Source organism: Heloderma suspectum, chromosome 15 (genome assembly GCF_057233095.1).
Source record: "Heloderma suspectum isolate Gila_16-S chromosome 15, 16-S_ref, whole genome shotgun sequence".
Lineage (NCBI taxonomy): Eukaryota > Metazoa > Chordata > Lepidosauria > Squamata > Helodermatidae > Heloderma > Heloderma suspectum.
Genome location: NC_139472.1, coordinates 1,720,666 through 1,861,541, shown reverse-complemented (window position 1 = coordinate 1,861,541; position 140,876 = coordinate 1,720,666). Strand labels below are relative to the sequence as shown.

The 140,876-nt window shown below is 49.8% G+C and overlaps 5 protein-coding genes across 9 annotated transcripts; 2 read left to right on the top strand and 3 right to left on the bottom strand.

The window, feature by feature from the left end:
• Positions 1–6,109: 6,109 nt before the first annotated feature.
• Positions 6,110–36,293, bottom strand: LOC146335173 (protein-arginine deiminase type-1-like). The gene is made up of 16 exons (XM_084822322.1): positions 36,163–36,293; positions 29,616–29,796; positions 29,183–29,255; positions 27,460–27,521; positions 26,461–26,578; positions 24,761–24,886; positions 23,270–23,448; positions 22,401–22,504; positions 17,728–17,851; positions 15,311–15,418; positions 13,931–14,082; positions 12,438–12,582; positions 11,947–12,040; positions 11,776–11,855; positions 8,046–8,171; positions 6,110–6,588 (listed from the first exon to the last, which is right to left on the bottom strand). Exons 1-16 carry the CDS (start codon positions 36,255–36,257, stop codon positions 6,355–6,357), a joined length of 2,001 nt encoding a protein of 666 aa, XP_084678448.1. The 5' UTR covers positions 36,258–36,293; the 3' UTR covers positions 6,110–6,354.
• A 19,528-nt stretch (positions 36,294–55,821) lies between these two features.
• On the top strand, positions 55,822–101,361 carry LOC146335172 (protein-arginine deiminase type-2-like). The gene is made up of 16 exons (XM_084822029.1): positions 55,822–56,086; positions 61,720–61,903; positions 62,749–62,821; positions 66,120–66,181; positions 67,316–67,433; positions 68,774–68,899; positions 73,900–74,078; positions 76,829–76,932; positions 78,104–78,215; positions 79,518–79,625; positions 92,376–92,527; positions 95,143–95,287; positions 95,880–95,973; positions 97,739–97,824; positions 98,593–98,721; positions 100,525–101,361. Exons 1-16 carry the CDS (start codon positions 55,995–55,997, stop codon positions 100,756–100,758), a joined length of 1,998 nt encoding a protein of 665 aa, XP_084678155.1. The 5' UTR covers positions 55,822–55,994; the 3' UTR covers positions 100,759–101,361.
• A 3,401-nt stretch (positions 101,362–104,762) lies between these two features.
• On the bottom strand, positions 104,763–113,355 carry TRIM62 (tripartite motif containing 62). Its single transcript, XM_084822028.1, has 5 exons — positions 112,883–113,355; positions 110,514–110,609; positions 108,567–108,823; positions 106,668–106,783; positions 104,763–105,963 (listed from the first exon to the last, which is right to left on the bottom strand). The coding sequence occupies exons 1-5, from the start codon at positions 113,324–113,326 to the stop codon at positions 105,413–105,415; spliced, it is 1,464 nt and encodes a 487-aa protein (XP_084678154.1). The 5' UTR covers positions 113,327–113,355; the 3' UTR covers positions 104,763–105,412.
• An 844-nt stretch (positions 113,356–114,199) lies between these two features.
• Positions 114,200–118,240, top strand: SVBP (small vasohibin binding protein). 5 transcript variants are annotated; one of them, XR_014786029.1, is made up of 3 exons: positions 114,200–114,385; positions 115,772–116,066; positions 117,811–118,195. XR_014786029.1 is itself a non-coding variant. In XM_084822032.1 (2 exons), exons 1-2 carry the CDS (start codon positions 114,215–114,217, stop codon positions 117,895–117,897), a joined length of 258 nt encoding a protein of 85 aa, XP_084678158.1. In that variant the 5' UTR covers positions 114,200–114,214; the 3' UTR covers positions 117,898–118,240. The 5 variants fall into 5 exon arrangements, 2 of the variants coding, with proteins under 2 accessions (XP_084678158.1, XP_084678157.1); XR_014786027.1 differs by lacking the exon at positions 115,772–116,066 and having other exon boundaries at positions 114,200–115,716; positions 117,811–118,225; XR_014786028.1 differs by lacking the exon at positions 115,772–116,066 and having other exon boundaries at positions 114,200–115,721; positions 117,811–118,193.
• Positions 118,241–118,748: 508 nt separating this feature from the next.
• TMEM269 (transmembrane protein 269) lies at positions 118,749–140,515 on the bottom strand. The gene is made up of 7 exons (XM_084822030.1): positions 140,353–140,515; positions 136,667–136,732; positions 129,469–129,616; positions 127,718–127,815; positions 126,477–126,620; positions 125,111–125,311; positions 118,749–121,421 (listed from the first exon to the last, which is right to left on the bottom strand). The coding sequence occupies exons 2-7, from the start codon at positions 136,689–136,691 to the stop codon at positions 121,312–121,314; spliced, it is 726 nt and encodes a 241-aa protein (XP_084678156.1). The 5' UTR covers positions 136,692–136,732; positions 140,353–140,515; the 3' UTR covers positions 118,749–121,311.
• Between the last annotated feature and the right edge of the window lie 361 nt (positions 140,516–140,876).

Below are 140,876 nucleotides of genomic sequence, written 5' to 3'. Positions count from 1 at the left end.
TGCCTCTTTAACGGATTTTTTGTGGAAAGGAAAAAGACAGAAGAAGCAGTGTGAATACAAACAGATGACATCGTCATCTGGACTGCCTGTAAAAATTTTGTTAATGTGGTTGGGCAATTGCACAGTAAAAACATCATCTGGAAGCACAAAATTTATGACAACATTTATAATCCCTTAAACAGCAGATAAGAGCTGCAAGGCCTTTTTTTTTGTACATGGGGGAAAAAAGTGCTGATCAGACACTGATCAGAAATGCAGATTTCTGGCCAAGGCTGACCTGACACGCCCCATCTCGACTCCTGAAGATTTTCCCTATGTTAGGTAGCATCAGTGACAAGGTACCTGCCCAGCGGCTGACGCCTGTGCTCCTGGATTGCGTAATTTTCCATTATAAAAGATGGAGATCTATGTAGATGAACATGTCCGCCGTGAGCACAACAGACAACGCACCCTGCCCTGTGGGGTTTACCTTACAATTAAGACCGGAGTCACAAGACCAGAGAGTGCAAGCAAAGAGAAAATAATAATAGCAATACAATCTGCATTAGAAATACTGCCTTCAAAAAATGATCAATCTATCTGGCTGGCTGGCCTGAATCCAAAGCAAGGAATTTCTCCTTCTTTTGGTGCTCAGTACTGCAACAAAGTAGGTAGCAGCTACTTAGTGGCTGAATGACAGCCCCGGATTAAGGAGTATCTTATGACCTCAGGTGCTTCCAAAGGAAGAGCTCCTAGTGCTAACATTCAAAAGGCCTTGTGCAGCTATTCTGTCTTTTCTTCCTTACCAGATTTTTTTTCTCGTAAGAAAAAAGACAAAGTGGTGGGAAAACACAGGAGCACTTCAAACGGAAGACGATGACATCTGGCCCCACCGTAAAATTCTGTGGCCCCTAGAAGTGAGATCCTACATCCGACAGAGTCTGTTTCAACAAAAGCAAGAAAGTCTGGCAGCACCTTAAAAGTTAACAAATTTATAACGGCATAAGTTTTCGTGGGCTAGAGTCCACTTCATCGGGTGCACAAAATGTTACCCTCTACTGGCAGGCATAGACTCACTTGGGTGCAGAGAAAAGGATGTAAACAGTGAGATCAGCGGGCAGTGAAAAATACCCAAAAGAAATACAAACTATGACAATCACATTAAAGCTTAAATGAGCATAGTGACCCTTCACAACACCAGCACTGGTGATAACACAATTATGTGTGAATTTCTAAGTTAATTAACACTTGCAGTGGGATTTTTAAAAACCCATTATCGTTATTTAAGCCAAAGATGATATAAACAAACTTCCTGAAAGTATTCACTCAGCAGTTTCTCACTTGAGTCTCCCTTTGAAGCTCTTTTGTTCAAGAATGGCCATTTGGAGGTGAACAACAGTGGGTTCTGGGACACTGTCATGTTCTCCCACTTGGTGAATATCGCCCATTCTGATGTCCAGCTTGTGTTTATTCTGAAACTGCCTAATGGTTTTGCCTTTGCTTTTCTCTTGAACTCCCTATGTTTGGACTTTGAACTTTGTACTGGTCTTGCCTTTGCTTTTCTCCAGAACTCCCTGGGTTTGGACTTTGGATTGCATACTGACCTTGCCTTTGGAACTGACCCTGGCTAAACCCCTGGATCTCTGTCCCTGTGCTGCTGTAAGTAGGACACTCTAGGCCAGGGTAAGCAATCAGCACTGCTCCACGCTAGCTTGGCACCGTGCGTGCTGTGAATCAGGATTTGGGCTGATCACCAGGTCACGGTTGCCATGAGGAAATCCCCCTGCCTCTTTATCTCTTCCTGGTTGCTGCTGTCTCTTGTGAGACAGGGAAATGTGTTGTCATTTCCATGTCACACGAGGGTGTGACTATGTCAGCTAACCCCCATGAATTTGTTGGAGGGACAAGGGCCATGAGTCGCTTAGCGGGAACTTGAAGGGTTAATATGTACCCGAGTAAAGGTGAGAGGGGATTTCTGAGAGGTCATTCTGCCTTGTCCTTGTCTCCCCCCTCTCCTTTCCTATTCTTCTTCCTTCCTTCTTCCTCCTACAAGTGATACTGACCATGGGGCTGAAATCAGCTGGCTTGAGATGTAAGTTTGTTGTATCTCCAGTAAAGTCTGTTCCTAACCCACCACTCAAGTGTGTTTTGTCTACATCCGTGGCTGATGGGGGGCTGACTCAGACTTCAGAACTGAGCGACTCCACCCAGATAAACCGAGGCGTGGTAAGGGTGACGTTTTAGGATCACCCTTAGTCATACATTGAGGGTCACCCTGTCAAGTCTTGCTGTCCTGCGTGAGCCAATGGTGCCATACTTTTTGACCCAACATCCATTCACCCCTGACTCTGGATGTAAGGAGGTTTCCCTAATAAGTGAGGAACAGGCACCACTCTGCACATGCTCAATAGCCCACTCTTTTCAGATGAACCCCATTTAATTTTTCCTTGGATGACATATTGGATAGATTTTGCTTGCACAAAGGGTCAGCATGATCGTTTTTAGGGCCAGGAAGGGTCTCCCCCCCCCCCAGTGTCCAGACTTGCTAGTACTGTTAGGGTGGTGAGTCTGCTAGTCTTGAGACCCTGGCATATGCTCCACCCTGCCACCCTCTGGAGCTGGTCCTGGTTCCATGATCATGCAGCTGGAGTCACTTGCTAGAGCCACTGGCACTCCACAAATGCCACTTCTGCAGCACACTTTTCTCTGCTAGAGGCATATTTTGTTGTCTGGATTCCATGGCCTGATCAGTGGAGGCTGGGGGCTCTGATTTCGGTGAGGCTGTCAATCCATTCGGAGTTTCAGTCAGAACCAGCCAGAACTCTAAAGGAGCTGTCCAAGGTGCTGAACCGTATCCCCAAAATGGATTCAGCACCTTGGATAGCTCCTTTAGAGTTTCTGGCTGGTTCTGACTGAAACCCAGAGTCGATTCAAAGCCTCACTGAAATTGGAGCTACTGGGCCTGATCTGAGGGGGTGGATATACATGCAGAGGCTATACCACCTCCAACTTGAGTGAATTCTGTGGTTCACATCATCTCACCTGCGCCAGCAGCTGGCTTTGAAAGCAGGTTCTAACCTTGCTTCGGGCACAATGCGTATTCACAGAGCCATAGAATAGTAGGGTTGGAAGGGGCCTACAAGGCCTTCGAGTCCAACGCCCTGCTCAATGCAGGAATCCAAGTCAGAGCATCCCTGGCAGATGGCTGTCCAGCCTCGTCTTGAATGCCTCCAGTGTGGGAGAGCCCACCGCCTCCCTACGGAAAGGGTTCCATTGTCGTATTGCTCTAACAGTCCTGATGTTTTCCTGGTGTTCAGCTGGAATCTGGCTTCCTGTCTCTTGAGCCCATGATTCTGTGTCCTGCACTCTGGGAGGATCGAGAAGAGATCCTGGCCTTCCTCTCTGTGACAACCTTTCAAGTCCTTGAAGAGCGCTATCCTATCTCCCCTCAGTCTTCTCTTCTCAAGGTTAACCAGGCCCAGGGGTTTCTATAAGCAGATCTAAACATTTTTATGCCAAGATGGTTCAGGGGTTAAAGAGTTGGCATGGATCTGGGAGACCTCTGGGAAAGTATCACCTCTGCTATAGGGTCTTTGTGTACCTGGGCAGGCCCGAGACTCTCAGCCTCAGTTACCCATCTGTAAAATGGGTATGTGGGTTCAGAGGGAGAGCACAATAAATGGTGGTAAAATATTATATATCAGTATATTAGGCCGAAACTATGACTTTTGTGGGGAGGGCTTCCTAACTTCCAAAAGCTTTAGGTCATTCTGGGTGGGGGAGAAAATTGGCAGGGATTTGGTGGCTTCTTTTGCCCACGAGAGCCTCGTGTGGCGCAGAGTGGTAGGCGGCAGTATTGCAACCGAAACTCTCCCCACGACCTGAGTTTGATCCCAGCGGAAGCCGGGTCCCAGGTAGCCAGCTCAGGAGGAACCTTTCCTTTCCTTCCTTTGCTCCTAACTTATACAGCATCAGATGCAGTGTTCGCCAATCTGGTGCCCACCTTCCAGATGTTTTGGAACTGCAACTCACATCAGCCTGGTAGTCCAAAATATCTGGAGACCACCAGTCTGGGGAAAAGGCTAACCTAGTGCAACACTGGGCATTCCAATAATAATAATAATAATAATAATAATAATAATATGCTGTCTCATAGGTGGAACTTTGTACTTAGCTGTTGATGTGACTCAGTGCAGTAGAAGATAAATCAAGATAATGGTGCTATTCACTACCACCCTCCTCCCAATTAATTTGATTTGCCTCAGTCAAAGAGGGCCTCTACAGTTGAACAAAATGGCGGCCAACCACTCCAGTGTTCCCTGCCTGGCATTTCTAGTCAACTGGGAACAAGGAGTGTGCGGTCCATAATCCTGAATAAAATGTCCAGATTTCTAAAGTGTTCCATTGAACAGGTGGTCAGCTTATTTGAGTAGCTAAAAAACTGAAGTATTTGCCCTTGCATTATACACAGAGATGCCCCCATAAAATGCCTCAGTCAAAATTATTTTCAGCAATTGAACAAAAATGGCTGCCATCCTCCTCAGAGCTCATTATTTGTTCCAGGACAAGAACTGCATTAACCTGGGGCAAAAGCAGACATTATTTTAAATCTTTTCTCTAGCAGTTTTTTATCTTGTCCATTTTTTTACTCTCGAGTAGATGCAGGGGGCTCAGTCCAGATCTTAAAAGCCCCCTTTGCCTTCTCTAGAGTAAAAGAAATGGAGGGAGGGGGGAGATGTAGCTGGTAGACACAGATTTAAAGTAATGTCTGGTGAAATTTTATATGTGTGTTGCGTATATTTTGCCAGGCCATTTCTGAGTAGCAAAACTCGCCTTTCTGGGATAACAGAGTGCCTATTTCTAAATAAGATTCTGTTAGGGTGCAATCCTATGTTTGTTCAGACAAAAGAAAAGGCATATAAGTCCCAGCATGGTGGGATCTGTCTTTTTCCTGTCTAAACATGCATAGGATTGCACCCTTAGGTGTTGCTTACTTCTTTTCTTGAGTGGTTTTATTTTATTTTTTTATGTTAGGTTTTAATTAATATTTTGTTTTTATTCCCTATCTTATTAATAATAATTGTGAGCATCATTTTGGGGTAGAAAATAAATAAACAAACAAACAAACATATTGAACGAGAACTTCCTTTTTCTGAATTACTGTCAAGTTTGACACATCCTCCTTTCCATGCAACTCAAGTTTCCTCCTTCGAGGAACTGTGCTGACACCAGCCCAGATGAATCATGACAACAACATCACAGTTTGCAACTTGGGTGAGCCACTGTTTTAACACAAAAATGTCAGTCAGTGAAAAGAATGTTGTACCCCTTTTGTTTTATTATGTACTTACTTGCAAACCTAGTTTGGATAATTGCTACATCTCTTTCTGAGCAATTAGGGAAGGTCAGAACCGAGGAAGTGTGTCTTATGTCTGGAAAATCCCCGTATCTCCCAGCTCTCCTGATCTGAGAGGGACACCCCTGGCTCACATTTAATTTTTGAAGGCCCTCATTTGCCTTGCTTTGTAACTAGCATTCCTCTTAGCCTAAATCTATTTATGACTAATGACTGTCAGAGACCACTGTGGTGTCCACTGTAGACCTCTCAAAGTATTCAGGCTTGATTTGAATCTGCTCTGAGACCCAGTACCTATTTTAAGTACCTGAACTCAACCTTGGAACATCAAAATCATAAGAATGAGCAGAGTGCCTCTGAGCATGCATAGAGTGCATCACTACTGTGTATCCAGCACCGTATCAGGGGTGCAGGAGCTTCCAGGAGACAGGATATGGTTTCTGAACAAATGTGACCTCTTTAGAAATTAATTGGGCTATACTTTCAAGAATGCTTTGGAAATGTATTTATTTTAGGACAGTCCTTTTACACAGAACAGACATCCCTTGCTCCATAAAGCTTCATGGACAAGAGAGGCACAGCAGCCTGGTCTTATGCATGCTCACGCAGAAGTAAGCCCTGCTGAATCCAAGAGGACTTACTCCCAAGAAAGAGTACATCTTTCTTGACATCTTGAAACATCTGAAGCCTCTTTGTTCTTCCAAAGATACACAGACACACTAATCTTGCTCTGAAACACACACATCTCCACAAAACAGAATTCTATGGTTTTATGAAGTTTGGTGCCTCACATTTTATTGAGGTTCCTCAATAAATTTACTGTTTATGAGGAATTTATTGTTCGTCATTTTTTAAAGTCCAAGGATTGAACAGTATGGGCGAGTTGAGGTGGGCAGTATTTAGCGAGTGTTTTCTCCCTCTTGACAAAATTTTCTGCCATCTTCTTATCTCCCATGTTTGAGACAAATGTACTGAGAAAATAAGCCTGTGTAGGGGTGGTGATCAAACATCCCCCCAAATCAGGGGACAATGTTCCACCAGTGGAAGGAGAAGGGTTCCCGGCAGACGTTGGTGCCACAGTGGACCTCTCCGGACAAGACATGGTAGGAGAAAAAGTCATCAATAAAAGTGCACACCAGGCCCAATGGCTCCAGCAGGAAGCGGACTTCTGCTTCAAGGCAGCACTGGCCGTGGATGATGGGGCCAAATGGCTTTGGGATTCCCAGGTGTTTCCCCAAGACAAGCATGTTCACCTGTGGGGAGCAAAAAAGTGGTGGTCTGGGTTGATTTTTTCAGCCAAGTACATCCTTCCTAAGATTCCATCTTACAGCTGAGCATCACCTGCTGACAACCCCACCAGCAAAAAATAAAATATTGGAAAGTCTCTGGGGACACATCTGCACTACAGACTTTGCACCAAACTGCAGGTACAATCATCATCGTCATCATCAAAAAGGTCTGTTCCATGATGGTTCAGAAGAGGGCCTTTAATATTGTACCACACAAGCTATTTCTTTTTAATGACTGCATTTTATTGGAATGGGATCTTGTCATTTTATGTTTTCTCTTTCATTTGTCAGCCACCTAAAGGTGGCATAAAATATTTTAAATAAATAGCTGAGAGTCACCAGAGGATGCCAGGAGGAAGCCACCACCATGACCTTGTGCAAAGTCATGTCCAGAGTGGACTCTGCTACACAAAAGGTTTTGGCACACACAAAAAATCATCTTTAAAGTGCTACATGACTTTATTTTTGCTGTGACAGATGAACACAGCTTCCGCTCTTGAAGTTGATCCCCAGAAAAAAAACTTAAGAACATAAGAAGAACTATGCTGGACGAGACCAAGAGTCCACCTAGTCCAGCATTCTGTTGGCACAGAGGCCAACCAGCTGCCTATGGGAAACCCACAAGCAGGACATGAGCACAACGGCACCCTCCCACCCATGTTCCCCAGCAACTGGTGTACATAGGCAGGCTGCCTCTGACACTGGAGGTGGCACAGAGCCATCAGGACTAGTAGCCTTTGAGACCCTTCTCCTCCAGGAATTTGTCCAACCCCCTCTTAAAGCCTTCCAAATTAGTGGCCATCACTATATCTTGTGGAAGGGAATTCCATAGTTTAACTATGTGTGAACAGGTCCTTCTTTTATCTGTCCTGAATCTCCCACCATTCAGCTTCATGGGAAGACCCCACAGGATTCCAGTATTATGACTGGAGAGCGATAAAAATGTCTCCCTATACACTGTCTCCACCCCATGCACCATTTTGTATCCCTCTATCATGTCTCCCCTCACTCGCCTTTTCTCAAGCTAAACAGTCCAAGGGCCTGTCTTCACAGGAGATTTGCTGTGAATTAGGAGCATTTCAAGGTCACTTGCAGCACACGATGTCATAGTCAGTCCTCAGCCACCTCGGAGATTGCAGGCAGAAAAGCCGGATTTTACTCCATTTTATTTCTTTAATTCAGCTCCCCTGCATTTCAGGTACTGTACTCTTTCCTCATCGGGGACTTACTCCAGCCCCTTGTTCCCTCTAGTTGCCCTTTTCTGCACTTTTTCCTAAACTCTAAAATATCTGTTTTGAGGTGCAATGACCAGCTGCACCATAGATCATGACATTTGGTCAAGCTTGAATTGTGCTTGATGTTCCTGCAAAAAAAAAAAAAAAACCCTTTAAAATGACAGAAGGCAAAGGAAGCCACCTCACCATGTCTGGAAATAATGCCGTCGCTGTGGGACCTTCTAGAGTGAACAGCTGCGGGATGTCAATGATGTCTCGTTCGCTCAGCCCCAACTCCCGCTTTAAAATATTTCGGTTCCAGTCAATGCAACTCTAGAGGGGAAAAAGATGACCAATGCAAATTCTTTTCTTCACTTTGTAAGTGCCTCATTGTTTGGATGCTTTTACCTGAAGACACCAAACTTCAGGTTTTAGTTCAGGATAGTTTAGTGCTGGTATATGGCTGTACCATATACTTGTACGCCACCTTGAGAGGGTTTTACCCTTAAAGGTGGCCTAAAAAAACATTTTAAATAAATAAACAGTTATTAAAACACTCTTTAAAATAAAACAAAATTGAAATCCTCGAGGTAAAAACACACACTATGTGTTACCTCATAGTTTTTACCTCACAATAGAAAGCAAGAGTTTTTATCTCAGTTTGGGTTTTAATCTCAAGGTAGTATTAGTATATTCTAAAACAAAGTGTGGCAAACAACCTTAAATAGTGTTAAAACAACCATATTGTTCATTTATTTTTGAAAGACAATACTTTGCTTTGACCAGTCTTTGTTTTACCTCACAGTAATTGTTTAGCTTGGGAGAGCAGGTTATGCTGAATGTTAACATCCATCCTGCCCATATTTGAACTCAGTGTCATATTTGGTTTTTTGACAATATAATGCTTTACATTATACCTCCAGATTACTTCAGTTTAGCAAATAACAGTTACTGAATCACAACTGTGAAATTCAGTCACCCATGAAGTTAAAAAACAAAATGACAATGAATGTGTCACTTGCACCACATTTTACCTGAAATTTCACCTCAGAATAGCAAGCCACAACTTGTGTTAATAGCCCTCCCTTTGTCAGTTATGCAATTAATTTATGTGTTCCTTATTCCTCATGATGGCTCTCACACGGAAGAGGTGTGGGGCTTTTCTTTAAAAGGACAGATAAGTTTAAAACTATGTTTGCTTATTGTTTAAAAGGAGTGTCTGTAATAAGTGCCAAACTACTGGCTTGCTAAAGCCCAGATGGAGACAAGGTCACCACAGACCTGTTAGGGCATATTGTTCAGTGCCATGATTCTCAGTAACATTGGCCTAAGGTAAAAGAACATTAGCTCTTCTAGCAACAATTTTGGTTAAATCGCTATTTTAAGTTGGTCTAGGAGAGGGATGGGCAACTTGTAGGCCTCCAGGTGTTTCAGCCTACAACTCCAATGACCCTTTACCATTAGCTATGCTGGCTAGGGCTGCTGGGAGTTGTAGGCCAAAACATCTGGAGGGCCGCAAGTTGCCCACCCGTTTTCAAATCGGATGATGTCAAATAATCAGTAATCAGACCACAAGGGGTAACAGGGTCTCCCCCTAAATATTTCCTACTACCCTGTTTGCTCCCATAGTTCCTATTTTCTATTTTTCTTTTCCAGCTGATACTCAGTGTTCCATCGCTACTACACATATCTTTTTGCTCCCTTAGGTTTCAGGGTATATATATATATATATATATATATATATATATATACACACACACACACACACACACATACACACATACACACACACACACACAACTTTGGCAAACCCTGGGTTTCCCTCAACCATGCTAAGACCTCCCTCTTGTCACATTTGGTTCCAATGCTGTCAGCATTCACCACCTGGGTTGGCTATTAGAGGGAGTGGTAAAATGCTAGTATATCTTGCTGGTGGATTCCAAGGTTAGCCTCATACTTTGCAACAGATACAGATTTATGGTAACCAAATACAAAAATATGTGTGGGTAGAAATTAAGGTTGCAGGGTCTGGAAGCACCCAGTACAGCCATCTTGCTAGCTCTATCTTACATGACAGTATGTAAAATAAAACAACTTCTAATTTCCACTGGAAAATGATGGAACAACTGTCTTCAGATGTACCCCAAAAAGGTTGATACTAAGTTCAAAAAAACTGGAAAGGAAATTAGACCAAAAAAAAAAACCTTTCTCATTTTTAGTGGAGGTATTGGGCAATGCAAAGGACCTGCCTAAGGAAGGTGTGGTGTAGTACAAATAGTCTTACTAGGTGATGTAATTATGAATGAACGTATTCCACTTCCAAGAAAGTGTATTTCAGATCTATTCTTATGCACAGTGCGGGTTGTTTCAGATATGTATTAGAGTTCAATCCCGAAGAGAAGCTTGTCCTTCAGATCCAGATACACGCACTCCCAGGCAAAGTATTTCTGGGTGAGATAACACAGTATCACCCACCATCCCCCCAAAACAGGTAAACTGTGCAAACTTCAAACTTTTGTGCATTGCATAAATAGCAAATTGTTGTTTGGTGGGTGCAGAGGGCCAAAGGGCATACCAATCATTTTAAGTCAATGCAAAACTGCAAAAGCCTAAATACAATACTGCTTTAAAGTTCTTTCATTTTGATGAAATAGGCTTTAATTTTGATAACATGTTATGTACTAATAGCAATCTCAGTTTGCTGAGTGCTTTTCCTAATGTAGCCAAAATGGCACTATCTGTGCACAAGAGGTTCAGGAGAACCCAAAGGTTTGCAGAAGTACAAAAAAAGTCAAGGGGAAAAACCCCAAGGGGGAGCCCCCCCCCCCAAAAAAAACACAGTTTAATGAGGGCTGTGTGTGTTTAGTGGCCACAGAATGCTGTTTGTTGAGGGCAAGGGTGGGAGAGGGATGGAATATCGTGAAGAGCATGTTGCACTGCAACATTTTATCACAGGTCACACTTGTTTAAAAGTAATTGCCAAGTATCCCAAACACTTCGTCATGTCACTGCTTTGGCCAGGAAACTGGAATGCGGGAGCTGATCAATTTGTCTTTGAGCAATTGGGTAGATGTCTGACTTCCCACCTTTTTTTTCTTAGAACCCAAAATAAAAGGGCTAGAGGCGAAAACTGAAACGTCAAGGAAGGGGCCTACACCCACAAGTCCAGCCCTCTCCCAGTTAAACCAATATAGCAATTAAAATGCACTTCAGCTGATTGTTCAGAAAGGCCTTGACTTCCCAGGTTGACATGAGCCCCCAACTGCTTTTGCTGGTAGAACAGCCAGGGAATCTCAACAGTCAACATAGGTGCAGAACCTCTGGCCACACCCCTTTTCCCCTGGACCCACCCCCTTTCTCCCAACCACCAATCATTTGGTGGTTTCCTGGCTTTTGTTCAGTGTTTCCTCCCATTTGAAAAGGTTGAAATGCCTCTCCGCAGGCTGAGTTACTGGCAGGAATTGCTGTAAGCTACAATAGGCTGGTATTTTGGCCCCACCCCTTTTGCTCTGCCCATCACTGCACTGTGGCCCCAAGAGTTTCTCTGAAATGGAATGAGGGCCTTGGGCTGAAAGAGATTCAACACCCTTAATATAGTGGAAAGCAGATCCCAAGCTATGGAGGCTAGGTTTATTCCCTCTCTGCTGTCCTTCCACCAGCAGGCAAAGACTGCTTTTTTTTAGGAAGGTCTTTAGCCTGTAAGTGGGTCTGGTGGGTTGGGTGCTGTTATGAATAATATTTTTTCTGGAATTGTTATGTTTTTATTGTATTTTAATGCATTGTTTTAATCCATTTTAATTTGTTCTCTAACTTGCCTTGAGTGCCATTTTTGGTAGAAAGGCTGGGTACCAATACAATAAATACATACATACATCTGAAGTCACTATCAGAGTGATAAAATCCAGAACATCACTGCAGTTGGATGACTTTTTTTTACCTGCACATATTTGCTGTCTCTGCGCAAGATTTCATCAGCTAGGAGCTCGTTGAGAGTAATTCTCCCCACTCTCCCTAGACCTGCATGGGGAAATAGGTTTCACAATAAACCTTGCTGACCAGAGTGGATAAGTCAACCAGGAGGGAAGTGAAAATAAAATTCTGGGCTCACCTTCAAACAGGGCAGCATCTCCATAACCTTCTCTTTGCATCTCTTTGAACAGCTGCAAACAGGCCAAGGGACTGGCTAAAAGCAATCGGAAACCCTGCGTAGAGATACATGATGCAGGTAAGCTCCTGGGCAGAATTTGGTTAATCTGTGTGATGGTATATTTCAGGTATAGTCTGCTTTCTGCATCCCCACCCCCATCAGGCATTGGCTAACTTGCTGTGATGTCACCAAATGTTCATCAACGTTCCAACTGCTTACACAAAAGTGGCAGCTATAGAATGTTGATAACCGGTGCCGTTTTTGTTCATGGAAGTGAGAGGCTGTGGGGGAAAACCTCACATAGGGAACTGGGAACTGGGTTGATGGGGACAAGGGAATTCCAAGGAGGTGGCAAAGCAGATGGGTAAAAAGCCTTCCAATCTAGAGTTAATGAAACCCGAAGAATCATTAGGAAGGAAAAATGGTTGCATCATTTCCCCATGGAACAGTACCTTCCTGTTGGGAGCTGGAACAAAGGTCAGGAATTCATCCACGTGGCCCACGGTGAGCCAATCAGAATACAGCTCCACAGGGGACTGAACTTTCTGGGCATAGAGGAAGTCCCGGACAATTTTGGCCATTCTCCGGTTTCCCGACCTAAGAATTGAGGCAGGTTGAATACAGAGGGAGATGGAGAGAAGGAGCAAGGTGGAATTAGAACAGGCCATGCACAAGCTTGAAACAGAAGGAGCCCTGTAACATAATTCCAATTTCATACATGCAGAGGCATGTTCATGTATGGGAAGGGATGTAGCTCTGTGGTTTGCACACAGAAGGTCCCAGGTTAGATCCCCGGTATCTCCAGGTAGAAACTAGAAGCAGATGTATCTAGAAACAGAGGTATTCAGGTATAGATATATTCCTGCCTTCTATGGTATCAGTGCTATAAATGGAAGCAAGATGTTAAAGTGTGGATGTTTCCCGCTATGTTAAGTGGGAAGCTGAGATGTTCTTTAAAACTGCATTTGCTTTCACCACATCTCTAGCTGGTCTTATTCTTGAGAATATTTTCATTGTATATCAAGGCTTAATTAGCAACTGAGCACACACCACAACAGGAGACCTCTTGTCTGAGCTGTAACACTCCCCTCCCAGCACATGTTACCTGAACAATTGCAAGGCCGGGCCTCCTGATTTTGTGAAAAAAGAGCTAATGCTTTCTTATGAAATGCAATAACTTTCTGAGTCGACCCTTGTGAGATACTTTCAATCCTCTCAAATATTTCAGTGATGCTCTCTTTGGAGTGCTTGACTTAATCACCTGTTAGGACCCAGGGTCATCCTATGAAGGTGAAAGGTGGGAGATGCAGGACAGATAAGATGAAGTCCTATTCACACCGCACATAGTTAAACTATGGAATTCGCTACCATAGGATGTAGTGATGGCCACCCATTTGGATGGCTTTACAAGGGGATTGGACAAATTCATGGAGGAAAAGGCTATCAATGGCGGCTAGTCCTGATGGCTCTGGGCTCCCTCCAGTATCAGAGGTAGTATACCCGTATACACCAGTTGCTGGGAAACATGGTCAAGAAGACCTGTTGCACTCCTGTCCTGCTTGTGGGTTTCCTGTGGGCAGCTGGTTGGCCACTGTGGGAACAGAATGCTGGACTAAATGGACCCTTGGTCTGAGCCAGCAGGGCTCTTCTTATGTTCTTATCATCTTAGCTTGAAAGAAAAAATTGCTGATGTAGGCTTATTCTAATAATTAGGAGCAGAGATAACATCCTGGCAATCCTCAAGTGAAATCCACCCCACAGAGCAGTTTTTATGTGGCACCACTGTAAGCCTTAACAAATTTTAATTAAAATTTGGTAAAAAGTTTGCCCACCATTTCACACATTCAGAAAAGACAAGTGTTTTCAAGTTGTAAGAATTGCTTCAGCCCCTTTATCGTTATGGTTGCCCTTTCCTGCACCTCGCTAGCCCAGGGACATCCCTCACCCAGGAAAACTACTGCCAATGAGGATTCTTCCCAGAGGATATTCCTTCCCTTTGACCGTCACAGGAGGGCTGATGTCCAAGTTCCCAAATGAATCAAGGCCAGAGACGTACCCATTCTTGGGTTCTCGGGTCACATACCCAAAATCGGGCCCCTGGAAAGGAAGAACACAGGGGAAAATTAGAGCATACGTAAAGTGCTGAGAAGGAACGATATTTCACAGAAAGGAGGGTGTTTCATCTCTTGCCTGTGTGTTGAAGATGTTCCTTATTTCCAGAGGGGAAGAACGCAATGACTTCATCCACAGAGGTGTGTTTTAGTGATTATGTTTTGAGCGCTAGTACGGGCTAGTGCTGGGATCTCCTACATGGCGTCCCTGGGTGACTATGCCTGTGGACACCGCTCTTGACAACTGCCAAGCTCCCTGCCCCTCCTGATTTTTATTGCATTAAGTTTAAAAACATTTTTTAATTGGGAGGTTGGATTGCTGGAAAGTTCTACCCTCCAACACCATCTTTATTTGGGGGCTTCTTCACACAGAGGTTTTATCCTGCTATTGAGATTGCTCACTCATGGAAGTTTACAGGTCCTTTTCATGACATCATCAACCTCCAGGGCATATCCAGAGGTATTTCCTGTTTATTCCATGTTAAATAGATCCGGAAATAATGAAGTATTAAAGTACATTGGATTGTTGCGCAATTAAAGCAGCCACTAGATGATGCTGTTTCATTGAGTGCTATGGAACCTTGAAAATTAAAAACTTCCCCTCTCAGCAAACATGTGGTCACTGTCTGGGAGCTCCACAACAGTAGGACTGTGGATTTTTTCTATAAGGCAACCGGGGTTCCAAAGAGTGGTTTTGTGTTTTGGAGCTCAGACCCCCACCTCTGCTTTGTACTTAGTTTCTTGTGTAAGTTGCTTTTCTTTTTGTCTCACTGGATTGCCTTCTGGGAAATGAGTGTTTTGTGACCAGCCATGCCCACCATGATGACCATTTTACGAATGGGCAGGTCCCCCCATGGCAGCCATTTTGTGAGAGCACCCATGACATTCTCTCAAAATTCCAAATGTGCCCAGTGACCCAAAAAGGTTGAAGACCCTTGAGTTAATGGAGGGAGACTTGGGATATGGACTGAGGAGAACTGTGTTCAATTCCCCTCTCAGCCACAAAGCTCACTGAGTGACTTTAAGGTGCTCACTTGCCCTCTAAGCCTAACCTACCTCACTGGGTTTTTGTGAAGGTAAAATCAGAGTGGGGAAGGAGAGACTCTGAAGGCAGATGTGATGTCAGTACCTCTTCTCTAATTATATGGAGGGAAGAATCTGCTCTCTGTAATGGAACCGGTATGCTTGGCTTACCATGGAAACTCTTGGCTTACCAAAATCCTCTTGAAAGGAAACTCCTTGAGGCCTCTGTTCCTGGGGGAGTCGAAGACCACGGGGAAGGACTTGTGTGGGGCCTCTATGTAACCAAATTCAATCTCATCCTGTTGGTGGAAAAAAATGGGCCAGGGTTCCCACTTTAATGCCATTGTTAGACTTAGGGTGGTTTTGAAGCAGCCGTCCCCAACTTACTGTTCTTCAGAAGTCTTGGACTACAAGTCCTAGCATCCTCCAGCCAACCACACTGGCTCTTATAGTCCAAAAATATCTGGAGGACACCAGGTTGAGGACAACTGTTAGGAACCTATTTTAAATCTATTCACACTGCATATCAAAACTATTCAGATATTTTCTCTCTTCTCCACTGCCTTCAGCTTGCTTCCAGGGGAGACTTTTATTGGGCAATCAGCACCCTTCTTCAAACACCAGATTTTACTGGAGGGGGTGTGTGTCCAGATGTTGTCATCTCCCATTTATAGCACCACCCCATTTCCCCACCATTTCCATCTTTTTTTTTGTTTACTAAAAACTAAATGGTTGAGGAGGGGGAGATAGAATCACTGCACAATGTCTTTTGACTGGAAGTGTTAGGATTTGTCCATCTAGAAGCACCCTCAGCAGTAAGATGTTGTAGGGGTGGCTTCTCTACAGTTTCCTTTTGGGGGTGGGGGTGACACACACACAGAGAGAGAGAGAGAGAGATGGAAACTTGGAGCTTTTGTACACGAGGGTGTCAATCAGCTGTTAATCCGCTGTATCTACTTTCGGTTTCGTCGCAGATTTGAGATCTGAGCACTACATGAGGAGCATTTCCTTTCCCGCTTTTCCATTACATAACCTCTAGGTGACACTGTGGTATAGCGGGGAGTGGGGGAATACACAAGGGGAAATCACGCTTTCTTTTGCTTTCACAATTAAATGCTGCATTTTCCGCGCTCTAAAAAAACTCGTAGAAAGTGCTCTTAAAAACAAAAGTGAAACTGGAGGGTCACTTCGTTGTGTAAGCAACCTGTAACCAGCTGCGAATTTGTTTGACAAGCACATGCTACATGCTCTTGTGTAGAAAATTCCAGAGAGAGAGAGGGAGAGAGAGCTTGCACGCAAGAGGGTGTTTTCAGGTGGGGGCTCCTGCCACTACCAATCAAAAGGCATCGTGCACCTGTTCTCTCCTGTCCTGAACAGATTTTTTATGGCGAGCAAAAGGATGAAAAAAGTAGTGGGAAAATGCATGATTGTTACAAACAATGTCTGATCCCACCATAAAATTCTGTGAACAAGGTAAGGCAATTGCACAATTAAAGCCTCATCTGGAAGCACCCTCCCAGTGTCTTCATAATTATCCATATATTTACAAAACATAAAAGGGGGGGTTCCAGATGAGGCTATAATTGTTCACTCGCCCTGCATCATTTTTGACATCTTACGGCAGGGAGCAGACAATATTGCTGGCTTCCACAAGACAGACTCATCTGGATCTCTAGTTGCACCCTCAGCCATAAAGTACAGCTGCCTCTCTTTGTGCTCTCTTCATACATACATTTATTGTATTTATTATTATTGCATTTTATTATTACATTTATATCCTGCCTTTCCCCCTCTTATTTATTTATTTATTTATTTAGTCATTTCTATACCACCCAATAGCTGAAACTCTCTGGGCGGGTCACAAAAACTAAGGTTCCTCTTGCAACGAACCCAACGCGGTTTACATGGTGGTCCTCCTCTCCATTTTATCCTCACCACAGCTCTGTGAGGTAGGTTAGGTTGAGAATCGGTGACTGGCCAAAGTCACTCAGTGAGCTTCATGGCCAAGTGGGGACTAGAACCCAGATCTCCTGAGTCCCGGTCCAACACTCTAACTTCTACACCACACTGGCTCTCTGTGAACCGTGGAGATGAATGGGAGATGCCACCAGGGCATAACCACCTGACCACAGTATAACTGCAGCAAAACACAAAGAAAGAGGTATCTAAGAACCCTCGAGGTCACTTAACAACATGGACCATTTCCCCTTTAACTTCATTTTTAAAATGGCCATAATCAAAATCAGGATTAGAAAAGAGAGAGAGAGAGGAGGGATACATTTCCACCATGCCTTTGGGTTGGGGGTTGAGGATGAATACAGACAAGCATTTACCAAGTGATAACTATCACAGTGAGCATCTAACCAGGTGGTGAGCTGGTTGTCTGGACTTCGGAAGTCAGGATTTGTGAGAAGTTCAACTGGAGAGAGACCTCTGCGACAGCAGGAGTATTTCATGCTGCCTCCACCAGCCCATGCACTCATACAACATCAGGGAGGATACTTGATGTTAAATTGCTTTTAGGTTTGTATGCCGCCTAGAGTATTTTGTTTATAGGCAGGTTATAAATTGAATAAATAATAATAATAATTAATAATAACAACAATACCTGGATCCAGCGATCACCCCGGTTTTCTACCTCCGGGCAAATAGTCAGCTTACAGTTGGTTTTCTTTGCCAGGACTTTGATAGCCTCCAAGAACTTCTGATTGGGGTGGCGGCCTTCATTAATGCTGGGGAAGGAGACAAAGAAGCAAAGAAAATGACATGGAAATGGGGGGATGTTTTGTTAATTTGAAAGGCATCAATCATCCCTCAACTGCAGAAATGAATTCTGAACTGGTTTAGCAGTCACGCTGCTGCACACTTCCCAGGACTTGTTCCCCATAGACTTGTGATCCTTACAGGTGGAGTTCAAACATTTGTTGTTCAGTCGTTCAGTCATGTCCGACTCTTCGTGACCCCATGGACCATAGCATGCCACGCCTTCCTGTCCTGTGCTCTCTCCCGGAGCGTGCTCAAGTCCATATTCATTGCATCTGTGATGCTATCTAGCCATCTCATCCTCTGCCGTCCCCTTCTCCTTTTGCCTTCAGTCTTTCCCAGCATCATGGTCTTTTCCAGGGAGTTTTCTATTCGCATTAGGTGGCCAAAATATTTGAGCTTCACCTTCAGTATCTGTCCTTCCAATGAGCACTCAGGGTTGATTTCCTTTAGGATGGACTGATTTGACCTCCTTACTCGTAAGAGTCTTCTCCAGCACCACAGTTCGAAAGCATCAATTCTTCGGCGCTCAGCCTTCCTTATAGTCCAGCTTTCACAGCCATACATTACTACTGGGAAAACCATAGCTTTGATTAGACGGACCTTTGTCGGCAAGGTGATGTCTCTGCTTCTTACTATGCTGTCTAGGTTTGCCATAGCTTTCCTCCCAAGGAGCAAGCGTCTTTTAATTTCATGGCTACAGTCACCGTCTGCGGTGATCTTGGAGCCCAAGAAAATAAAATCTGTCACTGCTTCCATTTCTTCCCCTTCCATATGCCAGGAAGTGATGGGGCCAGATGCCATGATTTTAGTTTTTTTAATGTTGAGTTTCAAACCAGCTTTTGCACTCTCCACTTTCACCCTCAACAAGAGGCTCTTTAGATCCTCTTCGCTTTCTGCCATTAGGGTGGTATCGTCTGCGTATCTGAGGTTGTTGATAATTCTCCCGGCAATCTTAATTCCGAACTGTGATTTATCCAACCCGGCATTTCTCATGATGTACTCTGCATATAAATTAAATAAGCAGGGCGACAATATACAGCCTTGTCGTACTCCTTTCCCAGTCTTGAACCAATGGGTTGTTCCATGTCTGGTTCTTACTGTTGCTTCTTGACCCTCGTACAGGTTTCTCAGGAGACAGGTAAGGTGGTCTGGTACTCCCACCTCTTTCAGAATTTGCCACAGTTTGTTGTGATCCACACAATCAAAGGCTTTAGCGTAGTCAATGAAGCAGAAATAGACATTTTTCTGGAATTCTCGTGCTTTCTCCATGATCCAGCGAAAGTTGGCAATTTGATCTCTAGTTCCTCTGCCTCTTCAAAACCCAGCTTGTACTTCCAGTAGTTTTTGGTTTGCATAGTGCTGAAGCTTAGCTTGTAGGATATTGAGCATAACCTTGCTGGCATGTGAAATGAGTGCAATTGTACGGTAGTTTGAACACTCTTTGGCATTGCCCTTCTTTGCAACTGGAATGTAAATTGACCTTTTCCAGTCTTGTGGCCGCTGTTGAGTGTTCCAAATTTGTTGGCATATTGAGTGTAGCACTTTAACAGCATCATCTTTTAGGATTTTAAATAGCTCAGCTGGAATACTGTCATCTCCACTAGCTTTGTTGTTACTAATGCTTCCTACGGCCCACTTGACTTCATTCTCGAGGATTTTTTTTATCTTTGCTGTTGTAAATCTGTATTTTAAACTCTTGCACTGCTGCTAGGTTTTATTGTGGTTGTATTGTTATATTGTGGTTTTAATGTTCTGTATATTTTAAATTGTTTTATTGTGTGTTGTTTGGATTTAATTTTTGTGAACCGCCCAGAGAGCTTCGGCTATTGGGCGGTATAGAAATGAAATAAATAAATAAATAAATAAATGTCTGGCGCAAGTTCAGTATCATGGCTATCAGGGGCATTAAGATCTTTCCTGTATAGTTCTTCTGTGTATTCCCTCCACCTCATAATCTTATCTGCTTCCGTTAGGTCCCTGCCTTCTTTGTCCTTTATCATGCCCATCTTTGCATAAAATGTTCCCTTGATATCTCCGATTTTCTTGAAGAGATCTCTAGTCTTTCCCATTCTGTTGTTTTCTTCCATTTCTTTGCATTGTTCATTTAAGAAGAATCTCTCCTTGCTATTCTCTGGAACTCTGCATTCAGTTGGATATATCTTCCCCTTTCTCCCTTGCTTTTCACTTCCCTTCTTTCCTCAGGTACTTGTAAAGACTCATCAGACAGCCACTTGGCTTTCTTGCATTTCTTTTGCTTTGGGATGGATTTAGTTGCTGCCTCCTGAACAACGTTACGGCCCTCCGTCCATAGTTCCTCAGGCACTCTGTCTATCAGGTCTAATCCCTTAAATCTATTCCTCACCTCCACTGTATATTCATAAGGGATATGATTTAGGTCATACCTGAATGGTTTAGTGGTTTTCCCTACGTTCTTCAATTTAAGCCGAAATTTTGCGATAAGAAGCTCATGATCTGAGCCACAGTCAGCTCCTGGTCTTGTTTTTCCTGACTGTATAGAGCTTCTCCATCTTTGGCTGCAAAGGACATAATCAATCTGGTTTCGCTATTGACCATCTGGTGATGTCCATGTGTAGAGTCGTCTCTTGTGCTGTTGGAAAAGAGTGTTTGCTATGATCAGCGTGTTCTCTTGGCAAAACTCTATTAGCTTTTGTCCTGCTTCATTTTGTACACCAAGGCCATGCCTACCTGTTATCCCGGTGATTTCTTGACTTCCTACTTTAGCATTCCAGTCCCCTATAATGAAGAGGACTTTTTAGTGTTGTAGGTCTTCACAGAACCGATCAACCTCAGCTTCTTCGGCATCAGTGGTTGGGGCATAGACTTGAATTACTCTGATGTTGAATGGTTTGCCTTGGATTCGTACTGAGATCATTCTATCGTTTTTGAGATTGTACCCCAGTACTGCTTTTCCCACCCTTTTGTTGACTATGAGTGCTGCTCCATTTCTTCTAAGGGATTCTTGCCCACAGTAGTAGATATGATAGTCACCTGAATTAAATTCACCCGTGCTTGTCCATTTGAGTTCGCTGATTCCCAAGATGTCGATGTTCAATCTTGCCATCTCATGTTGGACCACCTCCAGCTTACCTTGATTCACTGATCTTACATTCCAGGTTCCTAAACAATATTGTTCTTTACAGCATCGGATTTTCTTTTCACCACCAGACACATCCGCAGCTGAGTGTCCTTTCAGCTTTGGCCCAGCCGCTTCACTCTTCTGGCACTACTTGGAAATGCCCTCTGCTCTTCCCCAGTAGTATATTGGACCCCTTCCGACCTGAGGGGCTCATCTTCCGGCATCATCTCTTTTAGCCTTGTGATATGTTCCATGGGGTTTTCTTGGCAAGAATACTGGAGTGGGTTGCCATTTCCTTCTCCAGTGGACCACATTTTGTCAGAAGCCTCGGCCATGACCTGTCCGTCTTGGGTGGCCCTGCACGGCATAGCTTATGGCTTCACTGAGTTATGTAAGCCCCTTCGCCACAACAAGGCAGTGATCCATGAAGGAGTTCAGACATTAACCGTTCCCAAAGTTCCACAGGAAGAAGCTGCCAGTTTAGGGTCAGAATCCATACAAGTGATACTTGGGACCATTCAAACATTAACCAGTTGTACTGGTTTCCAGTTGTTTTCCAGGCCAAATTCAAGGTGTCGGATTTGACCTTTAAAACCCTATATGGTTCCAGCCCAACCTATCTTAAGGAGCGCCTCCAGCAACACCAGACAGGCCGCTTAACAAGATCAGCCTCAGATGGCCTTCTCTCTATCCCATCAGCCAGGACAGCTAGGCTGATGAGGGAGACGGCCTTCTCTGTGGTGGCCCCCACTCTGTGGAACCCCCTCCCTAGGGAACTCCGCCATGCCCCCTCTCTAATGAGCTTCTGCCACACATTAAAAACGTGGTTGTTCTGGCAGGCATTTGGGGTGGGTTAGGGTATTTTTAGAAATATGTTTTAAAGTAGAATTTTATTGTTTTAAAATTGTATTGCTGTACATCACCCAGAGTGGCCAGGTGACCGGCCAGATGGGCAATTAAGAAATTCAATAAATAAATAAATAACCATCTTAACTGAAAGACTTGGCTTCAGCACCCCATACGTTTTTCTACCCGAGGCTGTTAATCCACTGTATCTATTTTTGATTTCATTGCAGAATTGAGATCAAAGCACTACAAAAAGTGTTTCCTTTGCTGCTTTTCCACTACAGAACCTCTAGGTGGCAATGTGGTATAGCAAAATAGCACAAATATACAAGTAAAAAAAGTGTGTTCTTTTGCTTTTACAGTTAAATACCACATTTTCCCTGCTCTAAAAAAACTCGGTAGAAGTGCTTTTCAGACACAGAGGCAAAACTGGGAGGGCTACGACATCATCTAAAGAACCGATAAACAACTGTGAATTGTTTGATGACGAGCACACGATAAATGCCTCATGTAGAAAAGCCCTAAATGACTCCAGAACCACCCAAAATGAAGCCGCAGGGTGCGTTTTTTACCTGCATACAAAGATCTCTAAGGGCTTCATTGTGTTTGGGGTCATTAGCCAGGGAGCCACCCGGAAAACCACGGTGTCTGTGAAAACTGGGGTGGCTGGTGAATTCTGTGGAGAGTAAATGTGGGAGGGAGAGAGAGGGGGGAATAAGGCATGAAATTGTGATTTTCTGTCTATGTCCTCAACTTGAAAAATAAATTATGAAGAGGACCATACAGCAGAATGTTGAGCACACTGCATTCTTTTGTCCATTTAGCCCAGAACTGCCTATGCTAGCTGACAGCAAGATGTTTCCCAGCCTTTCTACCAGAGATCAGTGGTGTCGTGGCACCAGGGTTCGCAGGGACAAAGCGCTGGGACTTTTTGATTAGCAGGGATGCTGATGTCACCTGCCACCTTGCTCAGACTTCCCTGCTCCCTCTGAGCTTAGCCACACCCCTCACACTAGCTGAGGGGAAATGAATTTTCCCAGCAACTATATATTACAGTGCAAAGTATTTTGATGTAGCTTGGTCTTGAATAGGCAATTAAAACCCATTTGCTTGACAAAAGACCTGCCTCTGGTAGAGAGGAAACTGATAAAATAGGTTTCTTGAGATGGATCAACCTGCATTGTTGGCCCTCCTCGGGGGCGTGGCCATGGAGACTCATGATAAGTGCCTGCCCTTCAACATTTCCCACTCCACGAAAGCCAGAGAGAATTGGAAACACCAGGGATTGAGACAAGGACTTTGTGTACACAAAGCCTGTGCTCTTATCGCTGAATTACAAGTTTGCCACGGACCGTGACTAAATAATCCCTCCTGCCACACTGCGAGAACCCGCAGAACAGCTAGAACAGCTCTCCTCCCCCCGGCCCCATCACAATGGTACCTGGCTAGACTGCTCCAGGAGGGTGGCGTTCAAGGACACCAGGCCTTTGAAGTCTGCATCTGGGAAGGCGAGCCCCTCCACATAGAACGTGTGCTGCCCTTTTCCATTCGTGCGTCTCACTGTGTAGGAGAGCTTGTTGGACCCCAAGACGTGCTCATAGTTGGAAAGTGAGGCATTCCCTGCAGCAAAAATGATGCGGACAGCCTAGCGTCAAAAGGGTTTACGGGCAGACAGAAAAGGTCATGTGGAAGGAAAAGTCATAAAAACACAGGATCTCAGGATATTTCTCCTTGGAGCATCATTCACCCCATCTATAATGTCCCTTGAAAATTTGGAGGATGGCTTTTGAATTCATTGGAATGTATGGTGTGGACCAGTTTTCCCTAACCTGGTGCTCTCCATATGTGTTAGACTACAACTCCCATCATCCCCATGGGTGTCCCCATCATCAGTACCTGATGGAGTGCCTCTCCCAGCATGAGCCTACTTGTATGCTACAAATCTAAGGCCTTCCTCCAGGTGCCTCCTCCGAGGGAAGCTTGGAAGGCAGCAACAAAGGAGAGGGCCTTGTCAGTGGCGGCCCCCCAATAGTGGAATGACCTCCTCAGTGAGATCTGTCTGGTACCAGCATTGTTATCTTTTTGGCACCAGGTTAAAACTTCCTCTTCTCTCAGGCATTTGGCAGCACATGATAAGGTTTTAATCAGGCCCTGGATTTTTCTTATTGTTTATTGTTTAAAATTGTGATTGATAGATAGACAGATAGATAGACATACATACATACACACACACACACATGCGCACACACACACACACACACACACATATATATATATATATATAGTCTTTGTGTGTGCTGTCTTTTTATATGTGAATGTTTTTATAATGTATTTTTAAGGCTATTTTTAGGGCAGAGAGCTTCGGCTATTGGGTAGTATAGAAATGTAATAAATGAAATGAAATGAAATGAATCATCCCCATGGGAGCTGGCTACCGTTATGTTCAACTACAGTTCCCATCTTCCCCACGGGAGCTGGTTGGCCATGATGGGAGCTGTAGGGTGTTTCCAGACAGAGGGCTTTTAGCGCTACCAGTCCGAAGGCACTGTGCAGCTGTTTTGTCTTTTTCTTCCTTCATGTATTTTCTGTGGTTAAAAAAAAGATGGGAGAAGTGATGGGAAAACAGGGGATTGTTAGGAGTGGCAGATGACGTCTGGATCCTCTGCAAAATTCTGTGAGTGAGTCAAGGTGATGACACAATAAAAGCTTCATCTGGAAGGCCGGTAGTCCAACACATCTGGAGCGCACCACATTGGGGAAAGCCGGTATAGACCCACCTTGTCGATTCTCGAAATTGAAAACATACATACAGCACAGAACAGATGCTTCATGCTTTATTCAGGATTTAAATAACCCACCACTCCTGGATTCTGGGTCTGTAATAAAACGCACAAGCAGCATTCCATATTAATGGAAACCACAGGTGACTCACCATTAGCGTGGAAAACTCTCACTTTGGCTGCATCAAACATGGAGACGTGGAGAACCAGCTTGTGGCTGTCAAAGACACCAGCAGGGCCATGGGTGTTCAGGAGCACGAGCGACAAATCTTGCAGGTCTTGGAAAGAGAAAAAGCAAAGGTCTGGTTTCAGTGCGGCTGTTCGTCAGATCTTCTACTCCAAGATGCGCAGTTCTGATGTGCCGCTTATGTACCCACCCACTCAAAAGGCTCTTGCAAGCTAAGCACGATTCCTGGGGCCTATTTGGGAATTTTGCACGTTGCAAAATGACCTGAGAGGTCTCTGCCTCCACCGTCAAGGTGGCAATCTGAGGTTTCAGTTGATGCTGTGAAGTTTTGAGGTATGCGATGTCCACTGTACTGCAGTCAGGGTTTCTCTGTTAACACAACAGAGGGGGGAATTAAATGTGCACATCAGGTTCACAGGGCTGGTTTGTATTCCTTTTACGTTATTTTTAATTGGGCCATGGAACTTGTGAATTAACACCAAACAGGCAAGAACTGCTGAACGTTGCATTTTCCTTCTCACTCAGTCAGCACGGTCATGCCCATAGAAGAAGCTTTCTGGGGCTGATATCCAGGCAGCTGTCAGCTACTTGGGAGCTAGAACCAAGGTATGTAATTGTTAGAGGAGAGACTTTATTCAGAACTAAAATGACAACAGGGAGGCACTCCAAACCAAAAAGAAAACCAAGCGACTGAGTCACAAGAGTGCCTGTTTGCCGTGTGCTCGCCCAGCATTTTCAGAGCTCACTGGGTGACTTTGGGCCAGTCACTGACTCTCAGCCTAGCCTACCTCACAGGGTTGTTGTGAGGATAAAGAAATAGAGAGGAGGAGGACCATGTAAGCTGCCTTGGGTTCTTTTCCAGAGGAAAAAAGGCTGGATTAAATGTAATAATGAATAAAAGAACAAGCTTCTTCGCTTGCAGAATTGGGGGGGATTGCGGAATTACAAAAAATAGAAATCTAAAAACACATTTGCATGAAAGCCAAATGGCATGTGGCTCAAAACCATGGACAAAATACAAACAAACACATCCACATCTGCAAACTCAGAAGAGAAGAATAACATTCGGTTATCAAAAACATAACACTGCTCTCCAGTGTTGCATGTTTTTGATAACAGAATGTTATTCTCCCCATTTGAGTTTGCAGATGTGAATGTGTTTGTTTGTATTTTGTCCATGGCGTTGTGCTGTATGCCATTTGGCTTTCATGCAAGAGTGTTTTAAAAATTTCTATACTTTGTTATGTTGCTGGCAGCTCCTGGAGGAGGAGACAGACTTGTTCTGTGCAACGTGGGGCACGCACACAATAAACAGACACTTTTGGGCTCAAGTCACTTGTTTTTCCTATCCAGAACTAAACTCAGCCTGCCTTTCTCTGCCATTTTGCAGGGCACCCACAACCTCCGGGACTTCATTGGCTCCCAGCTTGCCTTTCTGCCTGTCTGGGAGCTAAATATGCCCCCCTTTTGGAAAGTGGAACGCCATCAGCAAAAAAACAGTCATGCAGTCTGGGAGATGAGGGAGACGGCTAATCCCACCCTGAAGGATCCCTGCTCAAAGGTGGCCGGAGGATGCACAACAAGACAGCTATGCGATGGCTCGTGTTTGCGGTTGCACATCGTGCTCACTCGCGTGATGTATCTTCCTGGACACCCAGGGCATACCTGTGTGGGATCGCACATGTGGGTAAGCGTTGTCCATGTTCCCAGAGCTCAGGCCGTCCCGATCACAGTTCACCAGCAAAACGGCTCCTTTTCCATTTGGACCCCACGTCCATTTTGTCTGTAGAGGGAGGAGGAGGAGGGGGAGGAAAGGCAATGAATTTCATCTCTCCCCTCTAACGCTGGCTTGGTGCTGGCATGCCTTGGGTGGCCTACAGCCTTGGGTGGCCTTTCTTGACACTCTCATCCACAGCTTTGGGGAGGTGGACCTCTTTCCTTGGCGGATTCATACAACCAGGCTTCCCCCCCCCGTTTAGAAGTCAACATGACTTTAATCGACAAGTGAATACACATGCATTCAGTTGGTCTTATAGCTGTGCCAAGATTGTTATTCAACACAACCCCCTTTTAATGTTTTAATTGTTATTATTATATTTATACCCTACCGTTTTTCCTCTTGCAAGGGGTCTTACATGGTCCTCCTCCATTTTTATCCTCACAACAGCCCTGTGAGGTAGGTGAGGCTGAGAGTCAGGGACTGACTGGCCCAAAGTCCCCCAGGGAGGTTCATGGCTGACGGGGGACAAGAACCTGGATCTCCAGAGTCCCAGTCCAATGCTCTAAACACTACACTGCACTGCCTCTCCAAAAGACCTTTTAGGCCCTATTCAACTGTATTGCAGGCAGGTGCTAGAATATTTACCAGAACATTTGAACATGTGAAACATTTCAGTCTCTTTCACTGGATCTAAAAATCTGTTCAATAAAGTGATGCAAGATTAATCTTACAGAAGATTATCCAGCTGATGGTATCATCCTCCTTACGCCTGTTTTTTGGATGGATTTTTTCACTTGTAACGTTCATTCAGTTTTCTGGCGACATCTACCGTGGAAGCAACCAAGGAGGAAGAGACCCCTTATCCCTGATATATCCACTCCTACCTTGCCTCAGCCCCCTAATGTTTCCCCAAATATTATTGAATAAGAGGATTTGACCTTTACCTTGTTGGTTGCATTGTCCTCTACTACTCCGGTTCGGCTGGTGTCGGCATCCAGGGAGATAGCTAAGATATAGCCAAAATTTAAATATTAGCATCTCTTGGCTACATCCTTGACACTGTGCATAAATATCTCTTGCATGGACAACCAGCCAGACTTCTCATAAGGACATAAGAAGAGCCCTGCTGGATGAGACCAAGGGTCCATCTAGTCCAGCATTCTGTTCCCCCAGTGGCCAACCAGATGCCCCAATGGGAAGCCTGCAAGTAGGACATGCATACAACAACACCCTCCCACTCATGATACCCAGCACACAGCGTACACAGGCATCCTGCCTTTGATACTGGAGGCAGCATAGAGCCATCAGGACTAGTAGCCATTGACAGCCTTCTCCATGAATCTGTCTAAGCCCCTTTTAAGGCCATCCAAACTGGTGGCCATCACTACATCTTGTGGAAATGAATTCCATAGTTTAACTATGTGCTGTGTGAAAAAGTACTTAATTTTTTTCCATCTTGAATCTCCCACCATTCAGCTTCATTGGATGACCCTATGTTCTAGTAAGATGAGAGAGGGAGAAAAATGTTGCCATATCCAGTTTCTCCACCCCATGCATAATTTTGTACACCTCTATCATGTCTCTGCTTACCCTCCTTTTTTTCCAAGCTAAACAATCCCAGCTGTTGTAACCTTCCTTCACAAGGGAGATGCTCCAGCCCCTTGATCATTTTAGTTGTCATTTTTGGCACTTTTTCCAACTCTACAATATCCTTTTTTAGATGTGGTGACCAGAACTGTACACAGTATTTCAAGTGTAGTTGCACAATAGATTTGTATAAGGTCTTAAATCCTGGACCTTAAAACCATGTCCTCTCACTAGTCTAAAACTTGAAATAAAAAGCAGGATGTTAAACCTTCTTGGAAATACTGAAATGACTTGATTCTTCAATAGCACAATAGATTCATATCTATGACCAGAGTTTTCTCTGGAAGAAGTATGAGGTTGTTGTTAGAATATCAGGTCCACAGAAGTAAGGATGTTCTGGAAGAAGGCCATTTCCTGACCATTGTACTATTCCTAGAAAGGCGATATTATCTTGATGTTTCTGAAGTTATTTAACTGTCTGTTTACTGCAGTGCTCTTCATCTATTATATTATTTATATCCCACCTTTCCAAAAAATGGTGCTCAAAACAAAATCTTAAATCAATGGTGCTCAAAACAAAATCTTAAAACATGACATAAAAATCAATAAATTAAAAACACAACGATAAAGGAAATAGTATCCAACCAATTAAAAATCTCTTCAGCAACAGACTAATTTATATGCCAAAGACCTGCCTGAATAAAAACATATTTGCCTGACAGTGGAAGGACAGCGGAAGGCCCTTTCTCACATCCTGACCAAACATGTCTCTGATGGTGGTGGGACCGAGAGAAGAGCCTCTCCCAAAGATATTAAAACTCAGACGGGATCTTTATCCAGTCACTGGAGAGACTTGCAAGCACATTCAGCTCCCAAGTGAATCCAGATGAAGACATCTCAAGGGTAATGAAGAACCACTTAAAATATAAAATTCAACACCCAGGATACATCATGGAGATACGTTGAGAGATGCAGTGCCAACTCTTCACTCCTTGAAGCTGATGGGGCAGGTCTAGCACTGGAAGGAACAGGGAACTGAATGCCAACTTGTAGAAGACTTGGTGGCAGGTCATAACTTACCCATAGAAGTGATGTACAACCAGGCATTAGCAATGAGTGTCTCCCCTGTGGGTCCATAATATGAAACTCGAACCTACAGGAAAACAGAATAACCCAGTCATTTACAGCTGCCGTTAACACCTTGGATAGCTCCTTTAGAGTTCTGAACGGTTCTGACTGAAACCCGGCGTGGATTCATCGCCCTGTTGACATTGGAGCCACCAGCCTCCACTGTCTCTGTCCTACATTCATGCCTCTCTTTTTTAAAAATAAACTCAGATAGGAGAATTTACTCTCTGGAAGCTCTTATTCCGGCAGAAACTAAAAAAGCCTGAAATGTCACAGAGCGTTGCAAGAAGTCTGGTAGCTGCAACACATTATGCCTTTAAGCCCAAAACAGCCAACCACTTGCTTCCAGGAATGGTCGCATAACTCTTCAAGGCATCCCACTCACCTTGTTATCGTTGATGGTGCTGCTGGGACCATTCAGAGCTACTATAACCTCCACGTCCGAGTCAAGCGGCCACTTAGCTGTACCTTCAGACACTGTGACGAGCTTTGGGTTGTAGATTACGTAGACCCTGAGACCAGCAGTTCCACGGACATCGAATGAAGTGGCACCCTTTGGGGTGGATCTACAGTCAAATCAGATCATTGTGGGAAGTGTTTAGTTTGATCAGGCATCATTAGAGATCTAGAGACAGGATCTCTTAAAATCTGGTAGCAGAAGCTTTCTTGGTCAAGCTAGACGGTTTGCCCAACTTTTCCAAAACATCTGAAGGGGCCACAAGTTGTGTAGAATGGCAGCATGGGGGTGTGAGGGGAGAAGAGAAATGTTAGTTGTGTGCTTCACATTGGAAGTAATACACATGGCACCTCTGTAAGATTAAGTCCAGAGTCTAAAATTACCATGTTGCACCTTGCCTGCGTGTGTTGAGGTTGATATGCCTCAGCTATATACACAGCATCCCATCAACAACTGGAGGTATGAGGTGGGGGCCTGACGCTACAGTTCAGTTCCATCTTCCACACGTTGTTCCCACCTGGATTTAGAATGTCTGCAGAAGGCTACTGAGGAATAAACATGCCCGTGTGAATCAGGAATAAACATGCCCGTGTGAATAAACATGCCCGTGTGAATCGGGAATGATTAATGATGCTACACTGAGAATGGTGTGTCGTAGTGACAACTCTCCCTAGCTTGACATAAGCCTAACCAGGTTCGGTCCAGGTTTTGGAGAGCCCTTGAGCAAGACCCCTCCCTGGGCCTCCTCCTTCCGTTGACCTTCTCACCGCCATGGTCCCCAGCCGCTCTTGCTCCTCTCCTCTTCCTCATCATGGCCGCCACTTGCTTGCTTGGCAGGCAGGCAAGGAGCCAGGGAGCAAGGAGGCCACAGCATCTCCGGCTCCTCCTTCCTCCTCACCACCATTGCTGCAAGAGGTAGGGGAACAAGCCGGTTGCAATGGGGAAGAAGAGGAGCAAGTCCAGGGGGCTGTTGTCAGTGGGCCCCTGCAGGGGGGGGTGCGCTTGGCCAGTGCCCAACCATGCCGCCCTTGATGCACTGAAGAGACCAAAATATTACTTTTCTCCTCTGAAATTCCCTTTTCCTGCAGACACCCCAGTAGCATGGCGACTTCACTTTGAAATTCATACATCTCAAACATGGCAGACTTGTGCTGCAATTCGTTTTTGTTGTATCGGTGGAATTCCATTTCGTATGCTGAAAGGACTGTCTTAAGAGCCCAACTAGTCATGAGGTCAACTGTGTGAATGCAATTTAACATGTAAGGGTTTTTTAAATGTAAATAACAGCCACCGAAGCAGGGTGGGACCACAGGGGTGGGGAGGGGGAGTTTAATTCCCCCCCCCAAGACCTGCCAGAAATCTCCACACCATCTGGAGCAAATCCTCCACACCGTCCCTGAGGTCTTGATGCTGCTCAACTGCCAGTCCCCAACACGGCTGCTATTTATATATTTTTAATGGGCATACTCGTTGCATGGCCACAGTTACCATCATGTCTAATCTGGCCCTAAGGTCATCCGAACTGAAGTTGTTACTTAAGTGTAAAAATATAATTGGGTTGCAGAGATCATAACATTCTGACTTTTGCTATGTATAACGTTTCATGCCTTCAGTTTTGGTTTCTTTGTTTTTTAATTCCTCTCAAGGAGGTAAGGAGTTTGCATGTCTATGTGATGATGTTGATATCACACTTTCATAAAGAATGGTGCAGAAGCAAGGAAGGGGGGGGGAGAGAGAGAGAGAACGAACCAACCAACTAAGGTATATCTGTAAAAAGATATATATCAGGTTTATGCAATTATATATTATTCCCTTTTCTTTCTTTTCCCCCATCTTTCCCTCTCTCTTTGTGCTTTCACTGCCTAGCTTTTTCAAAGCCTTGCAGTGGCTTGTAAAGAGATATATTAATCTGTCAGCATGAGGAATTTAAAAGGGGAAAGAGAGAGACAATAAATCTAGCCATAAACCCGTGTAATAGCTTCTTTTCTTGCAGTCTGGTTCTGCAGGATTTATGATCTGTAATAGCACAGCCATTAGCCATGATTCCTAGAGCTAGTCATGTTTGGCAGAGATGTGAAAAAAGAAAAGAGACCCTCACTCATTTACAGGCCCAAATAGTTGTATTTATTTTTTATATTAATGCTGTTTTCCATGGACGTGGAGCAGCCAGCTTTGATTTCTAACTCTCCTCGACTGGCCATCCTGAGGGTTTGGAGCGGGTGACTAAGTAGTACTTAAACACTCAAATGGATAGAATAAAATGCTCACTAAACATAAATTATTGCATCACATTAAAATTATCCTGCATCCGCTTTTAACCCAGCTCCCCCCACCCCAAAAGCCAGCCTGAACAGGCACAAAGCACAGACTAATAGCACTGTATAAATGGTTAGCCTGTTGTAATACAAATCACGTTGTGATGTCCCTCAAAGGCAGGAGTCTGCTTGATTACATGAATGAAGGCCACTCATAGGATGCTGGTTATGGGTCCAGCCATCGGGGGTGTGGGGGAGAGGGATCTGTTTTGCAATGTATGCTTGCCTCCTTGATATATCTGCCTGGTTGCTTTGCTGCTGTCTTAAACTCAGTGGCTGCGTTCACCTCTAACGCTAAGCCAGGGGTGGGGAGACACTTGGACCCAGTGGCCAAATCTGGCCTGCCTGGCAGCCAAATGTGGCCCACCAAGGTTCCCCAAATGGCCACACCCCCTTTTCTTGGCCCCACCCTTTCCCCCCGACCACCAATCATTTGGTGGTTTCCTGGATTTTGTGCATTCCCTCCCCCCCATTCTTAAAGGTTGAAGTGCATATCCTAAGGCTGAGTTACTGGCAGGAAGAACTTTAAGCTAAAATATGCAGCTATTTTTGTTTTTTGGCCCCACCCCTTTTGTCTTCGGCCCTGCCCACCACTGGAATGCAGCCCCCGAGAGCTTCTCTGAAACGGAATTCGGCCCTCGGGCTGAAAGAGGTTCAACACCCCTGCTATGTGTGTAAAATAAGGAGAGGGAAATGATAGGGAGAAATATACTTCATTGATAAAATGAATCTGTCCACAAAAATAACAGGAAATTTGAAGTGCAGTTGTAGATCTGCCTTCCTAAATAGCCATCTGTTGATTAGGACATCCGATCAAAGGCCAATTTTAGAACTGTGTTCCTGCCTTTCACACATGCACACTAAGAGCTGGCTCAAAACCATTTGTTCAAGAGGCAGTGTAACCCACTGCTATATTTTTCTTTAAGAATTCTGAGTGGGAATATTCCTGCGCATGCTCAGTAAAGGAGATAGGGAGTGGCCACCATTTTAGGCAGTTACCAAAATGCAGTGTGGAAGAAGCTTGCTTTCTCCTCTCTGTAAGACCCCTGAGACAGGGCTGTTTACAAAGTTGTTCCTGTGTTGCTGGATCCCGATCCATTTTTGAGAAGATTGCTGCGGAGCTGGAGTGAACTGAACAGAGACTGTTTCCTCCTTCAGACAGCAGAAAAATCAAGCTTCAGAGAGACATTTTATTTACGTTTTTGTTGTGGACGCAAGCTCAAAGACAGAGCTTTGGGAGGGCTGTGCTGTCTTTTATTGTTTTGGTGATAAGTGAACTGTTATGCATGTAAAATTATTACATGCGCATTGTTATTGTTTTTAATTAAGAAATTAAAATGATATGTTAATTGTCCCTGTACGAGGCCTTTGCTGTGAGTCCCTTTGTGGAACTACTCTGTGAAGCTGCGTTCAGGTCACAGGAGGATGTATCTTTTTCTCTTGCACTGTTCAGTTCTCAACACATTACTCATGTCAAAGACCGCATGCTGGTGTCACAGTGGACAGAAATAGCAACTCACTCCCAGGGGCGTGTGCGCCTTTTGCATCCACGCTTCAAGTCTTCGCATGTCAAACACTACCCACTCCCCCCACCACCCTCTCTGAGGGGGGCAAGGTAGAGCTTGATTTGTACTTCTTGCACAGAAGTGAGCTCTTAGGTTCTTAAGGTTTCTTACCAGGGCTGGGCCAAAAGAGTTGGGTTTGGAGCAGGAATCCTGCAGCCATCATTTAAACTGCTCCCTGAGATTCAGGGGTTGTCAGTAACCAAGAGCAGAGTCAATTGTCAGTAGCAGAGAGCTGGGCGTTAACACCAGGGCTGGTGTTCAGGGAAGCCATGGTTGAGCACCTGCTGGGGGCCCCCTGACATGCTCCTCCTCTTCACCATTGCAACCTACTTTCCCATCTGTTAATTTGCCTACTATGGTATTAATAATAAAAGGTAAAGGTGTCCCCAGCCAGTCGTGTCCGACTCTAGGGTGTGGTGCTCATCTCCATTTCTAAGCCGAAGAGCCAGCGCTGTCCGAAGACGCTTCCGTGGTCATGTGGCCGGCATGACTGAACACCGAGGTGCACGGAACGCTGTCACCTTTCCCGCCGAAGCGGCACCTATTTATCTACTTGCAATGTCTTGCTTTCGAACTGCTAGGTTGGCAGGAGCTGGGACTGAAGACGGGAGCGCACTCCGTCACGCGGCACTCGGGTCTCGAACTGCTGTCCTGCCGACCTTCCGGTCTGCAGTTCAGCGTCTCAACCACTAAGCCACCGCGGCCCCACATGGTATTAATAATACCATTATATATAATACCCAGGCGACCGTTAAGATCAGCAGAGGAGGCCTCACTGGTCATTCCAAAGCAAACAGAATGTTGCCATGAGTGAAATACCCAGATGGCAGGCCTTCTTGGTAGTGGCACCCACCCTCTGGAAAATCATCCCTCGTGCAGTTCAGGAGGCAGAAAACGTGACATCTTTCAAATGTCTCTTGAAAACACACTTGTTCATCTGAGCTTTCCCTCGGCTGTAAGTAAATCAATTATGCTGCTCTGTTTTACTGCTCTTTGATTTTTTACTGTAGTTGGAAGTGTTTTTAATGTTGTGTTTTAATGTTGTGTTTTTAATATTGTATTTTAATATTGTGAACCGCTGATATATTTTAATGTATTATATTATGTTATATTATATTATATTATATTATATTATATTATATTGAGAGAGGGGGAGGGGGGAGAGAGAAAGAGAGAGAGAGGACAAAAGAATGGGATAAAGGGAAAAAGAAAGGGGGAATTTAAAAAGAAAGGAAAGAAAGATGATAAAAAATAAACAGGAGAAAGATGTTGGTAGTGCAGACAGGTGAGAGGGAGGAAGAGCCTGTGGAGAGGCATTTCAGCCTTTTAGAATGGGGAACAAACTGTGCAAAAGACAGGAGACCACCAAATGATCAGAGGTTAGGGGAAAGGGGGCAGAGCCAGGGAAGGGGCATGGCCTTCTGGGGAACCACACAGGGCCGGATTGAGACTCCAAACCTGAGGTTCAGTACCTTTGATTTAAATAAGTGTTTGTTATAGTCCAGCAGAGCAGTTATTGCATTCTTCTCTTTATACAGTCAAGGGGAAATGGTCCAAATCAAGAACTTTCCAAAGATAAGAACAGAAAAAAAATAAATACCATATGAATCTGCCTGAAAGTTAAGATCTCCAGCAGAGGCTTGCTCCGGATGCCTCAACTTCTTTATTTATTTACCTCCACCCCCCAGCTGAACATCAGAGAGAAGCTGCCTGTGCCAAGGGACATTGAAGCAGATCTGGGGGATCCTGCGCCCTGAGCAGACGGCCATCGACTCTTCCCCACAAGATGTACTTATCCCCCTCTCGGACTAGGGGGCAGATGTGGAGCCGCCGTCTAGCACCAGGCAGGGCAGGTGCCTGAATGTTCAGGCTTGACCAGCTGCAGAAGTGCCTGCCTGAGGAATAAGGACTCCTCCTGAGTAAAGGCATACTCATGAGCAAGGTTCTGCTGTTGAGGAGACCATTGCTGAGGTGGTACTAATGGCCTGCAGCCGTGCTCTAGGTGGCGTCTGAAGGCTCAGGCTTAAATGCCTTCCGTTCTACACGCAGAGTGCTGGAACAATGTTTGCACCAGGGCCCAGAGTCTTGCTGGGCTCCTACTAACCTTGCTATTCTCTAGACATCCCTGGCTTTGGACTTTGAATTTCCTTCTGTTGTTGCCTTTGCTTTTCTCTGGAACTCCCTGGGTTTGGACATTGGCCTGCAGCAGTGCTGTGGGTGGGGCTGTGAAGGCTCATTCTTAAAAGCCTTCTGTTCCAGGCATGGAGTGCTGGAACAACATCTGTGGCCTAGCTCCCAGACTTCTGCTTTGTTTTTCCCCTGCTAAGCTTGCTCTTCTCTGGACGTCCCTCAGCTCGTTGACCCTGACTAATTTCCAGCTCTGTCCTTGCACCACTGTAAGCAGGGCAGTATGGTGGGCCAAGAAATAGTGATGTAGGTCTTAGGCCAAACTGAGCTGGGATCTCTCTCTCTCTCTCTCTCTCTCTCTCTCACACACACACACACACACACACACACCTGGCTGTCCCTGAAACAGCTCATGCTCTTAACCACCATGCAACTCCTCTGTTTTTCTTATAAAACACCATCACTTACCCTTTGATGTCTATAGAGATTTCGGTTCCCAGAACACAGACCACGTGGTTAGGCTGCTCAGTGGACAGCCGGATGACTCTTTGCTTGGCCATCATTGTCTCCACGCAGAGAAAAGGAGGAACAAAATTCACAGTTCTGCGGAGTGCCTGGGTTGCCCTGTTTTATGGCCAAACCAGCATGACCGGCTTAGATGTTAAAGGACACGGAGTTCTGCCTCACCTTGTTCTCTCCTTCCACTGTTGGAAGCACGGTCTACTTGTGTTTAAGTTCAGCTTTGCTTTTTATATATTGGTGGGGGTGGGAGGGGGAGGAGGAGGTTCAAACTCTCCCCAAAAACTCAACCTGGGTCTCCACTTAAGCTAATAACTGGGCGCGGTGTGAAGGTGTTGGATCATCAGGGAGGTCACACTTCAACCAAATGGGCAGGTCCTTTGCTTGTAGAAATGCTGTAATTTAGCTATTCATGTGTTCGTTCTGGCTGATTACTCAGAATGCTATCAAGCACTCTGTTTAGTTTGCAAGGTGAAACAGGGCAGCAATATGAAACGAACCCGGCTTTGAGTCGCTTCGCTTTGCAGAGTCACCTCTTGCTTCACACAGCTAGTGTGAAGAAGCCCCATTTTCCTTCCGAGAGGGGTATGGACAGGGTGCTAAAACACCAGCGCCGCGCTTTCAACCTGTAAGATTTCATTCATTTTGCAAAACTGTGTGAGTTTCCTTTTTGTGGTTCCCAAGGGAGCGCAGAGCAGTTATCAAAAGAAAACTATGAAAACTTGTTAAGAAACACACACACATGGCCAAAATGCATGTTAAAATTGGGCGTGCTGGCTAAAATGTTGTCTCTGTATCTGCCAGAGAGTGCTATTTATTTATTACATTTCTATACCGCCCAATAGCCAAAGCTCTCTGAGCAGTTCACAACAATTAAAACCATACAACACAATATAAAACTTTGAAACTACAGTATAAAATAAAAACCTAGCAAAATAAAAGCTGGTACAAATTGTTCTGATGGAACAGATAACTTTCTTTCTGCCCCTGACATTTTAGTAAAGAGTTCTCTGGGACAGCACATTGCTCAGTTTTGGGGGGAACATATTAATCAGTAGCAAACAGACCTGGCTTTGCACAGGTTGGAATGGCCCCTAGTTTGATACAGTGACGCCTTCAAGCAAATCTATGCCACTGTCAGAGTTAGACGGAGTTGTGTCTGCCCTGTCTGAGTGAAGCCACGCCCGCTGGCACCCCTAGGCATGGCTTCTGCTGTGGTGTACCCCTGTGGTGTGCCTGAGAGAGGAGTCTGTCCTCTCCATTCCCCTGAGGGGGGGCTGCCCCACAGCAGAGGGGAAGGAGAAGGCATATAACTCTGTCCCTCGGCCTACTGATCTCCCCTGGCTTCAAACTGTATGGACAGCAAAGCTATGTAGTGGTTAGGGAAGTCTGTCACCTAGAGTCTGATGATGGCACTGCAAACATCAACCGCATGTTACATTTAAATTAAGTAAAAATAATTAATGTGCTTTTCAGACAAAATAACTCTGAGGTGCACTCCTCTAGGGACCCCTTAGTATGTATGCCAAGTTTCAGGTGTCTTCGTTTCACAGCCTTGATAGAATGGCATGGATGGACAGATGGACGTCCTCTTTTATTATTATAGCAATAAGATGCTGGCTGGAGATAATGGGACTTGTGGTCTAACACATCTGGAAGGTACCAAGCTGGGAAGGCTGCAATAACCCCTTCAACATCACAGAGTTGCAAATCCTCCTGGACCCTTTTCCAAACATTTTTTTTTCCTAATATGCCTTGGTTGTATGACTGTGTAAAACACCCCAAGGTGCCATTCGGCAAAGGGCGTTACATCAATTAATGTATTGATTGAATATAGATCTAAAAATGATGAGCATCCTCACAAATTCCAGATAGGCAGCCCTATTAGTCTGTTGCAGTGAAAACAAGAAGAGTCCTGTCCCTCTCTTAAAACTGTCCCAGAGCCCACCCTGACAAAGTGGATTCTCTCTGGCCCATGACAAATCTTCCTCAGTAAATGTGTTCCTCTTTAAGGAGGCTCAAGGGCTCTTTTGTTGTCTTTAAAAAGCAACTTCTGTAGCTTTCCATTTGGGTAACCTCATCTCCGCACTGCAACCCCAGAGGAACAATTATCTTGGTAAAACAGAGACAACTGCAGCCAGTCGTTGCTCAGAGCTGCCTCTCCCCTTTGTAATGACTTCAGGGTAAGCTGCAGAGAGAGAGCAGGCTCTATTTTGAGATCAAATGTAGGATTTTGATATCTGACGGGGCCAAAGTCATCGCTTTGTCATCGCTAGGGTAGCAGGTGTTATAATTTGGGTGGACCTGAGCATGGCAGGGTGCGGAGAGGCCACCTTAATGCGTAACAGAGTTGAGAGGAAGGGCAGGCAGAACAAAGTGAGTGGGATGGTAAGTCCGTAACCCAGGTCACTGCTATCCCTAACCCTTTAATAACATAGGGAGAGCCATACGGAATCAGACCAAAGACCTGTCTCCTCCAGCGTTCTGCTCAGTGGCTGACCAGCTTCATTTTCAAAGAGTCCATGTGTGCCTTAAAGAAGAAGCTTGTGGCATCATAAAGCCCTCCATAACTCAGGACCAGGATACCTGGGTGACTGCCTTCCCTCTGTGCACTCAGTCGACCCCTGAGATCTTCTGAGGAGGCCTGATTGGTCATTCCACGACCAATAGAACGTTGCCAGGTCATAGCATGTAAGTGGACCTTCTCAGTGGTAGCACCCACCCTCTGAAACACTCTCCCACATGTGGTACAAGAGGCAGAAACTGTGGCAAGCTTCAGTCACCTTTTGAAAACGTATGTGTTTACACAGGCTTTCCCTGACCTGTAATGGAACATAGAATAAAATTATTAATATTAATAATAATAATGGAAAGAAACCATTAATTAACCCCTCCTCCTGAGCAGGAACAGAAACTGACACTGGGGAATTAAGAGAGAACACTGAAGGGACAACCCTTACTAAAGAGTGAGGGAGACAGGAGCAGGCGAAGGGAATATCAGGGCCTGCTCCAGCTGGACTGCCTTCCTGCCCAGAGATCAGAGGTGAAACAGGGCCATTCCGTCAGCACTGCTGAAAATCTACTTAACTTTTTTCCCCCTTTTCTTCTCCATCTCCCTTTCTTTGAGTGTTGTGTCTTTTTAGATTGTAAGCCTGTGGACAGAAATTTCTTATTTTACTGATTGATTGCAAGCCACTCCGGGAGGCTTTTTTTGGCTGAGGAGCAGCATAAAAATGGTTTAAATAAATAAACAGCCCCTCAGGTGGCATCAACAGGCAGCAATAAAAGAGCTTAAACTGCAAATTGGAAGTATTTAATTAAAGACACAGGAGCCCTGAAAAGTATCAATAGTGATTTGCCTGTCAACGTTAGCCGCCTCGAGTGCCATTTTTCTTGGCAGAAAGGTGTGGTACAAATCAAATCAATAAATACGTGCTAGACAGACTTGTGCCACAAAAATAAATCAATCAATTCTGAGCCACAAATCAAATCTAGGAGGGAAAAACTTGTTAAACTGTATTGTATATATGTACCTCTACTGTCTACAAAAACAGCAAGGATTTTGAGACTCATAAAAAACTAACAAATTTATTATGGCATCACCTTTCATGGACTACAGCCTTTGAAGTTTAAACATTAGAAAGAACTTCCATTAAACAGCGCAATATGAGACATGGCTACTTGGAAGGAAATCTCACAGTGTCCAGTGTGGCTTCCTACCGCTAAATAAGCATGTATGGGGTTGCAGACAAAGTGAGGCTGCCGGAACTCCTTTGGTATTTTCCAGGAAAAATAAATGATTGGAGAGGTATTTGGTGAAGATGCTTGAGGCAGGAGGATTGAGAAGCTGCCAAAAGAGTGTGGGAGTACTAGAAGTCCCCAAACTTTTTGGATCGGTGAGCACATTTGGGATTTTGAGACAGTGCCATGAGTGCTCTCACAAAATGGCTGCCATGAGGCGAGGCTGGCCCATTCACAAACTGTCTACCATGGTGGTCACAAAACTCTAGTTTCTCAGAAGGCAAATGGGGAGCTCCAGGAAAGGTGACATGCCCAGGAGCCGGAGTCCAAAGCAGAGGTGGAGGCTGAGCCCCAAAATACAAAAGCATCTTTTTGAACCCAGTTAAAGATGGAGGACACCACTTTGCTTTACAACATGTCAGCCTCCCAGTTTAAAAAGTATTTTTTTATTTTAAAAAATCATAGGAAATGCAATAAAAATCAGGAGGAGCTGGAAGCCTGGCAGGTGCTAAGAGAGGTGTCCGAGGGCACACTGGTGTCCATGGACGCCATGTTGGAGGCCTCGGAGATCACCATTTGGCCATTCCAGCTTTAGAAGCTCTTGTTAAGGGTGGGATTGTAGGGTGATCCCTCTCGAGCAAGGCCTGACGTTTCTCCAGCTTGTTGGTGGCCACCTTGGCAGGACCCCCACTGCTGTCTCCACCCGGGAACACACTTCCGAGCCCCCATTTTGATCAGGCCCACAAGCAGTGATGTTGCACAGAAAGTTTAATCATCTCCTTACGCTGCTAATTACTTACATTAATTATTATGACACATGCCTAATTGCAGCCGGTGGTTTTTCAAAGCCTCGCCGGCTAATTACAGGCCATGAAGGGAGGTGGCGGCGGCAGAAGACCAGTTATCGTGCTCCTGCTCTTCTTGGTGGGAGGATTTATTTAATTAGCCGAATCGCTTTGGCCATATGGGGGATGTTTTGCTTGTGCGCAAGAGTGCGGAGCCCAGGAAAAGCACCGGGTGGCAGTGAAAATAGGGAAGTGCTGAGAGAGAGCGGGCACGTCAACTAGTCTGACCCCGACCAGCTTGCAATCTAAACAGGGAGTGCAATCATGTTTCAGACTGGAAGCGTTTGTAATGGAGAAATGTAGCTAGACGTCTGTTGCCCTTATGATGGGTCGCTGGTCTAAAACAAATCCGTCTATGGATTTCAGCATCATATTTGCCTTGCCAGAGACCTGGAGCTTCCTTCTTGCCCCTTCCCCTTTCTGTTCGTAGGCCCTGTGTGAGGTTTTCCCCAGTGTGTGGGGTTCTGTGCTTGCTTACTAAGGAGTAAATCCCATTGAACTCATTGGGAATCATCTCTAAGTAAACATGCATGAGATTGCTCTGTGAATTTACTAGTTCGGTCAACTGAATTGTTGCAGCCCTAACAGATCATGTTTACTGGTCACAGTATTATTTAGCTCATTTAGTGTTTTTCCAGCTTTTGCATGTTTTTTTCCCCATTCTAAAAGGCTGAAATGCCTCTCTTTGGCTTTAAGCCAAAATAGGCTGGTGTTTGGGGCATTTTGGCCCCTTTTGCCCTCAACCCCACCCACCAGGGGAATGTGGCCCCTGAGAGCTTCTCCAAAACAAAATTCAGCCCTCTGGTTGACAGAGGTTCAATGCCGTTGACTTTCCTCCATGGTGAGATTAGATTTCGCCGATACCTGCCTGCTCCAACCTGATGCACTCCAGATATGTTGGACTGCCACTCCCATCACCTCCAAGCTGGCTGGGGATGATGGGAGTGGCAGTCCAACACATCAGGAGAGAACCAGGTTGGGGAAGGCTGACTAAGGGTATGTGGAGCTTCCATATTTGGAAACAGTATGCCACTGAGCATGGTTGCCGGTGAACACCAGTGGGGGAGAGCAGTTGGCTTCAGGCCCTGCTTCATGTCCTGGAGGCATCTGGTTTGGAAACTAGCGTTTGGAAACAAGATGCACTGGGCTGTAGCTCAGTGGCAGAGCCCGTGCTTTGCAGGCAGAAGGTCCCAGGTTCAATCTCTGGCATCTCCAGGTAGGTCAGGGAAAGGATCCTGCCTGAACCCCTGGAGATCCACTGCTGCCAGTCAGTATTAACAATACTGGGCTAGATGGACCAAGGGTCTGACTCAGTATAAGGCAGTTTCCTATGTTCCTATTTAAGTCAGCCCTTTATTCAGAACCACGAGGACTAGAAACTTAGTGTGTTTCTACAAAAGGCTTTTATTGTGCGCTTGTGATTGCTCACTCACAGTAGTTTGCAGGCCCTTTACACGATGTCATCATCCTCCAGGGCCTCTCCCGTGCTTTGCAACCATTATTGCGTGTTTTTTCCTAATGAGGAAAGTGTAGCATTTTTTCTGAATGGTGTTATAAAGCCCGGTGTAATTGCGCAATTCTGCTATACCACAGCTCCACCTAATGGATGTATAATGGCACATATAAAAAGGCAGAGAAAGAAAAACCCTGAGGGAGGGGGGAAGTATAAAGGAGCTTATCTTAATCCGGCAAAGAATCCAGAAGCAGAAGCCTCAGTAGAAGTGCAGGTTAAAAGCCTCATGTAGAAAAGCCCTTAGAGAAGGGCTGTAGCTCAGTGGTAAAGCCCCTGCTTTGCATGCAGAAAGTCCCAGGTTCAATCGCTGCTTCTCCATGTCGGGCTAGGAAAGAATCCTGCCTGAAACCCTGGAGAGCCACTGCTGCCAGTCTGTGTCGACAATACTGGGCTAGATGGACCAAGGATCTGACCTCAGGGGAAGGCAGATTCCTGTGTTCCTAAGGCTGCTCCCCTCACCCTCAATTTATCTAGAATTGTCTATTATCTATTTTCCGTAATGTGTATACTTAACTGAGTTTTTTTTTTTAAATCCTAGTGCAAGATTTACAACCAGTGCCAACCCAACCTGGGCCACACCTGCATATTAAATTATGATTAAGGCCATTTGTCAGAGCCGTGTGGCTCATTTCAGAACAAACTCTGGATCTACACCGTGAACTCTCGCTGCCATGTTACTCAGAGCTGCTTCTGATGGCAATCAGGAAGTTTTCCTTGCAAACATTTCAAGGTGTTAAAGTCCTGGAAAAACAAATTGCCTTCAGGCATTCACAGAAACAAAGAACACTGCTGGGCAGAACTGGGGAAATGTCACGATTTCAGTTCTGAGGTGTCAGGTGCAGTCTGACATGGATTGTGAAGGATTTCCCCCTGCCCATATCCTTTTTTTGGCATTAAATTTAATCTTCCCATACAAGCCTGCCCAGGTTCAAGGTCTTTGCGGAGGTTCCCCTCTTGGTCCTATCAGCGACAGTGACACGAGAGAGGGCCTTCTCAGTGGCTGCTCCCAGGGTCTGGAACTCCCTGCTGAAAGAGGTAAGATTGGACCCCCTCTGTTGCCCTTCTGCCAGCTGGCAAAGAATTTTTTATTTAGGCAGTCCTTTGGCATGTGAGCCAATTGCTAAAGGGGTTTTTAACCAGTTGGATGCTGTCAATTTCTTTTATTGTGTTTTTAAATGTGTTTGAACTGGTTGATAAAATAGGCTGATGTTTATGGCCATGTTGCCTTTTGCCTTTGGCCCCACCCACCACTGGAATGCAGCCCCCCAGAGCTTCTCAGGCTGTAAGAGGTTCAACATCCCTGGGCTAAAGAGTGTCCGTCTAGGACTGAGGAGACCTGGATTCAAATCCCACTCAGCCGTGAATCTCATTGGGTGACCTTGGCCCATTCATTCACTCTCTCTCAGCCCAGTGACCAAATATCACCATGAAGGTGGCTGGATTGGAACAAGCAAGAATATAGGTTCCTGCCGCAAGGAGTTTACAATCTAAAATTGGTACAGAGGAAGCAACGTGGAGGAAGCGATCGGAAAGGGAAGAACATTTGTTCAGCACTTGAATCTTTCAGTCTTCACTCAGATGTGAAGGGCTGGGCAAAGAAAAGAAAACATGGGGTTGGGGGGAACTAAAAATGTTGTTGTTATTTCAAGGGATTGGGGGGGAAATTGCAGGGAGGGGGGCTTTTTTCTGAATTTCTCCAGTTGTTTCCCCAGGCCTTCACATGTCTAGCCTTCACCAGGCCATCTGTTTCTGGGGTAGAGATGACAAATCTCTCAATTTTGGTTTCGCATCTTTCCAACCTTGTTATGTTTGTCCTGAACTTTGAGAACTTTTCCAATTTTAAATTGGGTTCATCCTGAACTTTTATCATGTTTTTTAAAGTTTGCATGAAAGTCTATGTGCATTTTTGTGTGAATTTCTCCTAATACTTGTATTTTTGTACACAGTTTTGCCTAATACACACTTTTTTTGCAAGCAGTTTTTATTCATTTATTCATTAAAACACCTCTACATAACTTAATGTATTAAAATCCCTAAGAGGTTTTCCTAATATCATGCATTTTAATGTTATTTTCTAATAGACACATTTTTGTGTGGAGCTTTCCTTAATGTATGCAAAGGAGTGGGTTATGCAGTTCTAGAGGCTTTTCTACATGAAGCATTTATCATGCACTCGTCTTGGGTTCTTTAGATGACATGGGTTCTTTAGATGACATTGCAACTCTCCAGTTTCACTTCTGTGTTTAACCAACACTTTCAGAGACTTTTTTTTTTTAGAACAGGGGAAATGTGGCATTTCATTGTAAAAGGGAAAGAAAGCGCAATTTCCTCTTGTGTATTCCACTATACCACAGTGCCACCTAGAGGTTATGTAGCAGAAAAGCAGGAAACACTCCTCATGTAGTGCTCTGAGCTCAATTCTGCATCAAAACCAAAAGTAGATTTGGCAGATTAACAGTTGATTAACAGCCTCCTGTAGAAAAGCTCTAGACTGAAGAACTCTGTTGTGAAAACTGGGCAAGTGTGAATTTTTGAAGAATAACTGAATTTCAGTTTGCAGTTTGGTTGGAAAATGCAGAATTGGGTAAGTCCACATTAAAATGGGAACCGGATGTTTTTCTACCCCCATCCCTAGTCTGGAGTTCTGCTTCGGCCATTGCTCAGTGGCGAGCCCCTGCTTTGCACATAGAAGGTCCCAGGTTCGATCCCTGGCTTCTCCAGGTAGGGCTGGAAAAAATCCTGCCTGAAACCCTGGAGAGCTGTTGCTGCCAGCCAGTGTCAATGATATTGGGCTAGATGGACCCAGGGTTTGACTCTGTATTTTTTAAATTTATTTTTAATTTAGTTATTTATTGCATTTATATCCCCCCTTATGAGGCAGCTTGCAATGTTCCACTCATCACATACTAAGATGTACTTCTGAACTTCCTCCTGCTTTTGATATACAGAGCTGCTTGTGGAGGCACAGCCTCCATGTGGCACTAAGTGTGCCTGGCAACCAAGCTATGTTTTCCACACGCGTGTGTTGGCCTCGTCAGGTGCATCGTCCCAGCTTTGTAAAGCAATCCTCCAATTTGTCTCGCAGGAGCGCCAATTTGCCTCCCAGGGCGGTGCATGGAAATGTCTCACTTTGCAACCGGTCTGGTTAGTCAGTCGGTCGGTCGTTCATTTGTTTGTCTCTCTGGCTGTCTCTATAAAAGAACTCATTAATTTGGGGGTTTGGTAGATGGGAGGTGTGAGATTAAGGTTACAGAGCGGGCACCCGAGACGGAACACTGGTTCAAATCCTGCCTAGTACGTAGAGGTAAATAATTCAGACTATAAATGACTGCTCACCTTCTATAACATACTCCCCCAGCCTGGGGTTCTCCAGAGATGTTGGACTACAACTCCCAGCATCCCCCAGCTGTAGTCCAACACCTCTGCAGGTTGGGGAAGTCTGCTCTAGCCCAAGCAGTGCCAACTCCAGGTTTTTGCAGGTCTTGGGTCTACTTCCTCACCACCACGGTCACCAGCTGCTCTGGCTCCTTCTCTTCCTCTTTCCCCTCCTTGCTGCCGCTTGCTGGCTTGGCAGGCCCAGAGCCAGGGAGCGAAGAGGCCGCAGCTCCTCCTTCTCCGAAGCAAGAGGCGGGTGGACAAGCCGGCCGCAATGGACAGGAGGAGGAGCAAGTCCAGGGGCCCATGCTGGGCTATGGGCACTCAGCAAGTGCCCGGCCATGCCAGCCCTTGATGCCGGTCCTGAACCCAAGCAAGAAATGCCTCCAGCTGGACTGATAGCAAAACATTTTCAAACTGGAAGACGCTTGCTTCAGTTTTTGTTCAAGCCCGCTGACTTGCCACATATGTGCAACTAATTTAGATACGTTAGGACATGGGAGTAACTTTTGCACTAATTCCACCCCTCCCCCGTCACACAAAAAAAGCAATGCAATGCCGAGGTTTAATCCTGGCTCTTAGTTATATGCCCTGTGGAATGGAAATCTTGCCTCTTAAGCCTAGGCAGGGCTCTGTGTGCAGTGGGGATGGGCGGGGTGGGCTCTTGTTAATCACAGTTGAGAGAAAGGCACCTTGCACAGCCTCTGGGGCGCACCTTTATTCTTCACTCGTTTCAGGAGTGATGACGTAGATTGGTACAGCCAGCATCCGTGAGTCCTGGCTCATGGGTTACACTGCTCCAGCCAGCAGGGGCGTGGCTAGGCGCTTAAAAGATTTGGGGGCCCAGGACCATAGGACCCACATCTGCATAAAAGCTGCACATGCTCATTTATACCTATATATGCAAATGTAGAAATAATGGCTAGGATTTATTTACATTTCCCAGAAGGCAAAACAGCCAGCCAGTCATCTGCTCATCCAGATTGTCTCCAATAAAATAAATTCTCAGTTCACTTACACCCAGACCCAGATCATCCCAACCCAATGGGAAAAGTTTTTTTTTCTCACCTTAATTGCCACGGGGGGAAGATTTGGGGGTGGGGTAGGTTGCAGCATGTGGGAAGGGGAGAATCAGCCCTTCCAACCCTAGCTGCAGTCCCTCTTGAAAACTGACCCTTGCCCTAAACTTTGTGCTCTGTGGAATAGATTGGGGTCCCTGCGAAACAAGTTCCAGGTTGGAGCTCCATGGATCTAGGCCTAGCAATACCTCTGCTGGCCAGTCAATATCTCCTGCTCTGTCAGGCCCTGAAAGAAATGCCCCCTCGCATGGACCAGCCCTTCGGTTTCTTTCCTGCGGTCAGACGTGGTGATCTGGCTACATCTAGTGGAGCCAGTGCTGAAGTGCAGGTGGACTTTGCAAACGCTGGAAGGACCTCTTCCGATGCTTCTGGACAGAGGGCTCCTAGCGCTGCCATCCAAAGGCCCTGCACAGCTGCTCCGTCTTTTTCTCCTTAACGGGTTTTCCTGGCGAGGAAAAAAGCCAGGAGGAAACATGGGAGGGTTACGGGTGGAATCATCTGGACCCCCCATCAACTTCCATGAATGAGACAAGGTGATGGCAGGATAAAAGCTTTGTCTGGAAGCACCCACATTCCCTCACCAGCAGGCAATCAGGGCTTGAGGGAAAGAAAAGAGGGGACCTACTACTAATGCACTCCCAAGGAATAGATAATTGTTATTATTATTTATTGCATTTATATCCCGCATTTTTTCCTCTTGCAAGGAACCCAAGGCAGCTTACATTATCCTCCTCCTCTCCGTTTTATCCTCACAACAACAACCCTGTGAGGTGGGTTGGGCTGAGAGTCTGTGACTGGCCCAAAGTCACCCAGTGAGCTTCCATGGCCAAGTGGGGACTAGGGCCCGATCTCCCAGCTCCCAGTCCGTCATGCTCACCACTACACTACACTGGCTCTCCAGTGTACCTTTTACCTCCAGATAACCAGGGTAAAAAGGATTCTGGGAGATCGAATGCCTAGTTTCCTTTCTAGAAAGAGACAGTGCTGTCTTGAATCCACCCTCTCAGGTAAGCAAACCCTCCTCCTTAAGCCAGGCTATGTGTGTCATGGAGTTGGAAGGGACCATCATCTTGTACAACTAGGGATGTAAGAGAAATCTACAACAGATTCAAATGAGTTCGGATTTCTATGAATCCAACCTGCAGGTTGCTCACCACACTGGGTTTTCCCCAAGTCGGGCAGATTCCGTGGACTTGCAGAGCGATTTGGGCAGGAGGATTTGCATACATTTACACTTCCGCCATTGCACATTAGCGCAAGTAGAACAAAATTCTCGTACATCCCTTTAAAAAATCCAATTCCATCAATGAGCGGATGACAGCATGAAACACGCCTGACATTCCGCAAAACACAGACAGAACGGATCTAACAAAACCTGTACATCCCCTAAGTCCAACCCCTGTTCACTGCAGATTCTGCAGTGCAGCCACAGCATCCGTGACAGATGTATCTGTCTGTGTGTGATGGTGGTTACAAATACTCTGAGAAGGGAAGAGCACCTCACAGATGTTCAGGGACAATGCATCCCTTTTCTTCTGGTTCCAAAACAATCCCTGCCTCAGAGCACCACACCCCAAAAAGGATGTTGTAGAGTTGGAAAAGGTCCAGAAACAGGACAACCAAAGTGATCAAGGGGCTGGAGCAACTCCCCAGTGAGGAAAGGTGGCAACGTCTGGGACCGTTTAGCTGAGGAAAAAAGGCGAGGGGAGACAGGATCATGCATGGTGTGGAGAAAGCAGAGGGGGATACTAGGACCCGGGGTCATCATCCCATGAAGCTGAATGGTGGGAGTCCTTCTTCACACAGTGCAGAATTAAACTGTGGAATTCACTGCCACAAGATGCAGTGGTGGTGGCCAATGGAGAGGAGATGAGACAAATTCATGGAGGATGATGGTTTCAGTGGCGACTAGTCCTGATGGCTCTGGGCTACCTCCAGTGTCAGAGGCAGTGTGCCTATGTGCACCAGTTGCTGGGGAACATGGGCGGGAGGGTGCTGTTGCACTCCTGTCCTGCTTCTGGGCTTCCTGCAGGCAGCTGGTTGGCCACTGTGGGAACAGAATGCTGGACTAGATGACTCTACTGATGTTCTTAGAGTTAACCCCTGCAGGGCCAGCCCCAAGATATACAGTCCCCTGGGCAAGGAGTGCCTTTCGTGCCAGTAGTCAGTTTTGCAGGGCCACCCCGAGGATTATGGGGCCTGATGCAGGTGTGACGTCTATCGAGAGCAACATGGCTCAACACCTTGATCTCAGCCACTGGGCTGCAGTTTGCATACGCCAAAGTTTGAAAAGCCACATTCTGAGCAGTGGCAGTGCGCTACACAACACAGCAGGACTATCACAGTTTTTACTTATAATATTTTTTGTTTTGTCGCAGTTCCTATCTTTTGTAAGCATTTTTTATCTTTGAAAACAATAAAGAAAAGTTATAAATAAGAAGGGTATTCAGCTTACCTCTTCCAGATGATTTACACGGTGCTTATAGCACTCACAGTATTGAAGTGCTAAGCGCTCAGTGATGTTGCCTCAAAGCAAAGCTGTGTTCCACTGATTGTTGCCTAGTGCCATGGACATCAAAGTAGAAGTTGAAAAAGAAACATACTTTACAGCAAATTGAAGGAAGATCATTTTTGTAGTTAGTATCCAAACAACCTGGATTGGATTGAAAGAAAAGTTACAGACACTTGCATTTTGCGACCCTAGCTCACTGCAGACAGTACTTTCATAGAACACAGCCACTGAGCTCAGCTCGGCGCCCCCCTCAGCTCGGCGCCCTGGATGACCACCCAGCTCGCCCACCCCTAAGGCCAACCCTGAACCCTGCACCTATTAAGCTAAACAAGAGGCAACTCACAGGTTTGATTTTTTCAGCCCTAACGAGTTCCTATCGGGTAAATCAAACAGGTGAGCTGCCTCTTTTTTAGCAGGGGTTTACTCTGAGGCAAGGATTGTTCTGGAAACATGGAAGAAAGGACTTCCCGCAGAACAAACAGGTCTTCTTAGCAGGGCAGAGGGCAAATGACACATGCCGGTTCCCCTTTACCATAAAGCCCCAAAGAAGGCAGCATCAGTTTTATGGAATATGGCAAATGACCTCCCTCAGGACAAAAGATTTGCGTGCCCTGGCAGACGTGATGACAGGCAGTAAGGCACCGAGGTGCCAGTTCTATTTTAAGGTTCTCCACAGAGCATTAAACCTATTCCAACTATTTTTTAAAGACCTGGATCTATTTCCAAGAGCTTGTAGGCCTCCGAAATCCCCTCCCCTGCTGGCGCCTCAGGAACTTTTCCTTGGATTTGCAATGCTCTGATTTTTAGTAACACACATCTTGCCATTTTAAAGACTAAAATCACAAAAGTTGTGGATGGTGGGAACTGTGAGGATTCCAGCCGCTGACTGTAAAAGGGAGATGTGTTACTAGTCCTCATGGGTGCAAAAAGCAGAACTAGTTTACTTTGTAACATGAGGTATAGGTAAAACAATGTTTTAGTTTGAAGTAAGTACTGATCATCAAATCGCCAACTTTCGCTGGATCATGGAGAAAGCAAGAGAATTCCAGAAAAACGTCTATTTCTGCTTCATTGACTACGCTAAAGCCTTTGGTTGTGTGGATCCTGAGAAACCTGTACGAGGGTCAAGAAGCAACAGTAAGAACCAGACATGGAACAACCCATTGGTTCAAAATTGGGAAAGGAGTACGACAAGGCTGCATATTGTCACCCTGCTTATTTAACTTGTATGCAGAGTACATCATGAGAAACGCCGGGTTGGATGAATCACAGGTCGGAATTGATTGCCGGGAGAATTATCAACAACCTCAGATACGCAGACGATACCACCCTAATGGCAGAAAGCGAAGAGGATCTCAAGAGACTCTTGTTGAGGGTGAAAGAGGAGAGTGCAAAAGCTGGTTTGAAACTCAACATTAAAAAAACTAAGATCATGGCATCTGGTCCCATCACTTCCTGGCATATGGAAGGGGAAGAAATGGAAGCAGTGGCAGATTTTATTTTCTTGGGCTCCAAGATCACCACAGACGGTGACTGTAGCCATGAAATTAAAAGACGCTTGCTCCTTGGGAGGAAAGCTATGGCAAACCTAGACAGCATAGTAAGAAGCAGAGACATCACCGTGCCGACAAAGGTCCATATAATCAAAGCTATGGTTTTCCCAGAAGCAACATATGGCTGTGAGAGCTGGACTGTAAGGAAGGCTGAGCACCGAAGAATTGATGCTTTCGAACTGTGGTGCTGGAGAAGACTCTTACGAGTCCCCTGGACTGCAAGGAGGTCAAATCAGTCCATCCTAAAGGAAATCAACCCTGACTGCTCATTGGAAGGACAGATCCTGAAGCTGAAGCTCAAATATTTTGGCCACCTAATGCTAAGAGAAAACTCTCTGGAAAAGACCCTGATGCTGGGAAAGACTGAAGGCAAAAGGAGAAGGGGACGGCAGAGGATGAGATGGCTAGATAGCATCACCGATGCAATGAACATGAACTTGAGCACGCTCCGGGAGACAGCGCAGGACAGGAAGGCCTGGCGCGCTATGGTCCATGGGGTCACGAAGAGTCGGACACGACTGAACGACTGAACAACAAAAGTACTGATCATAACACACCACAAGGGGGCACTTGCCAAGAAAACAATAGGAGTCCACGTGCAATGTCTTTCTTAAACTTTTTGTACAGGGAATTAAAGACTAAGGGCACAATCCTATCCATGTTTAGACAGAAAAAAGTCCTACAGCTCCCAGCTAGCATGATATAGGATTGCACCCTAATTTCTTTTTCCTGCATGGAGAAAGTTCTCTGTAAGGCACAACTCAAAACTTGGTTTTAGTGCCAAAGCACAAAGCCCTGCGACATAAAGGTATCAGAAACCAGTCCCTCTGCTCCATATCACAGATATTTAGAGGCTCTTCATAGCTGTACATTGCTGAGGGGAATGCACTCTGCATATGCCCAGAGGCAATCCACTTTTTCATAAATCCAAACCCTGGTTGGACCATGGCATTCTAAACCAGTTCCAGGGTAACCCTACCTCCAAAACAAGACCTAACCAAAGCTCCATCAAAGCCACAGAGGGACACTGAATTCTTAAAAGCTCAAACGTGTCCCCTCACTAATGTCCCCAGGAGTCCCTGTCCCCACAAGCTCTTTGGGAGTTCATGAGAGGGGCAGCTAATGGCCCTATAAATCCTGGAGTGTGACCCTCACAATCCTATTGTGGGGTAACCTGAGTCCTTTTGGCTTCAGCAAAACCCCACAGTGGAATGCTGAGAAGACGGATGGCCCATGTGCTTCATCCGTGAGTGCCTTCCCTTCACATAAATGCCTTCTTGAGCACAGCTCTGAACATCCTGCATCCTTGCAAAGAAACAAGCTCTCTTGTCACTTACGATCAGTGGCGCAGTGGTAAATTTGGAAGTGCAGGAGCCTGTTGTGACAGTCCCCGTGCCCACTGTCCCAAGGGGAGTCCCAACAAATTCAGGCCACGGTGTTGATCCACATCAACAAACTGGTTCTAGCAGTTTTCATCTCCCCTAGGAACAGAAAGCTGGACTAGGTAGATCTATGGTCTGATGCAGCAGGGCTCTCCTTATGGACATACGCACATCTATCACTGGCTAAGATGGCAAAACAGAAACTCTAGGCTCAGAGGTGGCCTTTAGCGTTGAATGGCCACCCTTGGAGGCACACAGCCAGGGAGGATGGTTGAGCTCACCTCCTGCTTGTGAGCTACGCAGAGGCACCTGGCTGGCTCACACACAGATGACATTTCATCAGAGCAAGAGAGAGAGAGAGAGAAATCTATCTGTGTCGAATGAAATGAGATGTGTGCAGGACAAGAACAGGCTGTTATGACCAGTACTGGATTGCTGGAGACAGGTGAAGTGCTGTTCAGCTGAAGAGAAAAAGTGGTCTGCAGGGCCGGCGTCAAGGGTCGGCATGGCCAGGCACCTGCCGAGGGCCCACGCCCCAGTGGCGCCCACTGACCAGAGCCCCCTGGAGCTGCTGCTCCTCTTCCCCACTGCAACCTGTTGGCTCGCCTGCCTCTCGCTCCAAGGCGACAGTGGTGAGGAGGAGGAGGAGCGGGGGATGCTGTGGCCTGCTTGCTCCCGGCTCTCTGCCTGCCAAGAGAGCAAGCGGGAGCGAGGACGAGGAAGAGCAGCTGGTGACCATGGTGGTGAGAAGGTCGGCTCCCTGAGGGAGGGGCCCACGGAGGGTGCCTTTCCCAAGGGCCCCAAGAAACCTGGAGCCACCACCAGGTCTGAGTGTCTTTAGGAACACAGGAAGCTGCCTTACACTGAGTCAGGCCATTGGCCCATCTAGCCCAGTATTGTCGACACTGGCTGGCAGCAGCTTCCGGCTGAACACCAGGAAAAACATCCTGACCGTTAGAGCAACATGACAATGGAACCAGTTACCTGGGGAGGCGGTGGGCTCTCCCGCACTGGAGGCCTTCAAGACGAGGCTGGACAGCCATCTGTCGGGGCTGCTCTGACTTGGATTCCTGCCTTGAGCAGGGGGTTGCACTCGATGGCCTTGTAGGCCCCTCCCAACCCCACTATTCTATGATTCTATGATTCTCCAGGGTTTCAGGCAGGATTCTTTCCTCACCCTACCTGGAGAAGCCAGGGATCAAACCTGGAACCTTCTGCATGCCAAACGTGCTCTATCACACTGAGCTATGGCCCCTCCTTCTGTCTGTCTGTCTCAGGAACCATGGTCCCAATTGTGGACAGAAATGCTTTAATGAAGACAGGAGGCCCACTGAGCGGTGGGTAGAGCCTCTACAGGACTACAGGTTGCTGGATCCGTCACAGAAAGCAGGGAGAGAAATCCAGGGCAGGTGCCAGAGCGGCTGGTCTGGAAAATAATAGTGCATACCACTGCCCAGCTGTGCATTGATCCACCTTGTCAACATTCTGGTACAGCGGCAAGCCAGAAATGTCATCATTAACTGCGCTTGACTGATCGCTGCTCTGGGTACACAGGGTTCCCCCTTTTTAAACTTTTCAGGGGCTGCTAATGGGGGATTTAAGGGTGCCAAAGCAAACCTAAACTGCTCTCTCCTCCCTGCTCCCACCCCACCAACTCCCATTTTGAAATGGTTTCATTTCTACGGAGCTGCCAAGGTGGACGGCATTTTACAGGAGGCCTCTCCAACCTGCTGAACTCCAGAGGTGTTAGACTACAACTCCCATCATTCCCAGCCAACAGGGAAGGCTGATTTTAAAAGAGCTCCACGTGATGCACCCAAGCCAAGCTCTTTGCCACACACCTCAAGTCCTCAGCGGAACAATTACACGGCAAAAGAGCCGAGGCGTCTCACAAAGCAATTTGCTTTGATCCAACAAACTTCCATCCACCTTGTAGAACCAGACTTGCTTAATCAGACTCTAATTTATTTAAAGCATATTTATCTTGCTCCTGAGCAAAAAAGGCTGCTGGAGTGGTGTATGTATAATCAGTAAAACAAGACAGACCTTGCTTGCAGGTTTATAATCTAAGGAGACGCAGCACACAAGGAAAACAGGATGGGGAGGGCAGAGGGGGAAAATTAAGTCTTCCATCAGGGCTGGTGCAATGGCCCCGCCTCCCCCTCTCTTCTTCCTCTGCTGGAATGGCTGGTGGTGATGGCACCTTTTGCAAGACCTTAGCCACTCTGCAAATTAGTTCAGGAAAAGCTTTGTTAATTCTGAACTACTTTCTCCGCAACGTTCATGATGTTATAAACTTCTGTGATTCTCCCCCCCCCCAACACTCCTTTTTCTAAGCTAAAAGATCCCAAATGCTTTAGGGCAGCCTTCCCCAACCTGGCGCCCACCAGATGTGTTGGACTACAAATCCCATCATCCCCAGCCAGGTGGGTGGTGATGATGGGATTGTGGCCGACACATCTGGTGAGTGCCAGGTCAGGGGAGGCTACTTTAGCCTTCTCCCTGAAGGAAAGGCCCTGCCACCCCTTGATCATTTTGGTTGTGGGGTGGGATCTCCCTCTCTCACTTCAAGTGCTCCATCCCGGGGCCCCTCTGTCGCTGCTTCACATTTTCCCTGCAGCACAGAGAGTTCCGGATTGATTGATTGATTGATTGATTGGGTGGCAGTGCTTAATTCCCAGGAAAAAAGAGTCACAGAGATCAAGTCTGTCTGGAAAGAACCCCTGCTGGTCACAACACCCCTCCCCATTTCCCCCTAAGTTTAGGGACCCTCTATTATTATTAAGAAGATAAGAACGTCTGCAGAGCCCTGCTGGATCAGAGCCAGGGTCCCTCTAGTCCAGCATTCTGTTCGCACAGTGGCCGGCCAGCTGTCGACCAGGAACCCGCAAGCAGGCACGAGCGCCACAGCACCCTCCCGCCCACGTTCCCCAGCAACTGGTGTAGGTAGGCTCACTGCCTCTGGTCCTGGAGGGAGCGCAAGACCAGTGGCCGCTGACAGCCTTTTCCCCCAGGAATTTGCCCAAGCCCCTCTTAACGCCATCCAAACCGGGCAGTAATAATTATTACGAGTATCATCGCCCTCGCCCATGTAACGCCCCGCACGCAGAGCCATCGCCACCGCGCACGCTGCCCTCGCAGAGCGGGGCTCTCTAGCATCCCCGCCGCCCGTGCCCGCCAGAGGAAGGGCGGGCAGAAGGCAGGTCTCCAGACGTCCCGGGCTTCGGCTCCCCGCGTCCCTGACCTCCGGCCACGCTGGCAGCGCCTTCTGGGCGCTGAAGCCCCATCAGCTGGGGACCACCTTCCGCCCACCGCTGCGCCAGCCTGGCCAGTGCCGCGGGTGACCCCCTCTGCACCTGCGAGGGCTCCGCCGCGGCTTTGACGGGAGCCCGGCGGCGCTCTGCAGCTGCTCAGGGGCCCCGCCGCCGAGGCGAGGCGAGGCGAGGCGACAGCCGGGGGCGCCGTCCCGCGGGACCGTGCCTCGGCGCGCCGCCAGGCGTTTCCCCCGGCCAGAAATACCGCCCGGGGCTGCTTGGCCCCGCCCGGCGCTGGGACGGGGCGGGCGGGCGCGGCGAGGGGGGCTCGTTCGGCGGCCTCGGCTGACGCCCCGGGGCGGGGCGCCCGAGGCTGGCTCTCGCCGGGCGGCCGGGGCGGCGCAGTGGCCACCCGCCCGCCTGTGGGACCAGGGCAGAGCCGGGCGCCCGCGGGGCGACGACGGGGAGCCGCGCGCCGCGCAGCAGCAGGGCGCTTTGCCCAGGGCCGCTACCCCGCGGCGGGCGGGATGCTGCGGGACCGGACGCTCCGCCTGCAGTTCGGGAACAGGATCGAGGCCGTCTGCGTGGTGGGCACCCAGCTCTCCACCGACGTCTATGGGTGAGGCGGCCTGCCCCCCGCCCCAGGGAGCTAGCCGCTGGAAAACGAGCGCCCCCTCCCCAGCGTGACATGTTCGCTCTCCCCCGCCCCAGTTTGGGAAGACGACCCCCCCCCCCCGCATATCGCAGGCAGCCCAAAGACCTCTGCACCTGTGCATAGATTTCTCTTTGCAGCGCCCTCCCGCCAGTGTCGCTAGATTCCTTAGATCTGGCATACCCCCCCCCCGCCCCACCTGAGGGGCAGGCAATCCCTATCGCACCCTTAAAATTAGCCCCAATTGTTCCCCAGTATAGAATACTTTCAAAGCGACTCTCTCCTGCCTGACAGCCCAATATTCTAATTCCTTTGCCCCCCCCCCCCATAATGTGAATCCAGGTCCCCCTTTGCATCCCCCACTATATGTGCATCCCCCACAGGCAGCATCCTGCATCGTCTACAATATTGCTTGGATTCTTGCATGTTGAAATTTCCATCTGGGTGGTGAAGGGTCCTTACAACTTCATTCCCCCCCCCCCCCGCCCATGTTGTACCTTATGCAGTTTCTGGCACCCTTTCCCCCAAGAGAAACCTCCTGCCACAGATCATGTGCCCACGCAACCCCCTCTCGGTGTAGCGGCCTGGCTTTAAAAGGGAGGGGTCCTTCCTTTCCATTCATTGGCTTGAAATATACTTTCTTGGTATCTCTGAAACATTTGGAAAACATTTGATGAGGAGTTTGGAACAGAGGGATTAGGGGAGGACTTCTGTTGGCGAAGGAGTGTGCCACTTTTGAGTCAGACAGAGCTCTTTGTGGCACGATTGAATTCTTAAATTCTTGCATGACCCAGGGGCATCTTGGCTTTGTGTGTTGGGTAACAGAGATGGAGTGGTGACTTGTCAGCCCCTGGTGCTGATGAGGAGATTTGCCAGAGGTCCTGTTTCTGCGTCCTCCGTTTCAGGTTTCAAGGATCCAAAAGATTTTAAACTTACTCCCCCCCCCCCAATCTTTCTTAAGACTCTAGTTGCATGTCTGCATTACTTGGCTGCACTAGATTTCTAAAATGCGTGGAAATCACACGCAGCCCGCACACCTGGCAGCCTTGATCCAATATCTTCAAGAGCTGGTTGCAGTTACTCAGTGATGAGGGGGAAGCATTCTGCATATACTCAGAGGCACACCTTCACCCATTCCAGGAGCAGAGCAGAGCCGTGGTAGTGACTTGGCGGTGGATTTTGTTGCTAAATTCTGGGGAGCCATGCAATGCAATCCTATGTGTGTTTACTCCAAAGTAAGTTCAACTGGGCTTGCGCTCAGGGAAGTGTGCACTGTATGGCAGACTTATTTCTTTATTTTATTGATTTTTTAACAAAATTAGGCTGCCTTTTCAGGTGGGATCCACTTTCACAAGCAGTGCCAGAAGCCCTGTTCAGTCAGGGACACATTTGCCCACTGAAGTGTGAGACCACACATGTATCCTTGTGATCAATGCACTTTTATCATTTGTCAGAGTTCGTGGAGGGAAAAAAGGAAAAGAAAAGGCATAAGGCCTCCGGGCAGAACTTAATTTCTGCTGAGAAAAGGTGCTGGGCTCGGGGAGCAAGTTATTTGTAGACTCGGGGCTTCAGGTAGCTATTGCTCAGTGGAGCAAGAAAGGCACTTTGCACACGCTCAGATTCCGTATTCCAGGGGCTGAGGAGTCCGAATAGTAAAACAGGGTTTAAATTCAGCTCTTCCTGTCTGTCCTCCATGAAATGAGGATGGGCTCTTTCAGCAACCATGAAAAGCTTCATATTTTTCTAATAGAGGCTGTACATCTCAAAGCAGCAGAATCCCTAGTGCTGGGTACCTTCCGGGGATAGAGAAACCGGGACTCAAATTTGCCATCGAGTCGCTGCTGTTTGACTTGGTAATCTCTCATCCTAGGGATGTTGCAGGGAGCTGGGAACGGTTCCCTGTTGGTGAGGGACAGCCGGCAGTCTGCCAGCGCTCAGAGGCCTATCGGTTGGCTGATGCAAGGCCCAGCCCTTGCTTTGGAAATGGTGCTCAGTCCGGGGCTAAGAGGCTGTGAGCGCTGCCGTTTCGGGTGCCCTTTGCCCATCCTCATCGGCTGTTTACATTGCTAAACCCTCTTCCATAACAAGAGAGCTCAGTCATCCTGTGTAAGCCTCTCCTGTCACTGCAAATGCTTCTTTGCAGCTGATTGTCCTTTGTTCATTTGCTCATTGAGCCGTTTATGCCAGGCTCTCTGCCAGGGCATTTGCAGATGCCAGGCTCCTGCACCAATCATTGTCGTGTGTGTTCTTAAAGCAGTGTTGGCAAATACCAGTTCGGTTTAAGGAAATGTTTAATAGACTTTGCAGCCTAAAGGACTTTAAGGAATGTCTGTGCAGGCTACATTTTCTTCCTCCCTACCGCTAAAACAAGGGTGTGGAACCTCTTTCAGCCTGAGGACTGAAATCCATTTTGGGAAACTCTCAGGGGCCGCTCTCCAGTGGTGGGCAGGGCCAGAGGCAAAAGGGGAGGAGCCGAAATAGCAGCATATTTAGCTTAAAGCTCTTACAGCCTTCGGAGAGGCATTTCAACCTTTTAGAATGGAGGAAAAGTGCACAAAAGCCAGGAAGCTGATTGGTGGTTGGGAGAAAGGGGGCATGGCCAGGGGAACAGGACATGGCCATTGGGGACCCTCAAAGGGCTGGATTTGTCCTCTTGGCCTCTGCACCCCCGGCTCAAAGCGTCTACCCTGATTTCCTTCCCTTTGCTTCCACGTATGGGTGAAATTGTGGTGAAGATTTGGGGAGGCTTCTGAACATCGGCCTCCTCGTGGCTTTTTAGACATTCTGGCCAGAATGTGAACTTCTCTGAGTCAGTAGCACATAGAACATCAGTCATGGAAGTTCCCAGGTAAATGTTTGGTGCTGCAAACCGGCCTTAAGCAGTGTGTCCGAATGCTCAGGGTTCCTCGACCGGGCACAATCTGCTGTGTCAACTGCTTCCTTTCAGTGGCTGAGCTGACGTGGGCTGGTACAGTGTCTCTTGCTAATGCAATGCCCAGCTGCCACTGTCAGGAGGCATGGTTGACGCAGCACTTAAAATAGACCTGGGAAGCCATGGGTATTATGCAATGAGTCCCAAAAGAGTGAAGTAGGCAGGCCGGGCAGACTCCAAAAATCCAAACGAAGAAGGGATTCAGGTTACTCCCCCTGACCTTGAAACCCATGGAGTTCCAGTCAAGTGCCGGAAAGTAGCCCACAGGAAAATGAGGATGCCTACAATAATATTTTCATTCAGCTGAATATCGTACTTTCTAAACCAGAGTTGTCTAGCTGCTCCTGTTCAGCAAAGCTTGGCATGTAACTGATTTGCAGAGTACTTGAGGTTCTTGCTTCAGTCTTGCAACAGCTCAGGTTCTGCAAGGGTTATTGCTAAGATCTAATGTCTTGCAAGGAGACCTTGCAGGATAGGCTCAGCTGAGGATGTGCCAAAGAATATCCAAAGGAAGAACAAGAAAATTATCATCATAGTTCTGTATTTGAAGGAGAAGAGCAGATTTATGAAGCACCTTTGTGGAATACATTTTGGAACATGGTTGGTTTGCATCTACGTAATAATATATAAATAGATTAGGGTTGTAACATGTAATTAATTAATCGGTTCGTTTAATCAATTAAAACAACACTTTGGATCAGTTAAAATGGTGTCCTGGTTAATCGGGCAGCAGGTTTTTAACTAAAAATATATGATTTTTAACACAAGTATGTGGAAAACTGTTGACGGAAAGTGCCATCTTAAAACGCTTCCCTCCTATATGTGAGAAGGAGAGACTGGGCTTTCCCATTTTTTTTTTTTAAGAGGATCCTTTCTGCACTGCAAAACAATACGTGTATCATCGAAAAACAAAGGAGGTCTGCTTTTTGTTTGAGAAGTATTATCTTTACTGATATGTCAGTATAATCAAGTAATTGACTGAGCAATCAGTTAGAACTCATACAATAAATGGATGAAAATACCTTGAACTGTGGGAGAGCCCCAAGACCAATCGCCCCAGATGGCCAAGAGAGATGTGTGCCTTGGACTGGCTTGATAAGCTTAGTTGACATTGGGCTAGATTTGGAAGAGGGGGCTTCAGGTGTGGGCTGGAGCCAGTATCAGTGTCTGTCTTGAATCATCAAAGGCTGCCCGGTATATGGAGGGCGGAAGGGAAGGAAAGTGGGTGCTACGCAGTCCTCTGTGAGATCCTAAGAATGCTGTCAATCTGTGCTGTGGCACTAGTAAATCTGTCTGGCTAGCAGAGACATCTTTGGAGCCCGGGCACTTAACCCTGCTTGGGATCTTTTTGAGCACATGTGTGTACAGATTGGTTTCTGTGTGTGTGTGTGTGTGTGTGTGTGTGTGTGTGTGTATCCCTCAAAAAATACCATTCGGATCAGAGAAGCGCAGGTAGCACTGCCCGTCCAGTCTTGTCCTTCCCACGGAAAGATCTGAGACAGCAGGAAGGGGTACTTTTGCTGCAGCTCTTGGGAACGACTCTAGAGCAGGCTTCTGCAGGGCCTCCTCCGGATGTGTTTGGCGCCTTCCAGATGTCCTGAGGAATCCCAGTCTTCAAAAGCATATTTCACCTAGGCAACTGTGGTGGCCGCTTCTCCCTGAGGTTGCAAGCTGGCGCCGGGCTATATCACCTCAGATTGCAGGTGGGGCTCACATGGTTGAATGATCCTTTATATACAAATGTTTCCCTGCATGCAGAAAGCTAGCAGGTCAGGCACAAGGAGAATTTTAGCCTAGCCCTGACAAGCTAGCATTATCTGTGCACTGTTCTCTTTCTATGTGGGAGCATTCTGTCTTGCCTGCAGCACGAAAGGGGCAATCCAGACACAGATGGGTGACCACTGTAGTAAGAACTGGGGCAGCAAATCAATAACCAATCAGTCAATCAATCCGAAGATGCAGCTGTCAAAGCTTCAGCATCTTCTCAGTGATTGTAAGACTTGAGCTAGTACACATACACATGGAGAGAGAGATTTTCCACTGTTTAGACCAGAGGTGTTGACCTCTTTCAGCCCAATGGGCCACGCTCCAGTGGTTCATTCCTTAGAACCCTTCCCACCAGTCACTCACCCTCAGGAGAGGCATTTCAGCCTTTTAGAATGGGGGAAATCTGCGCAAAAGCCAGGAAGCCACAAAAACCTCAATGGTTGGGGGAAGGAGGTGTGACTCTTGGGGCATCTCTACACCAGCCTAAAATCCTGCATTTAAAATGGGGCTTTCTGCTTCCATTTTAGATGCAGGATCACGACGATTCCCTTTTTCACGTGCTTCCTTCCCCCCTCCTTCTCCCCATATCTGAGTCTTCCATTATCTTTCATTGATCCCGTTCCTCTCCTTGCCGCTTTTCCTCATTTCATGGAGGGAACTCAAGTGGAGCACAACGGGGTGATTTGGTAGCTCATTATCTGCGATCTCTTTAAAAACAGAACAAAGGGCATTTAGTGCAGGAGACGCCCCGGAGGGTCACGGCGTCATCTGAAGAGCCCGCAAACATCCGTGAAGGAGCCATCGCAATCGCAGGATAACAGCTCCCTGTGAAGAAAGCCTTGCAGGGCAGGTTGTCTTCTCTGTAGCTGCATCACAAGCCTCCTTCCTTCTCCTTTTACAGAGCAGCTCCTGCCGAAGCCATAACATTCAGCGTGAAGCATTCGGATGACGTCAAGGTCGAAGTGGTTTCCAGCGACCGAGTGGATCCAGCGCCCACAAACGGTGGGAAGCAATGGCCGCTGGACCCCAAGACAATCCTGAGGATCCAAATGATCCGACCCAGCACCGAGGCCAACGACAACAAAGTGAGAGAGGCTTGACGCTTTTGTCTTCTCCATCCCCAAGCGCTAGGAAGTGGGATCGCCGGAAAAGGGGAAACACATCACCACAAAAGAGGCCCCAACTGATTGGCATATGCTAATTTATATGCATAGATTCAAGTCTAGGAACTGTTATTCTAATTAACATAGAAATACACTGCATCTCAGTGTAGTGCGGAAGACAGAGGCCAGGAGACTGGTGTTCCTGCCTCTGCGGTCCGCTGTTGTTGATGAGCAACACTTCTTATGGCTCTTTACCTTTAATCTGGAATTGGACAGCTCTTCGAAGAGAGGATGGTCCTTGGATAGCCCTTCAAATAAAGGACTGTCCTCTGTAAAAGAGGACACCTGGCCACCCTACTAGAAGGGCCAATTCCTTTGGAAGTAGAGAGAGAATCGGGGATTGTGGAAAGGGTGAGCACGCATCCGGCTGAACCAAATGGGCCTTGCTCCTGAGTAAACGTGCGTAGGCTGTGCGGGATCCTAATGGCAAATATAGTGCTCTATGACGTCCCATGTGCAACCCTCGTTTTTCCTTTCTGCTTCTCCTGGATTACAAGAGAGCAGTGCCTCACTATCGCCCAAGGACGCTACTGTGGAACGGACTATGATTTTATGCCAGGAGAAAGCAGAGGAAAATCCTGCTGCCACCCCTGCAGGCATTCCCCCCCCCAAACGCCCCCACCCTCAAGGCAGTTCTGGTGCTTCCTGACAGTTATTTCAAGAATGGGAGGCTCTGACCCCACTCTGTCGCCATTTTTCCGTCAGTCCCTTTTCCTTTCTTTTCCTTTTGAACTCTAACCCGCCACTGTATGTTTTCCCCTCTCCAGGTAACTGTCGGCTATTACGGTGAGGACAGCAGCCACCCCATAGACCAAGCGGGCGTTTTCCTGACTGGCATCGGTGAGTCCTGGCTTTCCCTGGAATGGGAGAGACCTTCCCCCCCACCCCCGCTCCCCCAGTAATCCTGTTTATCTCGGTTTTATGTAGCAAATTATTCCAGCTTTTGCCAGCTGCTTAAAAAGAATCAGACGAGGTCTCGCAGCTTTTCGGCTCTTGAATGTAACAAGGGCAGCTTCTTAATTGCCTCAGACAACAGGGCAGGGACACAGGCCGCCTCTTTGGCCCTGGCTGTTACACCACCTTGCCCTCCGTCCCGCTGTAGTAAGTGTTAAAAGTCACAAGGACACACAGAGCGGAGGAGCAGACCGCAGTGCTCGCTGACAGCGCCCTCCCCATCTTTGGTCTCCCTGGTGGAGTTCCAGGCCCTGGGCCATACATGCAGCAAAGTACCTCCGAGCGTGAGCAAAGTGCTTTCACCACAGAGTAACCCCAGCCACCTCCCTACTAATCCAGGATTGGGGCAGCAGGATTAAGCCTTCGGGGTTGCAGTGACGTCAGACAGGATGTTGGGTGGTGTGCCATCACATCCAGTAACCCAGAGGTTCAGGAATCAGGCTTGGGGCCCAAATCCAGGCTTTGTTGTTCCCCAGCGGACCACACCCCCTTCCCCTAGGCCCACCCCCTTTCTCCCGACCACTAATCATTCGGTGGTTTCCCACCTCTTTCAGCTCGGGGGCCAAATTCCATTCCGGAGAAGCTCTCAGGGGCCGCATTCCCGTGGTGGCCATGGCCAAAGGCAAAAGGGGTGGAGCAAACATCCCAAAAATACCAGCATACCATAGCTTAAAGCTCTTCCTGCCAGTCACTGAGACTTCGGAGGGGCATTTCAACCATTCAGAATGGGGGGAAATTGCACAAAACCCAGGAAACCTGCAAGTGGGAAGGGGGCATGGAGCCTCAGAGGGCTGGAATGTGAGCCCAGGCGGGCAGACTTGGCCCACCGGCCTGAGGTTCCGCACCCCTGCCCTACAGCCAAGTGGTGATGGTAATGGGATATATTCTTTGTCGACTTTGCCCCTGCCGTTTCTGTAAAGGGTCTTTTTGCTCCCACCATGCCTCTTGCGACAGTCCCTCCCAAGTAACTGTAGCCCGGCGGGTTGTGCCTTCTGTCACCAAGGCAGCAGCAAAACAGCTTTCCAGCAATGCCCGGATTGTCTCACATGATAGCCCCCAGATGCTGCCGGGAGCCTTGAGGGTTGCCCTCCTTGGAGGCACGGGCGGGGCGGGGTGTTCCTGGGCCTGTGAACCAGGCTCTCGGGGGCTGTCCTTGCCAATGTGCTTCTGCTGGCCCCCTTTCTGCTGGCCCCCCTTTCCCTCCTCCAGCCTGGCTGCCCCGGTCTCCACGGGTGCTTTCATATCAGAGCCTGTTAGGAATCATTTTCTGCAGTTACGTGGAAGTGAAATTAAAATCTCTGCAGCATTTAGCGGAGCACTATGTCATCCATCAGCGCCGTTCTCTGTGACTAAGGTTGTATAGCTCAGTGGCAGAGCCCCCGCTTTGCAGGCAGAAGGCCCAGGTTCAACCCCCAGCAGCAGCGCCAAGCAGGGCTAGGAAGGAATCCTGCCTGCAACCCTGGCGAGCCGCTGCTGCCGGTCGGCGCTGCCAATACCAGGCTTGATGGACCAAGGGTCCGACTCTGTAGAAGGCAGCTTCCGATGTTCTAGAACATCTGCTCACAAAGTTCCAGTCAATAAAAGGTCCCTGGCAGCCTTGAACAAAAGTTTGTTTGCAGGATCAGCCAATTTTAATCCTTCCTCTTGAGTCTATCCAGGAGATTAGGGAGTGATTGCCCCTTGAATAGCCTTCCTGTGAATTGCACCATGGCAGTTTCTTTTCCAGTGCCAGAGGGGTGGTGGCAGGGGAAGTCATAAGAACATAAGAAGAGCCCTAAAGCTGGGCCAGACCAAGGGCTTATCAAGTCCAGTATTCTGTTCCCAGGGTGGCCAGCCAGCTGCCTGTGGGAATCCCACGAGTCTGACATGAGTGCAACAGCGCCCTTCCACTTGTGTTCCCCAGCAACTGGTATATACAGACACACCGCCTCTGTACATGCTTTACTTACTGATATCCTCTCTTTATTAGTTTTTCTTTCTTTAATAGCAAATCCCCCTTAATGGCTATTTTGGCTTACATGTTGCATTTAAACAGTCTGTTTAAATTTGAAAATAGGCGCTAGGGGCCTTAAAAAAGTAACAGTTACACTTAAAGGGTCCTAAAAATGCAAGAATTACACTTGAATTATCTGATGGGCACACAGTGCCCTGCTTCTTTGGAAATACAGTGCCTTTTAAAAATATATATAATTAATTTCCTGCTCCTGTATAGCATCTGCAGACTCCAAATGGGTGTCTGTTCCCACTGATCCCTGAAATTCGGAGGTTCTCCATCATGAAGACTGCAGCCATCATGTTGTTGCAATTCCCTCAAGGGACAAAGATTTGCATCCAGAAAGAAGCTAACATTTAAAGCGGGGAAGGGCAGTCACCTTTGGTCCAGGGCCCAGATCACACACCCCAGCTGAGTGGTGTGGGGGAATCCTCAGTTTATCTCCAATTTCTGTTCGGATAGACGAAAGGGTTTCCCCTTTGCGCTTCTTGCCCTCCAATGGGGATTCCTTTCCGCCAGCAGGTGGGGCTTGGGGAGGGGAGGGGGCAGTTTCCCTCCCCTGCTATAAAGAATCAGAATTATATACCAATTTAATTTGACATAAGCCACTCTGTGGCCAGTGGGGCAGCTGGGGTCGGACCTTGGAGCCCAATTCCTGGCCCCTGCAGCCCGGGGCCCCCCAAACGATCTCTCAGAGAGCCGAAGGTTCTTGCAAATGAGGGCAGCAAGTGCCAACTCCGTTTTACTCCTCTGCTCATGATGGTGCTGTGGTTTAAGGGAGCTTAAAATGCCAACCTGCACGTGCTCAGAATATTATTATTTTTACCAGTGTCGGCAAACTGTTTTGTGGTTACTTGGATGTGTCAGGGATGTAGAAGCAGTCGCAAAACATGAAGTGGTGGAGAGAGGAGAAATGTGATTGGGTGCTTCCGGACTGAAATAACACTCAAGGCCATCTCAAGGGGCCCCCATAAGTCTGTTATGTCCAGGGTCTAACGTCACTTAGCTGCAAGGTGGCTCACTCCCAGGTAAGTCTGTGTAAGGTCTTCCCAGCCTTAGGTGCCACCCCTCCGCTGTTGAGATGGACCTGTCCTCTGGCCTGCCCCTGCCACACAGCTGTTGCAGGTGCAGGAGAATTCATAGTGCTCCCGAGAAACAGGACAGGCTTGCTAACTGGTCTTGTCTTTCCAGCGATTTCGCTGGACGTGGATGCAGACCGTGATGGGGTGGTGGAGAAGAACAACCCAAATAAGGTAACACGTGCGCAGGCTTCACAACGAGACATGCTTGAGGCGTTTGTTTATTTATTATGTACACCTGAATTTCTGGGACACGGTTGCAGGGTTCAGAGACCTGAAGTGGCCACACAGACCTCCTGTTCCCAGCCATGGGACTCCACCCCCGAGGCCCCGGGGGAAGGGGAGCTTTCTTCTAACCCCACCGAGGTCACCTAGGGTTGGAGCTCTTGAGGCCTGCAAGGCATTTAAATTACCAGGAACAATCCCCCTCCCTCCTTGGGAAAGGCTGGGACACTCTGTACGAAAGGGCTGCCTCACCCCACGGGCATATTTTGGCACAGAGGCCTTCCATCCCCAGCGTTCCTCCAAGCCTTCCTGCTGTGCTGGTGATCCCTCAGCTGCGTTCTTCCCTTGATGGAGACCTCTTTCTCCTTTGGGCCTACCAATGTATAATGTTCCATGTGACAGAGCCTAAAGGAAGACCCCGAGGTGCACCAAAAAACAACGTCATTTAGACATGGACACTCCTTGGATGTGTGCTTTTAGGGACAGGGAGGGCACCACTTTCTGGACTGGTGTCTCTTAAGCTAGCCTTTCCCAAATGAGCACCTTCGAGATGTGTGGGACTGCAAGTCCCATAATCCCCAGCTATGCTGGTTGGGAATGATGGGAGTTGCAGTCCAACCCATCTGGAGGGCCCAAGGTGGGCAGGATTAACTAAAACATTTAGATTACAACATTTCAATGGATTAAAAAAGAAGCCCCCTGTTTAATTGGGCCACCAACTTTTTTCAAATTGCTTTCGATGCAAGTATTTGCAAAACCCACGAGTGGGTAGCCACATCTTGGAAGAGGCATTCCTAATCCACTCTCCCAAAGAAGGGAACACCTCTTCTCACATGATGCTTACCGTGATAGGTGGCGTATCTCATCTCAGACACAAATTAAATGTTTTTCCCTCTTCAGAAGTATTGTCTCCGCTCATATGCAAACATATGCAGATTTAATCAATCCGTTAGCAGCCATCAGCCATGCTGGCTGTGGATGATGGGAGTTGCAATCCAAGGCATCTTTGGAGCATCAGTGTGGAGAAGGCCGCTTTATACGAATCCATGTTCCATGCACTAAACTCAAGCGTTGCTGTTCCAGGGTACGTGGACCTGGGGTCCCAACGGACACGGTGCCATCTTGCTGGTGAACTGCGATAAGGAAAACCCATTCACTGGTGTGGAAGACTGCCAGGATGACAAAGTATTCTGCAAGGGAGGTACGCGAAGCCCATCTCATGATCCTCTGGGGATTCAGAGAGCTCAGCTGATGGAAAAAACCCTTGCAAACCCGACGGTCACGGCCCCCATTGTAAATACTATTCCATGCGTGGAAGTAACATTGGGGTGTTTTCCAGTCATAGGGTATTTAACCAGTTTGAATGGTTCCTCCCAACTGGGCCCTGGAGAATCTTCCTCTGCAGTTCTCCATACTCAGTCTTGGACGCTAAGGAAGGGTCGTCCCTTTCCCCCAGAAACCCCCCGAAACTGTAGTTCTGTCGGTGGAGGCAGGGATCTCCAAGAATTCCCAGTATTTTCACCAGAACAGTATTTCTAGAATTCTTGGGAGGGAGCTGCAACTGGTCTAAAACCGATACGGGCACACTATGGATATGCCCTGAACTTAGATTTAGAACAGGGGTGCAGAATTTCAGGCCCAGAGGCTAAATCCAGCCTCCTGGGGCTCCGATCCAGAGTCTGTCAGAAGCCGTGCTCCATTCCACCAAACACCGATCATTTGGTCATTTCCCATATTTTGTGTAGTCCCCCCCCCATTCTAAAAAGTTGAAGTGCATCTCCTAAAGCTTTGTTACTGGCGGTCAGAGCATTACACTTGAATATGCTGGAGTTTTTGGTATTTCGAAGAGGCCTGTGAGAGCCTCTTTGAAACAAAGCCTCAGGCTGAAAGAGGTTTGACACCCCTGTAGACAACAGGGACTCAGGCAGGCCGATAGCCCACCTGGGTAGAGGGCAGCTTCCTATTTAGATCCGTCCTTTACACAGAACCATGAGGGCTAGAGTCTTAATTTATTTTTAGGGGAAGGGCCGTCGCTCAGTGGTAGAGTTTCAACACCCCTGATTTAGAGGAAGGGACAGGAAGGACAGGCTGTGCTGGTGGTTCCCAGAGGACGTTGGGGGACAAAACAATAGGTTCAGCCTCTTTGCTGCACGCGGGCCAGGAGGCAGCGTATTAGGCTGTTGACTGGCGTATTAATGCAGCTGTTTACCATCATTAATGAACAGGGGGAGCTACTTCCTGCCAGCCAGAAGATTTGGGAGCGGGATGTGAAGTGCACCCAGGAAGGAGCCTCGATTAGCATCGGGGTGCCACGGTCCGTGTTCAAACGATGGCTGTTCCTATGCCACTTGCTTGTGCTGCTAGCCTGAGCTGCGCGGGGGTTGGCGGCCCTGGGGGGCTGGGGGAGTCCAACCTACCGGTCCTAGCCAAAGCACTTTGTGCAGAAAAACCCTCAGGGACATCCATGTATCCAGAGTCCTCATGTATTTTCCCCCCTTCTCCTTTCTTGCTGTTTCCTGGGCCTTGACCTTGAACCCCCAGACCTGGAAGACATGTCCCGCATGATCTTGAGAACGCAAGGGCCTGACCGCCTGCCTCCCGGATATGAAATGGTTCTCTACATTCCTATATCTGACTCTGACAAAGTTGGGGTATTTTACTTGCAGAGTAAGTAGGTTTTCTCTCTGTATGTGTTATGTGTTGCAGTGTTATTTGACTGCTGCAAACATCTTCCTTCCTTCCTCCTTCCATCTTTCTTTCTTTCCTCCATCTACCTATCTTTCTTTTTCCCGTCCTTCTTCCTTTCTTCTTCCTTCCTTCCTTCCTTCCTTCCTTCCTTCCTCCTTCCATCTCTCCTTCCTTCCTTCCACCCGTCCATCCTTCCTCCCTTCCTCCTTCCATCTGTCCTTCCTTCCTTCCTTCCTTTCTTCTTCCTTCCATCCTTCCTTCCTCCTCCCATCTTTTTCTTTCCTCCATCTACCTATCTTTCTTTTTTCCTTCCTCCTTCCATCTGTCCGTCCTTCCTTCCTTCCTTCCTTCCTTCCTCCTTCCTCCTTCCATCTGTCTGTCTGTCTGTCTGTCTGTCTGTCTGTCTGTCTTTCTTTCTTTCTTTCTTTCTTTCTTTCTTTCTTTCTTTCTGCTTTAATGTTTGCTATGAACCCGTCCTTCAGCTCCCCCTTTCCTCCAACCACCAACTGTTTGCTGGTTTCCTGGCTCCTGTGCAGTTTTTCCCCCTGTCCTAAGAGGTTGGAATGCCTCTCCTAAGGCTTACAGTAGCTACTAGCAGTAAAAGCCAGTAACTTTAAAGCTGATAAAACATGAATTAAAGAAGTATATTTAAAGAATGAAATGTGGGGCTTAGAGAGAACGAACAAGCATCTAAAGGGCCAGTTCATGCCATGGGCTCAGTGGCACCAGACTGCTTCCCTTCTGTATTTTCTCCTGGGGGAAGACATGGGGGGGAAAGGGGGGGCTGCATTCTCATCCATTCAGGGCCCCACAAGATGGAGCTTACCGTCTTCCAGCTCCTGCCGGAGAACCAACATGTGTTATCTCATGGATGGTTTTTGCCTTCCGTGAGTAGAACAGGCTGTCTCTAGCCAGCCCGGAAGCACCGGCGTCACACTGGATTCCGGCGCCCACGGCTCATTGCTACCAACGACCAGCTTGGGAATCGACGGCATTAGGTCGTCTGAGCCGTCAACACATCTAACGTGAAAGGGCCCCTGATGTCTGCAACATTCCAGGCACTTAACTGGCACCCGGAGGAGGTCCACCGAGAACAACGCGCCAACGGAACCGGTGCAATTAGAGCTGGCAGGGGAGAGGGGCGGCATTTCTTGGCAGGGGCCCCGGAGGGAGTCGTCACTCAGCCATTAAGGCTCTCGATCAGAAGCGAGTCTCCGAGAGGTCCTGGGGAGGCAGCCAAGCAGAGCGGCCCCGGGGTGCCTCTCCAGCAGCCTGGCAGGGCATACCTCGGAAGGAAAGAGGCCGAACTGCGGGGTTGCCTGAGCAGGGGAAGGAGCAAGTGGTTGGCTCAGGAAATGCTCACCAGATGCTCTTGAAATCTCCTTAAGGGAGGAGAGGCAAGGAGGCATAAGAGGAGCAAAGCCAGAAGGGATTTGGGGCAATGGTGAAGCACCTCCTAGACTGGCCAGCCAACATTTGCATTGAGATTCTCCTACTCCGGGCTTTTCATAAGAAGCCGCTGTAAACTGACCCGTGATCCATCTAGCCCAGTATTGCCAACACTGAGTGGCAGCAGCTCTGCAGGTTTCAGGCAGGAGTTTTTCCAGATGTGGGGATTGAACCTGGGATCTTCACGCAGGATTCTTTCCCAGCCCTACCTGGAGATGCTGCTGGGGATGGAACCTGGGACCTTCTCCAGGCAAAGCAGGGGCTCTGCCACTGAGCCACGGCCCTTCCTTAAGTTTCTAGGCCTTGTGGTTCTGACTAAAGGGCTGATTTAAATAGGAACGTAGGAAACTGCCTACACTGAGTCAAACCATCACTCCATCTAGCCCAGTATTGTCGACACTGACTGGCAGCAGTGGCTTTCCAGGGTTTTGGGCAGGATTCTTTCCCAGCCCTACCTGGAGATGCTGCAGGGGATCGAACCTGGGACCTTCTCCAGGCAAAGCAGAGGCTCTGCCACTGAGCTGTGGTCCTTCCCATGGTCCTTTTCAAAAGCTCCCCCCTCCCATGCACATCTGGAGGGGAAAGGATCTCATCGGGGCAGCCAGCCCAGGAAGCTTTGCAAAAGTTGGTCCTGTTTTCTCCATTAGGCCACAAATGGCTCATTGAATTCATCATGGTCTAGCAACATCTGCAAATATACTTATATGCAAGGCTTACAGGAAGGACTGTATCTCAGTGACAGAGCACGTGCTTTGCAGGCAGAAGGTTTCAGGTTCCGTCCCCAGCATTTCCACGTAGGGCTGGGAAAACTGCCTGAAACCCTGGAGAGCTGCTACCAGTCAAGAGGAGACAATACCAGGAAAGATGAACCCCAACAATCCGACCTTCCTGTCATCTGATTTTTCTTTTCTTTTGCAACCTTCCTGTGTAGATCAATGTAGGAATCCGATCCGGCCCATGGAGGGGTCCCATCCAGTCCACGGGGACCTGGGCTCCTTGCATGGGCTCCTCCTCAAGTTTTGTCCCCCGGCCTGGAGGCTACCAGGGGCTTATGGAAGAGGTGGGAAGGGAGGATTCCCCTGCTGCCACTCCCTGTCCCAAACGGAGGGGTAAAATGTGAGAGCCTAACATTTTACTACCTAGGCTCAAGATGTAGCCACGCGTTGTTGTCTTTTTCACGTGGGGCAGCTGGTTGGCTACTGTGGGAACAGAACGCTGGGCAAGGTGGATGCTTGGTCTGATCTGGCAGGGCTCTTCTTTGGTTCTTATGGAGGTCAACTGTTCAAGGCCTTCCACAGTTATGTGTGTTTAGCTCTTCAATGCAGAGAGATGTGATAGTCTGGACAGGCCAACAAAACACCCCAGGCATTTTACTGTAGCAATAAGACACCCCATTTTGAGGGATTACTGCACTGGAATGCCCTCCAGCCCATGAAACTGTCACTCCCTTTGGTCTCCCTAATCCTTGGGAGACGTCCTTTGTCTCCCAGCACTACTGTGGTGTCTTTATTGCCAATTATAAAACCGCATTCAGCGGCGATGATGTTCAGCTGTCAAGGTCGGTAGAGGGGAGGAAAATCGCACCGGGGCACTCAGCAGGCTGGTGGCAGAGGGATGTGCCTCTCCCAGATGGAACGGCCACTATAAAGCAACCGTAATGACAAGGGACCCAGCTGGAAAGCACACAGCCCATCCCTTCTGCAAGGCCGCCAGCACCCGCAGGCCATTTGCATAAGCACTCAGCTGTCCAATTTCAAAGTTCAAGGCCGGAGGGCAAGTCTCGTACCTGCCTAAAGTGCACAAAAGCCCTCAACCCTCAAAAAGATTTCAGAACCAAAATCTTCCAAAATCTGACACTCCCAGATGCTGCCCCCCAAAGGCAGAGCTCCTCCTTGCACCATTCTCAGCCTCAGTGTCCCTTCTGGGAAGTCAGAACCAGTTGCAACTTCTGTCACTGGATTTGGGCGGGGCGCAGAGCACAATGAGTGCCAGCCAAAAAGTCCCTGTGGCATGTTATTTTAAAAATTATTATCATTATTTGCTTCCCCCATGAAATAATAGCAGCAGGATTCATTATGTCTGATGAGCAAATCCATGCAAAGCGTATGCATTTTTAGGATTTGGAGAGCCCCAGAATCCAGCTTTTCCTGCGGAAGGACTGGACTTGTCTAAATGCAAGATACTGATCTTTAAAAAATGTTTTTAAGCACGCTCTGCCCTGCCCCTTACGGTTTTGCTTCAAAGAGCCCTTTGGCCCTAGTCTTATTGACTTAATTTGTTTCGAGCCTGCGGCTGGTCGCCAAGCTGGGTCAAAGCCGGGCCTCTCTCTTGGCCAGGCGGCTAAATAACTCTTCCCCGTGGATTGAGTGATGGCACCTTGGCCTAGAACACTGGACATACCAGTTTTGGAGCCAGACATTGAATTAACGTATTAATTGGCCAGGCTGGGGGAGGGCAGCAGTTTGGCCTTCACCTCAGCACGGCTCCTGGATGCCCAGTTGCAGCTGTGCAAATCGCTCCCACAGGAGTGGATGGCAGCCACACCTTTGGCCACACTGGATCACAGGCTGCTTCTCAGACTGGCCCACTGCCTAACATATGGAGGTTGGCTCCGTTCTGGGGGTGTTCTTCAAACGCCATCTTTGATACGTCACTAGCAAACTGTCCTTCAATGTGAAAGGACAGCACTGGTCTTCGTAAACCACCCAGAGAGCATTGGCTATTGAGTGGTATAGAAATGTGATAAATGGACCTCCTCCCCTGCAAGGGACAAAATCCCAGTGGCTTCTCATAGATGTTAAATAGCATCAGGGAGAGGATGGAACGCTGTGGCGCCCCACAAGTAAGCGGCCACAGGTCCAAAACCTCCTCTCCCAGTGCTACCCTCTGGTACCTGCTGGAGAGGAAGGACTGGAACCACTGCAATACGGTGTCTCGAATGCCCAACCCCTCCAGGCGGTCCAGGAGGATACCGTTGTCAATGGTATCAAAAGCCGCTGAGAGGTTGAGGAGAACAAGGAAGGAACATTTGCCCCTATCCAGAGCCCTCCTCATATCATCCACCAAGGCGACCAAGGCCATTTCTGTCCCATGCCCAAGCCTGAAGCCCGACTGAAATGGGTCTAGATAATCGGCTTCTCCCAAGTGTGCCTTCAACTGCATTGCCACCACCCGCTCAATCACCTTGCCCAAAAAATGGCAGATTCGAGACTGGATGAAAGTTGTTCAGAACTTGGGGACCCAAGGAGGGCTTCTTTAAGAGCGGTCTTATCACTGCCTCCTTGAGGGCTGATGGCATCACTCCCTCCTCAAGGGAGGCATTCACCACCGCCCTGATCCCCTCACCCAGTCTCTCTCTGCAGCCCATAATGAGCCAAGATGGGCAAGGATCAAGTAAGCAGGTGGTCAGCCGTACAGATGAAAGCACCTTGTCCACTTCATCAGGAGGAAGAAGCTGGAACCAATCCCACAAAACCGGTTTGCCACAGACACGCCTGCCCTAACGTGTCCCCCGCTCCCTCCGCCTGCAGATCCATTCTTTGGCCAGCGCTACATCCACGTCCTGGGCCGGAGAAAGCTCTACCATGTGGTGAAGTACACGGGGGGCTCCGCAGAGCTGGAGTTCTTCGTCGAGGGGCTCCGCTTCCCGGACGACAGCTTCAACGGACTCGTCACGGTCCACGTCTGCCTTCTGGAGCCAGTTGCTGAGGTGCAGCAGCGAACGCGGCAGGGGTGCGGTGGAGGCGGGAGAGGGGGCACGGCTGCTTTCCTCCTGCAAAGGGAGCGCCAAGGTCATGCGTCCTTTATAATACTGCAGCAGGCCCGAGGCATCGGGTGGAAAGAGCTTGCCTTCCCGTGAGAACATCAGCGGAGCCCTGCTGGAGCAGACCAAGGCTCATCTGGTCCAGCATTCTGTTCACACGGTGGCCAACCAGCTGCCCCAATGGGAAGCCCACGAGGGGGACAGGAGTGCAGTGGCACCCTCCCGCCCACGTTCCCCAGCGGCCGGCATACACGGGCATGCTGCCTCTGATACTGGAGGAGCAAAGAGCCATTAGTAGCCATGGGGAGCCAGTGTTGTCGTGGCCACTTCTGAAGTGTGCCTGCTCATTGTGATAGTTTCCCATAGCCAGACCCTCAAGGAGAGTCCAAAGATGCAGGCAGCCGCGCTGGTCCACATCAGGAACAGGTCTTTTGCAAAGCTGAATTGCCCACTCAAGACCGGGCCACTCCAAAACACTTCGCATTGCGACAGGGGGCCCTAGGTCGTTGCTGGGGAAATCCATCCCCCCACCCCAGCCACTGTGAGGATCGCAGCTCATCACAGAGGGAGCAGGGAAGGAGGGTGGCAGGTGATGTTGGCATCCCTGCTAATAAAAATGTGCCAGATTGGTGTCCCTGGCTCTACTATGCCACTGTTGATAGCCTCATCCTCCATGGATCTATCCAGCCCCCTTTTAAAGCCATCCAAGTTGGCAGCCATCCCTACAACTTGTGGCAGTGAGTTCCACAGTTTAACTCTGCACTGTGTGAAGAAGTCCTTCCTTTGATCTGTCCTGAATCTCCCACCATTCATTCAGCTTCACCATTGGGGTTCTACTATTATGAGAAAGGGCGGAAAAACATCTCCCTATCCACTTCAGGTGCTTCCAGGCAGGGGGCTCCTTGCACTGTCCCATCTTTCCTTCCTTAATGGAGCTTTGTGGATGTGTTTTATTTAGAAATATGCAACCCAATTAGCAGATGGCTAACAAACCTTATATTTTCATGCAGCAACACAGACAGGCCCTCGCAAGTCATGTGCATTAATCAAGAAGTAATTGCTAAACCAATGATCAGTGAAGGATACCATAGTTCACTGCAGGGTTGGGCAAAAGGTTGACCAGGTTCTTCACTAGATCCCTGAGTGATTTGCAGTAGATCATCAAGGGACTCCAATTGTCTAACAACAGCAACAACTGTTTTTGTAACATTTTGTGTTTGTTTTTACATTGGCGTTTATATTGTGTTTTATGTATTTTTTTACATACACTGCTCAGAGACCTTATGATATCAAGCAATATAAGTAGTTTAAATAAATAAATGTTACGATATCAAGCAGTGTATAGGTAGTGTGTATAAATACATAAATAAACAAACAAGCCACTAAAACACACACACACACACACACACACGAGGAAATTAGGTTGCTGAAAAAGAAAGCTAAGGGGAAAACTGGGAGTCGAGTTTTGTGTGAAAGGACTTGTGGGTTTAGTTTTGGTACTGATCACAAAGTCCTGGGCTGAGCATGTGCTCAGAGGCCCTCCGTTCTTTTAATTCTTAGCACGTTCCCATCTGCCCGTGTTAGTGTTGTTTTGCTCCTGGCTCTGACCAGTGGATCCCGGAGTTCTAGTAAAAAAACAACACACAAGGTAGATCCCGCAGGGCTGAAGTCCGCCCGCCCCGGGCTCCTGGAGTGTGCGTGCAGGCACTCCCCGACACGGCCTCCCCACTTGCAGCGAATTCATTCCTCAGCCACCTTTCCTGGTGCGTGATCTGTCCTCTCTCCCTCTGGCAGCCGGTGCAACGTAACTGCTGAAGGAGCTGCTGATGTTATGGCTTGACACATCCGTTCACACTGCTAATGCGCCAGCGTCCTGGTGGCAGTGACCTTTCCTTTCAAGTGCCCCCTCTTTGTTCTCTCTCTGGCCCACAAAGGGACTCCTTAGAGGGTGCAACTCTCCCTGCCTTGCTCTTTTTAGAGCAATATAAATTGGCCCGGAGAAAGGCGATTGGTTTTCAATTAAGCCAAATGGCCTTCTCAGGTTCTCTCTCGCCCGCCCCTGGAATGGCGCACATGACTTCTGCGGGCCCGCGGCTGCATCGCAGCATAAAAATATAACTCCCGTCCACCATCTGCTAATTTGGCGACGTATTTCTAACCAAAAACAAAGGCAGTTGTTGGCCTCATAAATGCATGGCACTATATGGATTTTGGAGTATTTCTAATTGAGACACATCCTTTCCTCAGCTTCTTTGGCCAATCTCACTAGCTTCTTTACCCGCAGGGACCTTTTGCTTCCCTCACAGAAACTGCACTGTCGGTCAACATTCTGTTGCTGACTTTTTCTCTGGGCAGTCGGAATACTGGTGTTGCTTTTAATTCTCCCATGCAGTATTTAGCCCCTTAATTGATTTAACTGTGCGAGCTGGACTCCTGCCAGTTAGCTGTTCGGGACTCCTGCCAGTTAGCTGTTCGGGAGGGGGCTGATTTAGCACACACCTGAATGCTCCTCTTTCCCAGCCAAACGGCTAAATGCACGCACACACACACACACACAAGCTCAGTCCTGGCTGTTGTATGTGCCATCTGTTGAACTGGGACCCCTGGGTGTGCATACCAACCAAGACACTACCATTGTGCATGTATTTATTCACTCACCTTTACGCTGCGTGCCCTTTTTTGCAATCTCTTTACAGGGTATTCCACAGACCCCAATTTTCACAGACACTGTTGTCTTCCGGGTCGCTCCATGGATCATGACCCCGAACATCTTGGCGCCTGTCAGCGTTTTTGTGTGCAGGTAAAGAGCCCGGAAGGCGGAAGGGTGTGGGTGGTGGCGGTACAGGCAACTCACGATAAAGAGCTTACGAGGGGGCGTTTCGAAGGCAACGTTGGCTTGCTGTTGAAATGGGCTTGGCATTCTGAAGCTGGGCTGAATGTCAGGTTTTATGTCTGTGACAGCAAACATATTTTAGAGAGGGGGTTGTTGTTGTTGTTATTCCTGGAAGCAAAGCGCAAACTGCAACTGGGGGACACAGGGTGCAACAGCAAGTGATGGCATATAACAAAAACTACTTTGCGGTCATTACAGTCAATAACAATACTTTTTAATACGGTGCCATCAGTAGCCACTTTACAACGTGCACGAGTACAGGTCTCTGCCACAGTAGGTTCACCATCAGAAATGCTGAGAGAGGGGAAGACGAGGGAGGATGGGAAAGGAACTTGCAGCAGGGGAGAACAGGTGGAACATGCTTTTGTTTCAGTTATGGCTGGGACTAGGTGTTCTGTGGCAGGGATGGGGAACCTTTGGCCCACAGGCTTAATTCGGCCTGCAGAGGCGCGTCTTCCTCCTGTAGGCCCCCAAGTTAGGGGCAGGGCTTGGGGAGGAGGTGGGGAAAGGACTCCTCAAATATATTACGCATCTACTGCATTTTTAAGGTTTTTAAATCTTTGTAAACCGCCCAGCGAGCTTTGGCTATTGTGTGGTGTAGAAAGGGAATAAATGAAATGAAATGTTCTCTCCGATCTGTGATCCAGGGGTCACCCCCACCCTATGTCAGCCTTCGCCAATGTGGTGCCCTCCAGATGTTTAGGACTACAACTCCCATCATCCCTAACCATTGACCATGCTGGCTGGGACTGATAAGAGTATCTCTTTGACAGTATTTATGCATCGCTTATATTAAAGAAATACCTGAGCCATGAACAAAAACAAGTCTTCATACAGAGAACCAGGTTACTTTCCTGGGACCGCCTGCTGGAAGAGGTCTGTTTTCGGTAAAGCCCAGAAGGGTTGGCACCTGTCTAATTTATAGCAGCCAGGAGGTGCTGTCTGGCACATCCGGAGGGCAGCAGCTTGGGGAAGAGTAGACTGCCCCGTGGAATCCCCCCCACCCCAACAGTAAGACACCTGCTGGACCTGAGCAAGACCTCCCATAACAACATCCCCATCTTTCCTCCTCCGTCAGCGTGAAGGATAATTATCTCTTCCTGAAGGAGATCCAGAACTTGCTGACCAAGGCCCAGTGTAAGGTGAACGTTTGCTCACGGTACATGAACCGCGGGGACCGGTGGATGCAGGTGAGCAGGTGCGGGGGGGGGGCGAGTTTGGGGGGAGTATGCTACAGGGGCCCCAACTTAATGGCGATGTGCCTACTTTGTGGACACAAGATTAATTTTTATTTCATTTATTTCTGCCCTCGCAAGGCAGCTTCCTGTAAAACCGTTAAAAGAAATTCCCAGGTTCTGTCCTCGTCTAAAGGATCCCCAAAGGCATGACTCTTTCAATAGCTATTTTAGAAAGGAAAGAAAAAAAGAAGGGGGGAATCAATAAGTAAAGACTCTTCTTCCGCCTACTCCGCTCTACAGGTACAGAAATGGACATGGAGCAATGAACAGAGATGCTGTTCAAGGGGCAATTCCTTGCTAATCCCCCAGCTGAGATCAGCAGTAAGGAATCGAACCTGCAAACAATGAACTTCTATTTGAAGTTGCCAGGGTTGAACTTAAGAACATCAGAAGAGCCCGGCTGGATCAGACCAAAGGCCTTTTTAGTCCAGCATCCTGTTCCCACAGTGGCCAACCAGCTGCCCCAATGGGAAGCCCACTAGCAGGACATGAGCATGACAGCACCCTCCCGCTTATGCTCCCCAGCAACTGGTATACAGAGGCGAACTGGTATGCATACAGCCATCATGACTAGTAGCCATTGACTAGTAGCCAATGGCAGAGGATCAGAGGCAACAGCATGCCTCTGAATATTGGTGGTGCGGGAACGGCAGCAGGAAGGTGGGGCTGTTGCTTTTGAGCCTTGCTTCTGGGCTTCCTGAAGGCATCTGGTTGGCCTCTGTGAAAAACGGTGCTGGATGAGAAAGGCCTTTGGTCCGATTATTTATTATTATTATTATTATTATTATTTACATTTCTATACCGCCCAACAGCCAAAGCGCTCTGGACGGTTTACAAAGATTAAACTGATCCACCACGGCTCTCCTTATGCTCTTTGTGGCATTTGCCCAATGGAATTAACTGGCGAACAGATAGTATAGAAGGCTCTTGGATGTGGAGGAGGGCATTACCCATTAATTAAATTGCCCCCGTTTTAATTCCAGCTATGCATGTATTTATTTAGAGGATTTTTGTCCTGCTCCTCAGGCAAAAAAGAGGCTGCTTGCAAACCATCAAGACAGTTCCTGACTGCAGGTGTACAATCTGAAAAGACACAAGAGGAAAATGGGATGGGGAGGGAAGAGGGAAAACGCAAGTGCTCTTTCAGCAGGGCTGGAAACGTGAGCATAAAGGGCCCCTGTGCTGCTGGCTAGGAAGGATTCATGTCTGTGATGCTTGGGAAGTAGGCCTTGCTGATTCTCCTTCCCTCGGCAGGATGAAATAGAGTTTGGCTATATCCATGCCCCTCACAAACGCTTCCCGGTGGTTCTGGACTCCCCGAGGGATGGAGGCCTCCGAGATTTTGCCGTCAAAGAGATTTTGGTAAGCACTCCTTCTTTGTCCTTGCGCTGGAGTGTGCAATGATCCTGAATTCTCTTGTGTGAAGGAGAGTTGCAAGGGGGACCCTAGTCAGTGATGGGGACATAGCGGTGACGCTTAAATCCGACATGTGCCGGAGCAGAAGGGAGGCATGGTGATGCCCACCAGGCTTGGCAGCTGGATCGGAGAGCTCTGGCGAGACGCAAACTGGACCGCAAAATCCCGAACGTGTTTGGAAAGAGATCGTGTGCAATGGCGAAGGAAAGAGGAGTGCCTGCACTGCTAACAGCATGGCCTTGCATACACAGCAAGTGGCAAAATGCGGGAGGGGACCGCTGGTGTCTCCAGACTGGGGATATTTACTCGTCTGCGATGGTGGCCGGACCTGGTCTCTTTCTCCCAACCCCCAGGCAGTTTCTCTGGACAAGGAGTGCGCAACCGGATAGCCTCAGTCACAAAGACAAGAAAGGACGTGATTAAGCAGGGGAGACAGCAGGAGGTTGGTGCAGAACCCGCAGGAGAACTCGGCTAAAGAATGAGCTTTTAATGGTGCCATTTCGCTGTGCCAGGCCCTGCCAGCCTCCTCTGCTCAGTTCCCCTTTGAAGGGACACAGCTGAGAGGCGGCTTTGCCAGGCGGCATCTATTCCTAATCTGGCAGGTTAGTTTCTCGCCTGCCTCCTAAATGTTGAGATTGCTCACAGTAAGCAGGGATCTGTGCCGTCCAGTGGGGCATTTCAAGATCGGGGAAGGGCCGTCTTAACAGGCCCAGGTCCACTCATCGGGGGAGAATGGACATTTTAGGCCAGCCTTCCCTAGTCTGGGGGATACTGGGAGTTGTAGTCCAACACATCTAGCAGGCACCCGGTTTGGGAAGGCTGCTTCAGAGCAGGGAAAGGGGAGAAAATTCCATTCACATTTGAATGCAAATTTACTTCACTTTGCACTTTTAAACTGAACGTGAATTCTTCAAAATTCACACTTTTCTGAATTTTGCAGTGGAGTTATACAATATATACATTTTTTTGCAAGCAGTTTTCCTAATATAATGATTTTTTAATGTTCTTTTCCCTAATATACACATATTTGTGTGCATTTTTTAAATTGTTGACCAATAAATGCATATAAAGAAGTGTATATTATGGAAAAGAAAATTCATAAACTCATAATATTTGGAAAATTGCTTGCCAAAAGAAGGGTATATTTCTTTATTTTTCTTATTTATTATACTTATATTCCACCTTTTTTCCTGCAAGGAACCCAAGGCAGTGTACATAATCATCCTCCTCTTCATTTTATCCTTACAACAACCCTGCGAGGTAAGTTAGGCTGAGCCAGGGACTGGCCCAAAGTCACCCAGTGAGCTTCATGGCCGAGTGGGGGCTAGAACCTGGATCTCCCAAGTCCCAGTCCAACATTTTAACCACTGCACCACGCTAGCTCTCCATTTAGGCAAAAAATGCATACAAAAATTCACGAATTAGGAGAAATGTGCACATAAATGCTGATGAATTTTCAAGCAAGAAAAACAGTCTCATCGTTCAGGATGAATGGAGAAATTCTCAAAGTTCAAGATGAATAGAAATTAAGATTGGAAAAATGAGAAACAGAGTGAAAGCGAGGTTGACACATTTGTCCATCTCTACTTTAGGGATAGGACACTCGAGAGATAAAGCGTCAGCAATGGGTATGGCATTTCAAACTGGTCGATAATCCACCAACAGAATGCGTCAGTCAACGTCAGCTAACGACGGGCAGAAACCTTGCCAGCCATTCAGGAAAGGTATAGCAAAAGCGGCAAGGTGAGCAATGCTTCAGTTAGCCCTTCCTCCTTGCCCCCAAAATGGATCCATACACACTGTGAGGTTGCGACACCCCTGAAACCTGGGGGAGCACGTGCGTTTGCCGCATCTGTGGCCACGAGGCGCCACCCCGCGTCGCTTCTGCGGCGGTGCCAGTAAACAGAGACGGGCGCGAGGCGCCGGTGGTATTACAGCCCATGAACGGCTCCTTTTTCCCTCCGTGCCCGCTCAGAGAAGGTCAATTGCTTTTAAATGTGGCAAAATCTATCATTTATCATGCCTCGAATGAGTACAGGCAGTCCCAGATTTGTCATGCGGGACAGGAATACCACGCTGATCTCTCACTCGCTCTCTTTGCAAATCTATATGTAAAAGAACTGGGCACCTACCTCTATGTGCACTCTCTTTAAAGAAGAAGAAGAAGATACATAGCATTTAGAAAAGCAATTTCAGACTCCAGAGCAGCTAAACATATTATATTCCAATCTTTGGCTTTGAAGCATCCTCTAATCCCCCCTACTATCTTTTCCCATCTCATTTTCCAGATGGGACATTTTAGCTGAATATTCCCTCCACCCCGCTAGCGAGGTGGCTGTGCGTCCGTAAGCCCTTAGGGGCCCACTTAATGGAAAACAAGAGGAGAGGATTAATTTCTTGGAGGAGGAGGACTTGGCAAAACCAGAAGGGCTACAGGTCCTCCCATGATGCTCAACCCAGGCCACTGAGAGAAGGAACTTGGAACTTAGCGGGTCATTTTCTACAAATTCCAGGGCTTCAGAGGCCGCTTTCCCCTTGCAAGCCCCAGTAATTGATGCCTTTGAGGCCAATAGCAAAGTCACAGAAATTTCAGAAGAGACCAAGGGAGGGGCCTTAACTCTCTTCCAGTCTAGAAATGCCTCCGCCATTTTGTGTCAGGGAATTTAGCTCTCTGTTGGATTTAGAATCATCTGTAGAAAATGAACTAGAGACATTCCTGTTTACCTACTGAGAGCCTCAACAGTTCCCTTGCCCTCTGGGCTTCGAAATGAAGGCTTGAATCTTCTTCCTCTTTAGATAGCTCTTAAAAGCCTGCATCCCATCTGATCTTACCCCCGCCCCCAAACGATCTTCTGAAAAACAGACTTTTCACCTTGGGTACTGCTTGTGGGCTACGTTAGGTATTTATTTCATTTATGTCCCACCTTTCTACTGAAAAAATGGCACTCACGGCAGCTAACACAAATAAAAGAACAGAATGAAAACAGGTCTTGGTTAAAACACACACTAGAAACAAACCAAAGCACAACAAGAAGAAACAAATAGACAGCATCCAACCAGTTAGAGTAACAGATCAGCTTATTTGCCAAAGGCGTGCCTGAATAAAAATGGATTTGCCTGCCAGCGGAAAGACAACAGAGAGGGAGCCAATCTAGCCTCCCTCAGCAAGGAGTTCCAGAGACTGGGAGCAGCCACCGAAAAGGCCTTCTCTCGAGTCCCCGCCAAACGTGCCTTCAGTGGCAGCAGGACTGAGAAATCATAAAACCCGGCAGGTTCGTATCTGTTGAAGACTGCATCCCTAAGAAATATCAAGGTTTAATTGGACATCTCTTGGTTACAGTGCAACTTTTAATACTGAGACAGTGGAAATGAAACCAAACTTCTCCTCTTGAGAGAATGGCTGTGTAAAACATGGCCTACCGGGCAGATGAGCAAACAGATGGCATGTCAGAACATAGCAATGGAGAACCTGCATGTGGTTCTCCAGTCTCGGGAACATGTTTGGGACCAAAAGAAGCCAAGTGAAATTCCTGGGTGGAATTTTGGAGCTGGTGTAGCTTAATTTGACTTTTTGCAGGAGCTTTCATGGGCTGGAGCTTAAGTTCTCCCTAGTCCACGAAGCCCCAATCAGTCTGTTAAACATTAAGCTGCCTGAAACATCTTTGTTGTTGTAACTTTGCCGATTCTTTTCACTGACGGGGATGGTTCCAAACAACCTTTCTTCAGTTTTGCCCAAGAACCAAACGCACGTAGGGGATCAGACTTCTGACTAACAAAGAGACAGATCCTTTATAAGAGGAAAGACACCCCCCCCCCCAATTGGACTTGGCTGCAGTCAGTTTTCCACCTCCTGGAAGCAAAATGCAGGCCGCTAATCCCCACGAATGTGCGGAGGACGCAGGGGGAGGAACCAAGGAGCAACACGAAAAGAAGGTTCCATTCTCACACCTCCTGCCACCACTTCCTTCTCGAAGTAAGCAGAAACCAAAGGCACTTATCCAATGCATCCTCATTCCTGTTAAATCATCTTTATGACAGCTTTCATCTTCTCACTCTACCAGCCAGAATTTGTGCCTTTTGAGCATGCAAGAGGATGTGCCCCCCTCTTCTCTTCTCTTCTCTTCTCTTCTCTTCTCTTCTCTTCTCTTCTCTTGCCAAGTGTGTCTTCCTGGTGGAAGACACACTTGGACAGGCGTCTCCGCACACTATGCTCTGCCCATCTTGCATTTTGAGCGAACAGAGCTCAAAGAGGACAGAGGAAGAAACTGAAGCTAATGGTGTTCCTTATTTATTTTGTTTCATTTCCAAGCGTATATCCCTCCTGATCCTGTGGATTTTTGCCAAATGTCCCACAATCCCATTCTTAAATTATAATATGGCAACAAAAGCAACTGTCAGGCGATGCAAGAGCAGAGACACTAGCACAACTTCCCCCAATGTGGCGGCCCCCAGATGTATTGGACTGCGATGTCCATCATCCCCAGGTGGTATGCCCATTGGCTGAGGATGATAGGAGTCCAACACGTCTGGAGAGTGCCCAGTTGGGAAGGCTAGGGGAGCCCTTAAAACATGAGCCCTTAAAACGGCAGCAGCAGGTTAGGACTCAAAGCCTGGCAAATAAAACCCCCTTTGCCCAGCATCAAAAGCTTAGCAGGTCAAGTGCCAGGTGAGCCTCCGCTGGGGAGGACATGGTGCCACAACTGAAAAGGCTCTTCCCTGTTCCTACCCACCTTAACCTCTGACCATGGAGGCATGCGAAGAAGGACCTTTGGCTACAATCGTAATAACCAGGCAGCTTCTTGCAGTCTTTTGTCCTTGGATTCACAAACTTTGTTGCTAACTTTCAGAGCCGTTAATAATAATTTTTAAAAGCTCACTCAGGTTCAAGCAGATTAAAGCTGCAATCCAAGATGCTCTTACCTGGGAGTAAGTGCCACTGAGCTCAGCGAGGCTTACTTCTGACTAGACATGCACAGGAGTGTGCTGTAATCGTGTCTCTGTCTTACAGAATGGGAAATGGAGATGCAGAGAGAGGATTGGGATGAATGGAAGTAAGTTATGGATTGACGCACAACCAGTCCATACCTTGACTCGAAAGTGACTTGGCCCCACAAGCTGGGGAAGGAGCCCTGAGATTTGGGTCACATGACACCAGCCTAGTGTGCGTTGTTCTTACCTCACCGAGACATCCGACAAACAAGAACGAGATCTTGGGGTTGTGGTGGACAGTTTGATGAATATGTGGACCCAGTGTGTGGCTGCTGTGAAAAAGGCAAACTCCATGTCAGGCATAATTAGGAAAGGAATTGAGAATAAAACTGCCGAGATTATACTGCCCTTATATAAATCTATGCTGTGACCACATTTGGAATCCTGTGTACGGTTCTGCTCACCACACCTAAAAAAAACCATACTGTAGAGCTGGAAAAAATGCAGAAAAGGGCAACTAAAATGATCAAGGGGCTGGAGCATCTCCCCTATGAGAGAAGGATGCAACAGCTGGGATTGTTTAGGCTGGAAAAAAGGAAGGTAAGAGGAGACGTGATAGAGGTGTACAAAATTATGCCTGGTGTGGAGAATGTGGATAGGGAGACATTTTCTCCCTCTCCCATAATACTAGAACCCGGGGTCATCCGATTAAGCTGATGGGTGGGAGATTCAGGACAGATCAAAGGAACGACTTCTTCATACAGCGCGTAGTTAAACTACGGAATTCCCTTCCACAAGATGTTGTGATGGCCACCACTTTGGGCAGCTTTAAAAGGAGATAGTAGGAGAAGGCTATCAATGGCGACTAGTCCTGATGGCTACATGCTACCTATGTACACCAACTGCTGGGGAACATGGGCGGGAGGGTGCTGTTGCACTCGTGTCCTGCTTGTGGGCTTCCCATGGGCAGCTGGTTCTCCACTGTGTGAACAGAATGCTGGACTTGATGGACCCTGGGTCTGAGCCACCATGGCTCTTATGTTCTTGAACATCCATTTTAAAAAAACCCTCCGCCCCGGGAAAGTTTAGCCTTGAGAAGAGAAGACTGAGGGGAGATAGGATAGCACTCTTCAAGTACTTGAAAGGTTGTCCCAGAGAGGAAGGCCTGGACCTCTTCTTGATCATCCCAGAGTGCAGGACACAGAATCATGGGCTCAAGCGACAGGAAGCCAGATTCCGGCTGAACATCAGGAAAAACGTCCTGACTGTTAGAGCAATACAACAATGGAACCCATTCCCCAGGGAAGCGGTGGGCTCTCCCACACTGGAGGCATTCAAGACGAGGCTGGACAGCCATCTGTCAGGGATGCTCTGACTTGGATTCCTGCACTGAGCAGGGGGTTGGACTCGAGGGTCTTGTAGGCCCCTTCCAACTCTACCATTCTATGATTCTATGAAATCCAGTCTTTGTCACCATATCCTGACTCGCTCCTCTGTTTCTAAATAAAAAAGTGACTGGGTTGCAGTGAGCAGCTGATACACTGCTCTCTTTGCCACTCCCTGCCGCTCAGCAAGACTTTGCCATCCTCATACCACAGACTCACAGGATGACAGATGGCTTTTGGCCTCAGACATGAGCCATCCCAGATACCCTCGAACGAGAAAAACAGAGCCATCGCCACCTCGCTGGGTGTTCGGTTGGGATTACTGAATGATTCAGGATTAAGGCAATGAAATTAATATCCTGAGTCATTCTGATATCTATTTGGGGTAGCAGCGGAGGAGGATTCATGCAGGGCGCTGTTGTAATGTTATCCAGGCTTGCGGTTTTCTCCAATGGCTTCCTGCTCATCCCTAACCGGACAGCGTTCCAAGCCCACAAGATCTTCAAGGAAAAGAGCTGTTTTGTCCAAGGAAGGGTGACGGCATTCACTTCTTTCCTGGACTTGAGATGAAGCTGTCAACCTGTCATCTGCTTTGAGTGGGGTTGGCGCAATCGCGAAAGCATCTCCTGGCAGCAGGGGGGGAAATAAATGCCCTTCCATAATGCCCTTTGACATACCTTCCAGTAACCTAATCGTGGGGATGCGGTTACGCCTCGCAAACGGGGTTCAAACAGCCCAGTTTACCACAGGGCCGTTTCCCAAGGCTGGCCGTGGACCGGAGCCCCTTCCTCGACTTTGAGTGGTTGTCTCTCTCGCCAGCCTCTGTCTACCATGCCTGCCCCGTCTGCGGGTTTGCGCCTCGCACGTGCATTCGTGGGCAGCTCCTCTGCGCCCGTATCAGGATACCTCCCTGCCTGCAACCTTCACTCCTCCGGCTCCACCGCCCTGGAGGTCTCTTGCTCCCTTCAGCATCTCCACCCTTTCTTCTTTGCTGCCGCTTATGCCTGGGACTCCCTCCTGGCACACCATTGCAACGCTGCCTGTCCAGCTATCGATTTATCTCTTTTCTCCTCCTTCAGATAGCTCCTCAAACCCGCCTCTTTTCTAAATCCTTTGGAATCGGACCCTCCGCGGTTCCCTTTCCCCTGGCCCCGCCCCTTTCCCTTGGGCCCACCCCTTCCCTGAGTCCACCAATTGTTGGGTGATTTCCCAGCTTTTTCCCCATGTCCTCCACATTCTAAACCATTGAAATGCCCCTTAAGGCCGATTGACAGGCAGCAAGAGCTTTAAGCTAAAATATGCAGGTGTTCGGGGTGTATTGGCCCTGCCCCTTTTGCCTTCGGCCCCACCCACCACTGAGATGTAGCCCCGGAGAGCTTCTTTGATCTTGGATTTGGCCCTTGTGCTGAGAGAGGTTCAACACCCCCCGCGCTTATGGAATCTCTGCTGAGTTTTCATTTGGGGGGTTCTGTCTGCGTCATTTCCGTTCATAGATTCCTCTGTGTGACCCATGAGTCAACTCAGTGGTAGAGCCCCTGCTTTGCACGCAGAAGGTCCCAGGTTCAATCCCCAGCATCTCCAGATATCAAGATGCAGGATCACTGATAGGTTATGCCTTAACGGATTGGCTACACTTTTAAGGGAGAGGCTGTAGCTCAGTGGTAGAGCCCACTTTTTACATTAAAAAGGTCCCGTATTCAGTCCCCGGCATCTCCAGGTAGAACTAGGAAAGACCTCTGGTCTGAAACCCTGGAGAGCCACTGCTGCCAGTCAGTGTCGACAATATTGGGCTGGATAAGGCAGCTTCTGGTGGTCCTGTTGTTCCCAGCTGACCTGTACAGCTGATGAGGACCAGCCTACACTCACCAGGTTTCTGTCTTCCTGCTGGGGTATATAAGACGGCCTTCCCCAATCTGATGCCCTTCAGATGGGAGTTGGACTGCAACGCCTATCATTCCCAGCCAGGTTTGGTAGAAGCTCAGGAAGCTGCTATTTGTCCATTAGCTGAGCACTTCAGGCTGAGCACAGTGCGGGGCTCCTGCTCCATGTCCCTCAAGCCTCTGTGCGAAAATGGGCGGCTTCATATAAAACGTTGAACCTCCGTTGTGTCTATGGAGGCACATGTGCTGCTGCTTCCCGCTGCCCCCCTGCAGGACAACTCCTCCTTTGCTTTCCCGTTCGGGACACAGATCTTCAAAATCATTTGAACTGCAGGTTCCAGACCTGCTACTTGCATGTCCTTCTGGTGTCGACTTGAATCCACAGCATCTCAGCCCTGCAGCAAGACGGGCGCTCCGCAGCAGTTGCCAGCTTCTAGCTTCCAGCACTTCAGACAGCTTTCTCGGCTAAAGTTTTCCTCCAGCATCACCACCACCAGGACCGAGGAGGGATCTGTTCAGGTCCTCGTCCTCTTGGGCAGGACTGGTGGGCTGCTAATAGTCCCTTGGCCTTGGAGACATACTCAGATCAGTGGCTTCTGTGGGCATTTCATGGGGAGAGAGCCACTGTGGTGTAGTGGTGAGAGTGCTGGGCTGGGACTTGGGAGATCTGGGTTCGAGTCCCCCTTCAGCCATGGAGCTCACTGGGTGACTTTGGGCCAGTCACTGACTCTCAGCCTAACCCACCTCACAGGGTTGTTGTGAGGATAAAATGGAGAGGAGGAGGATCAGGTAAGCCACCGTGGGTTCCTTGCAAGAGGAAAAAAAGTGGGATTTAAATGTAATAACACATAAAATAAAATACAATTGTATGCTCAGTGTAGACCTCTGTGGGGTGCCCACATGTGGTTGTAATTTAAAGGCGAGGAGCCTCTATGGCAAGTGTGAAGAACCTCAGGCCTGTGGGCCAAATCTGGCCTCCAGGATTCTCCAGAGGGCCGCACGCCCTTCCCTTGGCCTCAGTCCTTTTCCCCTGACCACCACTGGGTAGTTTTCCAGCTTTGGTGCGGTTCCCCCCCCCCCAACTGTACAAGGTCTAAAATGCCTCTCCTGAGGCTGAGTTACTGGCAGGAAGATCTTTAAGCTAAAAAGTGCTGGCATTTTAGCCACGCCCCCTTTGCCTTCAGCCCCGCCCACCACTGGAATGTGGCTCCCGAGAGCTACTCCGCAATGGGATCCAGCCCTTGGGCCAAAAGAGATTCTGCATCTCTGCTCTTTGGCAAGGCTAGGCAACCTGGCGCCCTCCAAACGTTTTGGACTACAGTTCCTGTGAGCCCCAGCCAGCATGGCCAATGATGGGGGGTTGTGGGAGTTGTAGTCCAAAACATCCGGAGGGCGGAGCAGGTTGCTTAGCCCTGCTGTGTGGTGTGGGGCTAAGCAGAGTCAGCGTGTGTGTGCCGCGGGAACATCCAGTGGTTCCACTTGCAGTTTTCCGGTTGTTGTCTGCGCAGTTTAAGTCCCACCCAGATACGGGCAGGAGCTCGGAATGGGCAAGGCGAAGCCATTGCTCAGGCTAGGGCTGGGAGTCATCCCGGGAAGCTGGTTGGTGGGAGATTCAGGACAAAGGTGGGAGATTCGGGACAAAGCAAGGACTTCTTCACACAGCACGGAGTTAAAGTGTGAAATTTGCTTCCGGAAGACGTAGTGATGGCTACCAATTTGGGTGCCTTTAAAAGGGGGTTGGACAAATTCCTGGAGAAGGCTATCAATGGCCACTAGTCCTGAGAGCTCTGTGCTCCCTCCAATATCAGAGGCAGTGTGCCTATGCACGCCAGTTGCTGGGGAGCATGGGCGGTAGGGTGCTGTTGCACTCCTGCCCTGCTTGTGGGTTCCTGGTCGGCAGCTGGTTGGCCACGGTGTGAAGAGAATTCTGGGCTGGATGGTCCCTCGGTCTGATCCAGCAGGGCTCTTCTGATGTTCTTAAGAGGTGCAGATGCACCTCCTTTCCTTGCCCAGTGAAGTTCCACTATTTTCAGCACCACTGTGTGACGTTAATAGCAAGAGTGCCTCTGAGCACATGTCATTTCTTTACGTAATTCTTTACACCCACCTTCCTCAACCTGGCACCCTCCAGATATTTTGGGATTGAAGCTGGGGAAGGAAGGTCAACTCTCCCCTCCCCACATGCTGCAACACCCCCCTAAAAAAATCTTCCCCACATCACAAATATGTTTTTGGCGGGGGGGGCGGGGTTCATATAAATGACCATATGCAGATTGGTTCCCTGTGGGCTCCAGTTCTCAAATCTTTTAGGAGCCAGCAACCCCCCTGTGCTTGGGTTTCCCTGGCAGCCTCCCACCCTACAGGCAGATGCAAACAGCCAGTGTATTATCATGTGCTGAGCAGATTAAAGGAAATTCAGAACAGCGGCCCCTCCGCCCCGTTTCACTCTGCCTGATGCCTCCAAACAGGGCTTATGTGGGATTTAAATGGCTCTGAGAGATCAGGCCGGGCCTCGCTGCAGGCTCATTTCTTGCTTATTAGCACAGTATTGTGACAAGTATATTTGCCCGCCTGTTAGTCAAGGGCAGCTTCTGCTTCTCACCTTTGGTGAGATGACATTTTAGGCTGCATCAATAGAAGCACAGTTTCAAAATCACGGGAAGTGATGGTTCCACTCTACTGTGCACCCATCAGACCTCGCCTGGAATACTGTGCCCAGTTTTGGATGCCACACTTTAAGAAAAATTCAAATAAATTGGAGCGAGTTCAGAGAAGGGCAACAAAGATGATCAGGGGACTAGAAGCAAAGTCCTACGAGGAAAGGTGGAAGGAACTGGGTGTGTTTAGTCTTCAGAAGAGATGACTGAGGGGGGATGCGAGAGCACTTCTCAAGTACCTAAAGGGTTGTCACACAGAAGAGGGACGCAACTTTTTCTTGATCATCCAAGAACACAGGACACGAAATAACCGGCTTAAGTTGCAGGAAGGCAGATTTCGGTTGAACATCAGGAAAAACATCCTAGCGGTTTGAGCAGTCAAACAATAGAACCATCTGCCTAGGGAGGTGGAGGTCTTCAGGCAGAGACTGGACAGCCATCTGTCAGGGATGCTTTCAACTAGATTCCTGGGCTAAGCAGGGGATGGGTTTGATGGCCTAAATGGCCCCCTTCCAACTCTGTGATTCTATGACATGATCACCCCTTCCTGCAGTTTCTGTCTTTTATTTCCTTTCTGTTATTCGGCAATATTTTTTGTTTCTTTCGTCGTTATTTACAATGACAAACAACCACATCAAATTTAAATCTAGTTGTTGACAGAGGGGTCTAGTCCATTTAATGTTTGCTCCACTTTACGGACAAAAATATAGGTGGAATCCGTTGGCTGCTTGGGGTTTTCTTTATGACTCTTCAGAACAGCAAATTATATTTCATCTCTTTTCCATAACCTGAGGAAAGGCTTTGACAGATATTGCAATGTATGTCTCTGATTTGTATATACAATAAAATCATGCCAGATTATATAAAATCGGATTATTTTGACTCTGCCTTTAGCAAATTCCAGTTGGTAAGTCCATTTTTCTGCCATGGCTATTTGTCACAAGACCATGTGCCAAGTTCTGCAGTTTTCTAACTTGGAGCTATGACTCTGCTAGCTCCCAACAGCATGAACACACTTAATTCCTTAGATGTCATTTTGGCATTTTGTTCTTCCCATATTGTTAATGGAGCCAATGCTGATGTAAGCTATATAGTCTGATGTTTGCTTTAACATCTATTCCTGCTTTTGATCTGGGCCACCACTGGACTACAATAAAAACAAAAGCACAGAACTACTACTATTTATTTATTTCATTTCTCTACCGTCTAAGAGCCAAAGCTCTCTGGGCCGTTCACAAAAATTAAAACCACAAAGCACAGCATAAAGCAATATAAAATATGAAAGCTTAAAACTACAATAGAAAAGTACAACCAGAATAAAACCTAGCCGCAATGCAGAGATTTAAAATACAGATTTAAAACACCAGAGCTAAGAGACTAGGAAGCTAAAATGCTGGGAGAATAAAAAGGTCTTCACCTGGCACCAGAAGAACAACATAGGCACTAGATGAGCCTCTCTAGGGAGCTTGTAACACAGCCAGGGTGCCACAGCAGAAAAGGCCCTCTTCCTGGTAGCCACCCACCTCACTTCCTTTGGCAGGGGCTCCCAGAGAAAGACCTTCAAAAGCAAAAGCACAGAGAGCTTCGGCTATTGGGTGGTATAGAAATGTAATAAATCAATACTAAAAACATATATACCCGTCCTAGCTACTGAGGGGGACAAGGCACTGAACGTCTCACCCATCTGGAAACTCCATCTCATGTAGCCACCGTAGATACAGCAGACGGAGGACAGGACTTCGTTCCTTTCCAAAATGTTTGGTGCCTGCTCTCTAACATCATTCGTAGTAGGCTCTCTGTAGCCAACGTGTGTAAGAGACTTCTCATTTGTTTGCTTCCCGGCAGGGCCCAGATTTTGGCTACGTGACAAGGGAACCGCTCTTTGAAGTGGTCACCAGTTTGGACTCCTTTGGGAATTTGGAAGTCAGCCCACCAGTGACTGTCAGCGGAAAGGAATACCCTTTGGGGAGGATCCTGGTTGGAAGCAGCTTCCCCACGTAAGAGAGATTTGGCAAACACCGTTGAGGGTTCTTTTTTTAAGACTGGGCAGCCTGAACATCTGGGAAAATAGGTGAAATATGCCTTCGACTGTGATTCTCTGTTCGCTGATGTGCCCAACCTGGCGGCTTCCAGATGTGTTGGACTATGACTCCTATCATCCATGGCCATGCTGGCTGGGGAAGATGGGAGTTGAAGACCAACACGTGTGGAGGGTGCCAGGCAGACCTAGAGTGGCATCACTTGACTTTCTATACATTGCACTGGAAGTGAAGTCTAACAAAAGCATTCCAGTTTCCAGGGGAAGTTCACCACCCAGGCTGTGACGGTGTGTGACTCTGCCAACTTTTAAAACAAAATGTCTTCAGAGCAGGACTATTGAACTTGAGGCCCATGGGCCACATCCCCTAGATGGCTGCACCCCTTCCTTTTCCCTTGACCGCCGACCGTTCGGTGGTTTCCAGACTTTTCCGTGGTGGTTTCCCCCATTCTAAACAGCTGAAATACTTAGTTACTGGCAGGAACCTCCTGAGAGGTTCTGCTCCCCTGCTGTAAAGAAACCTGCAAAATTTCATCAGTCCTGCCCACGTCTCTTTCTCTCTCGCTCTCTTCAGCAGCCATCTTTGGCCTTAATTATTTGTTCATTCATTAATTTCTAATCCACCAAAAATCTAATGTCCTCTTGTTTGTGAATGGTCACTTTCTCTTGCTTGTGTTCCGTTGTCTTGATCGGGATGATTTTATTAGCGTTGTAAACTATCCCAGGGGCGTCTCAAGCTGTGTTGGCAGGGCACGCATTTTAAAGTGAGATCAGACAAACCGCCACATGTTGCCAGCGAAATCCAATGAATGGTGGATGATCTACACATTATGCACATAATTTGGGGATTTCCACAGAAGGGTCAGATGGAGCTCATGTTCTCCGGTCCCTTATTACTGGTCTCGTTACATAAACCAAAGCAAACAGAAAAATTGCCTTGCTTCATCTAGCCCAATATCCTATTTCCAGCAGTGGACAGCAGATGCTTCTGGGAAACCCACAAGAGGGACGTGAGCGCTCTCCCCTCCTGTTTTCTCAGAGCAGCTGGTACTGAAAGACAGCTTCCCCCTGACCATGGAGACTCCATCCCTAAGCATCGCGACTGATAAGAGCAGACGAATCGCCTGGCAGGACCAGGCCAAGGGTCCACTTCATCCAGCATCCCATTTCCCATAGTGGCCAGCCAGGGGGTCCTGGGGAATTCATAGGGCAAGGAAGGAAGAGCCCTCCCCCTGCTCTTGTAGTCCCCACCCCACCCCAGCAATTGGTAAACTGCCTCTGATCAGGAGGTTCCGTGTCAGTCTCATGGCTCATAGTTGCTGATCCACCTTTGTTCCATGAATTGGCCGCCTCTCTTTTGTGGTGTTGGGTGCTCCTTGGGCAGGGGGATCTTCAAGACAACACGCTTTCCTTCTGTAAGTAATTCATAGAATCATAGAATAGTAGGGTTGGAAGGGGCCTACAAGACCATCGAGATCAGCCCCCTGTTTAGTACAGGAATCCAAGTCAGAGCATCCCTGACGGCTGTCCAGCCTCGTCTTGAATGCCTCCAATGTGGGAGAGAGCCCACCGCCTCCCTAGGTCATTGGTTCCATTGCCGTATGGCTCTCACAGTCAGGAGGTTTTTCCTGATGTTCAGCCGGAATCTGGCTTCCTGTCACTTGAGCCCATTATTCCGTGTTCTGCACTCCGGGATGATGGAGAAGAGATCCGGGCCTTCCTCTCTGTGACAGCCTTTCAAGTACTTGAACAGCGCTATCCTATCTCCCCTCAGTCTTCTCTTCTCAAGGCTAAACAGGCCCAGTTCTTTCAGTCTCTCTTCATAGGGCTCTGTTTCCAGTCCCCTGATCATCTTTGTTGCCCTCCTCTGAACCCTCTGCAGTTTGTCTGCATCCTTCTTCAAGCGCGGTGCCCAGAACTGGACACAGTACTCCAGATGAGGCCTAACCAGTGCTGAGGAGAGGGGAACTAATACTTCCCGGGATTTGGAAGCTATGCTTCTATGAATGCAGCCCAAAAGAGCATTGGCCTTTTTGCAGCCACATCACATTGTTGGCTCATATTCAGCCAGTTATCATAAATACGTTTCCATTTTTGGTTTACATAATGCTTTCTCCTTCCTTCCTTCCCTTTTTTTTGTCTGTGTCTCTTTCTTTCTTCCCCTAACTTCCTTCATTTCTCTTTTTCTTCCCCTTCTCCTTCCTTCCTTCCTTCCTTCCTTTCTTTCTTTCTTCTTTCCTTCTTCCCAATTCTTTATTTTGTTCCCTTCCTACCCTCCTTTCTCTTTCTTCCCCTTCCTTTCTTCCACCTTCCTTCCTTTTTTCTTCTTCACCTTCCTTCCTTCCTTCCTTCCTTCCTTCCTCTTTCCTTTCTTCCCCCTTTCTCTTTCTTTGTTCCTTGTTCACTTTCCTTTTCTTTCTTCCCCTTCCTCTTCGTTTCTTCCTTCCTGGTGTTCCCCTTCCTTTCCCATTCTTCCTTTCCTTTCCCCTTTCTCTTTCTTTCCATTTCTTCCTTCCCCCCTTCCTCCCTCCATCCTGCCCCCCTCCTACCTTGTGGGGGATCCAACCCTCTTAGATCCGCGGGACGAAGGATGACCAAAGTTGTCCGGGACTTCCTCTACGCCCAGCAGGTCCAGTCGCCGGTGGAGCTCTATTCAGATTGGCTGACTGTGGGCCATGTGGATGAGTTTGTGACTTTTGTTCCCATTCCTGGCAAAAAGGTGGTGACTCCATGGATTTATTTATTTTAATGTTATGCTTGACTGAGGGACCGGGACAGTCACGAGAAAGGATATAGGACAGTCTTCCCCACGCTGGTCCCCCCCACCCCAATGCATTGTGCTACAATTCCCAGTATCCCCCAGCCAGTCATGCTGGGAGTTGTAGTCCAATCCATCTGGAGAGCACCAGGTTTGGGAAGGCTGATGTTGGAGCTGAGCTTGAAGGGGCCACAATTCCATTCATGCACAAGTCACAGGGGCATCCTAGTATTTAGCTACTTGCCTGGTCACCATGGGTGGCCAGAAATTCCATGTAGATGAGTGAGCCGGCTGGCAGAGGAGAAACCGATTGTCCCATGCTTCTTACAACAACCCATTCAGGCAGTATTTTTGCTAGCCTGTTTTAAAAGGCTACTAGCCTACATTTCTGTGCTGGGCACAGAGGAGATGCTCCTGAAATCTCCTCCTTCAAGGCTGCTGTTCACCCCATGAGGGAAAGCATACAACAACAGTCCTGGTCATTGGCTCTTCACTGCTAGCTTGGCCCTCGTTCTGATATTCATGTGGCGCCTCCTGTACCTATTTCTCTCAGCAATTCCGGATGCTCATGGCGAGCCCTTCCGCCTGCTACAAGCTCTTCAGAGAGAAACAGAAAGAAGGTCACGGCGAAGCCATCATGTTCAAAGGTAGGCCACTGCAACAGACCCCCGCCTGTGCCGAATGCGGCGTTTTTCTGGGTGGGGAGGAGGGGGAAGGAGATATCTTGGTGGCAGCTACTGAGATCAACTTACATCCTGAAGAACAGGGAGGGAAGGCCCAGCGTGTGGATGCTTGCAGCCGTGGGCGTTATCAGCTGTAAATTATCCAGCCGCCCTGGGTGGAAGAATCTGATCTACTTGTTGCTCCGAGTTCCACAAGAGGAACACCTGCTGGGTGCGAGAAGCGTCCCAGGCGCAAGGCTGTGTGTGTCAATGATGGGCCGGAGGGGGCTGCTGCACTCTTGCCCTGCTTGCGGGTCGGCCCCTGTGCGAACAGAGTGCTGGACAAGGTGGGCCCTCCGTTTGATCCAGCACGGCTCTTCTGATGCTCTTGATAGGGGCGACTCGACCCCGCATGAAGGCTTGCAGAAGCTGCTATGTCCACACACGCACACACACAGCTACACAGGCAGTGGTTTGCCACGAACACCTCAGCTACGGAGATGAGGCATGCTGCAGACGGGACGTCTGATCCGCATTAGAGACCCCAGGGCAATTTGGGGGTTCAGACCTCCTCTCCAACCTGACTCAGCCTGGTGGGGGTTGGTGCACCTTGGCACGGATTTGATCGCGTGGGGAAACACCCGGGGTTCCGGGTGGCAATTTTCACCTCCTGGTACCTGGGGGGGGGTCACCACCCCACCGCCAAAGTGGCCCTTGGGAGTTCAGGCATGGAATAAGCAACAGAGTCTTCATTCAAGGGTAGTGGAGGGTGGTGCCTCCGACGTCAGCAGGGCTCTGAATCCGCTCTGGGTTTCAGTCACAAGCAGCCAGACCTCTAAAGGTACTATCCAAGATGCTGAACCCTATCCTCCAAATGGGTTCAGCACCTTGCATAGCTCCTTTAGAATTCTGGCTCGTTTGACTGAAACCCAGAGCAGATGCACACCCCACCGAAGTTGGAGCCACCAGCCTCCACCCGCTTATGGGGGCAACCTTCGGTCCAGGGCTGAGCTCTGGCTACAACAGCTGGAGGGTCACCCTCAGCCACAAGCCCCCAAGCACCTTTGCATGCTGTCCAGCAGCTGTGCCATCGGGGCCAGTCACATCTCCTCTTCTAAAACGGAGATGAATACTCAGACATGGCCAGCTGCGAATGAATCACAACACTTTCTAAGCCACTAAGCGGGGTGTTGGAAGTCTCCTCTTCCCTTTGGCGTCCATGTTGGAAGTCTCCTCTTCCCCTTGACTTTCATTGTCAACTAAAACCTTGTTATTCCAACAGGTATTTCTGTAGGGCACTGCTCTACTTTGTGTGTTTTTTTTTAAAATTTTCTGCTGCTGTTTAATTAGTTTCATTATGTTCTTGTTAGTTGGATTTTTTTTTTATGATGATGAGCTGTTGCATTCGGACCAAAAGACAGGATGCAGTTTTGGGGGGTAAATAAAGGAATTTATCCAGATTCCAGTCATCTGCTTAGAAGCCCTTGGCTCCTTCAGGAGCCCACATAAGGTCTCTGTCCCCCTCAAAAAAAACCCACTCCACCTTCTCTTATGAGTGGCCACTTCATCCCCTTCCATGGCACTCCACCATCTTCTTCTGCGGCCACATGGCATTTTGTTCTGAGAAGTCCCATTTTCTTAGGGAGGTGCGATAATGCAAGGGGACTCACGGACAAAAGGAAGGGACAATGCCAGTGCAGATAGACAGCAAGTCGCTTTGCGGTCCGCTTTCTTCATTTTGTCTTTCCAGGGTACACTGGGACAGACACGAAACGAGTTACCATTAACAAGGTCCTCTCTAATGAGATCATGGTGCAAGAGAACCAGTACGTACAGGTACGTCAGTCCTTGCCGAGCAGCAGTGTCTTTTCTTTTCAACAGATGACTGGTTGGGGACACCTTTACCTTTTTATAATAATAAAAGAGGCTGTGTGTCTGTCGGTCCATCACTGCCATCGCTCCGAGACAGTGAAACCAAGACCCCTGAAACCTGGCATACATACAAAGGGGACCTGAAGGGTATGCAACTCAGGGCTATTTTGTTTGAAAGTCACATTTAAGTTCAACTAATTTAAATGTGTCCATGTGGTTGATGCCGGCAGTGTCATCGTCAGTCACTAGGTGACAGACTTCCCTAAGCAGCACATAGCTTTGCAGTCTACAGTTTGACGCCAGGGGAGATCAGGAGGGACAGAGTTATACACCTGCCCCTCCCCACTGCTGTGGGGCTCAGGATTGGAGTGGGCAGCCCCCTCCCTTAGAGGACTATGGGGTGCCCCATAGGAGCCTTGCCTAGGGGTGCCAGCGGGTGTGGCTTCACCCAGATAGGGTGAGCACAAGGTGTCCAACTCCGACAGCAGTGCAGTTTTGCTTGAGGCTCCGTTGTATCAAACTATCCCAACCTGCGCGAAGCTGGGTCCGTCCACTAGTAATGACTATCGTGATAATAATGCCCTTATCTGTCCGTGGAAAACAGGAGAGGAAACCGCCTGTGGCCGTGGCAGGGAAAAGATGGGGGAGGGAGGAGGCCCCACATCGGTGCCAAATTGCTGTTTTGTGCAGTGCCCTGAGGGTCTGTAACTCAGCACCTTCCTCTTCCACCAGCGATGCATTGACTGGAACCGGGACATCCTCAAGAAGGAGCTGGGCCTGGAAGAGAAGGACATCATGGACCTCCCAGCCCTCTTCAGGATGGACAAGCAAGGGAAAGCCATGGCTTACTTCCCCAACATGGTGAGACTGGGCCCCCTTCTCACACCACCCGGCTAGGTTGCACTCATGTAGACAGTTGCAGCCCGCTTTTGGAAGGCTCTTGGTTGGGGAAGGCTGGAGAAGACCATGCTGGGGGTAATGGAATGAGTGGAGGAAGGATTGATGGGGGGAAGTGAAGTTGAGGGGCCTAGCTCAGCAGTGGAGCCCCTGCTCTGCAGGCAGAAGACCCCGGGCTTGATTTCCAGCATCTCCAGGTAAGGGTGGAAAAACTCCTGCCTGAAACCCTGCCAGTCAGCATCAGCCGTACTGGGCTAGATGGACTCAGTAGAAGGCAGCTTCCGAGGTTTCCAAGATAGAAGGGGGACAGAGATGGTTAGAAGTCAGAGAAAGCTCATTGAGTTAGGTTGGAGAGAGAAATTGGGCCTATTTGCATGACACAAGCCATTCTGGGCTGATTTACCTGCTAGGAGCCGCGGCACGTGCTCCCCACCGTTATGAACGGTGAAGGACGGTGAACGTTCATAACGGTGAACGTTCATAACGTTCATAACGTTATGAAGGCCCAGCCAGGGGCTGCTGTGGCTTGTGTCATCTGAGCCCGGGTGGTGGGGGTTATTTGAGGGCTAAACAACCCTTGCAGAACCCTAAAAGACCATGGGTTCTGTGAGAGTTGTTTGCTCCTCAGATAACCCCCACCACCCGGGCTCAGCCCACACAAAGGCGTGCATACTCACGATGGCGGTGGGCGCGCGCTGCAGAGCCCCAGGGGTGAACTAGCCCACGGCGGGCTGCTGTGTCGTCCAAACCAGGTCAGTGAGAGAAATTAGAGGCCAGAGTTAAGTTAGCGAGGGAGGAGAATCAGAGACAGGGAGGTGGGGCAGAAGAAAGGGAGAGGCGTTACTGTCAGCGGGGGGGGGGGGTGGTGTTGTTTTTAGAACCATTATCTATTACTCTTTATCACGTGACTGTTTGTTCTGAATGTCGACCTGTTAAATAAATATATGTTTATTCTCGTAATTCAGTGCCTAGCTATATTCTGGTCTGGGTGGATTTGGAGGTCAGCACGTATCACCCCACCTGCTGGCGCTGATGTATATATAGAGGATATAAACAGGAGTCCTTCTGCTTTCTGTCACTCAGTAGGCTGCTTTCTGGGGGGTCCTAGGAAAAGTCTGGACTCTGTAGCCTCTAAGGCAGGGGTGCTGAACCTCTGATCAATGAGCCAAATCCAGCCTACCCGTGGTTTGGGGGCTGTGTCCCCAAACCGCTGTTCATTGGGTGGTTCCCACGTTCCCCCCAGTCTAAAGGTTGGAATGCCTCTCCTAAAGCTACAACACGCTGGTATGTGGGCTCCACCCCACCTTGCCTTTGGCCCCGCTCACCCCTGGAACGCAGCCCCCGAGTGCTTCTCCAAAATGGAATTCTGCCCTCAGGCTGAAAGAGCTTCAACACACCTGTTGAACTGATGGCCCAACTAGGTAAGAAGGCAGCTTCCTGTTAGGATCAGCCCTTTACACAGAACCCTGAGGACTAGAGTCCTAGTTTATTTTTAAAGGACCTTCGCTCAATGGCAGAGGTTCAACACCCCCTGTGAGAGACCCCTAGTTACATCACACCAGGATGCGTAAGAAAGCCTTTCTCAAGGGCACGTGGGTCCTTTCCAGGTCTCACGCTAAAACCCCACACCAGTTCTACCACCTTTTTCTGATGATCAAGGAGTCTTTATTCCTGCATAGGTATCCTGAAGCCTTTATTTTAAAAATTAGTCCCTTTGCCCCATCTCTCTCCCTAAAACGGCCCCTTCCTTTTCCCCTTGGAACACAGGTGAACATGATTGTTCTGTCCCGAGACCTGGGTGTGCCGAAGCCGTTTGGGCCAATCATCGACGCGGAGTGTTGTTTGGAGCAGCACGTCTCCGCCCTGCTGGAGCCGCTGGGACTGACGTGCACATTTATTGATGACATTTCCTCCTACCACAAGCAACTGGGAGAAGTCCACTGCGGCACGAATGTCCAGCGGAAGCCGTTTGATTTCAAGTGGTGGCATGTTCTCCCCTGAAAGGGAAACACACGAGACAGATTCATGTGAACAGTTTGAAACCCAACATGCGTTGACCTGTGCCACCCGTCCCCATTGAGTTCTGGACCAGGTGGAACTGGTTCGTCTCTCTCGGGAGGTCCAACATACCATGTCTTTACAACCACCACCAGTTGGAAAAACCACACAAGTCAACGGCTGTTGGGAAGAGAAACTGTTCGCCCGAATCCTCTGAGAGCAGCTTTTTTTCTAGGCACGTTAGTTCTGTTTGCTTGGGGGATTGATCGCGTTTCTGAGTTTGTAAGGGAGTCATGGCGCATTGCAGGGCTTTCTTATTTTCTAATAACTTTGCGCATGCTCTGTGTGTTTTTCTCTCTCCTCTTTTGCCCACTACTCTACCAAAGTCTTTCAGCTGAGTGCCGCCTTTCCTCCTTTATGCATGCAGCAAACCCAAAACCCATTCCATACTCTGTGCGTGTGTGTGTTAAAGCCGTTTGGATTTATGGCAGCTGGAGGTCGCATTACTGGTTTGGGGCATTATACAAGGATTTTGAGAAGCCACCGTTTTCTGGGCTCAGGTGGCACTGATGTGAAACAAATGGCAATAAAAATGGGGAAACTGCTGTCACGGGTCTTCTTTTCGCAGAGAAGCCTGTCGCTTCCGTTCACTAGGACTCTTTTTGTTGTTCACCATGAAGCATGTTCAAGGTCTCAGTTGCATCAATTGTTTCCTTTTGGGGGATTTTTACTACAACATTTTTGACTCGCACCTGAAAGGGAAATGAATACTGGAGAGGATGCACCATCGCTGGGTAGTTGGAAGCTTAGCAGAATGAGTTCAGTGAAGGAGAATTGCCCTCCACACACATTTTTTAAAAAGTATCCTGCTGGAGAAGCACACAGAGAAAAAGAATGGTTGCTCACCCCCACCCTTGCCCTCTTCTCGGGAATGGGCTTTCTTTGTTCACTCCCCTTTTACAGGGAATCCACCTGCTGTCATTGCCAGGCTATAGTATTCCTTTGCTTTTAGGGTTATCTGGTTCCCCCACCTCCAACCATCGTCCCTGATTTGGAGTGATTTTTCTCCCCAGTAGCAGCACCAGACAGCCAGCATGGCTTGTCAAACATCTATTGATGCTTTTAAGGGCTACTGTGCCTTTATGTGAAAGCTTTTAAAGGCAATTGTGTGCCTTTAGGTAAATTCTTCTTCCTTGCACCATCTGTCCCAGCTTATCCCAACCTGATGAGTCAAGCTACAACTCCCATCATCCCAAGCCAGAATGGACTTCCCTGCTCCTTCCTTCCCATGGCTGCCCCTTCAGTCCCCTGAAAATGCTACACAGAGTCAGGAGACCCTGATGAATGGGATGAGCTGTGCAGGGGCATCCCCCCCAAATCCTACAGAGGGACCTTCCGCTAGCAGATCCCTTCCACCTGCAGAAGGCAGATCCTGGTTCCAACCCATGGTTTTCCCCTTGTATAGTAGAACAGCGCTATTTCGCCACAACAGAAAGGTGAAATAGGAATGACAGTAAACCATCCTGCATATGCACCCACAGGCAACCAAAACTGACCAGCAGGTAAGACCGGAATTAAGCTTTTCTTACAATTGCAAGTGACCTTTGTTGAATGGGATTTACTTGTGAGTAAGCATTATAGGAGGATCTTGAACATGGGGCATTGCTGGATAACACTGGGCGGTATTAAATGCTGTGTGGAAGGCTCTTTTAATTCTGCTTCTGGACAATTCGAAAAGCCTGGTTCAGCACCACTAAAGGGCCCTGGGGCTGAAGTGACATACAGCACAGGATCTGGGAATCCACACAGCCTCTTCCAGAAAGGCCTGTGGATTTGAGCCCACAACTCCTAAAGCTTATTCCGGGCGGGCCAGATGTGCCAGCATCCCTCCTGCTGCCACGAGGGCGGCTTCCCACAAAGGGCTGAAAAGGGGTGCTCCTCTCCCACGGCAGGCAGGGTATATGCAGCATTATGATCCAGATAGGACATGCTGGGCTGAGGGCCAAGTCTGCAGGAGTATCAGATTCAATTAATGAGGGAGATCAGGTTCGAAGGCGAAAGTGGAGAGAGGCGAATCGAGAAGCACCTTTGCCGCTGCCATAAAAGCCCACCCAGGCGCTTGGGCCCACGAGGGTAACGCTGCCGCCATCGAAGAGACAGAAATAAATTTAGCCTCTTGCCTTTCTGGTGATAATGAACAGCATTCACAGAGGAAGGACCCCACTGCCTCTCGCCTTGCCCCCAGTATCTATATTCCAGGCCGCTGGCTGTCAGGGACAGTAAGTTGTGATGACATGGCCGCCTCTTCCGGGAACAGGCCAGCTGTGGGAAGTGGAGAACACAGGGTGGAGATGTAGCACATAACTCAGTGGGGTGGGGCCCTGCCAGCCTTTGTTGCGGGCAAGGATAGGGTTACCCTGCAGCCCCAGGGACAGGAGGTGGGCCCCCGCCTCGGCTACGTAAAACACAGCCCGGAGTAAGGGCCCACACCTCGAGACCACTGGGATGACACAACGCTCCCCCTCCCTGCACCAATCTAGGAAAGCCTCTTCATCCACACGCAGCTCCCCTTCTCAATGAAGAGTCTAATTATGCCCATCGGTGGGTGCAAAATGCTTGCAGAGATCTCCCGACAAAGCAAGCCGCTACAGGCCACACTGATATGTGGGGGGGCCTAAGCACTTAACTGGGGGTCTGGAATCAGGTTCCCCATGCGCCAGTCACTGAACAGTTTTAACACCCGGTTCAGTGCAGAACAGGGGACTACAGGAGCTCACGGGCGTCAGAACCCAACAATGAAATCGAGGGGGCTTTCAACCTCTGCTCAAACACTCCGATGTCCCCCCGCTTTGCGGATCTACCACCTTTCAGGCCAGCCTCCCTCTTCTCGCTTGGTTCTGATCAATTCTGGCTACGTCCGAGTCTCCTAAAACCAATATCCCTGGCCAGCATTTCCCCAATGGGGGGTATCCTCCAGTGGTCTGGGACTAGAATCCCCACGCTGCTGGAGCGCACCCCCGTTGGGGGAAGGTTGTTCCGGGCAATCCCAGCACCCGTTGCACAAACTGCGACCTTGCACTTTCCAGGTTGGCGCCCACCGCCTTGCAAGACCGCTCACTGATTTGCAAGGGAAGGGGATTCTGCTATGCTTCATAATCTCTACGTAACCCAGCTACAGAGTCTTGCTTGACCATCACTGCAGCCGGAGAGGTCTGCATCAAAAGCAACAACACAAGAAATGCCTCTTCTCTGCCAGGCGCGTGGTTTCGGCAGGCGTGTCCAAGCGATTTAAGCAGCGAGATCCTTCCCTGTGCCTGGAGAACTGAAGATGCATCTCTTACTCCCTCCACCTCCAATTGCTCCCTTCCCCGTGGCTGCGGGGATCCGCCCAATGGCGCTAATTAAGCCAACGCTGCCCTCTTGTGGACAGCTTCGGTAACGATGTAGAGCGGCTTGAGAAAAAGGGGTTCGAATTTTAGGGACAGGCAGAAAATCTCGGATCATCCCGTTGCCTGCAGCTGTTCAGTGGAGCTGGAATCATTCGTGTCACGACAGTTGCTCAACGCCATCTGCCCGCTAAGTGCGGGGCTCCCTTCGCTCGGGGGGGGGGCTCTTCCAGCCGCAGGCAACTTCGGAGGAGCTCTTAGGGGCCACATCCCAGCGGTGGGCGGGGCTGAGGGCAAAAGGGGTGGAGGGCACATACAGCGAATGCCGGCCCGCGTGAGCATGAAGCTCTTCCTGCCAGGGGCTGAGCCTGAGGAGACGCCTTTCCGCCTTCTAGGGGAGTCCGGACAGCTCCTTGGCAGCTTCCAGTTGCACATTTTTAGGCGGCCCTCCTCCGAGGAGCTCAGGGTGGCATCCATTTCCCCACCTCCCACAACCTCCCACCAACCTTGAAAGTTCAGCCCTGAAAGACAGGCTAGGGTGAGACATCACGACTGGCCCATAGTCACCACGGATGGGCAGGGGAACCCAGGTTTCCCCCGTCCACTCAAACCACTACACCACACTGTCTCATTTTCCTTTTACTCTTCTTCGTCAAACAGCATGCAAGTGACCAGACAAACCTCCAGCTCAGACTGGGGACCCAAACTTCCCATTTATTCTCTGAGTTTGTTTGCGTGCTCCCACTCTTCATCACCCCACCCCCACCTCTACATTGGGAAACAGACCAACTCAAAGTTCATTCTCAACATCCAGGGAGCCCATTCCCATTTCTGCCCGTCAGGGGTGGCTGGACATCTTTCGGGACATGCACACGCACAGGTAGCCCTGGAAGGACTTGCGCTGCGTGAACTTCACCAGCCTGAGGGTAGGTGGGGGGCATGATAGTTCTCTTCCCCAACGAACGCTCCGTGTCGCTTGGCCGGGCCACAGACGGCCACATTGCACCATCACCGGCTACAGCCCCCAAAGCACACATCAGGGCCGACCCCAAAATATTGCAAGCTCCTAGGCAAGAGGCCAGGATCCAGCTTCCACAGACCTTTGTCCCATCCTGGAGGAGAGAGTTCCGCCACCCTCGCGACTCGCAAGGAACCCTCCTCAACCCACCCTCCCGCAAGAGCTCCGGAGAATCAACAGTCGGGCACTTTGCCCACCACGCCGGCGCCACCCAGACTTCCCCACCCAGGGGCGAGACGAGCAGTGGCGGCCCTTAAATACGGATGGTGTTGATCCGCAGCGGCTGCACGTTCTTGCCGTTGGCATGGCTTTGCCCGGGGCTGAAGTAGGAACAGAGCTTGCCAGGGAACCTCTCCCGGAAGGTGTAGAGCCAGGACATGTCGTCGGCATTGTAGAAGATCAGCAGCCCCTTGTCATAGTCCAAGAAGACGCCCACCCGCTCCAGCTTGCTCCTGACGTTCAGCCGCGTCCAGGGCTCGGTGCAGGCGCTGTACTGGTTGCCGTCGTGCATGACGATGCAGTAGAAGCCCCGGCTGGGCTGGATCTGGATGCTGCCCTTGCGGGTGACGGCCTCGTGGGCCAGGCCAATCATCCACTGCGTCTTCTCGGAGACCACCACCTCCCAGTAGTGGACCCCGCCGCCGAAAGCCTCCGTGCCCAGCACCGACACCTCCACGTCAAAGCGCCTGGGCGAGTCCTGGAGCGGCTGCGGGTGCAGGTTGCCGTACGCCACAATGGTGCAGTCATCGGACAGGATGAGGCGCTGGTGAGCTGTGGCGGGGTCCAGCGTGAGCGTGGCAGGCACTGGTGGGGGGAAACAGGAGGAGGAGAGGGGAGAAGGGGGGGACTCAGAATGGGCACTGCGACATCAGGGAGCCGCAGCTGCATCCCTTGCAACAGGCCGTGTACAAACGAGGGCAGAAGGGGGCCACAGCTCAGCACCTGAACTGCATGCAGAAGGCCCCGGGAAGCATCACCAGTGAACAGAACTGCCCCCCGAGACCCTGGGATCCCCAGCCTTTTGGCGTCGATGGGCACATCTGGAATGTTGAGAGAGTCGTGACTGCTCTCACAAAATGGCTGCTCGCACTGCCCCTCAGCTGTTGTGCCACTCATCCCGGAAGCGTCCTTCGCTCAGGCCCTCCGCTGTGGAGTTGCTTTGTTCCCTCCCACCACATCCAGACACAGCATCGCGTGTGCTGTACTAGGGATCTCGGAGAAATACACAACGGAATCAAATGTGTTCAGATTGGTTTCAATGGGTCTACTCAAAAGTATGGTTAAATCTGGAACCAACCCATTAAACACTGTACTAGCAGTTTTGATAGATGGAATGCATTGTTCATTGGGGTTTATGGAGTGATTTTTCCACCTTCATGTATATCTGTTTTTCGGTATTTTGAAAAAGAACAACATTCAGTAAACTTTAATTGGTTTTCAACAGCATGAGGATGTTCTTCCTGCTGATTTTTCCTTTTTCCCTTTGGCCAGGGCAAGAGCTGACTTACCTGGGTGGATGTCTTGGAAAAGAGACTTCCAGATGGTGTACTGCAGGGGACCCATGTACTTGGAGGTGGGGAAGTCCTCGTACGTGAGATTGGTTTCATGGATCTTTCCCTTCATCCTTGGGGAGGAGGGGGCAAAGGTTAGCGACAGCATCTCTCTCGCTGGTTTGCTATCTCATCTGGAACCACCGGCCCCTTAACTCAGCCTTTCTGCAACCTGATCACCTTGCAATGTCAGACTGCAACTCCCATCATTCCCAGCCAGCATGGCCAACAGCACCAGATTGGGGGAAGGTGCCTTAGATACTGGAGCCTTGACTCGACCTGCCTCACCCTCTGTCCACAAGCAAGCATCACTCTGCCAACCCCAGAACCAGGGATGCAGGACGGAAAGTTTTCCAGATTGGAAAATTTTTCGGCGCTTTTTTTTCCTGCAGGAAATTTTCCAATTCTAACTTCATTAGAAACAATGAATATACACCAACTGGAAATATAGTATTAAGCAATGGCAAGCATGGCCATTTTTCTGCTCACACAGGGCCCCTGTGAGGCAGACTCTTATCGTCACTGCCAGATTATTTATATGGACAAACAGTAGTCTATCTCTGCAGCCCGAAAAACTAGTTCTCCACTCCACTCGGGTTTGTCTTTTGACTTTCCAATAGGTCATGCCAATTATCTGGAGAACATAACTGTCCCCAAATAGCATTTGTTTTTTTCCAGGGCTACATTTAATTGCCAGCCCTTCACTGTACTGGATGGCCATTTCTTAGGTACTCCTTATCATGAATTGCTTTGCCCCTATGGGGCCGGGGCTATAGAAACACTAGCTCACTTTTGGGGGGTATGTATTAGTATTATTATTTATTAATATACCACCTTCCACAAAGGTATCAAACCAATGTAGCTTCTATCAAGATGGCCAGTACAGATTATTAACTCCTATCCTATTGAAATGCCCAGGTAGGACTTTTGAATGGTACCTTGTTTATTTACTAGCGGATGAGGGGGAAAAAAATAACAGAAATAATGGCCAGATTTTTATTTTTTTTGCTGCAAAGGTACATAAAAGGTTTTTCTCTGCTTAAATTCAACTTGGGTTGGCCTTTCCCTAGCTTATATATGTACCAAATATTCTAATTTCTATATTCTAATTTACTATCCTATATTCTTTAGCTTATATGCTATATATCCTAATCTGGATATTTTAATGTAGCATATCATATTTCTTATCTTAGTTATTTTGAAGTATTTTGTCATTGATTTCAGTCCATCTATTGTTAATTATCCATGTTAAATTTGAACGATCTTGGCGTTTCTCTGTGCTTTGAACAAGACTGTGACTACAATAAATTTTGATTGATTCATTCATTCATTCATTGATACAACATGAGGGAAGGTCATGCTAGTGTCTTTAAATATTTACAAGCATTCCAGAAAAAAAAATAAATCTACATAGCATAGCTATTAAGGATGCAATCCTATGCATGTTTAAACAGAAAGAAGTCCTACAACTTCTAGCATTTGCCAGCCAGCCATGCTGACTGGGGAATACTGGGAGTTGCTGGACATTGTTCTTTCTAAACAAGCACAGGTTTGCGCCTTAAATCACATTAAATGCACTTCAATTCTTTCCCTGACATATTTCAAGTCCAATATTGGGACAAAAAAAATTAGCATGGGGCACTTTCTTCTTAGCTTCGTTGTTTACTAAATACAAGTAAAATAAAATTCAGTCCCTCTCTAGGCCCGAGGGCATCCAGAAAGCACAGCGGACATGTCCCGAGGCAAATCCCCCATGCAAAGGAGTCTAACTGGCACAGGGACCTTCCCCAGGAAAGCCCGCATCAGTGCCCATCGCCCTTTGCTGGCCCATCTCCACCCCGGCCGCTCTCCGCCTACCTGTCGGAGAGGGAGGCGATGCCGGCCAGGAAGGCGTGCTTGTCCGGCTCGGCCAGCCGCTCCTGCAGGATCTGGCCGCCCTCTTGCACCTTGCGCAGCTGCTGGCTATAGCGCTGGATTTTCTGCTCGATGTCCGTCAGGGTCCGGGCCGTATCAGCCTCCAGCTCTTCCAACATGGCCTTCTGGCGCTCGCGCAGCAGCCGGTGCAGCCTCTCGAAGGCCTCCCCAATCGTGGCCCGCAAGCTCTTGGCAGAGGACTGGAGGGCGAGAAGCACACCCTGGAGGTCCCGACCCAAAAGAGTGTTGTCGCAAGGACCACAGATCTCCCGAATCTCTTAAAGCCGGGGGCAGGGGCCTGACTTTTATCAGAACTGGGGGAACAGATGTTCAAACAGATGTTAAGCAGCCCCTCCCCAAACTGCTGTCAGTGCCACTGGGCGGGGAATGCACAAGCACCGGCGTGATTCTTCTCGTGGGCTAACAGTGGCATCATGAGGGACGTGGTGAGATTTAGACCAGGAAAAGAACATGAGGAAGAAAGGCCTCAATATCCCCTCCGCAGGGCTGGTGCCACCTCCAAAGGTTTGGGTGGGGGGAGGCAGATCTCCTACAACAGCCTTCCCCAACCAGGCGCTTTCCAGAGCTGTTAGACTCCCACTTCCTATCATTCCTACTAGCCAGAGTTTAAGTCTAAAACATCTGGAGATCTAGCTTCTGCCCACACTTGGCCTAAAGGAGCCCCTTTCATGACAGAATGGAGTTGGAAGCCCAAAGAGAAGGGCCACAGCTCTGTGGCGGAGACAGTCCAAGGTTACATCCCCCGCAGCATCTCTAGGTTGGGACGGGAAAGAATCCTGCCTGAAACCCTGGAGAGCCACGGCTGCCGGTCAGTGTCGACAATGCTGTTGACAGTCTAAGGCAGCTTCCTGTGTTCTCACTTAAATCAGACCTTTAGTCAGAATCATGAGGACTGGAATCATACTTCACTTTTAGGGGAAGGGCCGTAGTTCAGGGGCAGAGCCCCTACTCTGCAGGCAGAAGGTCCCAGGTTTGATCCCTGGCAGCATCTCCAGGTAGGGCTGGGAAAGAATCCTGCCTGAAACCCTGGAGAGCTGCTGCTGCTGGTCAGTACAGACAATAGCTGGGCTAGATGGAGTAACCATTTGACTTGATATAACACAGCTTCTCACGGTCCTAGGAGGTCAGGATCCTGCACCACGCTCAAGGTGAACCTCTCAACCCAGGTGAGGCTCTCTAGTGATTTTTGCTAGTTTGGATGCACAGATTGCGAATGGCTTGCGGTGGTTTATTGGACTACAGATGGATTGTTGTGCTAGGAACGGAGTGTGGACTGCATCAGTGGCTGAAGCTGTCCTGCAGCTTTGCTGGCTTTGACAATTTGTTCATCGCTGCGATCAACTTCATCGCTGCAGAATATTATCAGGTGTACGTTTGGTGCGATTCATCGTGAACCCGCCGAATAATTGCACACCACCAATCATCATGCACACGTCAATAAACCTGACTTGATTCGACTAGGAAATACATTAAACCTGCCCTCCACTGACCCAGAGGGACCACAGATGAAGGACCCAACAGAGAGCCAGTGTGGTGGAGTGGTTAAAGTGTCGGGCTAGGCCTGGGGAGACCCGGGTTCTGGTCCCCACTCAGCCACGAAGCTCCCTGGGTGACTTTGGGCTAGTCAGTGACTCAGCCCAGCCTACCTCACAGGGTTGTTGTTGTGAGGGTAAAATGGAGAGGAGGAGGAGGAGGAGAAGGTAAGCCGCCTTGGGTTGCTTGCAAGAGGAAAAAGGCGGGATATAAATGCAACAGTAGTAGCAATACAAACAACAACAACAACAACATTCGGTTCTGGATGCGACCTTGCAAGCGGCCCTTCCGAGCAAAGCCCAGCGTGTTCTTGTGAGACACAGTGCCGGCCCTTACCTTCGTCTCGGCCAGCTGTCGCTTGAGCAGGGCCAGGGCTTCGTTGTGGCCTCGCTCGCTGTCCTGCAGCATCTGCAGCTGTTCCTTGAGTTCCCGCTGCAATGGAGACAACAAGTCATTGGTCTTGGGTGACACCACCACTTGGCTCTCCTCCTGGATTCACTCCAGAAGCCACAAGGCCTTCCACATTGGGGGGGAAAAGGGGGAAAGCGGGCAGAGAGAAGTTAGGGAACAACCCTTCCCTCGATAAACCCTCCTTCAATAAATCCTCCCCCCCCCACACACACACACACACACAGAGGATGCTTCCCTTTACAGCAGGGGTTTCAGATGTTTCAGCCTACGACTCCCAGCAGCCCTCACCCTCTGTTAGCCTGGCTAGGGCCAGAACAGCTGGGGGGTCACAAGTGGCCAACCTGTGTATTGCAGGGGGGCTTCTGACCTGATGCCCCAAAGGGCGGCCATCTTGGTGGCAGCCTCTTAGCCAGCCATGTGCATTTGTTGATATGGAGGGAACAGGCTTTGCACACAGAGAATCCCAGGTTCAATCCCCCCACGGGGCAGCATCTCCAGGTATGGCTGGGGAAGACCCTTCCCTCCCCGAGGCCCTGGAGAGCCTCTGCCAGTCACTGGGGACCAGGGGAGGGGAACCTCTGGCCTGCAGGCAAACCTGCCCGTGGAGGTTCCCCATCCGGCCTGCGGAAGGGACCAAAGGCCTGACTGCGCATACGGCAGGCAGAGCACGTTCTAAAGGGTGGGCCTGTGCTCAGAAGGGACAGCGCCAAATGGGGTCTGGGTTCAAGCCTGGGCATCTCCATGCAAACAAGTCTCGGCTAGCAGGGCCAGAGAGAGGCTTCTCCGATGCGAGAAGAAGCACTCGAGGGCGCAGCGGCCTGGCTCAAGCACAGGGCGTCTTCTTCAGCTTGCGCAAGATCCGCCTTCCTGATCCTGGCGCCCTCCAGGCATGCTGGGCACTGGGTCCCCCCAGCCACCTGTGCTAGGCACTGCAATCCACACATCTCGAGGGGACCCAGCTGCCCTAGAAGAAGCCCCCCCTGTTCCTCTGGGTCTGGGCGGGAGAAAAGAGCCCCCCGCTGTGTGCCCACCACCACGGCCTTGGCGATGGGAACAGGCAAAAAGCAACCCCAGGTGGAGCTCAAGGTCCGTCCCGCCCAGCACCCGGACTTCCCCAGCAGCCAAGCAGACGCCGGCTCTGGGAGGGGGAGGGGGAGGGGGAGGGGAGGGGAGGGGGGGCCCAGCCCTCCCGCAACGTCACCCCCAAGCCGGAGATCTCCTGCCTTCTGCCCTGGAGGCCCATTTGGCCATCATGGCCAGCGCCTGCTTCCATTCCTTAACTTGCCCCCTGGGTTTTTTTTTCTAATGGCTGTGGATCGTGGCCAGGAACATCTCAGGGTGCCTGCTGAGCCAGGAAACCCTCCAGGGCAAAACCTTCCAGACGTCCTGGGGCTCCAACTCTCATCAACCCCAGACAGCGTGGCCAGAGATAATGGGAGTTGTTGTCCATTCACATCCGGAGAGCCACAGCCAGCAGTTCCCTCAGAGGGGGCAGGCCCACCACAGACCCACCTCCCCCTGCTCCTCCAGGGGGGCAACAGGCTCCCTCCCTGAAAACCCCTGCACCCCCACCCGCCCTGCTCCTTCAGGGGGGCAAGGGGCTCCCGCTCTCCCTGCATGTCCCCCCAGCAGCATGGCGCAGAATGATGGAAGTGGTGGTCCATCCACATCCAGACTACAGGGATGGCAAGGATGATGGGTGTTGTTGTCCCTCAACCTCTGGAGGATCACAGCAAACAGCTACTTTGGAGGAGGCAGCCCCGCACCCACTTTCAGGGAGCAACAGGCTGCCCCTCTCCCTGCGTGTCCCTCCGGGAGCATGGCCAAGGACGATGGGGCTGGTAGTCCATCCACATCCGGACTGCAGCAGCCCCTGCACTGCTCCTCCAGGGGGCCAACAGGCTCCCCCTCTCCCTGCATGCCACCCCCCGGGAGCATGGCCAACGACGATGGGAGTGGTAGTCCATCCACTGCAGCAGCCCTGCATGGCCACCCGCTCTGCTCCTCCAGGGGGGCAACAGGCCCCCCCTCTCCCTGCATGCCCCCCCGGGAGCATGGCCAACGACGATGGGAGCGGCAGCCCATCCACACCCAGACTACAGGGATGGCCCGGGAAGACGGGTGTTGTCGTCCCTCAACCTCTGGAGGCTCACAGCAAACAGCTACTTCGGAAGAGGAGGCGGCCCCGCACCCGCCTTCGGGGGCAACAGGCCCCCCTCTCCCTGCACGCCCGCCCGGGAGCCCGGCCAAGGCCGCCGGGGCTGGGGCCCGTCCGCCGCCGGGCCGCCGCGCACCTGGAGCTCGTCGAAGGCGTCGTCGAGGCTGGTGACCTGGTGCTGCTCGTGCACGGCGGGCTCGTCGCAGAAGAAGCAGACGACGGCGCGGTCGGAGAGGCAGAAGAGCTTGACCTTGCCGTGCTCCTTGGCGCAGGCGGCGGCGGCGGCGCCGCGGTGCTGCGCGCTGCGCAGGATGGCGTCGAGCGGGAAGGCGGCGTAGCGCGCCACGATGTTGGCCAGCTTGAGGCTGGGCGCCAGGGCCGGCTCGGCGAACGCGCGCCGGCACTCGGGGCAGTCGCGGGCCGGCGCCGCCTGCGCCTCCTGCCGGCGCCAGTGCTCGCCGATGCAGCGCCGGCAGAAGTAGTGCTCGCAGCCGAAGCTCACCGGGTCCTGGTACAGGCTCAGGCAGATGGGGCACACCAGCTCGTCCTGCAGGCTGCACGGCGCGCCCGCGCCCGCCATGGCCGCGCCGCGCCGCGCTGGGCGGCGTCGGGCGGGGCGGAGAGGGGAGGGGAGGGGCGCAGCGGGGCGCGCGCCGCGAGCAGCCGCCTCCCGCCGCCGAGCCCGCCCGGCCGCCTCCCCGGCCCCGCCGCGGCTCCTCCCTGCGCCCCGCGCGGCCGGCGGCGTCGGGCGGCGCTCCGCCTCTCCCGGCCGCGCGACGCCGCCTCCGTCCGCCTGGCGGCGCGCGCGCAGGCCGAGCCCAGCCGGGCGGGGGCGCGGCCGCCGACGCCGCTCGAGGGGCGCGCCGCGACCCATCGCCGCGGCCGGCACGGGGCCCTTGGCTGGCGCCGGGGCTGCTCGGGGCGGGGGCGGGGGCGGTGCAGACGCCGCTCGCCTCGCCAGCCCGGTTCCCCCCGGGCTGGGCTGGGCTGCGGCCCTTCCCCGGGCGCGGGGGCAGGACGTCGCCTTCGAGCCCGGCAAGGGGCTGCCGGGGCCGCCTGCGCCGGGAACTGCGCCGCGGGGCTCCCCTGCGCCCCGCTCTCGCCCAGCCCCTCGCCGGCGGGGCGGCACGGGGCGGCCTGGCGAATGGCCGGAGCGCTGGGGCGCCCGCGGCGCGCCCGGAACACGGCCCGCGCTCGGCCGCGCGTCCGCCCGCCGGGCCCCGGGAGCGGCCGGAGGGCCGCCGCGGGGGGCGCTGAAGAGCGCCGCCTGAACTGGGAGCACCCTATCCGGCCTGGGGAGGCGCCGCTCTCCCTCTTCCCGTCTCTGTGGTCCCCTAGCTCCCATAGAGAGGCCGAGGGTAGAGCAGCCGCTCCCGGCGCGTGCGCCGTGTGAGACGCGCGGCGTGGGCGGAGCGGCCGCCTCCGCGCGTGCGCCGTTGCTGGCTCGGCCGCCGTGTCCCGTCGGAGGATGGAGCCCGGCGGCGGCCGGCGAGAGAAGCCGCCGGCGGCCCTGCCTGCCCAGCAGGCGCCGCCGCCCAGGGCCAAGGAGGCCTCCGGCGCCGGCGGCCACAACAGCCGCCTGGAGAAGGCCAAGCAGCGCGCGGCCCAGCAGGAGCTCAAGCAGCGGCAGCGCGCGGAGGTAGGTGGGCGGGGCCGCGCCCTTCCCCGCGCCGCTCTCGCGAGAGCTGGCGTGCGAGGGGGACTGCGAGAGCCGGCCTCCCCAGTGCCCTGCCTCTGGGGTGGGCGGCAGCGCGAGCCGCCATCAGGACTAGCCGCCATCGGCAGCACTTGTAGGTTAGCGGCGTGCTGGTTTTCGCCTCGTGCACCCCGCTTCTTATTGGCCCCCGACCCAGGCCTTGCGCAGCCTCTCCCGAGCCAGAGGTCGCAGGGAGAAGGAGCCGTGCGTCCCTCGGCCCCTTGGCAGGTGAGCTGCGGCGTCCCGCGGGCCTCTTGTCCCCAGCGCTGCCTAGCATCTGTAGGAACGTGCCAGTGGTTATTGTTACCAGGGAGGCGGTGGGCTCTCCCACACTGCAGGCCTTCAGGATGAGGCTGGGCAGCCGCCTGTCAGGGATGCTCTGACTGGGCTCCTGCATTTTTATTTATTTATTATTAAATTTATCAATCGCCCATCTGGCTGGCCACCCAGCCACTCTGGGCGATGTACAACGTACAATAAAACAGTTTAAAACAATAAAATTCTACAACAAAAACATTTTCTAAAATACCCTAACCCACCCCAAATGCCTGCCTGAACAACCACGTTTTTAATGCACGGCGGAAGCTCATTAAAGAGGGGGCATGGCGGAGTTCCCTAGGGAGGGAGTTCCACAGAGTGGGGGCCACCACAGAGAAGGCCCTCTCCCTCGTCCCCACCAGTCTAGCTGTCCTGGCTGATGGGACAGAGAGACGGCCATCCGAGGCTGATCTTGTTAAGCGGCCTGTCTGGTGCTGCTGGAGGCGCTCCTTAAGATAGGCTGGGCCGGAACCATATAGGGTTTTAAAGGTCAAAACCAACACCTTGAATTTGGCCCGGAAAACAACTGGTAACCAGTGCAACTCCTTCAGCACTGGAGTGATGTGATCTCGCCAGCGGCTGCCTTTAATCAGGCGAGCCGCCGCGTTCTGTACCAGCTGCAGCTTCCGAACCGTCTTCAAGGGTACATTGAGCAGGGGGGTGGACTCGATGGCCTTGTGGGCCCCTTCCAGCCCTACTGTTCTATGGTTCTGTGATTAGGGGATTTGGAGCTGAACGCTGTCAGTATGCTGATGGCGCACAGCTCCATCTCCCTGTGACATCTGACTCGGGGGAGGCTGAGCAAGGCCTGGATCGGGGCCTGGGCTGAGGCTGGGCGAGGGCCAATAAGCTGAAGCTGAATCCTGGCAAGGCGGGAGCCCCGCAGGCGAGCAGTTCCCCGGTCCGGGAGATGGGCACATCGCCTGTTCTGGATGGGATCGCACTCCCTCTGAAAGGTCAGGTCCGTAGTCTGGCGGTACTTTTCTATGTACTATTCTGTGATTCTCCTAGATCCGTCGTCGTCGCTGGAGGCCCAAGTGGCCGCGGCGGCTCGGAGTGCCTTTTATCAGCTTCGGCTGGCTCGCCAGCAACAGCCTCTCCTGTACAGGGATAGCTTGGCCACTGTGGTACAGGCATTAGTATCCTCAAGACTGGATTACTGCAATGCACTCTATGTGGGGCTGCCCTTAAGGCTTCTCCGGAAGCTGGAGCTCGTGCAGAACGCAGAAGCTTGGCTGTTGTTGGTAGCTGCCCCTTTCAGCATGAACTGCACTGGCTGCCTATTCGCTACCGGGCCAGGTTTCAGGTATTAGTACTAGCGTACAAAGCCCTACACAACTCAGGATACCTGAGAAAGCGCCTTCTCCCTTACCAAATCTGCTCCGTCATGGAGGTCATCAGAGGATATGTTCCTGGTGGTTCCACATGGACCCATGGCCAGGTTGGAGTCCACCAGGAAAAGAGCCTTCAGTGTGCTGGTGGCCCCTTTTCTGTGGAACTCCCTGCCTTTGGAGGTTGGGCAGGCGGCAACGTTGTGTTCCTTCTGGCACCTCCTGAAGACATTATTTCGAGAGGCCCTTCTGCGTGACCAGCTGTGGGTTATTAAGTTCAGAATCTGTCCTTTTAAGATGTTTTAATTATGGGGTTTTATTCTTTTATCTTGCTCACCACTCCAAAATCTTTGATGTGGAGCAGTATATAATAATTGTAAATAAATTTTAAAAAAATAAAATAAATCCTATCAGTAATAAACAGTGAATGTATATGTATAGAACATTAGTTATTGGGTAGATTGGAATTGTAATAAATAATAATAAGCAAGTATCCTTGTTATTATTTTCATTATTACTCCATTTCTATCATGCCTTTTTTCCTCTTGCAAGGAACCCAAAGGGGCTTACATCCCAGCTACTGATGAGGGCAGAAACCAGGACACTTAGTTCTAAATATATTTAGAAATGACTCTGTTGTTGGTCTATCATTCATATCTGTGTGTGTTTGCGCACATGTGTGCATATATACACACACACACACACACGTTGGATTGGACAAATTCCTGGAGGAGAAGGCTATCAATGGCTACTAGTCCTGGTGGCTATATGCCATCTCTAGTACCAGAGGCAGGATGCCTAGGTGCACCAGCGGCTGGGGAACTTGGGTGGCAGGGTGCTGTTGCAGTCAGCACCCTTCCACCCAAGAAAAATGGTGGACGCTTTGTCTGATCCATCATCAGGGTTTTTGTTACATCCCTAAATTCACTATGGGCAGCTGGTTGGCCACTGTGTGAACAGAATGCTGGACTAGGCGGACCCTGGGTGTGATCTAGCATGGGTTTTCTGTTCTTTTATTCTTATACGGATGAACAAGGACAAAACAGCGCCAAAGCAAGGCCGTCATAACGCCTTTCCAAAAGTGGGCAGGCAAATTCAGTGGCAGCACACAATTGACCTACGGCACTCACTGCCACATGATGTAGCTGCAGCAGCCACTAGCAGGTGGCTTTAAGGGGGGTGGAAAAAACTCACAGAGGGGGTGGGAAGGGTCACCAGACTTAAATATAACAGATGTGATAATTAAGAGGAACCTCCGTGGTCAGAGGCAGTCTGTAATGTGCAATCGGTGGATGGAACCCGCTTCTACTACCTCAAGATGACTTGTTAGAAAGGGCTGGGCAAATTGATGGAGGAGAAGGAGAGGGCTGTTGGGACCATGGTGACTAAGTTGGAATCTCCATGTTCAGACACAGACTACTGCACACTCACTTACTTAGAAAAATAATCCATCCTGTTGCTGCTCTTCACCCAGAAAGGTCCCAGAGCAGCAACCAAATGGACGTGCCTTGTGGTGGCAGGGAGTTGCACAAGTGGTGAGGGACAGGAGCAAAGAAAGCAAATGGAGATGGGAGGGAGGGTCCTTCTCATCCTCAGGGAGGCTTTTTGGAATCAGTGACGCAGCAGTTGAGAAAGGCCTGGGGAGCGGAGCTGCTTTTCCGGGTGCTGCGGTGGTGGGGGGCCTCGTCTTCTAACATGCCGCTGTCTGGTTGGACACAGATCTACGCCCTGAACCGGGTGATGACGGAGCTGGAGCAGCAGCAGTTTGACGCCTTCTGCAAGCAGATGCAGGCTTCTGGCGAGTGAGAACACAAGACGCGCTCCGAGCAGCCAGTAACATGTTTCTTCCCACGTGGCCTTCCCCGAGGACCAGAGTTCCCCCACACTGGGCCGCGCTCAGTAGCCTGACAGTACTGGACACCCATGGAAGGGGAAAACATGCAGCCAGCCTCAGTCGCCCCCCCTCCATCCCTTCTGCCACTGAGCCGCCCTCCAGAGCTTCCATTGGCCTGTTCCTTGTTAAAATGGAGTTTCTCTTCTTGTTTTTAAACTCTGGTTTTCTAACCCTATTTATTACTTTTGTCTGAGAAATAAAAGTTTTTTTAAAAAAAATAAATAAATAAAGCTTGTCACCATATGGTATCTTTAGAATAGGGGTGCATAACGTCACTCTGGCCCTCTGGAGTTCTCCAGGCAAAAGAGGCCATTGTCATGTCTTGTGGTAGCGAATGCCATAAATTATTTCCTGACAACGTCCTTTTATCAGTTCTGCATCTCCCCCACCCCGCCACCTTCATGGGATGACCCCTTTAGGCTGGCTGAGGAATGCTGAGAGTTGTAGGACGTTTTCTCTGTCCAAACAGGCATAGGATCGTGCCCTTTGCTTATCTGTCTAAATGAAAACGCTTCAGTTTTGGTTGCCCTTTGCTGGGGCCAAAAATCCATATGTTGTCTCTCATCGATTTCTGAAATGAGCAGGCTCCTTTCTCCATACCAGCTCCTCTTTCCTGAGGGGCAGGGGGCTATGCTGCTCCCCCATCCCTAAACCTCCCACTTCCCTCTTAAGCTTTGGCTGTTGGGCAATATAGAAATGTAATAAGAACCACCGCTCAGCTCCCAAACATCCCATTCCACAGGAAATCGTTCTCATATTTTTTAAAAAAATTTATTTCCCCAAACACAAGAACATTAGTTTCAAGTATCATTTCTCAGTAACACAAATGTAATAATCGTATCCTTCTTTCTCCCCCTTTCACATCAAACAATTATAGAGAGGAATCAGTTTTCCAAATCTATTTCACTACTGTGATCAATAAAAAATAAATATTAACAGGGCTTCCTTACACAAGAAAATGGGACTTGGTTTTCCCAACAGCAAATCTTGGGATCTATGCAAATAATTTGGCCCGGGCTTGGCCCAGAGTGAAGGCCAATAAGTTTTAGACTGGGAAGTCTTCAGGTGGGCAAACAGATGGTTCTTGTGTGGGAGGAGTGGGGACCACGTGGCACTCCAGATGTTGGACGGCAACTCGGCCCTAGCTAGCATAGCCAGTGGCAGGAGTTGCAGTCCAACAGCATCCAGTGTTCTTCCTCCCTGTTCTGTGGGAACAACCCACTTGTCCATTTTTTGGACTTGGGGCATTCATTAATGGGGGTTTTGCACCATTCCAGCATCTGTCTAAGTAAAGATTGGTGGATCATGTTTCTCCACACACCACCCGCCGCAAATCCAACAATTTCTTGGGACCCACGCAAAGTACCACCTCTCAGCAACAGATCACGATGCATAGTTGTGGTACATCTGCCATTGTGGCACACATTGCAGGTTGAGAGTAACATTGCAGCCAGCTTCTCCAAAGATAATGTTTCTTCTCTGTCTCCTCTCTAGCTGGGGAGGGGGACGAGGCCCTCTCTCATTGCTAAAGTCACAGCATCCCAAGAGAGCATCTTTCTTGGTGCCTGCCAGGCTCCCTGCCTCTCCTGATTTTTATTTTATTTCTTAAGATTAAAAAAAAATTAACTGGGAAGCTGGCATGTTGCAAAGTGAAGTGCTGCCCCCCAGCACCATCTTTATTTGGGTTCGAAGGAGAGGTTTTGGTTTTAGAGCTCAGAAGCTACCTCTGGTACTTAGACTCTTGAGCAAATTGCTTTTCTTTTAGTCTCCCAACTTGTCTTCTGTTTTGTAATCTACTGTGGCAGCCATTATATAAATGGCCAAGCCCCACCCCCATCGGAGCCATTTTGTGGGAGGGACCACAACATTCAAAATTCCAAATGTGCCCCTTCCAACTTCTATGCTAAGTTTAGGAAGAAGCGCTAGAACCAAGGGCCTTTGTTACCACCCCCTGTCCTGCAAGCCACAAAGGACACCTTCACAGCGAAGTGCAGGGTTGACTCCCCTGCCTTGAGATGGTTTGCTTGGAGCTTTTTAAAGAGGCATGACATATGAAGGGGCTACCTTAGCTCTCAGTTTAAACAGCCCTGGACTAGAAGGCACAGGTCACTCAAGATCACACCTGTTAAGGGCCAGATTCTGCTCTTTCTGTGCTGCCTTGGGCAGTTCTGACAACTCAAATGGACCACGGGAGATCAGAAGACCTCCATCGCATTCCAAAGACTTTCACTTGCAGGGAAGCCAAATTTCCCCCCTCCCAAAGGTGCCCATGCAGGAATTTCACGCACAAGTCTCCCAACCCAGTTCAACCTGGAGCCAAGGAGAGAGAACCCCGGCCTGGAATGGCAGCTCTTCAGCCTCCAGGGTGTATCACCAAGGCGTGGCAATTTGCTCAAAGGGGACAGCCACTCCCTGGTCCCACAAACAATAAAAGGCCTTCACACATGACAAGCCAGGCTATGGGTTGAGTGTGGATTGTCACTGGACCATGGGTTGTTCTGTTGTCGTTACCCAGTCACGCTAACAAACCATGGTTTGTTCACAATGAACAACCCAGGAAGAGGACCCATGGTTTGTTGTTGGATTGTGAACTGTGGGTTGTTTGTGGTTAACAAACCATTGTTTGTTAGCATGGCTGGCTTCACGCAACACAATAACCCATGGTTCCCTGACAACCCACATTCAACCCATACTCTGGCCTGTCATGTGGTGTGAACCAGTTCTAAGATTTCATTCTGCTCTATTGCATTGGCTCTCTCAACTAAGGCTGCAAATCTAGATAGTTTGTAGACTGCAAACCCACATTCTCCCTTTAAGAAGCTACCACAGACCTTCCAGTCAAAACGCGGCAGGGGTGCCGGTTGAATACAGGACCTGCCTCCGATCAGTCCAAAGTGAGAACGGTGGAAGCCTGAAATGCGTCCCAAAAAGCCATCATCATGTAAATCGTTGACTAGAAAAAAAATAAAACATCTAAAAACCAATTTCTCAAATCTATACAGCATTTTATACATATACCTATCTATATAGATAGAATCTGTACATTTTTATCCACACTGAAAATGAAACTCAAGAGTGTTAGGCAACCGAGCTGCTGAACACGCCGGGCACGCATTCTGCCTAGGGCGGAAAGCACCACCAGATGCAACAGAGAAGACCTAATAGCCATGATGTGACAAGTCGGGATGGTGAAAGCTTTAGTAAGGTTTAGGCAACACCTGGGTGTTGACACTGGATCCGTTGGTCTTCAGGTTCCCTGGGGATTGCTTCGAGCCAGTGGCCACGGCGATACACAATGGTGTCCTTTGTTGACGTGAGACCACGGGCTAGATTTTGTAGCTCCACAATGCCGTTGGGAAGAAGATGTATGAAGTGGACCAAATCAGATAGTAGAGTGAGGCAAAATAGGAGGCAGAGAACAAGACCATCAGAACACCTGTAGTGGCAGAGAGAGAAAGAATTTAAGTGATGGAGCATCTAACACACAATTCCATTGCAAAAGCAAATATGCACATATCTGCCCCGTTGGCAAAGGTTTCCCGTTTTATCTCTCTCAAAAAACCCAAAGATGTCCAACATGAGCAAAGGAAGCCGTTAGTTTTGCCATGAGATAAAGGAGAGGCGCCCCTCTCCATGCTCGCCATGCTTACGGGGCACCCACAGACCGTTGAGCACGGGGTGTGCATTTGGAGTCCAGTCTGGGCCTAATTTGAGCCAACAATTCAGGCCCCAAACCCTGGCCACAGCTCAGCCCAGGAGCAAGGGACATAGCAGTGCAAAAGGAACTTTCTTGCTTTCTTTACATGTGTGCAGAGCAGCTAAAAAGGTTGTGCACCCCTGCTTTATGGGCTATAACCCAGAAAATTCCTGGGGCACAATTCTTTGCATTCCTGTTAGGATCTTGGACCGCAGGGGAGGGACTGTGGCTCAGGGGTAGAGCCCCTGCTTTGCATGCAAAAGGTCCCTGGTCTGATCCCAGCGTCTCCAGGTAGGGCTGGGAAAGAACCCTGCCTGAAACCCTGGCCAGCCATTGCTACCAGTCAGTGTCGACAATACTGAGCTAGATCAACCAGTGGTTTGACTCCGTATAAGGTAGTTCCGATGTTCTTGCACACGTATGGAACAATGCATAATAGCTCAAAGTTTTGGAATATGAGAGCAGACGCTCTTTATGAAGACTTGCATGTCCCTTTATCTCTGGAACTGGTGGTATTTCAAAATTAGGTGGAACATGTAATACCCAAAGGGTATTATGATTTAGGTTTCTCTTAGGTGCTAGATTTACATTTGGGGGACAGAAAAAGTCACATCCAGAACCTTTAAAAAAAAGATGGCTATGAACGGTTCTGGCTATAATTTATATATTGTTACATTTATATCCCGCCTTTTCTCCACGGTCTTCCTCCTCCCCATTTTACCCTCACAACAGCCCTGTGAGGTAGGTTAGGCTGAGAGTCAGTGACCTGCCCAAAGTCCACCCAGTGAGATTCATGGCTAAGTGGGGACTAGAACCCGGATCTCCCAAGTCCCAGTCCAAGACTCCAGTCATTACATCACACTGTTTCAGATAACGTTAACAATGATCTTGAGTTGTGCTGCGTGAATCGAAAGGCAACAAATAATTTAATATACAATAAGGAATAAAAAATGGGTATGTTTCAACTGACTCATTTGTTGTAACCATTAGACTTGTGGTTGTGTTTGGCATTCAATCTATATTTGGTATAGTTGTAAAAGTAGAGCAGCTGTTCTGTTAATGAAATCTTGGTCAATCAGACACATGAGTGTCAGTCAGTCAACATCTTTAGAAACTGAATTTGCATATCATTCAGAACAGTGGTTCTAAACCAAGAAGCATGCTTCCTTTTTGAGCCATGCAAGTGTGAGCCATGCAAGCGGACACCAGGGCCGGCGTCAAGAGTCGGCATGGTTGGGCACCTGCCAAGGGCCCACACCCTAGGAGGGGCCCACTGACGAGAACCCCCTGGAGTTGTTTCCCCTCTTCCCTACTGCAGTCTGCTTGATCTGCCGCGCTCTCTGGCCCAGACAACAGTGGTGGGGAGAAAGGGGAGCAGGAGATGCCACAGCCAACCTGCTCCCTGGCTCTCTGCCTGGCAGGCCAGCACGACAGAGCCAGGAGGAGGAGGAGCAGCTGGTGAGGATGGCGCTGAGGAGCGAGACCGTGGAGGGAGGGGGTTGCTGAGGGGGCCTTGCCCAAGGGCCTTCCAAAATGGGGCCGGCACTGGCAGACATAGTCTGATTAGAGGCTCCCTCTTGAGTGGACAGAGAAAGCGGAATGGCCTCTCCCAAGGTTGCACTTGCCACCTGCAGTTTTTCAGAGGGCTTGAACTAAAGATAATGCAATTTATTTTAGAAGCCACAGCTTGCTTAATCAGTGACCCCTCTTTAAGTAGACTAAAAGGATTTTCATCTTTGAATCTATCCACCTAATCAGTTAAACACTGTAACCCTATTAAAAAATAAAAGTGGCGGATTGGAGAGAAAGGGGAACGGTCCTCCATTAAAAACCCAGAAATGTAAGCCCAAAAGAACGGGGCCTCAGCAAATCCAACGCCCGGATTTGGGGTTCCATCGATTGCAAGAACCCACCAGCTTAACATTATCCCAGCCCAAGTTGCTTTTAATCCCAGTAGCTTTTGGCCTTCCTCAAAACTGCTGCCCTTCTGATGTTCTGGACTTCAACTCCCATCAGCCCCAGGAAGTCTGGCCAATGGTCAGCTGCAACAGGCTGCCACTGGAGAGGACAAAGGAGGTTTGACGGGACCCCTTTAAAGCCTTCCGGTGTCACAGTCTGAACGCCAGAGGGAGACAGAGAGCTTCCCCGGGGCGGGGAGACTGACTGTGATGACGGGAGTGTTACAGGCAGGGACATCAGAGGGACCCATCCGGGGGGTGTTGCTCACTGAAATTTCATCAGCTCAACCCCCAGAACTAAGCTCATCTCCCCACGAGCTGTCCCAACTCCAGCTGCATAGAGTTGAGCCAGCTGGCGGTTTTTCTGTTGTTGTTTTAATTTGCGTAAATAGAAATGTGCAGAAATTTCAGTCGCCATTTGCTTAATTGCTCAAACTGCAGCTGCAGTTTGCATAAATTACACTAATTGCAGCCAAAATTTGTGCACATTTCTATTTATGCATTTTATAAAAAATGGAAGGCTTTCCCAGATTTTGGGAGAAACCCTGTGGCTTGGCCTGCAACTGCTAGCTGAGTCAGGTGCTCAGAAGGATTCTGGCAAGACCCAAATGGGCCGGATTTCACACCAACAGACATCGCTAGCTACAGGTCCCAGCAATCTGGTGCGAATCAAAGGGGCTGCTCGTGAACTGCCAGCCCAGCATCCACAACCCGCAACATCATCGTCCCCCTGCTGTCAGGGCTGCTTTTCCTGTGCTGAGGAGATAACGGGGATTCCCGTTCCTTTCCCAAGCCCCCCTGGGGAGACCCCTGGGACAGGGCCTGCAGAGGGAGCCAAAGCCTCCGCAGGCCAGATGTGAAACGTCCGTGGGCCAGATCAGGGCCACAGCTGGGGGTTCCTCTCCCCTGGCTTAAAGATCTCCTCTTGAACAGAAACAAGATTGGGCCTTGAGGACTGCCGGGAGCCGTTTCCCCCACCAAATTCTGAAGCCCCTCATGCAGCCCTCATCTGACGTGTGAATCTCCACCTTTCCAATTTTTGTACTATTATTTATATGTAACAAGAAAGTACAAATGACCAGGAGGGAAGGACAATGAGAACAAAGGGAAGGGATTGCCCTTAACCATACTTTGTTTAGCATCCTACATAAAACTCTGAAGTATTTCCATTCTTCTCCGAACTTGCTTACAAATACCAACAGACCACAACATCTTATCCATGACAGGCCCTCAGGATCTACTGAACTGTTCAGATATGGGACATCCGTCGGTTTCCTGTTTCTTGTCTGGGTGCTACGGTCGTAGGAAAGAACCGCAGTTCTCCATCTTTTCACACCCTCCCTTTCAGATTAAGTAAATATACCTATTTGCGGGTCTAAAGACAGATTAATTTTCAGCCAAGGCTGGCCATTTTCTGAAGTCAAGATGGCCACAGGCGAGGGCCCCCAGCCAGCCCTGCCTGTCACTCACCTCCCACATAGACGGCCTTCTTCCAGGGCTGGGACTCAAGCACCTTGTCATGAGGGTAGAACCCCTGGTCCACCATGAAGAGGATCATCACCAGCGCCACGATGCGCATGGCCACAAGGTTGCCCCCAGTCAGGAGGTAGGTGGTCACCAGTACTGATGCTCCATAAGGGCAGGGCAGGCCCCGGTACATGAAGGGGATCCCTGCGGGCGAGGAAAGGGTAAATCGGAGGCACCGACCCATTTTGGGTGGCAGGGCCACGCCCACCCAGCCACTTCCCCTAGCATCATTTGCTCCCTGGATCGTCTACCGGGCACTTTGGTCGGGACCAGGCTTGGCTGCACATGGGCTTTCCTAGACAGGGAACATGGGGCGGGTGGAGCTGAGTGGGCCCAGTCTCCTTTGCCAGGGGAGAAAGGGGGTCTGGGATGGTTCAGTTCCACTCCACCTGGCCTTTCCTTAGCCAGGGGAGGCCTGGGCAAAGCCGAGCCAGCCTTGGTGTCAGCGGAGGATCACTCTTCCACCAGCACCTCAGCTGGGGAATCCCCTGCGAGCAGGAGGGATTTCTCAGCACAGGGGAATCCCCAGCGTTATCTCCGATCACAGATTGGAGATAACAGCAAGGAATCCTCACCTCCTCCCCAAGCCCCCCAGGAGCCTCCCAGGGCAGGGCTTGGGGAGCTGGATTAGGAGCGTGGGCCAGAGTTTCCGCACCCTTGGGGTAAACAGACCCTGCAAAAGGATTTGGAGGAGACAAGGGGGTTTGTTGCTCATGCCAGAAATCACTGAGGTGTAGACACAAAAAATGTACAGTGGAGGGTCCATGAGGCAACTGTGCCTATATGGACACAGCGGCTCAAAGAGGCGCTATGGCAAGAGACCCCGCACTGCCAGATCCCTCCAAGGCCGCTAGCCCCAAAATGGCTATTTGCAGCTGGGGAACCCCCAAGTCTGAAAAAGTGCACCTGTTATTCTGGTGACTTGGGACTATGCAAGATCCTGAACTTTTTGGAAAGCTGGATGTTTCTGACTTGTTGGCACACCTGAGCCCTTGCGATGGGAGACTTCAAGCCCTTGTACACCTCCACCATACTCTCGTTTTTAAGAAACATATTTTTAAATGCACATCTGCATGCAAAAAATTTTTGCCACAAGAGGGTATTGGGATGACCTTTGATGTATTAAAATATTTCACTCACTGATAAATTATTTCTCTACAACCTGAGGTTGAAAAACCAAACGAGAGCTGCAGCCCACAAGAAACCAGTTCCAGACACCCAATTCCCGGCTGTGGGCAGCCATGGTTAAGCCCCCACAGCCAAATGCAACACAGCCGTCTTAAACACTGGCTGCGGTGACAGGACTCACCGCTGGAGAAGAAGCACAGGCGGGTGAACACGGCCAGCACGTACACGATCACCAGCAGCCCGTCGAGGATCCCGTGGGCTTGGAGGAGCAGAGCGGCAGCCAGGCCGAACGAGGTGAAGTCGGCAAAGTCGTCCAGCTTGGCTCCTGCAAGCGTCAGAGAATGGCGTCAGTCCTGGACAAGACAGGCCCCCTGAGAAGCCCAGTGACAGTGCCGGAGTGCCCTGAGGACACAGCCCCCTCGGCATAAAACCAGCCCAAGTGGGCTTCCATGTTTGAGACGTGCAGACCCGCCCAACTGGAAGCTTGGCCCAAAGCGTGCCAGGGGGCTGCAGGCGCAGGAAGAAGGCTTAAGCCCAGAGCAATAATGCAGTACAGAACTGTGATGCTGCCACAGAGCCCCGCTCTGCCCAGCGCGAGGGGTACGGTCCTCCCCCACCCCTCTTCCCCGATACTTCGCTCACTTGGCTTCATGAGGGGCTTGGAAAATGTGGCGGAAGAGAATCGGCCAGGCTTCCCCAAGTTGGTGGCCTGCAGACATGTTGGACTTCAACTCCCATCAGCCCCAGCCAGTGTGCTGGGAGTTGTAGTCCAAAACATCTGGAGGGCACCAGGTTGGGGAAGGCTGGAAAGGGCTATCAATAGCTCAACAGAACCTCTGTGGCCAAAAGGGCTTTATCTCTGCATACCAATTGCTGGCGGGGCAGCAAGGAGCACAGAGGTCCCTCGCCCTGACGCCCCGCTTATGAGCTTCCCGCAGGCACCTCTTTGGCCACCCCGGGAAGCTGGACGCAGGACCAGACGGACCCTGGGCCTGATCTAGGAGGGTGCTTGTCACGTTGCTAATACAGCAGAAAAATGGTGGGGCTTGGTCGGTTCATTCTGATGGGAAACAAATGGCTTAAAAACAAAGTCCCACCCAAACTAATCAATCCCTGGATTTGGTCACAGTTTCCCCCGGGGATTTTCAGGACTGGGGCCAACAGGCAGCATGGTGTGGCTCCACGGTCACATCTGGAGCACACTGTGCCAATGCCACCCACTGGAGGCTCATCTCGTGGGGCTCCTCTTTGAGGACGGTGATGCTCCCGCTATCTTGGGGGGTGGATGACAGCGCCATTCAGCGGCCCCCGGCATCACCATTCCTTGCAGAGGTTTCATCAGCCCACCAAGCAGAGCGGGTCGACGGCTGAACCACAGACGATGCTGCAGCCATGGCAGCGACGCGGGAAGGAGCGACTCACCCAGAGCGGAGCAAGCGTCCAGGTGCCTGGCGACGGCTCCGTCAGCGAGGTCCAGCAGGAACCCCGTCAGGATCAGCCAGCAGGCATAATGGTGTAGCCTGGAGGGGAGAGGAAAGAGATGGCGTGAGCACTGCTGCGCCTACCCACCGAGGGGCCGGGCCAAGCACAACGGGAGGTCAGCTGAATGGACTAATTCTCCAGGGCAACTTCTGGGATGCAGGCCAGCCACCAGGACAACACAGGCAGTCCGAGGTTCAGCCTTTCTCCCCACATCCTGTCGGCCAACCCAGGTTTCCCCATCCTTGACTCATGCTTGTGATTGTTCTGTGCCCTTGGCCAATGTCATCTTTGGATAGGGATGTCAGAAGAATCCACCACCGATTGAAATGAGCTTGGATTTCTATGAATCCAACCTGCAGTTTCCACAGCAGACCAGCCTTTTCTGAGTTGCACGGATTCTGTGGACTTGTGAACCATTTTTTAACTTTGGGGCTCAAACACACATTAGCGCAAGTGCGCGTCTGCAAACAGAAACGAAATTCTCATACGTCTCTAAAAAAAAATCTGATTCCATCAATGAGCAGGTGACAGAAGATGCCCGAAACATAGGCGGAATGGATTTAGCAAAATCCATACATCCCTGACTTTTGATACACAACAGTCATCTGCCCGTGCCCTGCATCAAGGGCAGGGGCACGCTTGCTTGGATTCTAAAATGGGAATGTGGGTTTTAGCGAAGGCAAGCCCACCACCTCCCGAAGCAGAGTCTGTTCCAATGCTGAAAAACTCTCGCTGTTAGGGTGTTCCTCCTAATGTTTACCCTAAATCTGCTTCCCTGCAATTTCTACCTATTAATTCTGGTCCTTGCCTCAAGAGCAACAGAGAACAGCTTTGCTCCATCTTCTGCATGGCAGCCTTTCAGATATGTGATAGCGGTCTTCAAATCTGCCTTTAAAACCTACTCAGCTCTTTCAACTCTTCCTTGTCGGCCTTGGTTTCCAGACCCCTCACCGTTCTGTTTGTTCTTCCCTGGACGCGCTCCGACTTGTCCACATCCTTCTTAAAATGGGGTGCCCAGACCTGAACACACTACTCCAAATGCAGCCTGACTGATACAGAATTAAGTGAAACTATTACTTCCTATGACCTGGTGCACATGTAACAACAACCCAGCGTATGGGTTAAGTATGCGTTGTTGTTGAATCGTGGGTTGTCGTTACGTGTGAACCCTGCACTATGGTTTAACTATGGGTTGTTAACCACAAACAACCCAGAGTTCACAACCCAACAAGAAACCACGGGTTCTCTTCCTTGGTTGTTCGTGGCTAACAACCCATAGTTAAACCATAGCACAGGGTTCACACATAACGACAACCCACGATTCAACAACCCACAATTCAACGTGGGCTGTCGTTATATGGAAACCAGACCCATGCTTCTCTTAATGTAGCCCAAGTTTGCACTAGCTTTCTTAGCTGCTGCACTGCACTGCTAGCTGATATTCAGCTTGTGATCCACTAAGACCCCTGGGCCCTTTTTACAGGTGCTGCTGCCAAGCCAGGAGGCCCACATCCTATACTTGTGTCTTTAATTTTGTGAGCCCTTGGCCAACGTCATCTTTTGGTACACAAATGTTCCCCACTAATGCCCTGAATGGGGGGGGGGCACACACTTGGCTGGATTCTAAAATGGGAGCCCAGGTTGCCCTCCTCGGAGATCCAGGTGGCAGCCCACACTGGCCCCCGACATACCCGTTGAGGCTGCACAGGACGGAGGAGAGGCCCACGACGAGGTTTGCCACAGAGATCGCGTTGGCGACATTCTTGCGCACGAACTCCACAGCCTGTGCCCGCCCAGCCTGTTCGCTCAGGAAGAGCTTCTTGGCATACTGGAACAGACCTGGAGGCCGGCAGAAAAAGACGTGAGACCAAGAGGGAATCCTGGCCGAGGCTTCCCCAGGGCCAAGCAGGTGGTCATTTAGGTACAGGTCCGGAAGAGCGGGAGGCAGTCCTATGGGTCAGCATGGAGGCACCTACTTCCATTCCCTGTCTGCAAATCCCTTAGAGGGACTGTCAGAAAAGGGTCACGAGAGAGCCGAGGGGGTCCCTCTTGGCAGCCTGCCCCTGAAGTCAGAATTTTCTGGTTTAAGAAGGGGGCCAGCGCCGCTGAATCAAGCAGAGACCTGTCTGGCCGAAGAGATCTTGCGTGCTTTTCTTGGCTCAGCCCTCTGAAATGTAGCCTTTGAGCTGAGCCCTGCAAAGGCAGGAAGGACAGAAGAGACGGTTCGGGGGCCTTTACCGGAGCCTCTGCTTCTGCCACTGGACACCCTCCAAGCCGCCAACAGGTTTGGGGGCATTAGGTGTCTTTTGTGATCTCAGCACCCCTGATTTAGCTCCCTTTAGCCGCTGGGCATGCTCAACAGAGCTCCATGCCTGCATGTCTCCTGGCCAGCAACACCCCTGCGAGGTTGAGCATGTTTCACGTCCTTATGTGGTTGCTTTCAATCATTCACACAGCCTGCTGAGCACCTTGCACAGCCCAGGATATCCCACCTCCCTGGCAACCGGGCCTGGCAAGTCCCGGCCACCTCGGCATCGTCCCCGCACTTCCCCGGCAAGACCCCAGTGGTGAAATCTTGTTTTCCAGGTGTGCGCTTGGCTCCTTCATCGCCCTCCCCACTTTAAGGGCGGGAAGGGCCCACGGAGGCGAGTCGTTAGGCAGAACCACAAGCTGCCAACGGCCCAGGAGGTGGGATTGCCGGTGCTGCTTCAGCGCCCCGCTGACTTAATGCCGAGCCACTGTGCGGCGCGCTGGAGCTCTGCGGGAGACGCGGGGGGCATCGGACAGCAGCCCACATGCAACGGCTTCAGCAGTGATTCCGCCCCCCATGCTCCGTCCTTCCTGCTCGCTTCCCTTCGCCCCGCGTTGTGCCTCACTTCCACACAGATGGAGGTGCTCCTTAAAGGAAAAAGAGATGCTTCGCTCTCCCGCCACGCCCCCACCCACACATCCAACCACGACCACCCAGTTTGCGCTTATTTAAAAAATAAAGCAGCACCATCCCGCCCTTGCCATTAAAGAAAAGCCAGCCCACCGCCCCCCTCGTTACAGCTAACTCTCGTATATTTTATAAAACCCAAGAAAAGGGCTACTCTTTAGAGACAAAGTGTGAGAAGGGACAATGTCCTACTAGTGTGTTTTGCACCCTGCCCTGGCCGTGTTTCCAAATCCCGGAAAGTTCATGAGATGCTTCATCTGAAAGAAAACAGCAGATCAGAGCAAAACAACATCCAAAAAAACCGTAAAAATCCCCGTCATGGTGAAACCTGCTTTCCTGGACACTCCCCCCCTCCCTGCCCCCCTCGCTTGGTGGGCTCCACCCCCTCCCTGCAAGCTCCCACCGACCCCTGCAATAGGAGGCAACACCGGGATGGACACATCTTGGTTCCACCTCTTTCCCGACCCAGCCCAGCGAAAGAGCCGGCCAGGTGGCCGGCACGTCTTCTTGTTCGTCCCATGCACAAGGGTTGTGCCCATCGTTGGGAGGAAGCAGCCTTCCCCGCCTTGGTATCCTCCAGGCATTTTGGCCCACAACTCCCAGCATTCCTGACCACTGGCCATGCCGACTGGGGCTGCTAGGAGTTGAAGCCCAAACCATCCAGACAGCACCAGCTTGGGGATGACTGGTTTAAAATCCTGGCACTTTTAAAAACAGCATTGCCAACCTAGCCAATTGCTTGCCATTTTAGTGTGTTGAATTTCCTTTTTCATTACCCCCCCCATTTTTCCCAATCTGGTTTTATTCATTTTGGAGAAACCCTCGCCGCAGCAGGGAGCAACTTCTGGGCTTGCCTATTTTGGAGGAGACACGGGAAAACAGACCTCATGAAAAATGCCACTGAAGTTCTTACAAGGACATTTCTGCCCGCTTGCTCTCACGCGCATTACAGAGCTTGGCTGAGCCCTGTTTCTATTTGATGGGGCTGCAGGACACACTGTTCTTGTGACTCCCGGCCAGCTCATGGCCTGGGGTTCACGCCTGTCTCTTTAATATCCCACCCAGCAAGAGGACCAGGCCAGGGCATCTCCTGCGTTCTGCCCCACAGGCACGGAACAAAAGCCAAATCCCCTTTTGTGACCGCAAAACTGTCGAAGAACCATGACCCCAACCCAGAACCGATGGAACAGCCTTCCTTGGGCATTTTGCCACCTTCCGTTGCCGCTGAACCCTGTCTTGCCCACCAAGAATTCCAGTGCAGCCCACCCCAAAACATGACGACCCATCTGCTCAGCAAGGAAGGACCAGGAGCTCCCGATCACAGCCGGCACTCAGTGCCAAACCGCTGAGCTCATGTTGTGCTGGTCTGCTTCTCTATCACTCAGAACCTCTCTTCTACTTCTCCCTGCCTGCCCCCCAGCTGTGCTGATGCAGAGCTGGCCAACTTCCATTTGCTGGGCGCAGCTGGAAGCATGTGACGCGTGCTCTCCATCTCTGAACTAGCAGGCGCGCTCGCTTTTGCCCTGCAGAAGAGAGGAGCCAGATTAGCTGGCTCAGCCGCTCCAGCCAAAGGGAGACAGTAAGCAGATGACGTGACGGTTTCCACCATCAGCATCCTGCATTCTCTGTGTGACCACAAACCAAGACGTGGACAGGCTGCGGGCACTGCATCCCTCAACCGGAGAGCTTCATGTGATTCCTGATAACAGACTTGAGACACCCAGTTCTGTGTGAAGAGATGCCTCTCTCTAGATAACTTGGAGCCAGCAGCAGAGAGAACATTTCCGTGGCAGCCGGGGAGCATTTACGTGGCCTCCAAACACAGTGAGTTACAGCCTCCCTTTTCTAGTGTCACTGAATAATGCTGCAACCTGTGGAGGAGACTATTCTGTTGTGCCCCTGGCACCTGCAAGGCCGGCTTCCTTCTTGGAATCCTCTGTCTCTTCAAAGAGATGCCTTCGTGAGCAAGAGACCAGAAAGCTCCTCCAAAGCCTTGGCAAAAAAACCCACAAGGATCACTGGGGCCGTTGCTACCTCAAGACTTGACCACCTCAAAGCTTGACCACCATTAGAACGTGCGTCCCGAGACGGACAGCGAGTGCGCCTTCTCCCCTGCTGTGTTCACCACTGCCCAGCTGCCCACTGCACCGGCATGCAAGGCTCAGGCTCTGCCACTCCGTGACGGTTGTTCTCAGAGTAAAGGAATATCCTGGTCCTCACAGTTCTGAGTGCAGGACTGAATTGAATATGGATCCGCCTTCGACCACAGTGGTACTGGCGACACTGTCTGACGGCAGCGGCTCTCCAGGGTCCAGGCAGGGGTCTTTCTTTCCCAGCCCTACCTGGAGTCGCCGGGACTGAAGCTGGGACCTTCTGCATGCAAAGCGGGGGCCCACTGCTGAGCTGTGGCCCTTCTCCGGTTGGGAAGGGTCCTCAGCTCCACGAGCGAGCCCCCGTTTTGCCTGCAGAAGGTCCCAGCTTCAGTCCCCAACATCTGCAGGTAGGGCTGGGAAAGAGACTCGTCCGAAACCCTGGAGAGCCGCTGCTGCCAGACAGTAACTTAAAAAGGGTGCTTGTGTGGCCACTGTGACGTGCCTGCTTTCATACTGTGGATCGTTGCCTGAATGGCAGGCCCCTCACTAAAGGACACACGGACACGCACGCACGCACACACAGTTACCTTTCATACCCTGCCATAATTTACTCTGCAAAGGAAGATGGATTAGCAAACTGAGCGTAACAATTATTTATTTTTATTTTAAGCGTATGCCCAGTTTTTCAACCATCTAATTCAACTTTTCCCAACCTGATGTCTCCAGATGTGTTGAATTGCAACTCCCATAATTCCCAGCCAGCATGGCTAAGGGTCATGCTGGCTGAGCAATTATGGGAGTTGTAGTCCAACTGGCCATGCTGGCTGAGGAATTATGGGAGTTGCAGTCCAGCACATCTGGAGGGCACCAGGTTGGGGAAGGCTCATTTAGGGCTTTTAAAGCTGTTCAGAATGCACCAAAGAATGCATGAATCTTGCCATACAGTTGGTTGCGCTTAAGTTATACTTAGCATTTTGTACAGTATTTTCAGATGGTTAGAGAGCTTTGCATGCATTATCGCAATGTAATTCTAACAGACACCTATGTCACATGTATATATTTATGAATCTGTGTGTATGTATGTATGTGTGTGTGTGTGTGTGTATATATATATATATATATATATATATATATATATATGCGCACACTGATGTTATGACCCTGTATTCTCTGGTAACTAGATCTAGAGTGTGTTATGGTGTGAGGTATGGCATATTTCCATATGTGAGATAAAGTGGGGGGGTATATGTGTGAAATTTATTTATTTATTATTATTTATTACATTTATATCCTGCCTTTATTCCTCAAGGAACCCAAGCAGCATACATAATCCTCCTCCTATCCATTTTATCCTCATAACAGCAACCCTGTGAGGTGGGTTGGGCTGAGAGTGTGTGACTGGTCCAAAGTCACCCAGTGAGCTTCCATGGTCGAGTGGGGACTAGAACCCGGATCTCCCAGCTCCCAATCCAACACTCTGTACGATATGTAAATGGAGCAGAGTCTGTGGAGGTGAGACAGGGAACGAATAGGGACGACAGGGCCTGGGAAGAAACAGATAAGGCTTGTGAGGAGATGGATAGAGCCTATCTGTGTTTATAGGACCAGAGTGGTGGTTGGGTGCGTGTGTGAGACAATATATGGAAGGGTTTAAAGTTACTTCTTATTGTAACTCAAATTATTTTTGTGCAGGAGGAGAGGAAAGTGGTTATTTACTATTTAACACCTTAACCCTGTGAATAATATTCCATTGCTTTTTGAAATCCTATAGCTCGTGGCTACCCAGGGGTAAAAGTGATAAGAGAATAACGTATGTCAGAATAAAAAGCCAGTGTGTCCTCTCACCTGAGAAGTAAAGGTGTTGGACCTGAGGGAAAGGTCCGGCTGGCAGCGTTACAGCGTGTGTGGTGGAAGGTGTTGCCTGCTGTGGGAAAGGCCTTATAGAAAAGGTCTCACACTGGTAAATAGGCAAGAACGCCACAGCATCCCGGTAAGGCCGGTCAGTGTTCTTATCCCTGCATTGCAGGTGGAGGGAGCCAAGGCTGAATGGGCAGAAGGGGGCGGGTAGCCATAAGCACTTCGTAGAAGAGAGGAGATTCAAACCCAGGACATACTGATCCACAGTCCAGTCACTACGCAATAAAGCAGGAGTGGGCCCTCCAGATGTTCTGGACTACAGCTCCCATAACCCCTGGGACCACTGGCCATGCTGACTGGGGCTTATGGGAATTGTAGTCCATCCAGGAGACACTAGGCTGGCCACCCCTGCTATAAAGCCTCAGTGTTTCTACAGAACAGCTCCGACACACACGCAAAATATTCAGCTACATTCACTAGTTGGCAGTTGTCTTTTTCGGAGGGACAGGGTACAAGAGAAGCTAGGATATGCGTGTGCTGTTTTGTTGGTTTGTTTTAATAAAACATCCCTGCAAAAATGCAAAATAGCAACCATCTTAAAGTAAGTACTGCCCCAGACGAACAGACAGTTGGACTAGATGCAGCCCTGGTTTACGTTTGTAGAAACTGTGAAGGAGAAGACAGGACAAGGAGAAGTCCAAAGCAGACGTAGTTCTGATGTGGCCACAGATCACCAAGGTTCTCCCCAAGCCTCGCTATCTGCGCTTTATAATTGCACCGGGGCAAAAAAAAAAAGTTAAGCAAAAATGCACGCGCATGCAGTTATTTTTTAAAAACCAACCTGATGGCTCAAGGCATACTCTGAAAGGATTTTGAGCACAAAAAGAAAAACTAAAACTAATTTTTTTAAAAGACAGTTTTCTTGCCACAACCTGGAACATCGTTGGGTCAGGACGTATGTGCAGCCATGTGGCAAGCTTCACTACCCAGGAGTAATTGGCAATTAGGAAGGCAAGCGATCACTGAAAAATCATAACCATAATCAGTTCAGATTGTTCGAAGCTCAGAAGAACAAATCATGCCCAGAATCAAATCATGCTCAATGGAAAACCTTCGAGAACACAGCCGTGGGAAACCAGAAAGGACCAGCCACTGCACCGATGGTTAGTCTCAACCTCTTTTATCTTCCTGCTCTGGCCAAAAATGTGCAGATTGGATCGGCTCGAGGCTGCATTTCCAGCCGACGGCCGTCTGCGTTTCTTACCAAAGGATTTTGCCATCTCAAATGCATACAAAGGATCCTGGATTTTCATTTCATTTTTGGCCTCTTCTGCCACAGATAGAAACTCTAGAAGCAGAGATTGCCCCAACGGGGGAAGTCCAGCCACAGATCTCAGCCAGAAACTCTCATGACTTCCTGGTTGATCCCTGAGCTGCAAATCCGCCACCGCTGACCTCTGGCGCGCCTCTCCCCACCTCAGCCTCCACAGCACACAGTGCCCTAGAGATACCCAATGCAGTGCATGGACAGGCTGGTTGCAGCATCTGCAGACAAGCCTGGTATCCGATGGGGGCATGGGATAAAGCATCCCTCCCCGACCTGCTTGGGAGTGATGGGTGTTGTAGTCCAGCAGTTGGAGGGCACCAGGTTGGGAGAAGGCTGGGATAAAATCTTGTCAAACATCTGGAGGGCTACAAGTTGCCCCCCTCAGCCGCTATACACACTTGGACGCAAGCCCCGATGAACTCAGTGGGACTTCCTTCTGAGTAGACAGGCGTAGGATGCACTGCAAGGTGCACTTTGGTGTTTCTGCTGCAACCAGCTTAACACACAGCCTGCTGCTCCCCCCTTGGGATTTTTTAGTCCTCTCTGACTCCCCCAGGCTGGCACGGGGGATGAGGAAAGGAGCAGGCCAGGATTATTCCTCCCACTGGAAGCCACCCCTCGGTAGGAGGGAAAGAGAGGCAAGGAAGAGGGAAATCAGATTCCTTGAGACTCACCGGAGGGGGGCAAAGCCATCCACATCCTGGCTGGGTTTCAGTCTGAGACGGCACGAACTTCTGTAGCTGGAGACCAAAGGAAGGAGGTGGTTAGGGTGCCGCAGTTTGGCACTTGCGAGTTCTGCTCCCTAAAAGAGGAGGAGCCTCAGCCCAAGAAACCAACCAGCCAAAAGAGCTGGAAACGGGCTGCAGCCACCTCCGTGCCGGGCTGGTGGTCTCCAGGAGGTGGGTTCCATGAACCTGTTTCTAGTCTGATCCTGCAAACAAGTCTTATCTGCAGCCCTCCAGATATGCCGGCTGGGGGATTCTGGGAACTGTAGTCTGCCACAGCTGGAGGGCACCAGATTGGAGAAGGCTGTACTCCCAGCATGAACCTACCTGTATACTACACTTATCGTCTAAGGCCCTCCTCCAGGTGCCTCCCCCAAGGGAGACTTGGAGGGTGGCAACAAGGGAGAGGGCCTTCTCAGTGGTGGCCCACCAATTATGGAAAGAACTCCGCAGCGAGGCCCACCTGGCACCAATATTGGTATCTTTTCAGATTACTGTTATCGCCAGATTAAGACCTTCCTCTTCTCCCAGCCATGTGGCAGCATATGGCATGGTCCTTAATCAGGTCATGGGATATCATTTGGATACATTTTTGTTTGTCTTTTGATACATTCCTAGCTAAACTCTTTTTGTAATATGCACGCTATTGTATTTTTAAGAGTTTTAGTCTTGGTAAACAGCCCAGAGAGCTTTGGCTATTGGGCAGCATAGAAATGTAATAAATGAAATGTACTACACATCACTACTTCAAGAGCCCCCCTCCCCGCCAACCCAAGTCCAGAGTCTAACATGGCTGTGGCCAGAAGCCAGAAAAGCAGGAGGAGGGAAGGGGTGAGCCTGGAGTGAGTCACGGCTCAGCGGAGATGGACGAGGGCTCTAAAAAGGCTGACAACACACGGAGGGCTCTAAAAAGGCTGACAACACACCTCCCGTTGCTGGAGGAAGGCCCTTGCCTTGCTGGCCCAACTCCCTTATTATGGTCTCCCTCCTACTGAGTAGGAAGAAAGTACCTTCTGCTCATCCCACAGCCACAGCAAGGCAGGACAGGCAGGAAGGTGCGGCTCAATGTGCAAGTGACACACGCGTGCTTCCCGTGACCAAATTCTTTCCAGCTGACACATCCCAAGTTGCACTGGAGGGTTGCGTGGAAAGAGTGCCGAGAGGTGGCAAATGAACAAGGCATCCTAGAGGCCCCCCCTTTCCGCCGGGGGCCTCGGCACCCGCCCAGCCTCTGCCCTGCACGGCATATCGGGTTTCTTAAATCCCAGTTCATTGGGGGCAGGCCCGAGGTTTCCGAGTGCAAAGCCCGGCACGGGACCCGGGGGGGGAGGCGCTAAGGGGCGAAGCAAGACACAGCGGGAGAAGATGCCCAGAGCATGCGAAGGGGGGAACAACGTGGTTAGGAAAAGCGGCGGGGGGGGCGGGGGGGGAGACACAGTTTGTTCTGAACACACAGTCCTTGCTGGAAGTAACCTTGTGCTGCCCTCAGATTAGGAAAAAAGTGTGGCTGAGCTGCTTTTCTCTTTCCTCTTGTGCTGTCAGCAAAGTCACACACACCATACAATGTAGAAACAGACACACATAATTATACACACACACACACGTACATGCATATACACACATGCAATATATACGCGCGCACTCATGCACGCCATACCTAGCAAGCCCTTCACCTTTATAAGCTGCCTTACGCTGGAGACTATTTGTCTATCTAGCCATGGTGCCGTTGGGGTTGGACTTTGGAGCAGACGACTGGGCCCTGCTCGGCGGAGGGGGCCCCCAGCGCAGCGGGGCTGGCTTGCCGCATTATGAAGCAAGTGCCGCCCTACGTGTGACCATCTCAAGACAGCCCCCTCCCCCAATCCATTTCAGGTCCGGAGAGCCTCCCACTGCCTGCTGGCCGGGGGCCCACCGCTGCCTGCTCAGAATGGCAGCAGCGCTGCAGCCTCGGGGCTGAGAGGGGCCCTTCGCCATTGCCTGCCAATGATCTTGGTGTGACTGGAGGTGCCGGGGATTGAACAGGGAGCGTCTGCAGGCCTGGCAGGGGCTCTGACGGCGAGCAACCAGCCCTCGGCTCCATCAGAGAACGCTCACTGCAGCGACACCGGTTGCTGGGGAACTGGGCAGGAGGGGGCTGCTGCACCCAATTCTGCTTGTGGGCTTCCCATTAGGGAAGCTGGTTGGCCACTGTGGGGACAGAATGCTGGACCAGATGCACCCCTGGTCTGATCCTGCAGGGCTCTTCTGATGTTCTACTGCTGACCAGGAAAAGAGGCCAGCCAATGACCCAGCCCAGCCCAGAGTAAATGGCCCGGCTGTTCCTCGGCCAAACACCAGATAATTTTCATGCAGGACAGACTTCTGCTTCGGCACTGCTGCATCTGAGCCCTGGCCCGCCACTGACAGCATCCTTGCACGGCATGCGGCATGAGGACAAAACAAAGTCACCAGGTTCAGGAGCTGGACGGCCGGGGGCCCTCCTCGCACCCTGGCGTCCTCCGGACATTTGGGACCTCGGCTCCCATATGCCCAGCCAGTGCGGCCAAAGGCCAGGAATGCTGGACGGTGCCGGTCCAGACCTCTGGAGTGTGACAGGTTGGCGGAGCCGGCCCCGGCCGTGAACCCAGCTATACTCAGGAGAGGCCAAGAGACAGCCATCTGCATCACAATGCCCCTCCCACCACACTGGTGCCTGGGACCCAAAGGCTGTACAAGACAAGAGCATCACTTTCGCCAGCCAGCACATGAATGTGGCCCCGTACCGTGGCGGTGTGGGATCATAGTCGCGTGCTGGTTTGACGTGTGATGACGGCCCTGCACATCCTGGAAGGGGCCAGCTATCAATTTGGCCCCTGCAACCTGCCATGTATTCATTTCTTTAAACGTATATCCTGCCTCTCTGCTCGAAATAGTGCTCAAGGCAGCTAACAAAAAGAAACAGAGTTATACTAAAACTCATCCATCAGAAACACGTACAGTAATAACAATCAAACAGCTGCACCCAACAGATTCAACATCCACTTCGGCAACAAACCAGCTCACGTACCAAAAACATGCCTGCATATTGATACTGATTTATTAGATTTCTATCCTGCCCTTCCTCCAAGGGGCCCAAAACGGCATACATGATCCTCCTCCTCTCGGTGCCATCCTCACAACGACCCTGTGAGGCAGGCTGAGCTGGAGAGTCAGTGACTGGCCCAAAGTCACCCAAGTGAGCTTCATGGCCGAGTGGGGACCCGCTCCAGTCCAGCGCTCCAACCACTGCACCACACTGGCAAAAAAATGGTCTCAAGGAGGATCTCGAGTGATCTAGAGGAGGATCTAACCAGCCAGGGTCTAACGGAGCGACCCAAGGTGCTGAATCCACCGGGGGGGGGGGGGCTCATCCCCTTCTGAACGGCTCCTTCAGAGGTCTGGCTGGCTCGGCCTGAACCCAGAATGGATCCGCCGCCCCACCGAGATCGGGGCCGCCAGCCCCGCCTGCGGGGGCGGGGGAGGCCTGCCCGCCGGCCGGCCAGCCGCGTGCGCCCCGCGCCTCGCCGAAGCGCCCCGCGCCGCCGATCCGCAGGCGGCGCGAGAAGAAGCCCGCGGAGGGGCTCTGCGGGCAAGGAGGCAGCCGCTCGCCCGCTCACCGCCGCAGCCGGTCCGCCGCTGCGCCGCCGCGCCTCCGCGCGTGCCTCGGCCCGGGGACGCGGCGCCGCTCGGATGCCGCGCCGCCTCGAGCGCTGCTGCCGCGCCGCCGCCGCGCCCTCCGCCTTTATGCCGCGCGCCCCGCGCGCCGCCCCCGGCCAGGGCGGAACATTCCACAGGAAGGGGCGGGGCGCCCCCCCCGCCCCCCCCGCCCCGGCCGTCGCCCTCCCCGCGGCGCGCCTCCGCCCCCGCGCCCGTCTCCGCCTCGGGCGCCCCGGGTCCCGCTTCCGCAGCGCTCGAGCCGAGGGGGCGCGCGCCGAGCCGAAGCGAGCGAGCTTTCGAGCGCCGCAGGGCGCGTCTCCTTCGGACCAGCTGCCGGCAGCGGGAGCGCCGAGGGACTCGAAAGCTCGCTCGCCTCTCGGGGCAGCGAGGGGCCTGCGCGCCCCTGTGGCTGTGGACCAGGCTGCCTTTTGCGGGGGACGCAAGAAAGGAGGCGTGGCGCGCCAGCAGGGCACGCGCTTTTCGG

Excerpts from the sequence above, each read along its gene's own strand:
- LOC146335173 (XM_084822322.1), bottom strand. The coding sequence starts at position 36,257 with ATGATGGCCAAGCAAAGAGTCATCCGGCTGTCCACTGAGCAGCCTAAC. Across the intron at positions 8,172-11,775 it reads GAGACAGCAAATATGTGCAG|AGTTGCATTGACTGGAACCG; the intron begins GTAAAAAAAAGT and ends TTTCCCCTCTAG. Across the intron at positions 6,589-8,045 it reads CGGCATTATTTCCAGACATG|GTGAACATGCTTGTCTTGGG; the intron begins GTGAGGTGGCTT and ends TGCTCCCCACAG.
- LOC146335172 (XM_084822029.1), top strand. The coding sequence starts at position 55,995 with ATGCTGCGGGACCGGACGCTCCGCCTGCAGTTCGGGAACAGGATCGAG. Across the intron at positions 62,822-66,119 it reads CGTTTTCCTGACTGGCATCG|CGATTTCGCTGGACGTGGAT; the intron begins GTGAGTCCTGGC and ends TTGTCTTTCCAG. Across the intron at positions 76,933-78,103 it reads GTCAGCGTTTTTGTGTGCAG|CGTGAAGGATAATTATCTCT; the intron begins GTAAAGAGCCCG and ends CTCCTCCGTCAG.
- TRIM62 (XM_084822028.1), bottom strand. The coding sequence starts at position 113,326 with ATGGCGGGCGCGGGCGCGCCGTGCAGCCTGCAGGACGAGCTGGTGTGC. Across the intron at positions 110,610-112,882 it reads ACGCCTTCGACGAGCTCCAG|CGGGAACTCAAGGAACAGCT; the intron begins GTGCGCGGCGGC and ends TCTCCATTGCAG. Across the intron at positions 105,964-106,667 it reads TTTCCAAGACATCCACCCAG|TGCCTGCCACGCTCACGCTG; the intron begins GTAAGTCAGCTC and ends TCCCCCCACCAG.
- SVBP (XM_084822031.1), top strand. The coding sequence starts at position 114,215 with ATGGAGCCCGGCGGCGGCCGGCGAGAGAAGCCGCCGGCGGCCCTGCCT. Across the intron at positions 114,671-117,810 it reads GTCCCTCGGCCCCTTGGCAG|ATCTACGCCCTGAACCGGGT; the intron begins GTGAGCTGCGGC and ends GGTTGGACACAG.
- TMEM269 (XM_084822030.1), bottom strand. The coding sequence starts at position 136,691 with ATGTGGATGGCTTTGCCCCCCTCCG. Across the intron at positions 129,617-136,666 it reads GATGGCTTTGCCCCCCTCCG|GTCTGTTCCAGTATGCCAAG; the intron begins GTGAGTCTCAAG and ends GCCGGCCTCCAG. Across the intron at positions 121,422-125,110 it reads GAAGGCCGTCTATGTGGGAG|GTGTTCTGATGGTCTTGTTC; the intron begins GTGAGTGACAGG and ends CTGCCACTACAG.